Raw genomic sequence first — 120,698 nt, forward strand, 5'->3', positions numbered from 1 at the left:
TCTTTGTTCATTCCACAGAGGTTTCTTGAGCACCACTGTGTATCAGGCTTTGGGAACATAGCCATGGGTAGGAGAACCCAGGCCCCTGTCCACTAGGAGGTTCCAGTCTAGTGGGGGCATTAGCTACATAGTTGGTCAGTGCTGAGCACTATGCCCACAGGGCCTGGGTAGCATCAAAGGGGTACCAGGTGGCACACCATGTCTCTTCTCCATCCTTGGTGTGACCCATTTGGAGAATGAGGAACCAGCAGGGTGCAGTTTGGGGCACCTACTTCCCTAGCACTAGGAGCCTTGCTCTGGCATCTGATTGTGATGTGATAAAGGCTGATGACTGAAGAGAGGCAGCTACTAGACCCTCTTCCATGCAGAGAAAGAGGCAATCAGGAAAGAGAGGGGGCAGAGCAGGTCAGCTTTGGTGCCCCCACCCCAGACCTCTACCATCTTGGAAAACATAGCCCAGAGGCTTAGGAAGATGCTGACTTAAATGGTCAGAGCACACCAGTCTGGCCGACATGGCTGAAGTACACACTACATATTATTCCTTGAAGAAACTGTTGTCTTTCTTCAATGGCAACATGGCTGTAAGTATGTCACAATCCGGTCCCTGGGGCTTTGCAGCCCTTCCTCCACAGCTGGCTCCTTCAAAGACAGAAATAAGTTGATCTAATTCACTGGCATCCAGATCTGTGGTCCCTAGGGAACCAGGAAGGATGTAGGGCAGACTGACTAGGAGCAGGACGCTCTGGGAGCAGGCGTCGCCTCCATCGACCCAGAGCTGCTGAAATCAGGCAGAGGAGTCCTTTATTTCTCTGCCTTCTCTGGGTCCTTTACCTTTTTTTTTTTTTCCCTTTGCTTTTTAGGGCCTCATCTGCTGCATATGGAGGTTCCCAGGCTAGGGGTCAAATCAGAGCTACAGCTGACGGCCTACGCCACAGCCACAGCAACGCAGGATCTGAGCCACATCTGTGACTTACACAACAGCTCACGGCAATGCCAGAACCTTAACTCACTGAGGGAGGCCAGGGATCAAACCCGAAACCTCATAGTTCCTACTCAGATTCATTTGCGCTGCGCCAAGACGGGAACTCTGGTTCTTTACTTTTTTAAATTTTGTTTTGCATTTTTTTAGGGCCATACCTGTAGCATATGGAGGTTCTCAGGCTAGGGGGCGTGGGGATTGCAGAGCCCGAAGGGAGAAGAGCCCTGACGGGATGAGGGATCATGGGATGAGGGGTTCTGGGCAGGAGGTGGAGAGAACTGAGCCTGCCTGGCAGCTGCCAGTCTACACCACAGCCATGGCAATGCCAGATCCGAGCTGTGTCTGTGACTGACGCCACAGTTCACGGCAATGCCAGATCCTTAACCCACTGAGCAAGGCCAGGGATTGAACCTGCATCCTCATGGATACTAGTCCTATCCTTAACCTACTGAGCCACCACAGGAACTCTCTGTCCTTTACATTTTTTCAAACCATTTTTTTCTTACTGTAAAAGTAACCCAAGGAGTTCCCTGGTGGCTCAGTGGGTTAAGGATCTGGCATTGCTGAGGTTGTAGCACAGGCTGCAACTGCAGCTTGGGTTTGACCCCTGGCCCGGGAACTTCCACTTGCAGCAGATGCAGCCCCCCACCTCAAAAAAAGTAATCTGAAATATTCACTGTTAAAGAAGTAGTTGCTTTCTTTTTTGTTTATTTTCCTTAACCCACTTATTGAGGCCAGGAATAGAACCAGCATCCTCCTGGATACTAGTCAGGTTCTTAACCCACCGGGCCACAACGGGAACTCCAGAAGTCATTGTTTTTAATAGCAAAACAGTATGAGTAAAGGCTGCCAGGAAAGAGAAGAAAATTAAAAATCACTCCTCCTTGGAGTTCCCGTCATGGCTCAGTGGTTAACGAATCCTACTAGGAACGATGAGGTTGCGGGTTCGATCCCTGGCCTTACTTAGTGGGTTAAGAATCTGGCATTGCCATGAGCTGTGGTGTAGTTCGCAGATGTGGCTCAGATCCAGAGTTGCTGTGGCTCTGGTGTAGGTTGGTGGCTACAGCTCCGATTAGACCCCTAGCCTGGGAACCTCCATATGCCGCGGTGCAGCCCTAGAAAAGACCAAAAAAAAAAAAAAAAATCACTCCTCCTCTCCTTACCTGTGATGTACATTTTGATGGGAGTTAAACAAGATAATGCATTTAAAAGGCTTATGCCCATCATGGGAATGTGGCTCAATAAGTATCATTATATCCTTCTAGACTTTTGTCTGTACCTTTTAAAAGCAGCAAAACAAACATGGGGTTTTGTTTTGCTGCTTTTTTCCCTTTTAAAGAAATTGTTTTTCCTCCTTTCAACTTGACTATTTTTTAGAGCAGTTTTAGGTTCACAGCAAAATTGAGCAGAAGGCACAGAGATTTCCTGTATAAACCCTGCCCCCGCACACACAGCCTCCCCCATTATCGACATTCCCCAGTAGAGTACATTTGGTATAATGAAGCTACATTGATATCATTATCACCCAAAGTCCATATTTTATCTTTTTTTTTCTTTTGTGGCCAACCCACGGCATATGGAGTTCCTGGGCCAGGGATCAGATCCGAGCCACAGTGTCAACCCAAGCCACAGCTGTGGCAATGCCAGGTCCTTAACCCACTGTACCAGGCCTGGGGGTCGAACCTGCATCCCAGTGCTCTCAAGACTGCCAATCCTGTTGCACCACAGCAGGAAATCCCCAAAGTTCATACTTTATATTAAGGTTCACTCTTGGTGTTGCCTATTCCATGGCTTTTGACAAATGTATCCACCATTTCAGCATCAAATGAATAGTTTCACTTCCCTAAAAATCCTCTGTGCTCCACCCAACACTCCCCCCGACCCCCGGCAAACACTGACCTTTCCTCTGTCTCCATAGTTTTGTCTTTTCCAGGATGTCATATATGCGGGATCATAAACCATGCAGCCTTTAGATTGGCTGCTTCCACTCAGCAATGTGCCAATTAATTTTCCTCTACATCTTTTTTTTTTTTCTTTTTACAGCCACACCTGTGGCATATAGAAGTTCCTGGACTAGGCGTTGAATCAGAGCTGTAGCCACCAGCCTATGCCAGGTCCTCAACTCATTGGATAAAGCAGGGATCAAACTCACATCCTCACAGACGCTATGTTGGGTTCTTAACCTGCTGAGCCACAATGGGAACTCCCTCCTCTATGTCTTTTCGTAGTTTGATAGCTCATTCCCTTTTTTTTTTTTTTTTTGGTCTTTTTTAGAGCCACACCTGCTGCATGTGGAAGTTCCCCGGCTAGGGATTGAATCAGAGCTGCAGCTGCCGGCTTACCCCACAGCTACAGCAATTTGGGGATCCGAGCCACATCTGTGACCTATACTGCAGCTCGTGGCAAGGCCAGATTCTTAACTGACTGAGCGAGGCCAGGGATCATACCCGAATCCTCAAGGATAGTAGTCGGATTCGCTACCACTGAGCCACAATGGGAACTTGACTCAATCTTTTTAGTGCCACTGTTCCATTGTTTGGATGTATCACAATTTATCTATCAAGTCACATGCCGAAGGCCATCTTGGTTTCTTCCAAATTTTGGCAGTGATGGATAAAGCTGTCAAAACCATCCATGTACAGGTTTTCATGTGAACATAAGTTTTCAACTCTGTTAGATAAAAGCCAACAACCATGCTTGATGACAATCTACTTTTTTTAAAACTTTAGGCCTTAACATCTTTACGAATCAATAAACATTCTCCTATAACAGGGGTCAGCAAAGTGCAGTCTTGAAGATTGATAGATGAATGATAGGTAGATAACATTTATTTGCAAATAAAATAAATTCATTTATGGATTGTGCATGGCTGCTTAACACTAGCTGAGTCATTTCAACTGAGACTAAAAGGCCTGCAATGCTCACAATATTAGGGACTTTTCCAAAAAAATTTGCCACTCCTTCTCCCAAAGCATTATTTTAAAATACATGGAGTTCCTATTGTGGCTCAGTGGTTAAAGAATCCGACTAGGAACCATGAGGATGTGAGTTCAATCCCTGGCCTTGCTCAGTGGGTTAAGGATCTGGCGTTGCCGTGAGCTGTGGTGTAGGTCGCAGACGTGGCTCGGATCCCTTGTTGCTGTGGCTGTGGTGTAGGCCAGAGGCTACCGCTCTGATTGGACCCCTAGCCTGGGAACCTCCATATGCCTCGGGTCAGCCCTGGAAAAGACAAAAAGTCAAAAAAAAAAAGTTAAAATATGTGTCTATTGCACGGCTGTAGCATGATTTACCTATTCAATTTGTATTATTGATTGCTTCAATTACTTCCATTTTTTTTTTGTCTTTTGTTTTTTTAGGGTCGAACCCACAGCGTATGGAGGTTCCCAGGCTAGAGGTCTAATCGGAGCTACAGATGCTGATCTAGCCATAGCCACAGGAATGCGGGATCCAAGCCGCATCTGCAACCTACACCAAAGCTTACGGCAATGCCAGATCCTTAACCCACTGAGCAAATTCAAGGATCGAACCTGAAACCTCATGATTACTACTTGGGTTAGTTAACCACTGAGCCATGACAGGAACTCCAGTTTCCAATACTTTGTCCTTAATGAACATCCCTGCACATCCTGGTTCTGAGTTACTATTTTCGGAGTATGAAATATGAGACTATTTCCCTAGATTGAATGTCTAGAAATGGAATTTCTAGGTAAAATGTTTTATTATAAAAAACGTTGAGGTTTTAAATATAAATTGTAAAATGACACCCCTCCCCCCCAAAAAGGCTATTGCCTGGCAGCAATGTATGAGAATGTTTCTCCACATCCTCACCAACTTTGGGTATTAACATTTTAAAAAATTATTTTGCTGATTTTATTGGCCTTTGTTCCTGGAGAGAGTTCTATTTGTATACACCTAACAGATAGCTTTTCCTTGTCTGTTTTCTGTTCTGAAGCTCTCTGGCGTGATCCTCATCAGTCTGGGCATCTATGTCAATTTCAGAGGCGCTGTCCTGACCAGAGTCCTTGGGCTGTCCTCTGCATACCTGCTTCACGTTGGCTATCTGTGCCTGGGAACGGGCTGCATCACATTGCTGCTTGGCTTTGCTGGGTGGCATGGGGCAATCAAAGAAAACAGAAGCACTCTCTTGTTTGTAAGTTGGATCTGAACACAGATCCCAAAACTCCCCCATAATGTCTGAATCCTTCCTTGCACATGTTGCAAACTCCTTTGATTGATGTTTCCTGTTTTATAGTGTTTATGATGTCTTATTTGATGGCATCAGACTCACTCCTTTATGATGTGTCTCATTTAGAACTCCTCTTCGGACTTCCCCATTGTGGCTCAACAGGTTAAGAACCCATGAGGATTCAGGTTCGATCCCTGGCCTTGCTCAGTGGGTCATGGATCTGGCATTGCCGCAAGCTTCGGCCTAGGATGGAGATGCAGATCTGATCTGGGCTTGCTGTGGCTGTGGCATAGGCTGGCAGCTGCAGCTCCGATTCTACCCCTAGTCTGGTAACTTCCATATGCCACACGTGTGGCTCTAGCCAAACAAACAAAGCAAAAACAAACCAAAAAAACCTCCCACAACTTCAATTCCTCCAGCAATTTCAATTTGGGGTTTACCCCAACAACAAAGCACCCACCCTCAATGTCCTCCTCACTCAATTTCCGTTTCCAACATCTCATGTTTTCTTTCTTTCCATTCTTTCTCTTTTAATGGGGCACACCTGCAGGGTTTAGAAATTCCCAGGCTAGGGATCAAATCGGAGCTGCAGCTGCCAGCCTACACACCACAGCAATGTGGGATCTAAGCCACGGCTCACGGCAACGCTGGATCCTTAACCCACTGGGCGAGGCCAGGGATCGAACCCACGGCTTCGTTGTGGCTCGTCAGGTTCGCTAACCGCTGAGCCATCTCACTGCGAGGTGAGATCCTTTTGCTGGTGTTGGGAGCCAAGAACTGTGTCTTGCGCTTACTCAGGTGCTCACGGCCGCCCTCTAGCGGTCGTGGAGGAACAGAGCTTGGGGGGACCAGGCTGGAGAGACTGCTGGTCCAGGTGGGAGATGGAGAGGGCTGGAGCCGGTGGGGCCGGGGAGGGGGTGAGAAGTGGACAGATTCGGCATAGATTCTGCAGACGAAGTCAATAGGACTTGCCAACGCCTGGATATCTGTCCTCTTGACACCTCAGTCACCCAGAGGTTGGGAAATTTTAATAGGAATATGAATCCTCACCATCTGATACAGAAGCCACTTTTCTAGGATCTCACAACTGCCCCCATGTTTGTCCCTGTGGCCTGTGGGGACCCCTGGCGTGTACCCACTGTGCTTTCCTGCCTCTCTGTGTCAAAGCCAGATAAGCCCAGGCATCGACAAGTCTGGCGACCCAAAGCCTAAATTATCAATGATTTTAATAATGATAATATTAATAGACACAGATGGAAAGAGATGAAAGGGGAGCCAGGAGCTGATCTTTCTTTGACACCCCCTCCAAGTCTGGCTTCTAGAAGCTCCACTTGGGCTGGTCCCACCCCCACATTGTACAAATGGGAAAACTGAGGCCCATCAAAAGAAGCCGGCTTCTCCCTGATGGGAAACTTGAAGAGCTCCACTTTGCTTACAGTATTTCCCACATTTTCCCATCGTGCATGTGAATTTTATGGGGAACATGAGGCAACATATGTTGATATTTTCCCCCTGGCACCCACCGACTTGACATCTGGCATCTCTGCTCCAGCCCTGCCCCCCCAACCCCAGTTTGCATGTTTGAAGTTTCTTGGCCCAGCCTCTCTTCCTCCCTCCTGCGTCTGTTCCATCCCCCTACTGTGCCTCCACTGGCCCCAGCTGTTTGCACATACAGCCAGAGGTCCCCTGTCAGACCTCCTGGACTCCCAGAAAAGTGCTGGGCACGAAATGGGGCTTCAGCTAGCAGCTCTTAAGAATACCCACTGCCAGCATCCTGGGCAACATTCAGGAAAGTGACACATGGAAGAAATAAAATACCTCTACCCCCCACCCCGCCCCGACCAGGCGTGGGGTCTTTCAAACTGGAGAGGCCACGGTGGCGTGGGGGTGGGATGGAAGGACTCCAGAGTCCTCTCCACTGCCCTCCCTACCCACCCCCCCATGTCTTCTAGTGTTTCTTGTTCATGGTCATCATTTTCATCGTGGAAATCACGGTCGCTACAGTGGTCCTTGCCTTCTTCTCTATTGTAAGTACAGGGAAGATTCACTTTGCATGAGAAATAAACAGCATCGGTAGAGGCCCTGCCCCTCCCCCAGGCACCCACGTTTGGCGCCTTACCGGAATCCGGTGATGGAGGGAGACTTGGCCCCCCAAAGATGAGGTGAAAAGCCTCAGCCATCTTCTCAAAGGCTCTCCTCTAGACTTGCTGAGTTAATCTGACCATGTCTCCCGCATTTGGGGTGAGGCTGAGGACAATTTGTAAAAGCTACTGGGGTTTTGAAAGGTGTTCAAAATAGAGGGCAATTTAGCAAAATCCGTTAAAATGACAAAGCAGGGACACTTTGACCAACTGTCTGGTCTCTAGGCATTTTCCAAGGAGCTGCCTGTTTGCGCGCAGGGTGACACGCATACCAGGGTGTGCAAAAGGTCGCTGAGGGCATAGCGAGCATGGGGGGGAGGGGCTTAATTTGTAATAATCCACACAAGTGATCCCTATGTAGCTGTAAAGAAAGAGGCTCTAGAAGTTCCCCTGGTGGCTCAGTAGTAACAGACTCTACTGGTATCCATGAGGAGGCGTGTTCCATCCCTGGCCTCGCTCAGTGGGTTAAGGATCTGGTGTTGCCCACAGCTGTGGTGTAGGTTGCAGACGAGGCTCGGATCCCGCGTTGCTGTGGCTCTGGTGTAGGCCTGCAGCTGCAGCTCCGATTTGACCCCTACCCCGGGAACTTCCATATGCTGAGGGGTATGGCCCTAGGGGGAAAAAAAAAAAAAAAGGAGGCTCTATATGCAGGAGATGGTATATTCTCCAGGATGTAGTGCTGCTCTGGTTTGCGTACCCCAGAGGCCCACCCTGAGACAAGAATTTGAAGGCTCTGTGTTTACTTGAGAGGTAATCCCAAGAAGTACCTGTAGGGGACAGGGGCAGTGAGGCAAGAAAGGGAATGTGGCCTATAAAACTGGAGACAACTGGGCTCAGTCCTGCCGGGGAACTCTGGGACTCAGCGAAGAGCTGCAGTATTGATCCACCGGCTCCCTTGAGCCACTGCTTGAGGGCTGCTCTCAGGGCGCATGCGCGCTGAGTGGCCGCAGGGAGAACTCGCGTTGCCCGCAGCGGTTTCCCAGGTGCAGAAATGACAGAAGCCACCGGGATTGGAGCAGGGCACCGAGAGCCACCGATGTGCTTGTTGCAATCAGCCGGATGCCCGAACAATGAGAGTAGAATAAAGCAGGGAGAACAGTGATGAGAATATACTTTGCTTTGACACACATAGCATATCCCTTTTGGGACCCTGGAAACAGTAACAGTCGTGGCGGTGGTGGAGTGGGAGAAACTTGTCTGCTGGAAGAAAAAGATGGGAGGGAGACTTTTCTCGGTCTACCCTTCTGTGCTTTGTGAATTTTGAACCATGTGACTATTTCACCTCTTTGGGGATTTTTTTTTTTTTTTAATTTAGACCTCTATTTAAAAAATAGAAAATTAAAGTTGCCCCTTTTGAGCAGAGAGAGCTTCAGTCGCTAAATTTGATATTCAAGTCTCTAATCGAGTTGCAGCCAAATCTGGGGCGTAGCAGGTGTGTGGGCGATTCAAAAGAGCAGATGATTCAAATTCATTTGTCAGGACGGGTACAGCCAGATGTGCGGGGCTCGAGACCCACGCTCTTCCCTGTGTCCCTTTCTCTCGGGGGCGATGGGAGCTTGAGTTCATCCTTCTCCAGCGCAGACCCACGGCTGGGGGAGGGGCCACGTAGGGAGAAGAAGGGAAGCGCCCATCTCCCCCCTGAGTCTCACTTCACCAAAGGCGACCCTCTCTGGTTCTGTGCTCACCGCTTCCTGTTTCATCTTTGAGGTTCAAGAAGTATCCTTGGAGCACAACTTTGCGACTCTGAGGAAGAATTACAGAGGTTACAACGAGCCAGATGACTATTCCATGGAATGGAATTTGGTCATGGAGAAGGTGAAATTCACTTTTTTTTTTTGTATTTTTAAAGGCTGCAACCATGGCATATGGAAGTTCCCAGGCCAGGAATCAAATCAGAGCTACAGCTGCCAGCCTATGCCACAGCCACAGCAATGCAGGATCTGAGCCATGTCTGCGACCTACACCACAGCCCCCCAGATCCTTAACCCACTGAGTGAGGCCAGGGATTAAACCCAAGTCCTCATGGATACTAGTTGAATTCATTTCCCCTGAGCCACAGCTGGAACTCCTATGGTTTGTTGTTTTTTTTTTTTTTTTAAATGGTGGTAAAATATATATAAGCATAAATTTACCATCTTAACCATTTTTAAGTGTCCAGTTTGGTGACATTATCCTATTCACATGATTGTACAACCATCATCACCCTCCATCTCCAGAACTCTGTCCCCATTAAATATTCAGACTCCTTTCCCCCTCCTCCATCTCCTGGGACCCACCCTCCTACATTCTACCATTTTCTAAAAATTTGACTCCTCTAGGAACCTCATATAAGTGGAACCATAGAATGTTTGTCTTTTTGTGCCTGGCTTCCCTGAAGATTCACCCATGTTGTAACAGGTGTCAGAATTTCCTTTTTTTGGCGGGGGCAGGGGGGGGGCCGCATGGCATGTGAAATTTCCCAGGGCCAGAGACTGAACCTACACCACAGCAGTGACCCAAGCCACTGTAGTAACACCACCAGATCCTTAACCCACTGTGTGCCACAGAAGAACTCTGAATCTATTTCTTTTGTCTTTTTGCCTTTTTTAGGGCTGCACCTGTGGCATATGGATGTTCTCAGGCTAGGGGTATAATAAGAGCTGTAGCCGCCGGCCTACACCACAGCCACAGCAACACCAGATCCAAGCTGAGCCTGGGACCTACACCACAGGTCATGGCAATGCCGGATCCTTAACCCACTGAGTGAGGCCAGGAATCAAACCCTCAACCTCATGGTTCCTAGTCAGATTCGTTAACCACTGAGCCACTATGGGAACTCCTGAATCTATTTCTTTTTTTTTTGTCTTTTGTCTTTTTGTTGTTGTTGTTGCTATTTCTTGGGCCGCTCCCGCGGCATATGGAGGTTCCCAGGCTAGGAGTCGAATCAGAGCTGTAGCCACCGGCCTACGCCAGAGCCCCAGCAACGCTGGATCCGAGCCGCGTCTGCAACCTACACCACAGCTCACGGCAATGCCGGATCGTTAACCCACTGAGCAAGGGCAGGGACCGAACCCGCAACCTCATGGTTCTTAGTCGGATTCCTGAATCTATTTCTTTTTAAGGCCGAATAATATTCCATTGTATGGATGGGCCACATTTTATTTATCTATTTCTCTATCAATGGACACTCAGGTTGCTTCCATCTTTTAGCTATTGTGAATAATGCTGCTGTGAACCTGGGTGTACAAATATCTCTTAGACTCCCAGTTTTCAGTTCATTTAGGTATATACCCAAATGGAACTGCTGGATCATCTGATAATTCTACATTTAATTTTTTGAGGAATTTCCACGCTCTTTTCCACTGCAGCTATACCATTTTACATTCCCATCAGCAATGAATGCTCAAGGGTCCCAGTTTTTCCACATCCTTGCTAACACTTGTTATTTTCTGTTTTTTGTTTGTTTGTTTAGTTCCTTTGGCCATGCTTGTGGCATGTGGAAATTCTTAGGCCAGGGATCAAACCCAAGCCACAGCAGCAACCTTGGCCGCTGCAGTGAAAATGTCAGATACTTAGGAGTTCCCGTCGTGGCTCAGTGGTTAACGAATCCGACTAGGAACCATGAGGTTGCGGGTTCAATCCCTGGCCTTGCTCAGTGGGTTAACGATCCGGCGTTGCCATGAGCTGTGGTGTAGGTTGCAGACGCGGCTTGGATCCCGAGTTGCTGTGGTTCTGGTGTAGGCTGGCGGCTACGGCTCTGATTAGACCCCTAGCCTGGGAACCTCCATATGCCACAGGAGCTGCCCTAGAAATGGCAAAAAGACAAAAAAAAAAAAAAAAAGTCAGATACTTAACCTACTGCGCCACAAGGACACTCCTGTTTTTGTGAGGTTTTTTGCTTTTTTTTTTTTGTCTTTTGTCTTTTTGTTGTTGTTGTTGCTATTTCTTGGGCCGCTCCCGCGGCATATGGAGGTTCCCAGGCTAGGGGTCGAATCGGAGCTGTAGCCACCGGCCTACGCCAGAGCCACAGCAACTCGGGATCCGAGCCGCGTCTGCAACCTACACCACAGCTCACGGCAACGCCGGATCTTTAACCCACTGAGCAAGGGCAGGGACCGAACCCGCAACCTCATGGTTCCTAGTCGGATTCGTTAACCACTGCGCCACGACGGGAACTCCGTGTTTTTTTTGTTTTTTGGGTTTTTTTTTTGTCTTTTTGCCATTTCTAGGGCAGCTCCTGTGGCATATGGAGGTTCCCAGGCTAGGGGTCTAATCAGAGCCGTAGCCGCCAGCCTACACCAGAGCCACAGCAACTCGGGATCCAAGCCGAGTCTGCAACCTACACCACAGCTCACGGCAACGCCGGATCCTTAACCCACTGAGCAAGGCCAGGGATCGAACCCGCAACCTCATGGTTCCTAGTCGGATTCGTTAACCACTGCGCCATGATGGGAATCCTGTTTTTGTGTTTTGATAGTGCCATCCTTATGGGTGTGAAGTGGTGAGACTTATATCTTGAGTCTTGGTGTTTAAGGAGCAGGACTGCCACCATTTGTCATCTAAGCTCTCAAGGCAGATAGTTGAGAAGGGTCTCTGAGGCAAGTGTGTGGAAGGGAAAAAGCCTATGCCTGTTTCTAGGAGTGTTTTCCATCTGAGTCTGGGGCCCAAGAACTGCTATGGGGTCAAGTTCAGGCTTGGGAGGGACCACATGATGGGTAGGGGACTTGCCTTTATCCCTCTTTTGGTTTCTGAAGCCTGAGATGGTAGAAAATATCTATCTTTCATTCATTTGTGGAAGGGTTAGTCCTTCCACAAATCTTTTTTTCTCTTTCTCTCTTTTATTTTTAGGGCCACACCTATGGCATATGGAAGTTCCCAGGCTAGGGGTCTCATTGGAGCTGCAGCTGCTGACCTCCACCACAGCCTCAGCAACACAGGATCTGAGCCACATCTGCAACCCACACCACAGCTTGTGGCAATGCTGGATCCTTAACCCACTGAGTGAGGCCAGGGATCGAACCCGCATCCTCATGGATACTAGTCAGACTCTTAACCTGCTAAGCCACAATGGGAACTCCTTTCCACCAATCTTTATTGAACACCTACTCTGTGCTGGACACTGTTCAGGAGTCTGAGGACAAAGCAGGCCACAAAAGAAAAATTCTTGCCCTGTGTTACTGACATTTGAGGGGAGGAGGAGAAGAAACAGCTAAGTAAACATTGGTGGCCGGGTAATAAGTACTATGAAGAAAAGCAAGGCAGGGAAAGAGCAGAGAGGGGATTTCATTTACCCATAGAAACTATTTGTCATCTATTTTCAGCACATTTTAGTGGGATGGGCTGTCCTAGCCCTTTTGTAGTTAGTTGAAGATTATGTGATGAGTTCTGGCCAATGAGCTGTGAGGAGAAGTGATGTGAGTCATTTCTGAGCCAAATTATTTAGTCGCCAACGCAGGCCCCTCTGGACCTTTGCTTCCTTCTACCACAATAGTGAAATCATCTGGATGGTGGTTGCTTCACCAGCCTGAGTCCCCGAGAAACTTCTCTTCTTTTTTTTTTTTTTTTCCTTTTAGGGTCGCACCCGCGGCATATGGAGGTTCCCAGGCTAGGGGTCCAATCGGAGCTGTAGCTGCCAGCCTACACCACAGCCATAGCAACATGGGATCTAAGCCGCATCTACACCTACACCACAGCTCATGGCAATGCCGGATCCTTAACCCACTGAGTGAGGCCAGGGATCGAACCTGCAGCCTCATGGTTCTTAGTCGGATTCATTAACCACTGAGCCACGATGGGAACTCCCGAGAGACTTTAATAAATGGAGTTCCCGGAGTTCCTGTGGTGGCGCAGTGGTTAACGAATCTGACTAGGAACCGTGAGGTTGCGAGTTCGCTCCCTGCCCTTGCTTAGTGGGTTAACGATCCGGCGTTGCCGTGAGCTGTGGTGTAGCTTGCAGATGTGGCTCGGATCCCGCGTAGCTGTGGCTCTGGCGTAGGCCAGTGGCTACAGCTCCGATTCGACCCCTAGCCTGGGAACCTCCATATGCCGTGGGAGTGGCCCAAGAAATAGCAAAAAGACAAAAATAAATAAATAAATAAATAAATGGAGTTCCCCTGCCATCTTGGGATGGACATGTAGTGTGAATGAGACTTGGACTGCTGAGATTGAGGGACTGTTTGTTATGCAGCACCTCTCAGCTCAGCCTGACTGATAACAGAGGTTGTGGCTAACCTAGAAAGAGGGGTCAGGATAGGCTTTCCTGAGGAGGGACCCTTGAACCTGAGGAGGGACCTGAGTGAAATGAAGGAGGGAGCTGTGCAGATATATGAGGGAACAGCATTCCCAAAAGAAGGAACAGCCATCTAAAGGCCCCCAAGGCTGAATCATGGGAAGACAAGTTGGCTGGAGCTGAGTGAGTTTAAGAGAGGTGAGGGGGATGAGGGACTGAAGGGCAGATCATGCAGGACCTTGTGGGCCACATTGAGGAGTTCAGCTTTTACTCCAAGTAAGATGACCGCTGGGGAGGGTTCCATGACGTAGTGAGGAAAAAGGGAGGTAGTTAGCATGGGCCCTGGGATATTGCGACTGCTCTAAACAGTAGCCATGGTGAGAGTGATTTCTATTGCTTTTATTATTTTGATATTTGAAAGGGAGTCTTCAAGTGCTTATTCTCCCCTCGGCAGCTAAAGCGCTGTGGAGTGAAGAACTACACAGATTTTTCCGGTTCCTCCTCTGAAAGGACAACTGGCCACACCTACCCCAGGGGCTGCTGTAAGTCCATCGGGACCATGGCCTGTGATGGGCGCAATGTGTCCACAAATGTCATCCACCAGGAGGTACCTTGGCATTTCTTTTTCCTTTTCCTTTTAAGGGCCGCACCCATGGCATAGGGAAGTTCCCAGGCTAGGGGTCAAATCAGAGCAGCAGCTGCTGACCTATGCCACAGCCACAGCAGCATGGGATCCAATCTGCATCTGTGACCTATGCCACACCTTGCGGCCATGCCAGATCCTTAACCCCCTGAACAAGGCCAGGGATCAAACCTGAGTCCTTATGGATACTAGTCGGGTTCTTAACCCACTGAGCCACACAGGGAACTCTTAAATTGGAATTTTGATGGGTGCCACCTAGGTAGACTACAAGGGCCAGTGACTTGAATAAAGATTGCGTTTTCGGGAGTTCCCGTCGTGGCGCAGTGGTTAACGAATCCGACTAGGAACCATGAGGTTGCGGGTTCGGTCCCTGCCCTCGCTCAGTGGGTTAAGGATCCAACATTGCCGTGAGCTGTGGTGTAGGTTGCAGACGCGGCTCGGATCCCGCGTTGCTGTGGCTCTGGCGTAGGCCGGTGGCTACAGCTCCGATTCAACCCCTAGCCTGGGAACCTCCATATGCCGCGGGAGCGGCCCAAGAAATAGCAACAACAACAACAACAAAAAAGACAAAAGACAAAAAAAAAAAAGATTGCGTTTTCGCGGAAACCCCCGTAATGACCAAAATTTCAACTCCTTTCGTCCACACAGCCTAGGGTTACCATCCCCATTTCACAGATGGGGAGACTGAGGCTCGGGGAGAGGAGAGGGAGCAGTTCAAGGTCATGTGGCTTCGGTAAAGCTGGGATGTGGATCCATGTTGACCTGTGTCTGCTGCTTGGGCCACCCTGCCTGCCTCACAGAGAAATTAAGCTGCAGCAGTAGTGATGGAAAATGATCGTTCTGATGATAGTGACACATAGTGTTGTCACATGACTGAGCACTCTCTCTGTGAATTCAGTCCCTATTGCACCCCTCGAGGGGAGCACTTCCTTCCTCTCTCCCTATTTTATAGATGAGGAGACTGAGGCACAGAGAGGTTCATGAAGCCAGGGAGTGGGGACTGGGCTTCAAACCCCAGCCCTACCTTCCCCACCCCTAACTTCTGCTGTAGGCAAATGAACACAAGGGTCTTCCCTGAGGGAAGAAATAAGAGTCATCCTTAATTCATCCTGAATTTTTTCTTTTTTGTCTTTTGTAGGGCTGCACCTGTGGCATATGGAGGTTCCCAGGCTAGGGTCTAATCAGAGCTGTTGCCTCAGGCCTACACCACAGCCACAGCAATGAAGGATCTGAGCCACATCTGCAACCTACACCACAGCTCACGGCAACGCCGGATCCTTAACCCACTGAGCAAGCCCAGGGATCAAATCCGCAGCCTCATGGTTCCTAGTCGGTTTCATTAACCACTGAGCCACCATGGGAATTCCCCATCCTGAATGTTTCCTGCTGGGTGCCAGACCCCAGGAGGATTGGCCAGAGTGAGAGGCCAGGGCCTCAGAGACAGGCATGAGCCACACACCGGCCCACTGTGCCTTGCACGGGCTGCATGCCACCTTCTGTCCTCCTCTCCTCCCACTCACACACTCAATCCTTCTACTCCAGCACACTGGTCTCTCACTGCTACACAAATATGCCAGACCCATGGTTGCCTCAGCGCCTTTGCACAGGCTGCTCCTTTTGCCTGGAATGCTCTTCCCCTAAATGTTTTCCTACCTCACCTCTCTCAAGTCTCTGCATGGTTGTCACTTCCTTAGTGAGGCTGTCCCTGACCTCCTATCCATAAGAGGAGGCCCCCTTGTTCACCACCACACTCCATCTCCTTACCCTGCTTTAGTGCCTGGCCAGCGTTTAATCACCACCTCATAATGGGATTTCTGTAGTTGCTTATTGCATTTTTCTAACTCAGCTGTCAGCCCACCAAGGCAGAAAGGTATCTTTTGTACATGTCTGGGTTCCCAGAACCCACTTCAGTGCCCAGCACACAATGGGCAAATGCCTCTTGAGTGAGTTCTCACTGTGGCTCAGTGGGTTAAGAACCCCACTATTATCCATGAGAATGCAGGTTCGATCCCTGGCCTCATTCATTGGGTTAAGGATCCGGCGTTGCTATGAGCTGTGGTGTAGGTCACAGACTTGGCTCAGATCCTGTGTTGCTGTGGCTGTGGTGTAGGCCGGCAGCTACAGCTCTGATTCGACCCCTAGCCTAGGAATTTCCATATGCCACAGGTATGGCCCTAAAAAGCAAATAATAATAATGATAGTAAATGCCTATTGAATGCAAGAGGGCACTGAATCCTTTGGGCTCAAGGCAATTCAAGCTTCCAGAAGAAAGGGGAGCATCTCAGTGACAGCAGGAAGGGAAGTGGAGGTCCCATCATCTGCAGTGGCTGGCTGTTCTGCCCCCTCCCTGTATCTGGTCTCTTAATCTCGCTGAACCTCAGTGTTCACCTATAAAACCGAGAAAAGGCTAGTACCCACCTTATGGGGGTTATGGTGAGAAAATACAAGTAAATGGCTGAGAAGGTCCTGGACACACATTAGCCCTTCTGTTCCTATGTAAAAAGCATTCAGAAATAACTAACAGTTCCCTGAATGCTGGCTATATGTCAGGCCACTGCTGTGTATTTCTCTCATGCTCACAAAAATCTTGTGAGGTAGATCCTATTGGGCCCATTTACAGTTGAGGAAACTGAGGCACAGAGAAGTGTAGTGATTTCTCCAAGGTCACACAGCTAGCAGTAACTTGGGACATCTGGTCATACTCTTAATCACCACACTTGGATGTCAGCACAAATGGATACTAGGGAGTAAGTGGTATGTTCTAGAGTGGGGTGAGGGCATGAAGAGGCAAAAGAATATGTTGGAGCTGGCAGACAGTCAGGCAAGAAAGAGCCAAGGTCTTTGTGGCTGTGCCCCTTTCTCCTCCCTGAATCTGAGAGGAGCATTGGTGGCCCAAATGGTAGGGATTTATAGGGATTTGGAATCCATGAATCCCTAACCAGGTTCTTCTGGCTTCAATGTTTGTATCTGCAGGGCTATTTCCCTAAGCTCCTGAAAATAACCAAGACTCACAGCATCAAACTGAGTGGGGCCTCTCTGGGGGCTGCAGTGGGGCCTCCTGGGACACACCAAGCTCTTTTATTGAACACCAACTGTGTGCCAAGCACTGATCAGGACACTGGGGACACAGCAGTGACAAAAGACAAAAATCCCTGACATGGTGGAGCTGACATTTAATGCAGAGGATGGACGATCATTTCAGTTAAAGATACCTGTTGGGGAGTTCCCTCTGTGGCGCAACAGGATTGGCAGCGTCTCTGGAGCTGTGGAACACAGGTTTGATCCCCTGCTGGGCACAGTGGGTTAAGGATCTGGCGTGGCCACAGCTTCAGCTTAGGACACAACCATGGCTTGGATCTGACCCCTAGCCTGAGAACTGTATATGTGGCAGGGCTGCCAAAAAAGGAAACAAACAAACAAACAAACAAACAAGATACCTGCTGGGAGGAGTTCCCTGGTGGCACAGCAGGTTAAGGGGTTCAGGATCTGGCATTGTCCCTGCTGTGGCTCTGATTAAGGCTGTGACTAGGGTTTGCTCCCTGGCCTGAGAACTTCCATAGGCAGTGGGCATGGACAAAAACAAACACAAACAAATAAACAAAGGACCTCTGCCTTCTACCCTGAAATTGATTGTGTTAACAAGTCCACCTTATCTCCACCTTGGCCCTGAGGATACTTCTGCTGTTTGTCAAACCCCATTCCGACCTTTTTGGAACCGGGTGTTCCCCCTCTCCTGGCATCAAATTTGCTTGGATTCCAGAGATCCCTCAAATTGGTTCAGTGTTTCTTTCTTTCCCCATTTCAGCTGCCAGGAGTTCTTGCCACTGTGCTGCTGTTCATCAAGCTGGGCTGACAGACGTGGGGAGAACAGGACCCCCAGGGCCTGGCTGGCTGCTGGAGCTGTGGTCTCAATTTGCTTCTCTATGGAACTCACTGCTTCTGGAAGGGAGATAGATAATAAAAGATTTGGGAAATCTCCTCTCATCCAGACTCCCTTTTCCTTCATTTTATTTTTCATGCCGGCTGTCAATGATTTTATTTTATTTTATATTTAATTTTTTTATTATTATTTTTTTCTTTCTTGGCCACATCCACCAAAAGCATATGGAAGTCAGGGACCAAATCTGAGCCGCAGCTGTGACCGACCTATGCCACAGCTGCTGCAATGTCAGGTCCTTAACCCACTGTGCCACAGCAGGGGCTCCCTGCTGATTTTAATTCTAAGTACCTGAATGGGATGACATGCTTTCCTTCTCATTAATCTGTCCTGTTTGGGAGTTCCCATTTTGGCACAGGGGAAATGAATCTGATTAGCATCCATGAGGATGCAGGTTCGATCCCTGGCCTCGCTCAGTGGGTGGGGGATCCAACATTGACATGAGCTGTGGTGTGGGTTGCAGATGCAGCTCAGATACCGCATTGCTGTGGTTGTGGTGTAGGCAGGCAGCTGCAGCTCCGATTAGACCCCTAGCCTGGGAACCTCCATATGCCACAGGTGCGGCCCTAAAAAGCAAATAAATAAATAAAAAGAAAATAAACTGTACTGCTTTATAAATTATTTTGTGAAAAAATTTAAATGTTCACAAGAAAACAAGTTCCTGTTTTGGCTCAGCCAGTTAGCGACCTGACAGGTATCTATATGGATGTGGGTTCTATCCCTGACCTCGCTCAGGGGGTTAAGCATCTGGCACTGATGCAAGCTGCAGCATAAGATCACAGATGTGGCTCAGATCTGGCGTTGCTGTGGCTGTGGTGTAGGCCAGTAGCTGCAGCTCTGATTTGACCCCTAGCCTGGGAACTTCCATATGCCGCAGGTGTGGCCCTAAAAAGACAAAAAAAAGAGAGAGAGAGATCCTCTAGCGAGCTCCCTCTCTCTTGCCACCAGTGAGAGAACACCGAAAAAACAGCTATCTATGAGCCAAGAAACCAGTCCTCACCAGACACTGAAGCTGCCTGTGCTTTGATCTTGAACTTCCCAGCCTGCAGAACTATGAGAAATGTCTGTTGTTTATGAACCACTCAGTCTATACTGTTACAGAAGCCCAAATGGACACCCATGATAATTAATAGCCATTCCTTGCCATCACTCAAAACCCGGGCTAGGAAATTCCTGCTGTGGCGCAGTGGGTTAGGAATCCAACTGAAGCATCTCAGGTCTCTGCAGGGCCAGAGCCACAAATTCCACCCCTAGCACAGTGGGTTAAAGGATACAGTGTTGCGGATATGACATATGTCTGATTCAATCCCTGGCCTGGGAACTTCCATATGCCTCAGGTGTGGCCATAGAAAAACCAAAACCCGGGGGAAAAATATAATTGTAATGTATACATGTAAGGATAACCTGACCCCCTTGCTGTACAGTGGGAAAATAAAAAAAAAAACAAACCAAAACCCCAAAAACCAGGCCATAGTTGAATTTTCCTGATTGGCTCAAAAATATCTATTTTTGGTTTCTAATTTTTAATTTAATTATTACTATTATTATTTTTTGGCCCCACCAGCAGCATACGGAAGTTCCCAGGCCAGGGATCAAATCCAAGTGGCAGCTGTGACCCACTTCACAGCTGTGGCAACTCCAGATCCTTAACCCAGGGATTGAACCTGAGCTGCTGCAGAGACAATGTCAGATCTGAATATACTGTGTTGCAGCAGGAACTCCCTAATTTTAATTTTTTATTGAAGTTTAGTTGATGTATATTATATGTTACAGGTATATAATATAGTGATTCACAATTTTTAAAGGTTATGCTCCATTATAGTAATTATAAAATATCGGCTACATTTCCTGTGTTGTGCAGTAGATCCTTGTAGCTTATTTTACACCTAATAGTGTGTACATCTCACTCCCCTACTCCTAGCTTGCTCATCTCCTCTTCCCCCTCCCCACTGGTAATAACCACTAGTGTGTTTTCCATGTCTGTGAGTCTGCTTCTTTTTTGCTATATTCACTAGTTTGTTGTATTTTTTATTTTATTTTATTTATTTATTTATTTATTTATTTATTTATTTATTTATTTATTTATTTATTTATTGTCTTTTTGCCTTTCCTAGGGCTTCTCGGGCAGCATATGGAAGTTCCCAGGCTAGGGGTCTAATCGGAGTTACAGCTGCCGGCCTACACCTCCAGCCTACACCTCAGCCACAGCAATGTGGGATCTGAGCCGTGTCTGCAACCTACACCACAGCTCACGGCAACGCCAGATCGTTAACCCACTGAGCAAGGCCAGGGATCGAACTCGCAACCTCATGGTTCCTAGTCAGATTCGTTAACCACTGAGCCACAACGGGAACTCCCATTGTATTTTCTAGATTTCATATATAAGTGATATCATACAGTATTTTTTTTGGGGGGGGGGCACAGTGTCAGGCAAACTGATGTGGGATCTCTGTTCCCAGACCAAGGACTAAACCCTAGCTGCAGTGGTAAAAGGGCTGAATCCTAACCACTAGCCCACCAGTGAACTCCTGAGACTATACAGTATTTGCTTTTTTCATGTGATTTATTTCACTTAGCATAATGCGCTCCAAGTCCATCCATGGTGCTGCAAAACAAAATTTCATTCTCTCTTATGGCTGAGTAGTATTCCATTATGCATGTGTACCACATCTTCTCAATCCATTCATCTGCTGATGGTTTCTTTGAATTGGGTCCAACACAGTCTCAACATTTTTTCATGTGTCCTAAGTTCCTTTTATTCTAATGCAGTGGTTCTCAAATTAGAAAATGCATTAGAACCCTCCTGATGTTCTGTTAAGGCTCAGGTGTCTGGACCCCACTCCCAGAGCTTCTGACTCTGGAAAGAGGAGTCAGGAATCTGCATTCCTAACAAGTTCCCAGGCAAGGCTGCTGATATGGGGAACACACTTTAAGAACCACTACTCTGCTTCCTTCCTCCTCTTCCTCAACCCCGCCTACCTTAGATTTGTTGTAGGAAAAGTATGAAATCCCGAGGGAATCCCACACCTTCTGGATATGCTGCTTGCTTCTCGTGGTCCCTTTATCTTGTTCCTCTCGCCCCCATATTCCTGTTGGTCACTTGTTCTCAGCCCTGACTTAACATTAGAACCCCCTGGGAGTTTTAACAAGACACCCAAACCTGCACATCATCTCCCCATCTTCTTATTTAATTGGATTGTGTCATAGGCTGGGCATGGGGACTCTAAACATTTACCCAGGTGATTACAAGCGGTGGCCATGGTCATGACTGAGAATCAATAAGGGCTTCATCCAAAGATCATAACAGCCTGAATCAGTTCTTTCACTGGGGACTGCAAAATAGTGGTTTATCAAATTCTGCCATCTTGCTTTTGGAATGAGGTTAAGGAAGATAAAATGGGCACATCTTATAATCGCTATTCCTGCAATTATCTCCCACGTCTGGCGGAAGCACACCTAGTTTTCTCTGGAACCAGCCCAACTCTCCAATTTCTGCCTCTAAACCAGGGGCAGGCACGTGAGCTTAGTGGGCCAATCAGCATGTTCCATTTTTCCGACCTCAGTCATTGGTTCAGACATGGGTGTGGGTGCCCCAGCTGACCAATGAGGCTTGATTTTGAGACTTTGGACGCATTAACTGGGAGAGAACAGCTCCACTAAAGCTCACCTAGTTCAGAGGGGACAAGCTCATGTGGGCAAGGCTGCAGAGAGAAGCCATGACTAATCCTGAGACATAAGCAAGTCCTTGGGCTTAGCTCACTCTTGGGCTGTGCAGCTCATGCATTCATTCAACAAATATCTCTCGGGTGCCTGCTATATGTCAGAAATGAACAGTTTTTTTCTTTTTTCTTTCTTTCTTTCTGTTTTGACTGCTCCCATGGCATATGGAAATTCCCCGGCCAGGGATCACATCTAAACTGCAGCTGCAACCTGTGCCACAGCTGCAGCAACACTGGATCCGTAACCCACTGCACCAGCCCAGGGATTGAACCGGCGTCTCCACAGAGGCAAGCCAGATCATTACCCCCGGGTCCCACAGTGGAAACTCCTGGACTATTTTTTCCAAACATAGCAGAACAGGAGATCCTGCTGTGCCACAGCAGGATCAATAGTGTCTTGGGAGCACTAGGATTTGGGTTTGATCTTCAGCCTGGCACGTGGATTAAGGATCCAGTGTTTCTGCACCCACAGCTTAGGTGGGGACTGTGGCTCCAATCTGATCCCTGGCCTGGGAACTTCACATGCCACAGGGCAGCCAGAAATGAAAAAACAAAAACATAACAAAACTGAAAGAGAGACATAGATACAGAGAGCAAACAGGTGGTTGCCAGAGGGGAGAGGGGTTGGAGGAGAAGAGGAATAGGTGAGGGAGACTAAGAGGAAAAAACTCCCAGTTGCAAAATAAATGAGTCAGGGGTGTGAAATGTACAGTGTTGGGGGGAATATCATCAATAATTGTGTAATATCTTTGTATGGTGACAGATGGTAACTAGACTTGTGGTGATCATTTTGAAATGTATAGAAATATCAAACCACTATGTTGTGTAACGGAAACTAACATAGCGTTGTAGGTCGATTATGCTTCAAAAAGACAAACAAAATCATACAAAAAGAGATCAGGTTTGCGGTTTCAAAAGGCAGGGAATGAGGGGGAAGGGGAATTGGATAAAGGCAGTCAATTAGTGCAAAATCCCAGTTATAAGATAAAAAATACTTTGAGTTCCCATTGTGGTGCAGTGGAAATGGACCTGACTAGTATCTGTAGGAGGTTTGATCCCTGGCCTCTCTCAGTGGGTTAAGGATCCGGTATTGCCATGAGCTGTGGTGTAAATTGCAGATGAAGCTTGGATCTCGAGTTGCTGTGGCTGTGGTATAGGTTGGCAACATCAGCTCCAATTCAACTCCTAGCCTGGGAACTTTCATATGCTGCAGGTAAGGCTCTAAAAAGACAAAAAAAAAAAAAATTAAGGATGAATGTACAACATGATAAATATAATTAACACTGCTGTTTGTCATATGTGAGAGTTGCTAAAAAAAGTAAATCCTAAGAGTTTTTATCACAAGGAAAATTTTTTCTATTTTAAAATTTAAAATTTTTTGTTATTAATTTCTATTTATTGAATTTTTGTGTCTATATGAGATTGATGTTCACTAAACTTTTTTTGGTAATCACTTCATGATGTATAGAAATCAAATCACTATGTTATATGCCTTAAATTTATACAGAGCTATATGCAATTATATCTTGATAAAACTGGGGGCAAAAAAGAAATGAACTGTTTTTACACACAATGCTTCTAACACCAAATGTGTGGGTGTTTAATACACCAAAAAATTGTCTACGGGCACCAACTGGGTGGCCTATAGTTCAACTGAATTCTGCCACTACCCAGAATTTGTGCAGATGCCACAGTTTAAGGGCTCAGTTGCACAAGACTGACCCCACCTCTGATGTCAGGCACAAGTATTGGGTACCCAGACTTCTCTCTGACTTGGCTGTAAGCTCAGGGGGTTCCCACAATCTCCCCTCCCTTCAGGAATAACTCACAGAACTCAGGAAACTGCTTGACTGTTACCAAGGATATAGCTCAAATGGGAGAGATGCATGGGACGAGGTATGGGGAAGCAACACTGAGCTTCATTCCCTCTCTGGCACACCATCCCAGCACACCAGTGTGTTCATCAAACTGGAATCTCTCTTTTTAAAAAATTTTTTTAGGAGTTTCCATTATGGCGCAGTGGAAATGAATCCAACTAGGAACCATGAGGTTGCTGGTTCGATTCATGGCCTCACTCAGTGGTTAAGGATCTGGCGTTGCCGTGAGCTGTGGTGTAGGCTGGCAGCTGTAGCTCCAATTCGACCCCTAGCCTAGGAACCTCCATATGCCGGGGCATAGCCCTAAAAAGCAAAATTAATTAATTAATTAATTAATTAAAAGACAAACACGATCAAAATGGTGTTTAAAAAAAAATTTTTAGGAGTTCCTGTTGAGGCTCAGCAGGTTAAGAATCTGACTTGTATCCATGAGGATGTAGGTTTGAGTCCTGGCCTCGCTCAGTGGGTTAAGGATCCAGTATGGCCCATGAACTGTGGTATAGGTTGCAGATGTAGCTCAGATCTGGCATTGCCGTGGCTGTGGCATAAGCCATTGGCTGCAGCTTCGATTCGACTCCTAGCCCAGGAATTTCCATATGCCACAGGTGCAGCCCTAAAAAAGACAAAGAAAAAAATTTTAAATATATTTTTGGCTACGCCCACAGCATGCAGAAATTCCTGGGCCAGTGATCAAACCTGCACCACAGCAGTAACAATGCCAGATCCTTAACCCACTGAACCACCAGGGAACTCCTGGAATCTCTTTGAATCATATTGTTCAGGGTTTTTATGGAGGTTTCATTACATAGGCATGGTTGATCAAACCACTGACCTCTGGTGCTTAACTCAATCTCCAGCCCCTCTTTCCTCCCTAGAGCCCCCTTCCCAGGGGCCAGGGCTGATAGTTTCAACACTCTAATCATGGCTTGTCTTTCTGGTGATTAGTCCTCATCCTGAAGCTACCTAGGGGACCCCACCTAGGTCGTCTTCTCATTCATATACAAAAGACACTCTTAGCACTCCAGAGATTCCAAGTGTTTTAGGAGTTGTGGCCAAGAATGAGGGACAAAGAGTAAATATTTCCTTTTTTAAAAATTTCCAAGGCCCACATTTATTGTTGGAATTATACATAATTTTATTTCATTTTAAACATATTGTCTATTATTATATGTAATATTATGTGTGTGTGTATATATATATTTTTTTTTCTTTTCTTTTCTTTTTATGGCCACACCTGCAGCATATGGAAGCTTCCAGTCTAGGGATCAAATTGGAGCTGTAGCTGCTGACCTACACCACAGACACAGCAATGCCAGATCCCAGATGCATCTGCAACCTATGTCAAAGCATGTGGGGACTCCATAACCCACTGAGCAAGCCAGCAATGGAACCCGCTCTTAACCCGCTGAGCCACAACAGGAACTCCTGTATTTTATAAGTATTTTCTTTTTTTTAAAGTTCCAATGTCCAAATTTATTTTTGGAATTACCTACAATTTGATTTCAACGTTTTAAAAATAGTTCATATTTATTTTATTTATATATATTTCATTTGTTTTCACCTTTTTCCTCTAAACCTATTGGTGTTTTTGTTTTGTTTTTTGTTTTTTGTTTATTGTATCAGCCAGGAAAGAACTGGGTATAGCAGCAAAAAATTAAAATTTTCTGCATTTGAGGTGCTGATGTAGGGGAGACACCTTAAGTTAAATGAGTAAATTATATAGTAGTTTAGATTCTGGGAGCTAAAGGAGGACACAGGGAAAGAGACATCAGAAATGCTGGAGGGGAAAGCAAAAAAAAGAAAAAAAGAAATGCTGGAGGAAGGGTTGCAGTACTAACCAGGGGGTTGGGGAGGGAGGTGAGTCAACAAGAAGGTGAGAATTGTACAAAGACCTGAAAGAGGGAGTGAATGAGCGGAGCCATGTGACTCCAGGCAGTGGAAACAGCCAGTGCAAAGGCCCTGAGGCAGGGGCCTAAGGTGTTCAAATAGCATAAGTGGTGGCACAGCAAGTGTGAGGGGCGAGTGGCAGGAGTGACAGCCCAGACCATGCAGGGCCTTGTGGGTTGCAAGGAAGACTTAGGCATTTACTCTGAGCCCCGTGGGAGCCATGGAGGGTTCCCAAAACGCTAAGGACGGGACCTGACTCAGGTACTCACTGGCGCCCTCTGGCGGCCGTCAGGAGAACAGACTTTATTAGAATCAGTTGCGGCAACATCCTCCTCCTTGCCCTCTAAGTGGCGGAACTTTCCAGGGCCAGGGTGGTGGCCATGAGGCTCAGCTAGAGGTAGCCCGAGAGCTGAGCTTCCCTGGCTTGACCTGGGTTCTGCAGCACGACACATGGCCCTCAACCAACTATCTACTTGGCTGTGATTCAACCGCCCTCTTCCTGGAAACCGCATTTCACTAACGGAAATTAAAGAACAATTGCCTCTGGGCGTTTCGATTTTAATATTTTTTCTTATAGTGACAAGTGCACATCTCTTCGAGTGTACATCAAAGAAGGGCTTACACAAAATCACAACCAGGATAAAAATGACCAGGTCCAGAGCTAGCTCCCTGGAGTGATTTTTGGATCCCTGGGGAGAAGCTAGGTAGGGGAATTAGCAATTCAACACTGAGGCCCAATTTCCCCCCTTACTTGCTTTGTTCAGTGGAATAGGAGAGAAGCCAAAGAAATAAAGGGGAAAAAAAAAGCACAACTCCAATCCCCAAATGGCAGCCATGGCAATTTCCCATTGAAACTGCCAATGGAAAGATAAGTTACTAAAAGCAAATGGTAAGAAGGCACAGCATGGTTGCAGGATACAGCTTCAAGTGACCACCCCAGATCCGAGCCTCCCTGGGGCTGGGAAGCTGTTTTCCCACAGCCTTTGGTTCAATGTTTGTTTGTAAACTCAACAAACTTCCATAGTCCCCCTTCCCCACCCCTCAGTGATCTTCCAAGACATCAGTTTCAGTTACCCAGAGACCATCAGGAGTTAAAACTTCCCTCAAAACATCATAAAAGTAAAACATACTAGTTTTAGAAGAAACCAACAACGAAAAATTTCCTAAATTATTCTGTCTTGAGAGAACCCAGAGACAGCTGTCTCCGTTGAAGCTGAACTGTTGAAACATTTTGTGTAAACAGAAAACTTAGGCCAGGTCAGGTATAAGATGCAGCCAAAGCTGTCTTTTATCACACAGGCAATGACAAATCAGCTCGACCCTCAGTTATTGGCACTCTGCCCCATCTTTTTTTCTGGCAGCAGTTAAAGGAAAACAGCTGGCCAATAGAAACTTGACAGGCCATGGTGCATTTCTAGAAGAATTTTTGTAGCTGCTTTCATTTCTTTTATATTAAAGCAACTCTCGTTTCTGACTCCTGCCCCAACCTACAGATACTCTCATGTGTTGCATTTCCAAGAACTTGTCTGTTTCCCCTCAGTCTAATTTGTTAATATACAAAGATATTCTCACTTGGAAGCTCCAAGGGCAGCCCCTAGTTTGGGGTGAACAGGGCCCTCCAGAAATAAATTTAAACTCCAGCTTCCACAAAGGTAAGAGCTATGTTAAACTTGAACCAGCCCTTCCCTGCTCCTGGAAGGAGGCAGCTGAGATCTTGAAGGCTACAGGAAGTCGTTTTTTGGCAGCGAGGACTGGGAGACTGAAGCAGGGAACACAGACCGCACGCTTTGTTTGCCCTCACAGTGTCTGTCAAATTCTGGAGCATCAGTGTTCCAGGACACAAAGAGGTGCCATGTCACAAGGTTTGGACTCTGCTAGGCAGAAAGGGCCACTGAGCTGAGGATGGAAGCTGGAGGGGGTGGTGTCAAGCTGTAGATCACCAAACCACACATCACCTCCCAGCAGGAGCCCCTGGTAGCAGGGGACCCCAAACTGGTGGGCTCCCTGCTAGTGCCTCAACCAGGGAGACTGGTCCCTGCCCATCCCCCATCAGCCTGCCGCTCCCAAGCTGCATCTGGGAAATGCAAGTGGCAACAGCAGTTACCTAACCCTGCCTTCTCACTCTTCTGGCCCAACCCCTCTAAAGCATTCTTTAGAGTGATTCCTCCACTGGCAGAAGATGTCACAGGACCCCCAGCGATGATATGGCTGGAGGCGGGGGAGGGGAGAAGCCAACACTTGGTCTTGAAGTGGGAGGAGCCCAAGTAGCCCCCACATTGGAAAGTCGCCAGCCAGCACAGGCTACAGGAACATTGCTCAATTTCCTTTGCTAGCAGGATGACAGATGTGGAAAGACCTTGCTTAAAACATTACCAGCCAAACAAGGCCCCTCGGGAGGCAGGTCTGAGCAGGAGAGCCCAGGCTCCTGGCTCTGAATTAACTCCTGGGAAAAAGTCCCCAGCAGACATACTAGGGGTTGGGTGCTTCTCTGCCCAGCCTGATGCAGCTCATAGTTCCAGAATTCAATTCTGGAACAGGGATGCAGGGAATCAGCTGACAGTGGTGGAGTCATGGGTGATGTGGAATTCTGCGGAAGCTCAGAAGGCACTTTGGGGTCCCTGAAGCTGGCAGGGGGGCGGGTCCTGACTCCCTGTTTCTTTGCAACGGGAAAAGCTGCTTTAATACTACTTTCACAGGCAGAGGATCTGCAGGCCAGAAGAGAGGGGTCTTGGACACTTGAGGTCTGAGAAGGTTTGCAGGCAGGCTGGGCGACCCTGAGAAAAGAGCTTCTTTCCACACCTCCGGGGATGAACTCTGAGGACTCCCATTGCCCGAGGGAAAAGAAGGCCACCTTTGGCCAGCACATGAACTCCAAGCAATGCCTGACACAGGATGGATGTGGACAGTGGTTCAGACCCAGAAGGCACTGTGGATGCCCTCCTCCACCAGTCAGGGTGGGCCACGCTGCCCGCACGACCCCCATTAAAATGCCTGAAAGCAGCAAGCTCGTGCACACCCCTCTCCCCAGACCCTGCCTGCTATGCAGAGTCCCCAGGGTCTGCAGCCTGTGACAGGGGCTGCTTGGGCAGGCTGGCAGCCATGGCCAGAGAATGAGCCATGCGGGAGTTGGGGGGTGGCTGATGGGAGGGGAGGGGGTGCCCTGAGCTAGGAAACAGGGCTTGTGGCTCATGCCTCAGTCACAGTCCCTGCCGAGGCAGGTGGGGTGGTGGATGGGGTTTGGGGACCATCTCTAGCAGCTGCAGCCACTGGGCTGTGGGGGTGGGGCATCCCCCAAGGTGGGGCCTTTCCCATTGCTGCCTGGGCTGGAACTAGGTTCCAGGGACTCATTCATCTTCTCGCAGATGATGTCCACCAGGCGCTCAAAGACCTGCTTCACGTTGATGTTCTCCTTGGCGCTGGCCTCAAAGAACTCGAAACCTGCAGGGATATAAGGTGGGAATATCTGTGAGACCCCAGGGGGCAGAGCTCCGGCATCACCTGAACCTGGGTTCCAAGCATGGTTCTGCCCTTTGTGCAGCTGTGGAACCTTGACTGAGGGCGTTCGTCTCTCTAAGCCTCAGTTTGCTTGTCTGTAAAGTGGGAACAATGATGCCACTAATGCTGATAAGCTCTGGCAGCAGCCCTTGCCTGGACTACCTTGTACATCTTTGTCACAAGGCAGAGATGGCAAGAGTCCAGGTAGTAGTAACACTGTCCAGAGGGTGTGGGGGTGCCCCTGGGTGAGTGGGGCTCATCTTCTATCCAATCTCTCCTGCACAGGAAGGCACAGCCAGGGTGCCTACAAAGCCATATATTCATGAGGACTTTTCGGTTCTTCTTTCTTTTTAGGGCCACACCTGCAGTATATGGAAGTTCCCAGGCTAGGGATCAAATCAGAGCTGCAGTTGCAGGCCTACACCACAACCATGGCAACACCAGATCCAAGCTGCATCTGTGACCTATGCTGCAGCTTGCAGCAATGCCAGATCCTTAAATCCACTGAGTGAGGCCGGGGATCAAACACGCATCCTCACAGATACTATGTTGGGTTCTCAGCCCACTAAGCCACAAAAGGAACTCCTTATGTGAGATTTTTAAAGGAAGCCAAGTATTTCACATGTTCTGGAAAATGCGCTCCAGATCAAATAAAGCAGAGGGCTGAGCACTGACTGAAGACTGGCTTCGGCCCAGGGGCTACTAGTTTGCAATCTCTGTCAGGCAGATAACGGCAAGTTTCACAGAGTTGGTAGAGAGCAAACAATGCACAGTTCTTGGCCTACAGAACGTACTAAAAATGGTAGTAATACTACTAATAATAGGCAGTATTTATGTCATAATATATGTAGCAGGCACTTTTCTAAGCACTGTACATAAATTAAACCATTTAATGATGCTCTGAGATTTATACTATTATAGCCCCCCTCTTTTTTTGGGCTGTGAGCTCAGCATGTGGGAGTTCTGGGGCCAGGGACTGAACCCACATCAGAGTGGTGACCTGAGCCACAGCAGTGACAATGCCAGATCCCTGACCTGCTGAGCCACCAGGGAACTCCTATTATAGCCCATTTTACAGATGGGGAAACTGAGGCACACTGACGCAAAGTTACTCATGTAAAGTCACATAAGTAACATACCCAGGCTGCCTGGTTGGACTAATGATAAACATTTCAAAAAAAAAAAAAAAACTTAAAAAAAGGAGTTGCCGTCGTGGCACAGTGGTTAATGAATCTGACTAGGAACCATGAGGTTGCGGGTTCGGTCCCTGCCCCTGCTCAGTGGGTTAACGATCCGGCATTGCCGTGAGCTGTGGTGTAGGTTGCAGACGCGGCTCGGATTCTGAGTTGCTGTGGCTCTGGCTTAGGCCGGCGGCTACAGATCTGATTAGACCCCTAGCCTGGGAACCTCCATATGCCGCAGGGAGCAGCCCAAGAAATAGCTAAAAGACAAAAAAAAAAAAAATATTTCTACTGTATCACTGTGGGCCTCAGGAGGGAGGGTAGGCTGGCTGGCTGACTTCTGGGGAGGGGGATGGTGAGGTAGTTTTGAATATATACTTAGTATCACAGTGACCATCATAACCTTTTTTTTTGCTTTTTAGGGCCACACCCACGGCATATGGAGGTTCCCAGGCAAGCGGTGGAATCAGACCTACAGCTGCCGGCCTACACCACAGCCACAGCAACGCAGGATCTGAGCCACATCTGTGACCAACACCACAGTTCACTGCAATGCCAGATCCTTAATCCACTGAGTGAGGCCAGGGATTGAACCTGCAGTGTCAAGGTTCCTAGTCGAATTCGTTTCCTCTGTGCCACAATGGGAACTCCACCTGTTTCTCACTTAAAAAAAAAAAAAAAAAAAAGTCTGTCCCCTCAAAGGTGAGAGGTGGTACAAATGGTTTGGGGACTTGCCCAAGGTCCCTAGGCTATAAGAAGTGGCCCATCAACCTTCAAATAAGGATGTACATAAGAGCCCTTCCTGCACCCTTAAAAGGTTCAGGTTCTGCCTGCTGGCAGCTGTCCCTAAAAGGTACTCAATGTGTTCCCCTCTGCCATCCCTGTCAAGGTAGGTAAGAAATTCAGACAAACGCCCACTGTATTACACATAGCACAAGGAAAATGGGCCTCTGTCCCAGCACTTGTCATTATCATGCTATACTATAAAAATGTAGTTGTAATTAGTTCATGTACAATTATCCCTTTACTATGTCTCTGCTACTAGAACACCAGTGCCACGAGGGCAGGATTTCTGTCTGTCTTGTCCACAATAGCAGCCTGGTGCCTGGCACAGAGCAGGTACTCGGAAACTGAATGATTGATTGGATGGATGGATGGATGGACTGATGGACAGATGAAAAGGTAGATGGATGGACAGACGGATGAAGAGATGGACAGATGAATGGATCGATGAACAGATAGATGGATGGACAGACGGATGAAGAGATGGATGGATGGATGGACAGATGAATGGATCGATGAACAGACAGATGGATAGACGGGCGGATGACAGAGACAAGGTACAAATGTAGATCTCTACTCTGAGCCTGGTGATCATCACTGTCTTACTAGGCAAATCTGGCATTTCCTTAATCGTATCTGGCTCTGCCTCGAATATTCTGAGTTTTTCTTCCTTTGTGAACCTTTTTTTCCTGATCATAAATATTCACTGGAGAAATTCACTGGATATACTAAAACTCCTGAAAAATATCAAGACAGGGAGAGAAGCTGAGTGTAACCACATCACCCAGAAATGGTTACTATTGGTGTTTTGATATTTAGCTTTCCAGTCCCCCCCCCCTTTTTTTTTTTTGGTTTTTAGGGTCACACATGCAGCATATGCAAGTACTCAGACTAAGGGTTGAATTGGAGCTACAGCTGCCAGCCACAGCCACAGCGTGTGATCCAAGCCGCGTCTGTGACCTATACCACAGCTCATGGCAATGCCAGAGACTTAATTCACTGAGCAAGGTCAGGGAACAAACCCACATCCTCATGGTTACTAGTTGGGTTTACTACTGCTGAGCCACAATGGGAACTCCCTCGAGTCTTCTTCTTCTTTTTTTTTTCTTTCCCCTTTTTAGGGCCACATCCACGGCATATGGAGGTTCCCAGGTTAGGGGTTGAACTGGAACTGTAGCTGCTGGCCTATACCACAGACACAGCAATGCCAGATCTGAGCCGTGTCTGCAACCTACACCACAGCTCATGGCAACACTGGATCTTTAGCCTGCTGAGCAAGGCCAGGGAATTGAACCTGTGTCTTCATGGATACTAGTCAGATTTGTTTCCACTGAGCCATGACGGGAACTCCCCTCGAGTCTTCTTTAAAATATAAATACACAATTGCTGGGGTTCAGTTTGTAGGGGGTATGTGCATGTGTGTGGCTTTTTTCTTACAAAGTTGGGATCGAATTCTGTCTCCTCCTTGGTACTCTAATTTTTTTTTTTTTTTTTTTGCTATTTCTTTGCGCCACTCCCACGGCATATGGAGGTTCCCAGGCTAGGGGTTGAATCGGAGCTGTAGCCACCTGCCTATGCTAGAGACACAGCAACGCGGGATCCGAGCCGCGTCTGCAACCTACACCACAGCTCACGGCAACGCCGGATCCTTAACCCACCAAGCAAGGGCAGGGATCAAACCGCAACCTCATGGTTCCTAGTCAGATTCGTTAACCACTGCGCCACGACGGGAACTCTGGTACTCTAATATTTTAAATGTAATGACAGAGTGGGAATCTTCTCTAGCCCCAGGGCACTGGATGTTTTCTGCAACAAAATATGGGCAGCACCCTCAAGTACTCTAGTCCACAGCTGGGCCCCAAAACCTGACTCCCCAGCACACCTGGAAATGAGACCCAGGCTGAGGTTCCCTGAAAACACAGGGGACAGAGAAGCCAGGTTAAATGGCACCTCGAGGGAGCAGACCCAAACCCCAGATGGGAGACATTCCACAGAACAAAGATGCAGTGTCTCCAGCAAGTGATAGTAAAAAAAAAAAAGGGCAGTGGGATAGAACAAGGACCATTATGGTCCAGGGGTCTGAATACTTTCTCTGTAAAGGGCCAGAGAGCAAATCTTTTTGGCTTTACATACAGGCATCAGCAATAATTCACAATCATGTGAGCTAACACTTAGACGCAACCTACAAGTATGCCCGACTCTGTTAGAACTTCTCCCCCCTACCCCCCAACCCATCATAACTCATTGAACCCTCCTGACGACCTGATGAGGTGGGGCTGTTATTATCTACATTTCACACATGAGGAAGTGCAGGCCCAGAGGGCTGAAGTCACCAGTGCAAGATCACAAAGCGGTGGAGAAATAACACAAGTTAATGTTCAATCAGGGCCCACATTTGCTTATTTAATCTTTCTAACAGCCCTATGAAGTAGATGCAGTTTTCACCTGTTTCCTAGATAGAGCAATGGAAGCACAGAGAGGGTAGGCAAGGTGCCCAGGGTTACACAGCTAGTGGGTTACAGGAGGGGATTCTAGCTCCAGAGTCAAGGTCCTTAACCTACCCTCCTTCATAAAGGTTACACTGTCCCCTGTAAGGAAAGTCCTGGGGAGGGTTTAGAATACTGGAATAGTCCAGGATAAGATTTTCTTTTAGCTTAAACTTTAAATCCATAATCCGTTCACCTGATGCAGAAATGTAGACTGAAAAGTCCCCCCTCCTCCCACCCTAGTGCTCTGGCTCCCCAGCTCTCAGACCTACGGTCACCACTGTTTATAGTTCCTCCTGTATCCCTTCCAGAGCTCCTTTAAGCAAACATAAGTATATACCCTTATTCTCACCCCCGCTTTTTTTTTAGGGCTGCACCTGTGGCATATGGAAGTTCCCAGGATAGGGGTCAAGTCAGAGCTGCAGCTGCCAGGATCCAAGCCGAGTCTGCAACCTACACCACAGCTCATGGCAACACCAGATCCTTAACCCACTGAGCAAGGCCAGGGATGGAACCCACATCCTCATGGATACTAGCTGGGTTCTTAACCTGATGAGATGAGCCAGGAAGTCCTCTCACCCTTTTTATATACTAATGCAGGGGTTGACAAACTGTGATTCGCAGGGCAAACCTGGCCTATCATCTATTTTTGTAAATAAAATGTTATTGGCAGACAGTCATGCTCATTCATTGATGTATTATCTATGTCTGCATTCAGGCAGAGCTAAGTCATTGTGACAGAGACTCTAGGGCTGAAAATACTTCCTATCTAGCCCCAAATGTTTGCTTAGGAGCTCCCATTGCAGTGCAGTGCAGTGGAAACAAATCTGACGAGGTTGCAGGTTTGATCCCTGGCCTCACTCAGCGGGTTAAGGATCTGACACTGCTGTTGAGCTGTGGTATAGGTTGCAGACTCGGCTCAGATCCTGCGTCGCTGTGGCTGTGGTGTAGGCCAGCAGCAACAGCTCTGATTCAATCCCTAGCCTGAGAACCTCCATATACCACAGGTGTGGCCCTAAAAAGAAAAAAAAAAACAACCAAACAAACAAAAAAAAACTGTTGTGGTGCAGCAGAAACGAATCCAACTAGTGTCCATGAGGATGCAGGTTTGATCCCTGGCCTCGCTCAGTGGCTAGGGCATCAAGCATTGCTGTGAGCTGTGGTATAGATCACAGATATGTCTTGGATCCCGAGTTGCTATGGCTGTGGCGTAGGCCGGCAGCTGTAGCTCTGATTCCATCCCTAGCCTGGAAACTTCCATATGCCACAGGTGCGGGCCTAAAAAGCAAAAAAAAAAAAAAAAAAAGAAAAGAAAATGTCTACTTAGGGTGCAGATGTGGCTCAGAACTGGTGTTGCCATGGCTGTGGTACAGGCCTCAGCTGCAACTCTGACTCAGCCCCTATCCTGAGAACTCCCACATGCCACAGGTGTCGCCCTAAAAAGAAAAGAAAGTGTTTGCTGACCCCTGGACTAAAGGAAGAAGCCATATCCACTATTCTGCAGTCTGCTTTTCTACTTAAGCATATGCCCTAGAACATAAAAAATGTCCTCATCATTTTTCACAGCTATCTAGTATTCCACCACATGACTATACTTTACATGTAGCTGCTTCCCCCACTGTGAGACATCTGGGAGGCCTCCAAGGAAGGTTTCCCTCCTACTAACAGTGCTTCAATTTGATATACCCACCACTCCCAACACGGGTGTGGATGCTGGTAGGATAAATTCCCAGAAATGGTTTTACTGAGTCTGGGTTTCGAAAGCAGCAGGGATGGGGGGTGGGGTAAGGGGCATCTGTGGATGAATCCTATGAAATTAGATGGAGAAGGTGGTATACCTGTTGGTATTTTTCTGGACAGCTTTTCAAGGGGCAGAGGGTTACCTGGGACTTGGGGTTGGGGCTGGGAGTTTGGTTCTGGGAGGTGCAGGGCCCATGGCCCAGGCTGAACACTAACCAAGGTCATCGGCGAGCCTCCGGCCCTCTTCAGTAGGCACAACACGCTCGTCCTCCAGGTCACATTTGTTCCCCACGAGGATGACCTGAGCATTGTCCCAGGAGTAGGTCTTGATCTGTGTGGACCTGCAGAATTTGAGAGCTGTTAGGCCAGAGATTAGGGTTGGGGGAGAGAAGGTGAAGGTCAAGGCTCGGTGGTCACCAAGCACTCACCAGTCCTGCACGGCGGCAAAGGACTCCTGGTTGGCGATGTCATACATAAGCAGGAAGCCCATGGCTCCGCGGTAGTAGGCTGTGGTGATTGTACGGTAGCGCTCCTGGCCCGCCGTGTCCTGGGCACACAGTGGGGTCAGGCATCTAGAAGCCACTCAAATCCTCACCCCACCCCACCCCTGCAGGACCCTGTCTGAAAGGGGCGGCATCAGCCTCACAGCCCCCATCAGATAGGCAAGACCTAGATCTGCCCTCAGAGCCCCAGTCTAATGGAAGAAACACAGGCCTGCCTGTATCATCTCTAGTCTGATAGAGGAGACATGGGCCTGTCCTTGAGGGGCTCCCAGTCTGAACAGTTAGTGGACTCTCAAAGACTTAGCAGCTCCTCTGACCTCATCTCCAAGTGCCAACTTCATGACCATGAATAAGAACCACCTGGGCCAGAGGATACCACTTTGATGCAGACAGCCCGGTGCTTGTTACCGTGACAATCATTACCAGTAGCCCCTCTGGGAGCAGGTGCATGGCTCTGAAGAGCAGGCAGGCTCAGTGGGCCCCCCCCAACCCTGAGCTTGTTCTGAGAGGGTACCAAGACTCTTCTCCACTGGTCACCAAGACATCTAACCTGCCTTGGGTTAGTCCTATCTTCCCCTCAAACCCCAGGGGGCGGGGCATATCCACCCCATTCTGATGAATTCACATCACAGATATACCCCGCCACTACTCTTCACACTCAAACCCCCTCCCTGACTCTGGGCCACTTTCCCTCACCTGGGATCCCTCCCCACAGCCCTACACCCTCCCCTGGACTTCCCTGGGGGAACCCCAGTGCCTGCCTGGCCCAAAGACCCACGGACAGCTGCCTAGCCCACCCAGATCTGCAGCTTGATCCTCTTGTCGTGGCGGTAGACAGTCTTGACCTTGAAGTCGATGCCCACGGTGCTGACGAAGGCAGGTGTGAAGGAGTCATCGGCGTATCGGAACAGGAAGGACGTCTTGCCCACGCTGCTGTTGCCGATGAGCAGCAGTTTGAACATGTAGTCGAAGTTCTGGTCTGCTGCATCCCGCTGGCCCGTCGAGGGGTCTCCAGCTGACGCCATCTTGGCAGGGAGCCTCCTGGAGGGCGGGCTGGAACCCTACAGGGAAACAAAACACCAGGATTGGCTCTAGTGTCTACACCAAACCTGGGCTCAAATCCCGGCTCTGCCGCTTGGAAGCCAAATGACCCTGGATACATCACTTGCCCTCTCTAGGCTTCAGGGTCCTCAGCTGGAAAATGGAGATGTTAGACACATGCAAGGGCCAGATTGTGGGTGCCCCACCTGGCCGCTGAGGAGCCGGACCCTGCGGAAAGTGCAGGTGTGGACTTTGCCCCAGAGTGAGCAGCTGGCGTGGCCCAGGTGTGAGCTGGGATGGGGGGGCTGCCAGCTGGATAGAGCGCCCCCCCCCCACCAGGGCCTGGGTGTTGACTTTGGCAGGTGTTGGCCACCTGCCTGCCCTGACCCAAGCCAAGTTTAACCCCTTCCCTGACTCCCATGGGCCTGACCCCCACGGGGAGGGGCGGTTTCAGTGGATACAGCCTGGGTTTAAGGCCCAGCTCTACCCCTCAATGGATACTGCCACCTTCTGTTTGTCAAAGAGGCTGGGCCCCTCTCCCTCCCAGTAGGGCTGACTCACTGCGGCCCCAGCCCACAGAAGCCAGAACAACGGTCCTCAAATCCCAGGAAATCCCCCCAGCCACCACCATGACCTGGCACTCTGTCCCCACAGCTGGGCTCCTTCATCTGGGTCCAGCGCACCCCTTCAACCCTCATTGCCTTCCTTAGGACTCAGTTTCCCCAGCTGTTCATGGCAGCTCCCTGAGCCTCCCAGGGAGGTTCCAGAAGTCCTGGGTGAATGGACGGCAACTCACAGAGAAACCCCTGGAAAAGCTCTTTCTTAACCACCCCTGGGGCTTCTTTCCATTTTAAAGGAGGACCCATCAGGCCCCCCTTTCCTGCCCAGCCCTCTGCCCCACCCCATGTTCCGGGAGAACAAGTTTAAGGAGGGGAAGAGAAGAGGCAGGAAGCCTTTCCCCATGCAGGGCAGGGCCACCAGGCTGGGGCTCCCGCCCGCCCCACCCCCAGCCCCAGCCCCAGCCCCAGCCCACCTGTCAGCCGGTCCTACCTCTTTCTGACCACCTGCCAACACTCCCTCAAGCCTGGCACTAGGTAAGAGACCCCGGGGTGGGGTGAGGGGGGGTTCGGAGGGCTCCGCCCTGTCACCCGTGGGTAGACGTGGGGCGCCCCAGCCGGTGCAGGAGCTCAGGAGCTTCCTCCCATCACCATATGGTCCCATCTCAAGTCCCCAGCTGGGCCGTCTGCCCCGCCCGCGTCCCATTAACGCTCCCCGATGAGCCCAGCTGGGTGGGGGAGAGGGAAGAGGCGTCCCCCGCCGCCTGCTTTTGTTCCTCAGGCCCCCGGCCCTCCCCCTAAGCCCCGGTCCCCTCAAGACCTGCTGGGACGTGGAGATGCGGGTCGGGTGTGCTCCCTCTGAAGGGGGTCACCTCGCGTGGAGGGCGCTGCCTGCGGAGCTTCTGCCTTCGAACTCGCTACTGCCTGCTGTCTGGCCCCTGTAGCAACCCCGACCCCGTAGCCGCCGCCGCCGCCGCCGCTGCCCGCAGCCACCCGGATCCCGCGCCGGCTCCGCCCAGGAGAGGGAGGAGGGGCCGCTCCAGGGGAAGCGCGGGGTGGGGCGGGGCTTGTGGGGAGATGGGGGAGGGGCAGAAGCCGCACTGCCTGCCCCGCTGTCGAAAGTCAGTCTCGCAGCAATAAACTTTTCATTTTAACTAAGCGGACGTAGAGGTCTTACTCTGCGCAAAGCAGCTAAGAGCGAGAAGTCTGGAGCTAGGTTCAAATCCCAGATCCACCACTTTCTAGCCGTGTCACTTTGGTTTTTGTTTTCTTTTGGCAAGCCCGAGGCACGTGGAAATTCCCAGGCCTGGGATCCAATGAGCACCACAGCAACAACCCAAGCCGCTGCAGTGGCAACGCCAGATCCTTAATCTACGAGAGAACTCCCACTAGTTCTGTCACTTTGGACAGAACACTTCCCTGGACCTCATCTTCTCCGTCCCTCAGTGTACCCATCTCGCAGGGTTGTGTGAGGGTTCTGATCTGAATTAGTGTTGTAAAATGCAGCACCTGCCCCTGAAGAGGACTAGAACCCTTTTCCAAATCCTCTTAAGGACACTTGGAATTAACCCCCCTTTCACAAATAAAGAAACTGGAGATTGGAGAGGGGCAGGCCCTTGCTCAAGGCCACACAATAAGGAAATTTGGCCTCCATGCCCAGCTGAGATCCCAGATTTTTCTTCGAGCCAGCAGGATTCTGCAGTTATAATAGTTCAGGCTTTGCTTGGTTTCAACTCCTAACAACTCCACCTGAAGCCATTTGCTGAACTTCTTGAGCCCCCATTGCTTCATGGGAACATTAGCCGCCTCCAAGGGCTGCTGTGGATGAACCCAGACGATGTGCATCAGTCGGTAAGGGCTGGCATATGCTCAAGCAGCCCCACTAGTCTCCACGGCACACAACATCCAAGGTTTGCTTCTCACTCACACTATTCCTTGCAGTGAAGGGAAGATGTGGCATATCTTGTGCTGGCTTGTATAATTCTCTTTGTGACTCTGCTCACATTTCATTAGCCAAAGCAAGTCACATAACCACCCCCAATGTTAATGGGGTCCTTCAGGGCTCAGAACCAGTTGTTTTTACAATAATATATGATATGTGCAATGGTTAGTGCCATGTCTGGCACACAGAAGGTGCTCAACAAATGGACACCATTATAGGAAGAGCTCAGGGGCTACAACAGCTAACACGCCAAATCATCATGTCACGTGAGTGGGGAAACGGAAGCCCTCAGCTCTACCTTCTCCTGCCCCTTCCCCTGAGCCCCAGTTGGAGAAAAATACAGCAGTCATTTCCAAAGAAGCATTTATTGACATTTGGGGGCCCCAGCAGAGACAGAGAGTCAGTGGGTGCTAGAGGCCCCTGAGGCCCAGGGCGAGGCCAGCAAGATGAAGCCCATTGCTCAGGAGGCAACCCAGATTGCAAATGGAGGACAAGCCATGGTAGCGGAAAAAGTTCTGGCGGAGGGCACTGTACTTGGGGTCCTGCCCCCGCAGCTGGCGGTAGGGGTCTGAGCCTTGGTGGCTGCCTGGCACCTCCCCACCCAGGCCCCGCTCCTTCTCCATGGCCTGCAGGGCCCACATGGTGGCCGTGGTTCGGGGCTCCAGCCAGCGGGCGTTGATGGTGGCCAGTGTGAGGCTCACGAGCAGCAGGCAGAGCTGGTGGGGCAGTGGGAGAACAAGGTAAGCCATGCCTGGAAGGCAGGAGGGGCCCTAGGGAGGGTCCTTTTGCATCCTCAAGGCCCAGAAGGGAATGGGGGGACAGCACTGGATCAAAGCCAGGCCTCCCACCTCCATCCCCAAACCCAAACTGAGCTCCACTCTCCTACCCTGAAACCCGCATGTTCTAAGGAAAGGCTCCATCACTGTCTCCTTTATCTCACCTAAACCTCCTGAGCCTCCACTCTTCTGATACCCTGACTGGAAGTTTCTAGAACACATCCGTCTCCTACCCTCCTCTGTTTCCCCAAACTGAGCATATCTCCGCAGAGCCTCTCTTCCCTGAAATGGGACAGAGCATCAAAATTGTCCTTTAATTTCCCCAAAATAGAGAGCCTAAGACAGGGCCCATCTCATTTTTTTTTTTTTTTGTCTTTTTGCTATTTCTTTGGGCCGCTCCCGCGGCATATGGAGGTTCCCAGGCTAGGGGTTGAATCGGAGCTGTAGCCACCCGGCCTACGCCAGAGCCACAGCAACGCTGGATCCGAGCCGCGTCTGCAACCTACACCACAGCTCACGGCAACGCCGGATCGTTAACCCACTGAGCAAGGGCAGGGACCGAACCCGCAACCTCATGGTTCCTAGTTGGATTTGTTAACCACTGCGCCACGACGGAAACTCCCCATCTCCTTAATTTTTTAGAGAAGAAAATTTGTCTTTTTAGGGCCGAATCCACAGCATATGAAGGTTCCCAGGCTAGGAGTCCAATCGGAGCTGTAGCCGCCAGCCTATGCCAGAGCCACAGCAACACGGTATCTGAGGTCCATCTGTGACTTACACCACAGCTTACGGCAATGCCTAGGGCCCATCTCCTATGTGACCCCAGCCTAGACCCCAGAAACTGACACTGGGAGTGAATTAAACGTCCTCGAAGTTCCAGTTACCCATAATCCCCTCCTGTGTCTGAGGGATTATTGAAACCTGGCAGTGAACCATATCTGAGGGACATAATGGGGGCAGGGGGAGGGCAGGATAGAGAAATACTAGATACAGAGATGGTTCCTTGCCTTGCGGCTAGGGGTAAAAAAGTGTGGATGGGGGTGGGGGACGGTAAATTCCCAGTCAGTCTGGTTTTTAAACAATGAGCTGGGGTCAGTGCCCCAACCCAGCTGAGTCACCACAGTTTGGCTACAGGCCCAGCCTGGGGGAGGAGAGGGAGTAATAGCCAGCAGAGAGACACCAGGGAATAGACAGGGCTTCTGGGGATGGTTGTGCAGGCTGTGTACTGCTCAAGATTACCCAGAGCCCAGCTTTGTATCCACCAGGAAGAAGGGTCAGTTTTGGGGGGATTTCATTTTAATTCTCACAAAGGTATAGCCATAGGTGCTCAATGCGGTCCTGGGAGTGAGTCTCCCCAGGGTAGTGGAACCCAAACCCACATACCTGGCTGGCCTCCCAGAATGTGAGCTGAGCCCAGGCATGCTGTGAGGCTAAGACGCAGAGGTTGACGAAGGCAGAGCCCATGGAGATGTGAAAGTAGAAAGGGAAGAGTTTGCTCTGTACAAGGCCGAAGGTATGTCGAGGAAGGCCTCGGAAAAGCAGGAAGCCTGTGGGGTGCAGGGGACCACACGCCTATTAGGACACTTCCAGGTCACCCTCTTATCCCTATCCCCACCCCGGGCACCCATGATCTCCAGGTCAAGGGTCCCTACCTGAGACGAAGGTCACCCACACTTGCATGCCCCAGGCCCCTGACAAGACCAGTAGATGGACCACTTTGGTCAGGCTTCCCGGGTTCCCGCCTTCCTCCATCTTGCAGGCCTGGGAAGGAGGCACCGGGTTGTTCAGAGCTTTAACTTTGCCCTGTGGCCTTCAGAACTTGTGAGCCAGCTCAAGGCCAGGGTCACTGTCTACCCAGCAGAGATTCAGAGATAGCAACCCAGGAATGGGGGTGGGGAAGACCCAGAGCAGTCCCACAACATCCTCCAACTCCATCTTTCCAAATGTCATCCCCAGAGATCTTAGGCTCTCTGTGCCCCAACATCCATGCCACCTCTGAAACTCCCAAATTTCAGCCCCAGCAGCTCAAGCTCACCGCCCTAGGTCTTCAGAGATCACCCCAGTGACTCCTAAATATCACCTAGGGACTTAGTTCTACCAGCAAAGATCTCTCCTCTCACAAGATCTCAGATATCACTATTAAGATCCCCAAAGCACTTCCCGGAGACGCCATCTAATTTTGGGAAATCCAAATCTCATCCTGAGAACATCGACCCCACCACTGGCCTAGGCCCTAAATCCGCAGCACCTAGAAGTCCGAGACCAGAGGCGCCTGGGACAGATCTAGGGGGTCAGGCAGGCTGGGCTCTGTACCTCACTCCCGCGCTCCCGGGTGGCCAGCGTACCTCCTCTGCACCTCCCCTCGTGGGACCGAGAATTCGTCCCGCCTCCCAGCTAAGCCCAAAGCCAATGGGGTAGGAGATTTTCCGCCTCCTGTAACTCTCGCTTAGATATTGACTAATCAATTAACAGAAACCAGCCTGGAGTCCCGCCCACTCCTTGGGTTTTCACCCAATTATACTGCGGGTCCTTGGAGCTGCGGAAACGGGAAGGAACCAATGAGGCCTTCGGCTGCATCGTCGGAGGCGGAGCTAAAATGCTAGCCACACCCCTCTCTGTGACTCTGCCTTTGGGCTCCGCGCGTTTTAATGCGATGGTGTCCCCACGGGATCAAATTTCAGCGTCATAGCTGGGGACTGGCTTCGCGGTCCCTGATGGGAGAGCATGAGCAGGTGGTATGTGGTAGGTGGGAGTGGAAGGGGGTCGGGACCCTGGAGGCACAGGATTCAAAGCCCAGGGGCGGAGCCCAGGCAAAAGACTCCGCCCCCTTCCCCATAGAATTCCACCTGGAGCCACTGAGGGAAAACAGCTGCAGTGAGAGCGGGAATGGGGCTCGACTGGGGGCCTGCCTGTAATTGACACTCAGAAATACTTCCTGCCTTTTCCCCTCCAAGTCTCCCAGGGCTTCTATGATTCTCAAGTCCCAGGTTCTCAGTGTGATATTCAAGGACAAACACTGAGCTTCTCATACTGTGTATCAGGCACTGGCATGGATTAATTTATTTAATAACAACAAACCTAGTAAGAGAGATATTATGACATCCCGTTTTTATAGTTGGGGACGAGGCATGGACAAGTTTAGTACTTCCAACATAACCCGGATGGGAAGCTGGAGTTTGAACCCAGGCCATCCAGCTGGAAGGTCTCCTTTCTTAATCATCATGCTGTACTTCCTCTGGAAGTGAGGACCTCCTTGAGGCAGTGACTTTTGTAGTGGTAGCTTAGAACACTTGTGGCCGAATAGTAACTCCTATATCACAGGGTGGGTGTGAAGACCCAGTGAGGGCTTAGGGTGGTGCCTCAAACTCAGCAGGATGCTCAGAAAATATGAGCTTAAAAAGGGATTAAGGAATAGATTTCCCTGGTGGCCTAGTGGCTAAGGATCTGGTTTTGTCGCACTGTGGTGAGGGTTCGATCCCTGGCCCAAGAACTTCTGTATGTGGTGGGCATGGCCAAAAAAAGGAATTAAGGAAGATTTTACAGAGAAGACACTGAGTAGGGTTTTGAAGGGTGTATAGGAGTCTTCCAGGAGGACTCGGCCAGGGGAAGGATATCAGAGAGCCCAGAAAGGACAGAAGAAGAGAAAGGCCTATAGTGTGGTCTTTCTGGCTGAATATGACCCATGGCAAGATGCCCTTAACCTGGAAGTTTATCCAGGCAGACCTGCCCCATGTTTTCCAGCTGTGCCAGCCCTGACTACACTGGAAGGGCAATGAGTGTGGCTGTGAGACCCAGAGCTGAGTTTCCTGTTCCCAGCCTCACCAAGTGCAGCCCTGGGCCCAATTCGGTATAAATATATATCTTTTTAGGGCTGCAACCTTGGCATATGGAAGTTCCCAGGCTAGGGGTCGAATCCAAGGGCTGCAGCTGCCGACCTACGCCACAGCCACAGCAATGCCAGATCTGAGCTGTGTCTTTGACCTATACTACAGCTCTTGGCAACACCAGGTCCTTAACCCACAGAGCAGGGCCAGGGATTGAACCTGCATCCTCATGGATACTAATTGGGTTCATTATCACTGAGCCACAATGGGAACTCCCAGCTAACATTTTTTGAATAGATATGCTTTGCCTCTCCTGCTCACACTCTATGGCTCCCATTTACCTAGGGAGGCAGTTTCAAACTCCCCTGCTTGGCTTTCCCTGCCTCGCTTGATATGCCTTGCTTCTGCCTGGAACCTCCTCCAGCCACCCTGAATTTACCAGCACAGATCACATCATTCCAGACCTCTAAGCTTTTACACAGATTTTTTTCTTTTCTTTTCTTTCTTTCTTTCTTTTTTTTTTTTTTTGTCTTTTCTAGGGCCACATCCATGGCATGTGGAGGTTCCCAGGCTAGGGATCAAATCGGAGCTGAAGCCCCTGGCCTATACCACAGCCACAGCAACACAGGATCCAAGCCACGTCTGCAACCTACACCACAGGTTACAGCAACGCCGGGTCCTTAACCCACTGATCGAACCCGCAACCTCATGGTTCCTAGTCGGATTCGTTAACCACCGAGCCACAATGGGAACTCCTACACACACTTTTTTCTCTCAGAGATGTCCTTCCTTTAAGGGCCAATGTTAAGATCTCTTTTTCCTTTTAGGCTCTTCTCAGGCCTCACTTTTTCCTCTGGGTCCTTCTCACTGCCTATCCGCTGGGGCTCGAATCATCTTTCACCCAGCTTTGATTCCTATCATAACTAAGAGGCCTGGAGTTTCTGTTGTGACTGACTCAGGAGTAGTGAACCCAACCAGTATCTATGGGGATGTGGGTCCAATCTCTGGCCCCAAACAGTGGGTTAAGGATCCAGCATTGCTGTGAGCTGTGGTGTAGGTTGGATGCAGCTCGGATCTGGCATGGCTGTGGTGTAGGTTGGCAGCTGCAGCTCTGATTTGACCCCTAGCCTGGGAATTTGCATGTGCCATGAGTGCAGCCTTAAAAAAAAAAAAAAAAAGACAAAAAATAAAAATAAAATTTAAAAAATAAAAAGCAAAAAAAAAAATACAACTAAGAGGCCTGTGTTCAGGGATGAGGTCTCTCTGGGGAGGGCCTGGGAGTGTCAAGACCTGGGAACTGGTCTCAGGACGTCCTTCTGCCCCCCCTGCTGAAAGCAACCCTCTTCTGGTCGGCCTACCCCTGGACCTTGACTATTCGGTGCCTCGCTACTGTTCACCTTCCTCACCTTCCAACGTGTGTTTGTCTGCTAACAAGAAGTGTGACAAGTGCTGTGGTTTGTTAAGGGGCTGCCTTGGGGAGGGGGAGGGGCTGGTTCTCAAGAAATCCTCACCCCACACACTCCTCCCTCCCATACCCTTCCTCAGAAAAGACCTTGGAATATACATTTCACTGGTCCAGGACCCCGGAGGCAGAGACCTTGGAGCCAGCTGCACCTGAGAACACAGCAACGGTTGAAGCCTGGAGGCCAGGGAGGGACTCAGAGCCTCAGTCACGTGGGTCTCCCCCGCTCCCCAGTTCAGACTCACCAGAGCACTGTAATGACCAGGACCTTCCGAAGAGGAATCCCAGCAACACTAAGGTCATCCCCACCTGGAACACCTCTTCCCGCAATACCACAATCTACTGCTACAGGGTTTGGGGAGGCGGCTGTGGGAGCAGAGTCCTCCGTGAGAACCCCACGCCCTGTGTCCAGCACCCAGAACAGCGTCCAGTGCTCAGCAGACCTGTGCTAAAAATGGATGGAATTGGTGTGCAATTGTGTGTCTTAATGTCTGTGACTGTCTCTGGATGTGACTGCCTGTGTGTCTCTGCTTGTGGTTGTGTCTAAGATGGGTGTGGGGGTACGCCCTGGGTCTTGTGAGTCAGCATGCATGGCTGTGTCTCTGGTTGTGTCTGCATGTCTGTGGTTGTTTCGATGACCATGTGTGGTTGTGCATCAGGTGCTACTGGTGCTCCATGTGGACATTGTTGATGTCATTTGCCCCTAAAGAGGATGGCCACTACCTAAGCCCAAGCCAGAGGCAGGGCTCCAAAGGCGCAAGCTTTTAGGATACCAATGCACTTCTGAGCATAAGCAGGCTAAAGTGGGGGTGGTGTTGGTGCATGAATATGCCTGGAGGCAGCTTTGCCTGCACTTGGGGGGTCTAGGACCCCCAGAACTCAGGAGACCCAAATCATGTCTAATCCACATACACTGGGTTGGGGTGAGCAAGGAGGCAGCCCAGAGATGAATTTCTATTGCCCTCATATCTCCCTTCTCTAGAAGCCCTTGGAGACCTGCTCTTCTAAAACCAAAGGTGAGAACCTTCCCTCCCAACAAGATTGTGGGTAGACCTGCCATTTCCTATCTCCACCCTCTGTTCCAGCCCCATGGACCCCTGCCACTGCTGCCCACTCATCACTGCCCCATTGTCAGCTGAGTCTTGCTCTTGACCTTGCCCTTCATCTCTGTCCCTGAACTTGACCCCTACTCCTGCGTCTTCCTCTGCCTCAGCCTACCCCAGCTCCTTACCTTGTCCCCAGCATTACCCCTACCCTGAGCCTCTACTAACCTCTACCCTGAACTTGCCCATTCCCCCACCCCTCCCAGCGTCAGCTGACCCTCAATTCTGCTCACAGTTAAGTCCACAGTAATGATTCCCGACTGCCAGAAGCTTCTGAGATGTGAACTGGAGTCACTCAAGAGCCAGCTACAGGCCCAGACCAAGGTGAGTCACCTCAGCCCTGCCCCCAGTAATCTTTGTCCCTGTCCCCCCACACACTCCACCCCTTCTCCCACCCCAAGGCCTGACTTCTTCCCCCAGGCTTTCGAGTTCCTAAACCACTCAGTGACTCTGTTGGAGAAGGAGAGCTGCCTGCAGCAAATCAAGATCCAACAGCTGGAAGGTGAGGACTGGCCAGGGTCTAGGTAAGGCTGGATGCTGGTCCTGTCAGGGTCAGCGGGGTCAGGCCAGGGTGAGAGACGTTGAATGCGTCTGGGTTCAGGGTCAGGGTTAGGGCCAGCTGGGTTCAAAGTTGGGATTGTGGTGTGTGTGGGGCTCAATCAAGTTCCCACCATCTCTGCAGAGGTTCTGGGCCCCACCAGCCGCCAGACAGACAAAAAGGAACACAAGTGGGATGTGGAGGAGGGACGGCAGGAGCTATATGGGGCCCTGGCTCAAGGCCTGCAGGGGCTGCAGAAGACCCTGCGTGACAATGAGGAGGTACAGCGGGCCCGAACCACCCGCTGCCTGCAGCTGCTGGCCCAGGAGATCCGGGACAGGTGGATGTTGCCAGGAGAGCAGCCCAGAGGCTGCAGGAGGGAAGGGACGCCAGGGAGAGGGGACCGCAGGTGGGATGGGGAAAATGGGAGGGGCCTGAGTAAGGGAGACTGGGGAGCCACAGAAGGCTTGGGGGACAAGAGGAGGGGATGGGGGAGGCAGGAGGCAGTGGTGGGAGTGGGTGACTGGGAGGCCAGAGGAAGATAGGAGGTGGAATGGGAAGGGAGGCCAGGGGAACAGAAAGCTGGGGAGGGGCGTGGCTTGGGAAGCTGGAGGTGGGCAGAGGCTGGGGGTATGGGAGGTCTGGGGGAGGCAGAAGGTGGAAAGCTGGAAGCCAGGCAAGAGGAGGCTGAGGGAATGGGAGGCTGAAGATCAGGAGGAGAGGACAGGGGCTGGGGAGGGTCAGGAGGTGGGGAAATAGTAGCAAGAGGACAAAGGTGGGTAGGGGCTCGGGGCCTGAGACAGAGCCTGGAGATAGCAGTTGAATAGCTGGAGACATGGGCAGTAGAAGCCAGGGAGGCCAGGAAATGGGAAGCCAGAGACTGGACAGGGAGTGTGGGTCTAGATTGTACTGTCCCCTCAGCAAGAAGTTCCTGTGGGAAGAGCTAGAGCTGGTGCGGGAGGAAGTGACCTTCATTTATCAAAAGCTCCGTGAGTGCCCAAAGCCCAAGGCCAGGGTCGGGGGGACTTCTGCAACTCCAGTCCCCCTGAGTCCCCTCCCCCGACAGAGGCGCAGGAAGAGGAGATCACGGAGAACCTGGTGAACATCCAAAAGATGCAGAAGACACAGGTGAAGTGCCGCAAGGTGAGAGATGGGGACCTTGCGAGAGTTGAGGGCATGGAGATCTCTGCTGGCCTTCACGATCAGACTGGAGCCAGAAAGCCTGGGTCCAAATCTCAGCTCTGCCACTACTGTAGTGTGACTGTGGGCAAGCATTTCCCCTCTCTGGGCCTCCGTTTCTTCATATGGGTAATGGGTATAACAACACAGCCCTGGTGTTCCCTTTGTGGCTCAGCAGTTAATGAACCTGACTAGGATCCATGAGGATGCAGGTTTGATCCCTGGCCTCACTCAGTGGGTTAAGGATCTAGTGTTGCTGTGAGCTGTGGTGTAGGCCGGCAGCTGCAGCTCTGATTCGACCCCTAGCCTGGGAAAATCCATATGCCACAGGTGTGGCCCTAAAAAGCAAATAAAATAAAATAAAAAACAAAACCAAAAAAACACAGCCCAACTCGACCAAGTAGTTGCACTAACTGAGTGATAAGCACTTTGAAGGCAGCCTGGCATATAATAAGTGCTATATTACACTTTTCACCATCATCATTATTATTGCTCTTGTTCTCTCCATCTCCATCCCAACCCTTAGGTCCTGACCAAGATGAGGCAGCAGGGGTATGAGACATCCAACTGGCCGGAGCCTAAGGAGTTGCCACCAGGAGGCAGTGGCTCCTGGAGGGATGACCTCCAGAAAGAGCTGGGTGACATATGGTGATGCCCACCTCCCCCTCTAACCTCTGATCCCTGACCCCCATCTGCCCTCCCCTCCTCCCAATCAGATCAAGCAGCAACACCAGACACTGGAACCTACCTGAGTCCAGACCTCCCTCTCCTCCCAGGACTCATCTCCGCCCTACCATGGTCCCCCCTGCCCCAGTCAAGTCTCCCAAGGCCCCCAGATCCCCATCTCCCCACAGGGCTGCTGTGCACGTGCTTCAGAACTCCTTTGATGACCTCGCCATATCCTCGAGGGGCCGCCCCAGGGCCGCAAGCCTCAGGGGTGAGGGGGGTTGAGCAGTACTCCAGAGACGGGGGGTCATTCTCCAGCTGCACACATGAAGGTCATGTTCAGAGGACATATTTGGGGATCACATCTGTTGGGTCTTATTCTGGGGTCATGTTAAATAATGTCCCTGGGTTACATCAAAGAGTCCCTGGTGGTTTCATTCAAGGGTCACTCAGGGTCACTGTAATCTTTTTAAAGGATCAGTGGGGTAAAATTCAAGGGAGATTGAGGTCATACTTTGGTGTCATGTTGAGTCACATTCAAGGGACATGATCAAGGTATAATAATATCAAGGGCATGGGGCCCATAGTCAAAGGTTGTGCCAGAATTGCATCTGTTCCTTATGCAGGTTATAAGGGGCACCGATGCCTGAGCCCTCCACTCCCCTCCTGGGACTCAAACTCGGATTCAGACCAGGACCCTTCCCAGCTACAACTCAACAAGAGCTGCTCCTTCCCACCTGGTGTGGATCCTCCCCTGCCCCACCCTCCCCTTCCCTACCTGGCCTGCCCTGGAATGCCTCAGTATGGGTCCTCCCAACTCTCAACCTGGGCATCTGCTCTCTGACCTCCAGCCCTGGGGTTCCCTGGACCAGGCCAGGCTCTGACTCACCCTCTCTCTCCACAGCCTGAGCAGCTGGGACTGCTCTCCCTGAAGACCCCTCCAGAGAGAAAATAAACTAGCTGAGACCCTCCTTCACCTGTGGACTGTTGCTCCTGCTGCTTCTTATGACTGAGTGAACCCCCGCCCCAGTTTACTACTGGGGAGGATGTGAAGGCCCTCAGGATATGTGGGCCTAGGGTCAGGGGACAGTGCGAGCCTGGATCTAGTAAATGACAAAGTCAGGGGTCAGACTATCTAAATATAAGTTCATGGACAGGCTCTTCCACACTAGCCACCCACCCTCTTTTCTGGGGTGCCCTGACGACCCGGCCTGCTGTCCCTACGGCCCAAACGGGGAGATTGAGGCCCAGAGAGGGAGGGTCGCCGCCCCAAATCAGGGTCTGACATCCCACCTTCTTCTTCCTCTCAGCATCTGCCAGAGTTCTCCCTCTCAAGCACCAACCTTCCTTCTCTCCCAATCTATTCTAATACGCCCCCTCCCCCAAGAGCAGCTGAGGCTCCGCCCCAGATCTCGCTAATGAGACACCGCGAGGCCCCGCCTCAAGGGTTATGCAAATGATGCTTCCAGAGGCCCCGCCCCTCTCTCCTCCGCGGAGTCTGCGCGGCGCAGCCCGGCCGGCGGTCGGCGTATTCATCTCTGCGTTAGCCCGCTGGCCAGCCGTCTGTCTGTCTGTCCCGCCGCGCCGGGGCCGTCTAGGCGGAGCTGGGCTTAGGCGGCGGCAGACTCGACCCGGTGAGGCAGAGGGCCTTGGGGCGCCCCCTGAACCCCTCTCTCGGGCTTCCCATGCTCAGTCTGTCTGTCTGGCCAGGGTTTCCTTCCTCTGGGTCGGGTCCCCTGCGGGTCCAGCGCGGGGAGGGGGATGGGAGGCTGCAAGCTGGGCCTTGAGGACCAGGCTGGGGAAGGAGAGCATGGGGAGGGGACCCCTGTGAGACTGTCAGCGATTGTGTGGTTATTATGTGTCAGTGTACAGCTGTAAGTCTGATTGTGTGGCTTCAGGGGTGACTGTGTGGTGTCTCTGTGGCTGTCTCCTGTGGCTGTCATTGTGTGGCTGTTGCCATGGCTATCACTCAGTGGGGTGTGTGTGTGTGTGTGTGTGTGGTGGCTGTGTTGTGGCCACCTTTGAGTGGCCGTGTGACTGCTGTCAGTGATTGTGTGGCTGTCTCAGTGTCAGTATGGTTGTTTGCATATGACTATCATTGTGTGGCTGCTCTTGTGTGTTCCTTCTGATGGTGTGTGTGGGGCCATTATTGTGTTCCAGTGTGTGGCTGTGATCATGTCCCTTTCTTGTGTGGCTCTGTGTGCAAGTCTATGCCATGGTCCATGTATGTGCCCTTATGTAGCCATGTGGCTGTGGTTGTGGATGGCATAGAGCTCTATGATTGTTAATGTGGACGAGAGACTGTTAATGTGTGTCATTATGTGTCTTGTAATTGGGGGTGTGATGCTGTGATCAGGTCTGTGACCTCCCTCCATTGTGTATGGTGAATCTTTTCTTTGATGCAGCTCTTAAGTGTGTTGGCAGCCTTGAGTCTATATCCTTGATGGACATAGACTCGAGTGGGGCTGTGTGTGGGGCTGTGAGGTGTGTGAAGGACTTCCTGTTGTGTCCCAATAACTCTGTGTGTGTGTTTGATCTGTGTGGGTGTCTATGACAAGCTGTGTGCACACTGTGCTGTGTGTGAGTGTGCAGTTATGTGTGTAGTGGGTGTTGGGCACCTGTCTGAATGAGCGAGCTTGTCTTGTTCACCACAAGACTGCCACCCAGCACAGAGCCTGAGACCCAGCAGGTCCTTGATCCTTGGTGGAATGGACGAATGCTGTGTGGTAGTGTGTGTGTGGTGTTTGGGATGGAGACTCTGGCTGGGTTGTGTACTCTGGGGGTGCCAATGTGTGATTGTGTCTCTGGAAGGGTGAAGGTGCTATGGCCAGGTGGGCATCTTGGGCATCTGGGATCTCTAGTGACCCTCACCCCACATGTCACATTGCAGAGCAAACCATGTGGTTGGGGCACTGGACCCAGAGTGCCTACCTTTGCCTGCCTGGGCCTCAGTTTTTGCATCTGTGTAATGGGCGTGACCATCCCTGCACTTCTGGTGGCCAGGAGCGGCTTTGAATCTGTGGGTGTGGCAGCGGCCTGGGGGAAGCCATAGGGTCCTTTCACAGGTGAGGTAAGGCTGGGAGAATGTGTCAAAGAGATGTGACTGTGTTGGCCCCTCAGTGCTGGGGACTGAGGTTAGACTGGAGGGAAGGGGGAGTCTGGGTGGGGGGAGATATCCCCCTTGTGATGCAGCGAGGCAGACAGACTGGGAGGAGGGGGAAGGACGGAGAGAGAGAGGCAGCTGGGAGAGAAGGAGGGCCTGGCCATCAGCCCAAACCAGTCAGGCACAGCCCATGGGGACAGGAGAGAGAGGCCTCTGTGGGCCATGGGGGAAGGGGCTCAGGGAGGGACGTGGTGGGGGTGGGGGATGGGGGGTATGGAGTCTCCCGTAAAGCACATGGGGAAAGACGATGGGGTCTCCTAAAGCATAGTAGGGATGAGGACCCTTCTTCATGGGGGAGGGGCCCCATTAAGCTGGAGAAGTCTCTGCTAAAGGCAGAGGGGAGAGGGCCCCCATGCTAGAAAGGACAGGGGTCCCCCCTGAAAGGTATGGGGTCAGAATCTCCTCTAGGCTCTAGGTAGGCGAAGACCACTATACAATCTGTGGGGACCCCAGCAGAGGCTGAACTGAGCAGGTTGTGTCAGGAAAGGTGGGTGCCTCCAAAGGCCAGGGGCCTGCGTGTGCACAGGTGTGGCCAGAAGGCTCAGGGGGCAGAGCCAGGGGCTCCTGGGCAGTAGTTCCAGGGGCCAGGGATGGGGGAGGGGGTGCGGCCAGAAGACTCCATAAGCAGATGGCCTGAGCATGCCTTAGGCCCCCCACACTGTGGTGGCCCCACTTCCTCCCCATCTCCACAGGCTTGGCCTTCACCATGGCGGGAGGGAGACCTCAGCTGAAGAGGAGTTTTTCCATCATTCCCTGCTTTGTCTTCGTGGAGGTGAGGAGTACAGTACTTCCCCTGCCCAGACCCTCAAGGGGGAGGAGGCGCCTTCAGAAGTGGCACTTCCAGGGTGCCAATTGAATTCAGCCCATCCTTACTGGGGGACTCTTGATGCCTCACATAACCTCCTGAGCCTCGGTTTCCTCATCTGTCAAATGGGCATAATTAGAGTCCCTCTCTCTTAGGGCTGTTATGAAAGTAAAATGTACTAATTCATGGAAGAGTTTTAGTGTGACTCCCCATCCACCTTCTTTCTCGCCATGGTCTGTCCTGCCATTGCCCACTGTCTGTCTGTCTGTCTCTCGGAGCCCTGGCCTTGTGCTCTCTCCCTCTTCCCAGTTCCATCTCCTCTCTCCTCTTCATTTCTCTCTGTCCCCATCTCTGAGTCCCTGTCTCCGTGGCCCAGCTCAGGCCTGACCCTCTCTCTCTCTCTCCCTGTCCTGTTTGGGTGGCAGTCTGTGCTGCTGGGCATCGTGGTCCTGCTTGCTTACCGCCTGGAGTTCACAGACACCTTCCCCGTGCATACCCAGGGCTTCTTCTGCTATGACAGTACCTATGCCAAGCCCTATCCAGGGCCTGAGGCCACCAGCAGAGCACCTCCGGCACTCATCTATGCCCTGGTCACTGCTGGGCCCACCCTCACGGTGAGAACAAGGGTGGCCTGGCTCAGACTGTGGGAAGGGCCTTCCAGGAGGCAGAAGGGCCAAGTGGCGGTGGGTGGAGGGCTGGGCCTGCAGACCAGGAAGACCTTGCCTTGGTCTTGCCCACAGATCCTGCTGGGGGAGCTGGCACGTGCCTTTTTCCCTGCACCACCTTCAGCCATCCCCATCACTGGGGAGAGCACCATCGTGTCTGGGGCCTGCTGCCGCTTCAGCCCCCCACTGCGGAGGCTGGTCCGCTTCCTGGGTGAGTGACTTGGACAGAGGTTAGCCCTGTGATAGGGATATGGGCGAGGCTCAGTCACAACAAGAACTCCAGGAGGAAAAGGCCTTAGAGTTGCTATGATGGTGACTTCATGGGGAAAGGGGGACTCGGGCTAAGGCCAGGCATACTGGAGGTTGCAGGGGTATGCGTGTAGGGTCATAGCCAACCATGAGGGCAACTTGAAAGGGCCCCAAATTACTGCAATGAGAGTCTCAGGCAGAAAAGGGGAGACACAGGCACAAGACAAACACCAGGGGGTCCCAGGGCAAAGAGATGAGAACTCCAGCTGTGCTTTAAATGTGGTCCCAGCCACAATTGGTGGCCTTGGGGTATGGGAGGGACAGAGCTCATCCAAAATGGTGGTCCCTGTGGCAGAGGGCTGGAGATCCAGCTCTGGCTGATTGATGATTCAGGAGAAAAGTGATCAGCTCAGTAATAGTGAGTCCAGGGATAGGTATGGAAAGCCCAGAAATGTCATCAGGGTGGTTTTAGGTTTTAGGAGGTCCTGGGCATGGGCCCAATCCTGATGTAATGCTATTGAGGGATCCTAGCCCAACTATAATGGGCTCCAGAGGAGAGCCCACTCCTGACATAGTGGTAATCCCAGAGGGACAGAGGGTAATCCCAGAATGCCGTCACGGTGGTCTCAAGGGAAGAGGAACATGGCCTATTATGGGGTGTTGGTGTTAGGGAGAGTCCCAGGTGTGCTTTAATGGCAGTCACAGGAACAAGGAGACAGGGGCCCCGATGAGCCATAAGGGGACTCACAGGAGGTTGGCTGCTGAAGCATCAGGGCCCTGGCATGAACCCCCTCTCCCACCCCACCCCAGGGGTCTACTCTTTCGGCCTCTTCACTACGACCATCTTCGCCAATGCGGGGCAGGTGGTGACTGGCAATCCGACGCCACACTTCTTGTCCGTGTGCCGCCCCAACTACACGGCCCTGGGCTGCCCGCCACCCTCACCGGACCGGCCAGGGCCCGACCGTTTCGTCACCGACCAGGGTGCCTGCGCTGGCAGCCCCAGCCTGGTGGCCGCTGCACGACGCGCCTTCCCCTGCAAGGACGCTGCCCTTTGCGCTTATGCCGTCACCTACACAGCGGTGAGCCCCAAACTGGGGACACGGCAGTAAGGGGGCGGCCAGCGGGCTGGAGATCCTCTGGGCTGGAGCTTCCCATTCTTCCCGAAGTGAGGCCCCGCCCTGACACTGTGGCACCGCCCCTAGGGTGGAGGCTCTGACTCCTCTCCTTGGACCCTGGTCACGCCCCCAGCCTGAGGGTACAGCTGTGTTCTTGAATGTGCTCCTTGGTGTCTGGCCACGCCTCCTGACCCAGTAATGTCACGCCCAAAGGAGGCTATTGGCTCTGCCCTGTAGGACTTGGACACTGTGCGTGGAGTGCACCACTCCCTGAAGCCTAGCCAAGTCCCGGCAATGCTACAGGTTCTGGATATTGCCGGAGTGGCTGTGTAGTGGAGCCCTTGCCCCATCCCCCTTGCCCTGTCCCCCTTGCCCTTGCCCCCGCCCGGACTTTGCCCTCGCCATATTGGCCTGGTCACACTCTTGACTCCATTTCACTGGAACTTCCTGACTCTGTGCCCTCCTTTTCCCTGGTTGCACCCCCTGTTGTTATGACTCCTTTATGTGGCCTTGGGGATTATGCTTCTAACCCTGTCAGTGGTTCCCAGGAGTTTGGGGACTCCACCTCCTGGAGCTCCTGGACTTGTCTCTTGGGCCCTGAATCTACCCTCTATTTTTGTGGCCACACTCTAACCCAGCAAGCATCTTTCCCCCTCTGGGACTGGTCCTCCAGAGACCTGGGCCCCAGACCCTATCCACTGTCCTTTGGTGCTCTGGCCACACCTCCTCCCTGCAAGGGCCCAGTGGGGGTCCCCCGACTCTGTCCCCTTAACTCCTATCCCCCTGGCTTTGTTCCCTGGAGTCTAGGGCCTGTACCTCCAGCCCCAGTGACGCGCCTCAGGATTCTGGCCACACCCCTTAACCCTGAACGCAGTATCCGCTTTGGTTTGGGAACTGCTGCTATCTTGTGTGTCCTCTGACCCATCTGGCCTCCACAGATGTACGTGACGCTGGTGTTCCGCGTGAAGGGCTCCCGCCTGGTCAAACCCTCACTCTGCCTGGCCCTGCTGTGCCCCGCCTTCCTAGTGGGCGTGGTCCGCGTGGCAGAATACCGCAACCATTGGTCGGATGTGCTGGCCGGCTTCCTGACTGGGGCGGCAATCGCCACGTTTCTGGTGAGTCCCCTTGCCATCTCTCCCTGACCCAAGAGGCAGGACCGCATAATGGTGAAGGATATGGACTCTGTGTGACTTTGGGCGAGTCCTTTAACCAAACCTAGCTTGGATATACTCATCTGTGAAATGGGATAAGGAGACTGGGACCAAGGTAAGGTGAGCGAGGCATTCTCTTTGAGCACAATACTTAAGGGGGTGCCAAAACACTCAGTAATCAAGATAAATAATATTTTAACGAAACATTCGAAAAAGTTAATATTAATTCAAAAACCCCATAATGTCCAAAATATCAAAGATTTGAATAGGGAAAGGATCAGATGCTGCTCTTACACAACTCGGCCTAATGTGCCTCACTGTGTGGAATAAGTAATAATAATACCTATCTCTTAGTAAAGCAGAAAGATCTGTGTTTAGCACCTACTAAGTACCATAAAAGCGTCAGGAGCTCCAGGAGGTGGAGTCCCCAAACTCCTGGGAACCACTGACAGGGTTAGAAGCATAATCCCCAAGGCCACATAAAGGAGTCATAACAACAGGGGGTGCAACCAGGGAAAAGGAGGGCACAGAGTCAACCTGAGGCAACCTGAGCCTCAGTTGCCTTATTTAAAAAGTGGGGATGGTATTTACCCTGTTGGCCTCGGGCCTCAGGCCTCCCGTCTTCCTCTGTCACAGGTCACCTGTGTCGTGCACAACTTCCAGAGCCGGCCACCCTCTGGCCGAAGGCTCTCTCCTTGGGAGGACCTGGGCCAAGCCCCCACCATGGACAGCCCCCTCGAAAAGTTAAGTGTGGCCCAGGTAAGGGGGGCCGGGGGCCGCTCCCGGCTGGAGAGGGTGGTGGGTGGAGGGGGACCAAGAAGGCAAGAAGTCAGGCATGAGGTAGGGGTCTCAGGATCAAGGAGAGGTAGAAGGATCGCTCATCTCTGTGGCTAGGTTCTGGGGCGACTGTCCCATGGGATGGAAGGGCATACCCCCTCTCATTCTCCCAAGTGGACATGGTTAATCCTGAAAACGGGTTGTCTTTTGCCTTGGGCTCTGTGCCCAATGAGTTCCTCAGGGCTGTGGCCAGCGGGGCCCAGGGGGCCACTAGCCCCTTCCCTCTGCATCTTTGTCTCAGGAACCCGAGGCCTGCAGGCCGCATTCGACACCGGCACGGCTCACCCCATCCAGTGAGTGTCGAGGGAGTGGGGGGGATAAGGCGGGGGGAGACTTCCAGATGGTAGTCACTGCCCCAGAGGTCTCACTTGTGCTCTCATAACCCCTTCGCAAGCTTTCTAATTGCCTTACTTCTGATCCTCTTCCCTCAATCCCTAGAGCCGCAGAACTGCGCCCGCCGTGGCCACCTGATCCCCAGCTGTGTGTCCTCCAGGGCTCCAGCCATGTGTTCGTCGCCCCGTGTGCCCCGCCCTCGACTGAGGTCTGAGCCGACGCCCCTGCCTCTGCCCCTGCCCCTGCCAGCGCCAACCCCCAGCCAGGGCCCCTCGCCCTCCTCCCCTGGGCCTGGGGGCCCTGGTGGGGGTGGTGGCCGTGGCCGGAAGCTGCTGCTGCCCACGCCCCTGCTGAGGGACCTGTACACCCTTAGCGGACTCTACCCCTCCCCCTTCCACCGGGACAACTTCAGCCCTTACCTCTTTGCAAGCCGTGACCACCTGCTGTGAGGCCCAACACCCACCCAGAATCTGCCCAGTCCCCATTTCTTCCCTGCCACGCGTGTGTGTGCGTGTGCTGTGAGTGCCAAAGCCCCTGTCCCCAAACCAGCCAGGCCTAGACATCAGAGGATGGCTGGAAGGACACCTGGGCAACCCCCCTCCCTGCCTCTCTTGCCCTCTGGGACATCCAAGTGTGCATAATTGGGAAGTGGGGCCTTGCCTCGTTGGATCACCCTTTTAAGGGTCAAAGCCTGACCCCACTACTGGTCATTGCCCAGGCAATGGGAGCCCCCACAGTTCTCAGAATTCTAGCCAAAAGGAGTTTACTCCAGCCAATATGAGCCTCCCTATCACTTCTTAGAAGCCTCAGGCAAGAGGGCAACTCTAGTTAGTGTTCAGAGTCTGAAAAACCAATAGGAGTCCTTGGTTCTCAGAATTTCTAGGGTGGGTGGGTATGATTCCAGTCAATGGGGAACCGCCCATATCTAAGCAGGTGCAAAGCAGAGGAGGGAGATGGGGTCATCTTTTGTCACTGAGTCCTCTCTCCTCAGAATCAGAGGGTCCAGCTGGAGGGTGGGGGGCAGGTTCCCCCATGGCAGGGTCCTTGGGGTACCCCTTCCTCTCTCAGCCCCTCCCCCAAGTGCAATCTCTCACCCAGCCCATCCTAACTCCCTACTTATGCAGGGCTTGCCCCAGTTCAGAAGTTTTGGGGTTCAGGGTGCTGTGTCCCCTCTTGCCTGTGTCCAGGTCACCCCAAACCCTTCTATTATTTATTAGGGCTGTTGGAGAGGAGTTTTTTTTTTTCCTTAGAACCCAAGCCCTGTTCTTTGCACTGCCCCCCATGCCTCAGACTTATACAGATGTGCCATCATAGGGGCATGGGTGAAGCAGAGAGGGCTCCCCACTCCAGGCAGCCAAAGGCAGTGAGCAGGGGAAACACTGCCCCCCCTTTCCTGCCCCCTCCTCATCTTTAATAAAAACCTGTTTGTAACAGAAGTTTGGCCACCTGCCTTCCTACCTGTGGCAGGGTGTGGAAGACTTTAATTTGGGGTCTAGGTGTCAGTGAGGCTGAGTGTGGGTATACTGTCACAGGGCAATTGTGGAGAGGCATCATGGGGCTATGGGGTCCCTGACTTGGTTTTAAATCCCAGCCCAGCATTTCCTGGCTGTGTGACCTCAGGAAAATTAATTAACCTCTCTGTGCCCTTGTTTTTTCATCTGTCAAATCCGAACAGCCCCATCAGCCACATGTAAGGCATACAAACACACTGTGAGGAACCTCGCATGACTGTCCCCCCCAGGCAGCTAGCCTGTTTCTGACCATGGTCGGGGTGCAGGGGGCACAAAGAATAGGGTGAGATGACCCTCAGGGTCCTAAGAGAAGGGGATGCTGAGGGCAGTAGGAACCTCCAAACTGAACCCCTGACTACACGGCTTTGAGCAGGGGTCTGATTATGAGGTTGTGCTGAGAACCAACCTCTGAGAGCCCAGCAGAGAGTGGCAAAGGTAGGAGGGACAGAGCGCCACAGACCACCCCCCTCTACACACACTGCTTCTGAAGGGCTTCAGACAGCCCATTTAGGGCATAGGGTCATCCAGAAACCAGGAAAGGGGAGTCTGTTTTGTTTTCTCATTCATTCATTTATTCATTCATCCATCCATTCATTCATTCAACAAAAACTATGGAGCACCCCCTGCATGCCAGGTGCTGTTCAGTTAGGCACAAGGGCTGCAGTGGTGACCAGAACAGACAAAATTCTACCCTCATGGAGCTCACATCCTAACAAGATAAATAAGCCAAACACAAAACTACAATTCCAAATTTCAAGAAGGTCTGAAAACCAATATTTTTCCCATAACTCATTGTGGCAAGACCTGACCTGACATTAGGTTATTACAGCTTTTACTTATTTAACTTTATGTAAATGTTCTTATGTTTTGTTGCAGATAAACTAGAGTATTTAATTTAGAGTATTAAATTAACACCCAGGTCCAACCAAGGGTGTTATTCAATACATAGAATTTATACCATAGTACTTTTTGAAAATCTGAAAAGGTATCAGGATCAAGGATTTAGGTCAGAGCTTGAGATCTCTGATATGTTAGCTATTGATAAGTGATAAGGTGAAAACTCAAGCTAGAGAAGAAGTTCCCATTGTGCCTCAGCGGTAACAAATACGACTCGTATGCACGGATGCGGGTTCCATCCCTAGCTTTGCTCAGTGGGTTACGGGTCTGGCGTTCCTGTGAGCTGTAATATAGTTCGCTGACGTGGCTCAGATCCCATGTTGCTGTGACTGTGGTGTAGGCTGGCAGCTATAGTTCCAATTCAACCCCTAGCCTGGTAACTTTCATATGCCACAAGTGTGGCCCTAAAAAGAAAAAAAGAAAAAAAAGACACTGGGACAACTTTGGGATGGTGACACAGTTTGCAATTTAAAGAGGGTGGTCAGGCAAGTTATTTCTGAGTTGGCACTGGAGATGAGGTGTGAAAGAGGGAGGGAAGGGAACCAAGCCAATATCCGACGTGTGGGGCTGGGGAGCATTCCAGGCAGAGGGAACAGCAAGAACAAAAGGCTCTGAAGTGGAAACATGCCTGCTCTGCTGCTGGAGCTGAACGATGGGAGACAGAGGGAGAGGAAGTGAGGGAGGTGGTGGTATTCCTTGCGGGCCACAGGGAATGAGAGGGGTGCATGAGAGGGCTGAAAGCAGAGAATGGACAGAATCATGGAGTCCCCTGCTTCACTGCAGAGTTTCTTTCCCCAGGGCTTGCACCCCCTGAGACCCATGCTCCCTTATGTCACACAGCTGCCTCCACACAGGCCAGGAAAGAAGCAAAACTTCAGCACAAAGGACAGCGCCCTATGGCCAACCCAGTTGACGCTGACCACGGTTCTGATACTAGGCATGGGCCCCGAAAGGGTAAAGTTGGGGCTGCCAGACACAAAGCAATGAGATAGCAGCCCTAGCTTTTGCCTACACACACATCCCAGGGCGGATAATCTTAGGTATAAAATCCAGACTAATGTGTGCTTGTTTATTCAAAAGGCTCTTGATGTTCCCCAGTAGGTCTCGTAGCCTCTCAAACTCAACCAAAACCAAACTCCAATTTATAATATGTCAGACCATGATCCTCCTGTACTCAAATTCTCTCTTGGGTCCCCACGGCATTCTGTGTAAAAGCCAAAGTTCTCCCAGTGCCTTCACCTGGAACGCTCTTTATCCTTAGCATCCGTTATCTCCTCCCTCGCTAGGATATCAGTCCCACCAGGACAAATCTTTGATGTCTATCCACCAATGAGCCCCTATGCCTAGAACAGGACCGGGCACACAGTAGGTGTTCAACAAGTGTTTGCTAAATACATGAACTGATCACTTCAGGATGCTGATAAACAGGCAGGAGCATAGACTGTCACTGAGCTGTCCACCTCCCTGTCCCCTCACTCTTCAGTCCTGCCTCCTCCAGGGAGCCCCTCTAAGCTAAGGGTCCTTCTGTCAAGACGTGAAGATGGGATCCTGAGAAGTGAGGCAAAGAAGTACTACACACATGAGAGAAACACCTAATATCACATCTTCGCCAATGTACTCACTCAGCTGCATTTAGAAGCACCTACTATATACCAGGTGTGGTTCTAGGATCTAGGAAGCCAGCAGTGAAAGAAAGAGGAGCCCTACCCTGGCAGAGCTGACATTCTAGTGGGAAGAGAGGCAATAAGGTAAATACATAAGGTTGGAAGTGATGTTATTTGAAGAGAAACAAGCAGTTAAAGAGTGAAGGGGTGTAATTTTACACAGGTGGTCAAGGAAAGCTTAAGTAGGTGATATATGAGCAGGCACCTAAACTGAATGAAAAAAATGAGGGATATCTGACAGCTGAATGCTCTAAACAAGGGAACAACAAGTGCAAAGGACCTAAAACAAGGCTGTGTTTGGCATGCTCCTATGTATATAACTGTGTGGAACTCTGTGATACAATTGTCTCTGCTAGGTGCTTGTGCATTTAGAGTGCTATAAAATTGAGGTGAATCATGGGCCTGAGGTGGTACATTTACAGGGCAATGTAACAGTATGTCGTGTGTGTGTGTGTGTGTGTGTGTGTGTGTGTGTGTGTGTTGGGGGTAGAAATGGTATGATTGTATCAGAGTGTGTTCTGGTGTGTGTGCAAGGGAAAGGGTGTGGAGGCATGAATATGGGAAAGAGTATGTATGGGATACTTTGTGTCAGGATAGGATAGGGCTGCGAGCATGTGGGTGATGGGAATTCTGAAAGTGAAATATATGCAGAGATGCCATGTGTGCATGCATGCGTGTGTGTGTGTGTGTGTGTGTGTGTTCGTGCCCAGCTGTGTGAGTGGGTGTATTATTGGAGGATGTTGTGGAGCTGTGTTCCGGCCCCAGAGGGAGAGAGAAAGCCCTGGAAATCTCAGTTCCTCCCTGCCCCTGGGTCTCCTGGCAACAGCACCACTTTGAAGTTACCAGGAGACAGAGTTGCCAGGGCAACAGGGGTATGAGTGGCAGCTCTGGGGAGAAATCTGGGTGAAGAGACACAACCACTGATCACTTGATCACTCACCTTGTTCCTCCTTCTATCCCAGTTTCTCATCAATCCTACTTTCCTTTCTTCATTCATTCCTTTAAGGAGACTATATTGAGAATCTACAATGCCCTAGGCACTGTTCTGGGTGCTGGAGATACCAAAGTGAACATGACAAACAAGGTCCTGCTGTGGTTCTCCCTCAGTCTCCCAGCCCCCTGCATCTCTGCCTATTCTCTCCTATACCCCCTTTTTGTTGTTTGGTCCTGCCTCCCCCTGTACTACAAGCAGGACTCAAGAAGCCCCCAGGCCAGTGAGGAAGCCAGCTGAGACTCTTCTCACAGACACTAAGAGACAGCTGCTGATGTTTTGCACATGAATGTCCTCAAGCCGGCAGTCCCAGACACATTTGTGCTGGTATTCAGGTGCAGAGAGAAGCACATAGCTCATTCATCTCTCTTCTCCATTGTCATTGGGTGTTATCAGCAGAAACACACACAGACACGTGCCTATCACAATATTCCTCTGAGATACCATGAGCTACAATTTACAGGTAAAAAACTGAGGCTAAGAGACTTTAAACAATGTGTCAGTGATTAGGACCTGCTCCCTCCAACTCTCAACACTTGTATTGCCTGACTAGCAGATTGACTCACAATAGTAGTATTTGTGCTGCTTCGGCCTGCGGACTCACCAGGGAATAGCCTTATCTCCCTCAAAGGCCTCCATCCCTTCCTCGGACTAGGTTATTTGCCGCTTCACCACCAGAGGAACTGGGAAATAGCGATCTACCTTTGATGAGCAGAGCCTCGAACCAGTGGAGAAGCTAAGTACATTGTGGCCAATGAGATCTCGCCTGGGGCGGGATTAAGGGCAGGATCGGGCCATGGATTGGACAGACGTTTGCTGCGAATGGCGGAGACGCTGAGGCGGGTGCTAAACTCTGGCGGCGCTGCCGGCCCCGCAGAGGAGAGCACGGCTGAGGCCGGACCGCCTTTGCTGCTGCTTGGCGGTCCAGGCTCTGGAAAGACAGCACTGCTATTCGCGGCGGCCCTGGAGACGGCAGGAGAGGGCCAAGGCCCCGTCCTCTTCCTCACCCGGAGGCCTCTGCAAAGCTTGCCCCGCGGGACCCGAGCAGCGCTGGAACCCCTGCGGTTACAGGTTGGGAAAAGCGGGACCAGGGGCGGACCAGCCACTAGCGGAGCGGTTGGGATTGAGTGACACGTAGACAGACCAATGGTGGAGACGAAGGAAAGCCAAGCCGGAGTGGCCATTATGGGATGGAGTCTGCAATGAGTCGGGGATGGGACCATACTAAGCTTTGTTGAGATTGAGTGAGAAACCATCCGATGAGGGGGCGAAATTAGCAAAAGGCGGTACCCAAAGGGTTTGACTAGAGTTGGTTTTTGGACAGCTGCCGTCAAATGATGGTGTCGGCCGTTTAGGGAAAGATTACCCTGCAGATTTGGCAGAAAGTTGTATCTTTCTTTTTTGTCTTTTGAGGGCCTCACCCGCGGCATATGGAGGTTCCCAAGCCAGGGGTCTAATCGGAGCTGTTGCCGCCAGCCTACGCCACGGCCACAGCAACGCCAAATCCGAGCCGCGTCTGCGACCTACACCACAGCTCACGGCAACGCAGGATCCTTAACCTACTGAGGGAGGCCAGGGATGGAACCTGCAACCTCGTGGTTCCTAGTCGGATTCATTTCCGCTGCGCCACAGGCGGGAACTCCAGAAAGCTGTATCTTGTTCTCAACTAATACCAGGGAGTGAAGAATGCAGGATAAAAAGGTAGGGGGCGGAGGATGGCAAACAAGAATACTCGACCACTCTGAGCTGCCTCACTCTGGAACCAGCAGTTCCGGGAGTGAGAGCCTCGTCCAGGAGAGTATGCAGGGGACCAGGGCTGCTATAGCAGGGATCCTGGCTTCCTGTGCTGATTCTGGTCCTTTCCTTTTCTCCTCTCTCTAGAAAATCCGCTTCCAGTATCCACCCTCAACCCTTGAGCTCCTCCGGCTCCTGTGCTCTGCGCATGAGGCCAGGGGGGCAGCGCCCTCCCTCCTGCTGGTCGATGGCCTGGAGGAGTACCTAACAGAAGACCCTGGGCCCCAGGAAGCCGCCTACCTGGCCGCCCTGCTTGTGGACACAGCTGCCCACTTCAGCCACCGGGGTGGGCCTGGCCAGGGCTGTGGGCTCATTGTGGCTCTCCAGACCCAGGAGGAAGGAGACAGTGGGGATGCCCAGCCACTGGCGCTGCTCCAGAGGTATTTCCCTGCCCAATGCTGGCTGCAGCCCAATGCATCAGGCCCAGAACAGCACTGCCTCCGAGCCTGCCTGGAGCCAGGCGGGCTGGAACCCAGGGCAGAGTGGTGGGTGACTTTCCAACCGGATGGAGAGATGACGGTCACACAGTGGCCCACCCAGGCTGGTGACACTGGCTCACACAAGGGTTCAAGCTCTGAAGGGCAGTCTTGAGCTTTGGTGTGTGACAACCTCTCTATGCCTAAGTTTCCCATGGCTGGAATACCTACCTCAGAGACATGCAGATTCAAAGACTTAAAGATTGTAAAGTGCTTTTTCTCTCATAAACATAGCATTTTCATGTACATATTGTGCCCAGTCAACAAATTGTTTAATTTTGCTGTTTTGAACTTTAAAAAGTTTCATGATAAATGTAATCTGAGACTTCTTTCTTCTCCCACTCAACATTGTTACTAAGATTCAGCCACATTTTTTGGTTCATTCCTTTTTTTCTACTGCATATAATTCCATGGGTGACTATACTCCAGTTTATCCATCAGATTGACTATTTACTGCTCTTGACATTCTTGTACACATGTCCTGGTTTGTGTGTGCAAGGGTTTTTAGGATATATATCTAGAAGTGGAGTAGCTAGAGTGAAAGGTATACCTACGTTCAGCTTTCCTAGATTTTTTTTTGTTTGTTTTTTTGCTATTTCTTGGGCCGCTCCCGCGGCATATACAGGTTCCTAGGCTAGAGATCAAATCGGAGCTGTAGCCGCCAGCCTACGCCAGAGCCACAGCAACGCCAAATCCGAGCCGCGTCTGCAACCTACACCACAGCTCACGGCAATGCCAGATCGTTAACCCACTCAGCAAGGGCAGGGACCGAACCCGCAACCTCATGGTTCCTGGTCGGATTTGTTAACCACTGTGCCACGACGGGAACTCCCAGCTTTCCTAGATTATGCCAAACTTTATTTACTTATTTGTCTTTTTAGTGCTGTACCTGCGGCATATGGAAGTTCCCAGGCTAGAGGTCAAATTGGAGCTGCAGCTGCAGGCCTGCACCACAGCCACAGCAACACCAGATCTGAGCTCTGTCTGGGACGTACACCAGAGCTCTTGCCAATGCCGGATCCTTAACCCACTGAGTATGGCCAGGGATCAAACCTGCATCCTTATGGATACTAGTCAGTTCTTAACCCGCTGAGCCACAGCTGGAACTCCTATGTCGAACTTTTTAAAAGTGGCGAGACCAGAACTCCCCTGGAGTCTCTTGATGACATTTGGTGTCATCAGAGTGCTTTCTTAGAACTGGGCCTGATTGAAAATAAAGCCTTAGGAATGAATATTGCTATTAATAGTAGCAGAGACTAGCTAGTGGCTCATTAAACAGCTTTTCTCTTCTGGATGCACAGCTAAACTACATTTCCCAGCTGTCAATCGTTCTGGCGGTGATTGCATGACCATTTCTGACTGGTAGAATTTGTGAGGAAGAGATGGCCAACACCTCTAGGCTAGATCCCTAAAATAGCTCACAGAATCACCTACTGTCTTTGCTTGTTGGCTGACAGGATGCAGAGGATTCATCTAAAGATGCCAAGTTACCCCTGGGGATGATAAAGCTAGTCTGGGATTCTGATGTATTCCAAGGATAGCTGCCCACCTGTTTAAATTGAAATATGAGAGAGAAAACATTTAATGTGTTAAGCAACTCCCAGGCCAGGGATCACACCCATGCCACAGCATCGACCTGAGCCACTTCAGTGACAATTCTGGATCCTTAACCCACTGTACCACGAGGCAACTCCCAGGAGTTGTTTGTTAGGGCAGCTAGCATAACTTATACTGACTGATTCATTTTATTATTATTCAGTCAGGTCACAATTTCAGACTGAACTCAAGACCTTATACTGCTGCTCCTATGGCCCAGGGAAAAGATGAAGCTTACAGGTATTTACAGAAGTCATGACAGAAAAATTTATATATATTTATATATATATATATATCTACAAAAAAACCCCTGTACATTAAAAATACTGTAAGGTTGTGACTTTCTGAGCAGGATGTATTGAGCAGAAAGTCAAGGTCAGCAATGTCCTTAGTCCTGAGGGAGGCCTCACTGACCCTGCTGGATAAATATGGGCTTGGAGTAGCACTTGAAGTCATGCTGGGTCCCCAAGCATCTGAGGGCTGGAATCCTATGAGCAGGTCACATAGTTCGGGGGTGAAGGCTTAGGGGCTGGGACAAGGCTGTTCTCATAAGGGTTGGAGTAGGGGCCACTAGATGAGCCCCCCTGGGTTTCCTGGGAGCCCCCTGAGCTGTAGTCAGTTGAGATGCCAGAGTCAGACACCACAAGGTACAAGTACTTCAGGTGGGGTGGGGTAGGGGGTAGCTCAGCGGGCAGGGCTCTTGGGCGCAGGAGCTGGGAGCTGGGATCCAGGATAGTATACTCAAAGCTGGCAGCTGAGGCCCCCTCTGGCCCAGGCTTCAGGGCCAGAGCAGATGAGCAGGAGGATGCTTCTGAGGCTTCATCCATGGCCGCCATGTCCAAATCACCACCAGGCTGTGGGAGGTCCTCACTGGCCGGCCTCCGGGGCAGCAACCACTTGTCCAGCACCAGGTAGGTGTCTCGGGCATGTTCACTGCCCACCGGCTCCAGCAGGGACCCCTCATCATCTACGGCTGGTTCCACTGCTTGTGTCACCCCCCAGCAGCGCTCAGAGAGAACTTCCAGAGGGGCAGGTGGGCCCTCTGCAAAAGGGGTGCAGGGGCTCCACCACAAACAGCCATCAGTTTGGTACAGCCACAGCTGGGGAAACAGCACCAGTCTGCTCAGAGACCTGGGGATTGGCCACAGGAGCAGGGGAACCCCAGGCCTTGACAAGACAGCCAGGCCACCTACCTGGAAATTACCCTTGTGGGTGGTGAAGAGACCCTCAAACTTGCCCTCAGGGCTTGGGATACCAGGCCAGATCTTCTGCTTCAGAGTCCTGGTGAAGCCAAAAGAAAAGAGTACCTAGGCATGTGTCACTGGACATTCACCAAGACCCCCTCAGCACCAGTCGGCACAGATTCTCCTAGCCTCGTGTGGTCATGGTGGAGGCAGACGAGTGCATGGGGCTGGAAAACAGGCTCAACCAAAGCATCTGCAGGGCCCTACAAAAGGGCAACTAGAACAAAGTTTTGAAGGATGTATAGGAGTTAAATGTATACTGCCTTGTACTCCCTCTAAAACCCACCCAGGCCTGCCTGGATATCTGTTAGGTACCTTCCTTCCTCACTCCCTTCCATGGTAGCCCCTTGCATTCAGAATAAAATCCACACTCCTTCCCACAGCTCTGCAGCAGACCCTGTGTGATCTGACTCTTGTCACTGCCCCTCACCTCATCATCTACCATTTCCTCCCTCATAGTTCGAACCATACAGCTCTTTTTGGCTAGGGGTCAAATCAGAGCTGCAGCTGCCAGCCTACACCACAGCCACAGCAATGCTAGATCTGAGCTGCATCTGTGACCTATGCTGCAGCTTGTGGTAACCCCAGATCCTTAACCCACTTAGCGAGGCCAGGGATTGAACCTGAGCCCTTAGGGATACTGTGTTGGGTTCTTAGCCCACTGAGCCACAACAGGAACTCCCATATGCTCTTTCTGCAGCTGCTTCAATGTTCCAAACTCATTCCCAGCTCAGGGCCTTTGTACTTGCTGTTTTTCTCCCTGCTTTTCAAATGTCTGCCTCCTTCCAGGCTTCAGCTCTCTGCTTTGAGGCCTTCCCTGGCCATCCTGCCGTGTCCCTATACCCCTTTTTTTTCTGTAACATTACTCGTCACAACTTATAACCAAATATCTGTTCATTCCCTTATTTGTTGTATGACTCAACTATGAGATTCACAAGGTCAGAGACATGTCTGGTTTGTTCTACATTTTCTCCCAAGTGCCTAGCACATAGTTGACACTCAATATGTATTTTCCAATCAAGTAAATAAACTTGTAAGAAAAATAGGATATTGCATGGCAAGAAGGACATTCTAGGTAGAAGGAACAGTATGTGCCAAGATTTGGGGGAATTACAAAAACCTCAGGATGTTTGGTCATGTAAAGCACCCAAGGATCTTGATAACAGGAGTCAGAGGCACTTAGGGTTAAATCATTCCATTAAGCTCATCTGGTTGATTTTACAATAGAGCTGATGAAATTGGGAAAAATACTAACAAAGGAATCCAAGAAGGGGTGCCACTGAAGTAGAAGGTGGAAATATAACCAAGAACTGAGAATTTTAACTGAAAGTCTAGGTCTGACCTGGCTTGCATCCCAGCCCTGCCACTGACTCCTCACTGTGTGACTTTGGACAAGTGCCTGCCCCTCTTTGAACCTAGTTTCCTCAGGGAAAGGGGAAAGTTGGTGGGGAAAAGTGTGAGCCAGGTGCCAGAATGGGGCGCTCACCGACGGTGGGAGAGCAGGGCGAGCACGGCCAGCAGCAGCAAGATGAGCACGAGGATGAGGGAGAGGGTCAGGATGAGGGGGTCCAAGTCTGGGGAGCAGGAAGATGAAGGCGTGAGCTTGCCTCATGCTTCACCCATCACCTCCTACACCCCTGCCTGAGGCCTCACCACTAGCTGTCAGCAGCGACGCAGGCTCGGACCAGGCGCTCCAGAAGCCACCGAAGCTCGGCTCTGCCATTCGCGCGCGTACCATGAAGGTGTAGCGCGTTCCACCCCGCAGGTTGCTCAGCACGCACTCAGTGCGGCCGTCGAGGATTTCCACCTGGGGGCGGGGCCCGGATGAGAGGCGTGGTCAATAGGGGCGGGGCGGGCCAAGAAGGGCATGTTGGGGGTGGGGCCTGATGGACCAAGCCAATCAGAGAAAGGACAACCGAGCCCACTCTTGGGGAGGTGGGCAATGAAAGCAGGAGGCGGGGCCTGGGAAAGCTGGGACTAATCAGAACGGGACCCAGGTAGCAGAGGGCGGACTTGGGCTATTTAACAGACTGGCCAGCGCAGTGAAAGGACGGGACCCTGAGGAGGCCTAGGGTTTGGGACAAGGGGGTAGTTGGGATTGCGTCCAGGTGGGGTGGGAAAGGGGACATTAGGAAAGAGAACAAGTTGGTAGATGTGGAACTGTCTTGGGCGGAATGTGGAGGGGCGAGGCCATAGTGACCGTCTGGGTGGGACTTAGAGGTGGGTGCTATTGACTATGCAGCCCTTGGGGCTAGGAGATGGGGCGGGCCTCACCCTCTGCACGCTCCCTGCGGCGTTCTCTGTCGAGATGTTCACCTCATAGCGGATAAGGCTCGCCATGGGTGCCCCAGGCGGCGGGAGCCAGCGCAGTACCACGTGGCCACTCTCTTCGGCCCGCCGTGCCAGCAGCCCAGCGGGAGGGTCTAGCAGCACTGCGGAGAGCGGTTGCTCAGTTGAGCAGAAACTAGGGCCCCTCCTTAACACTCCCCCTTCCCCAGTGCACTTACCCACTTCGTTGATGTGGATGATACGGTGGTAGCGTGGAGCACCCGAGGAAACCTCAGTGACGCGCAGCTCTAGGGGCACGAAGCTCGACGTGTCGGCTGTAGGCAGCGAGCACCAGAAACGCACCGAGCCGCGGGCCGTGGGCCCTTGATGCAGGCGGCATGGCTTCCATGGCTCACCCCTATTCCCCGAGGAGCCAGCGAGGGAAGGGAGCAATTTGGGAAGTATTGCCCTGACCAAGAGCGCGTTCTGAACACTACCACCAGGGGGCGTCCCAGCCCCGACGTACGCGACGCCTTGGTGCCGATTTGGAGCGGTGTCCTCTCAGCAGTGTTTGGGATCGCACTCCAGCAGTGAATACGGACTGTTCCAGCCCCGGCCACTAAGGGGCGTGTCAACCCTGACCCCGCGGGCTTCCCACTAGTGACCACCAGCAGAGGTGCCATCCGGCCCCGACACCAGGAGACATCCCAAGGTGCGAGCTCCGGGGGATCTTTGCCCGCCCCGCCCACCCCCTACCCCTGTAGGGCGCTCCACCTGCTCCGTCGGACTCACTCAAGCTGGTAGGAGAAGCTGTAGTCTTCTGGGCCTACTCCAGCGCTTCCCACTTCCTCCCAGAAGCACACCAAGTCCTCCAACCGCTCGGTGAAGCACAGAAGCTCTTCAGGCCCGCGGGCTGCCAACAGGGCCGCTGGGGATGAGGGCAGGGGAGGGGGTCAGGAGACCCAAGACCCGTCCTCGTCCTCGGGCCAAGGCATCCTCCCCTCCCTCCCGCTGCCTGTGCGAACCGATAAGAAATGTCCCGCCCCGCGCACTGCCCAAGCGGGGGCCCTTCCAGGGGTCCGCAGAAGTGGTGCCCCCCGAACTCCCAAGCGTCGGTTGCGTGTCTTACTGTCTCGCTACACACACCCGTCCACCCCGAGACGGGCTGAGCTGAGCGCTGCATTCAAGGCCTCCGCCTCCCGCGACCCGCCCCGCCCCAACTCAAGACATGCGTGCGGGTGAGTGTGTGTGTGTAGGAGGCGGGGCCCCCTATCGGCCCCGGCAGGCTCCCGGCTGCCCGATAGCGCCAACCGTGCCCCTTGCCCCCCTCCCTCAACTCCGCAGACCCAGGGATCTGGCGTCTGCTTGAAAACCGTGTTTACAGTAGCCTGCGGTCCGGCCCCTCTGACTAGAACCTAGGTTTAATCCTCCCTCCCCCTCTAGAGGGTCGGCTCCCTCTCCTCAGAGACTCTAGACAGCAGGGCCTAGACCCAGCACCAGCTCTTCCCCATTTAGGGTTTAGCATGTTACCAGGGTCCCTGAAAAGATAAAACAGGACTCTAATGCCCCTCTATAACTTCTCTGCTAGAACCCAGCCTGGGGATATAGACCCCAGCATGCTATATCAGGTCCCAGTCTAGGGGCTCAGATATCAGCTTGGGCCCCCAGAACATAGACTGAAGGTTCAAAAACCGGCATAGACCCCAGGACCCAGGCTGGACGTTCGGGCCCCAGCATTTCCCTCCAAACTCAGGTCCATCCTTACCTTTGCTTTCAAACTTGGCGTCGGGGGAGTTGGGTGAAGGAGCCCAGGTGGCCCCAGCTAGCAGAAGACAGAGGGAGCCAACTCCTGGCCAGAGGGTTGCCCTGAAATGATACATGATGCAGCCCCTGCCACGGGGGGCCCAGGGCTCCTGCCCCCACTTCTTCCGCCCCGGCACAGTCCACAGCTGGGTCAGCAGCTGCCTCCACAGGACACAGCTGACCAGGCCCTTCCCGGCCAGGCGCCTCCAAGTGGCAGCTCCCCCGAGGGGGCGGGACTAGCAGGCAGCCAGGGCTGAGATAAGAGAGAGGCAGACGCCCTGCTGGGCCTGGAGTGGGCAGGGGCCCTCCAGAGCCCCCGTGGCTCCTTGCGGGTGGGGGTGGGAAGAGCTCTGGTTTCTGCATGGACACACTTTCTTTGCTGTGTGATCCTGGACAGGTGACTTACATTATCTGATCTTTAGCCTTCTCATCTATAAAACCTGGCTTGGCACATAGCAAACATTCCGAAAATGTAAACTACTGATATTATACTAATCAACATCTCTTCCCCGTCTGAGGAGGAAAAAAATAATTGTAATAATGAGGCACATTTGAGTGTTTGCACACTGTTGGGCAGTGCTGCCAGACAGCATGCATGAATGAGCTTGTGTTTGTAAAATTACATGTATTCTGGAGTGTGAGACTTCATTTGTGATTTTTTTGGAAAAAGACTTTTAACGCTTATGTTTGTACTCTTGGGATTTTATTCTACAAGGAGTGTGCAGTTCTTTAATAATCTTGAAAGTATGGAACAAACCATAAAAGCTATTCCCTTGAGCTAAGCTTAAACTGAGGTAAAACCCCGAGACAGAGGTACCTGCCTGGGGGAGGAGTGGTACTTACCTTATTGCATCAGCCTGCCATAGATTAGCCAATCAGAAAGCTCCATTCCCTGGAACACAGTGATTGGTTCAGGGAGAGCATGTAACACAAGGGGATCCAATAGGCTTCCATCTGGGCCTTTTCCTCGAGTTCCTAGGAAAAGGAGGTGCTGCTTTCTTTTTTTTTTTTTTTTGTCTTTTTAGCTATTTCTTGGGCCGCTCCCGCAGCATATGGAGGTTCCCAGGCTAGGGGTCCAATTGGAGCTGTAGCCACCGGCCTACACCAGAGCCACAGCAACGCGGGATCCGAGCCGTGTCTGCAACCTACACCACAGCTCACGGCAACGCCGGATCGTTAACCCACTGAGCAAGGGCAGGGACCGAACCCGCAACCTCATGGTTCCTAGTCGGATTCGTTAACCACTGCACCACGATGGGAACTCCCGGTGCTGCTTTCTATTGGGTGATGAGGGATGCAGGTGGAGTAGCCAAAGACATCTTTGTCATTAGGAGGGGAGAAACTGTGTGATGATGAAGCTAATGTGGACTTCTGTACTATCTATTCCCTCCACCTGTAAGTTTCTTCCTCTGAGTATCCCCAAGGCTCACTCCTTCACTTATTTATTTATTTATTAGGCCATCCCTGGTACGGGGAAATCCCTGATCCAGGGATTGAAGCCACACAACAGTGATCCAAGCCACAGCAGTGACAACTCCAGACCCTTAACCTGCTGCACCACCAGGAAACTCTAACAATACTGAATCTTTATTTATTTATTTTTTAAATAAGCATTCTTTTATTTTTTTATTTTTTATTTTTTTGCCTTTTTGTTGTTGTTGCTGTTATTGCTATTTCTTGGGCCGCTCCCGCGGCATATGGAGGTTCCCAGGCTAGGGGTTGAATCGGAGCTGTAGCCACCGGCCTACGCCAGAGCCACAGCAACGCGGGATCCGAGCCGCGTCTGCAACCTACACCACAGCTCACGGCAACGCCGGATCGTTAACCCACTGAGCAAGGGCAGGGACCGAACCCACAACCTCATGGTTCCTAGTCGGATTCGTTAACCACTGCGCCACGACGGGAACTCCAGACAATACTGAATCTTTAAACATTACACCATCAGGGAACTCTCCCACACCTAAACTTGACTCAGGCCTCTGTCTAAATATCACCTCCCCAGTGAAGCCTCCTTGATTACCCTATTTAAAATGAATCCAACTAGGAACCATGAGGTTGTGGGTTCCATCCCTGGCCTCGCTCAGTGGGTTAAGGATCTGGCGTTGTTGTGAGCTGTGGTGTAGGTCACAGATGTGGCCCGGATCTGGTGTTGCTGTGGTGTAGGCTGGCAGCTGCAGCTCCGGTTAGACCCCTAGCCTGGGAACCCCCATGTGCCGCAGCTGCAGCCCTAAAAAGACAAAAACAAAAACAAACAAACAAAAGTAACCCTCTCACTCCACACTCTCCCCATCAGCCCTTAAACAGTTTAGTAGTAGTAGTAGTAGTATTTTGCATTCCCTATACTTATTATATCTAATATGTATTTGATGGGGGCTTTTTTTGGTCGTTTTTTTTTTCTTTTTTTCTTTTTCTTTGTAGGGCCACACCCTCGGCATATGGAAGTTTTGAGGCTGGGGTCGAAACAGCTACAGCTGCTGGCCTACGCCACAGCCATAGCAATGTGGGATCCCAGCCTCCTTTGTGACCTACACCACAGCTCATGTCAATGCCAAACCTGCAACTCACTGAGCGAGGCCAGGGATCGAACCCTCGTCCTCATGGATACTAGTCAGGTTCATTACTGCTGAGCCACAACAGAACTCCAGACATTTTGTTATTGATTCACCACTTTCACTAGAACATTTTGTTCATTTCTGTATCAGCAGAGCCTGGCACACGGTAACAAGAAATCAAGAAATATTTGTGGAGTAAAAGATTAGAGAAAAACCAAGCTGAGAGATGTAGAGAAACCGTTGACCTTGTGTTAGCCACTGGATAGAGCTGTTCTGAGTACCCCTGCACTTTTAAAAGCAGAAGTCAATGAGAATCTCTTCCTCAGGAAATTGGCATTTGGACTGTGTGTGAGAGAGGCAGAAACTGTAAATTGTGATTAGGAGAGGCACACTAGCCCCAGGGGTGAACGCATGTATTCTGACATATTGCAGACCATTCAGATTTGAATCTCAATCTTGTGACTTACCATGCCACCTTGGCTAAGTTACTTAACCCTCCCTAGCCTCAGTTCTTCACGTATAAAATGGGCATGATGTGCCTCCTTCATAGGGCTATTATGAGGATTATGATAGATTATGTCAAGTTCTGAGAACATGCCTGGCACATAGTAAACATTCAGTAAGGATAGCAATTATTTGCTTAAGCTAGTTTAAGAAGAACATTGTTATATCTGATTGGTCTTTTTTTTTTTTTTTTTGCTTTGCTTTTTAGGGCTGCACCCGCAGCACATGGAGGCTCCCAGGCTAGAGGTCAAATCGTCAAATCGGTGCTACAGCTGCCAACCTACACCACAGCCACAGCAACTCCAGATCCAAGCTGTGTCTGTGACCTATACCACAGCTCACTGCAATGCCAGATCCTTAACCCACTGAGTGAGGGCAGGGATTGAACCCACAACCTCATGGTGCCTAGTCGGATTTGCTTCCACTGCTCCACAATGGGAACTCCTGTGTCTGACTGGTTTTAAGGTCTTAATACTTAGAGGGAAAAAATCTGTATTGTTTTGTGTACTTAACTCTGCTTTTTGTTTGGTTTTGTTTGGTTCATGGAATTTTTTTTTTTTTTTTTTGCCATACCCACAGCATATAGAAGTTGCCAGGGGAATTTGGGGTTAATAGATGCAAACTATTGCCTTTGGAATGGATAAGCAATGAGATCCTGCTGTATAACACTGGGAACTATGTCTAGTCATTTATGATGGAGCATGATAATGTGGAAAAAAAAAGAATGTATACATGTATGTGTGACTGGGTCACCTTGCTGTACAGTAGAAAATTGACAGAACACCGTAAGCCAGCTATAATGGAAAAAAATAAAAATCATTATTAAAAAAACAGAATAGGAGGTTCCCGTCCTGGCGCAGTGGTTAACGAATCCGACTAGGAACCATGAGGTTGCGGGTTCGGTCCCTGCCCTTGCTCGGTGGGTTAACGATCTGGTGTTGCCGTGAGCTGTGGTGTAGGTTGCAGACTCGGCTCGGATCCCGCGTTGCTGTGGCCCTGGCGTAGGCCGGTGGCTACAGCTCTGATTCAACCCCTAGCCTGGGAACCTCCATATGCTGTGGAAGCGGCCCAAGAAATAGCAAAAAGCCAAAAAAAAAAAAAAAGAATATATTGTCTAGCATAGTACTTAAGTAGGGGAAAAAAAAAAAAAGTTCCCAGGGACTGAATCTGAGCTGTAGCTGTAATCTACACCACAGCTGTGACCTATGCCACAGCTGTGGCAACGCCAGATCCTTTACCTACAGAGCCAGGTGGGGGACCCAACACATGCCTCCACGGTGACCTGAGCCACTGCAGTTGGATTTTCTTTTTTTAACTTTATTTATTTATTTATTGTCTTTTTGCCTTTTCTAGGGCTGCTCCCGTGGCGTATGAATGTTCCCAGGCCAGGGGTCCAATTGGAATGTAGCCACCAGCCTACGCCAGAGCCACAGCAACATGGGATCTGAGCCGCGTCTTTGACCTACACCACAGCTCACGGCAACGCCGGATCCTTAACCCACTGAGTGAGGCCAAGGATCGAACCCACGTACTCATGGCTACTAGTCAGGTTTCATTACTACTGAGCCAAAACAGGAATTCCTTTTCTTTCTTTCCTTCTTTCTTTCTCTCTTTCCTTCTTTCTCTCTCTCTTTTTTTTTTTTTTTTGTTGTTGTTGTTGTTGCTATTTCTTGGGCCGCTCCCGCGGCATATGGAGGTTCCCAGGCGAGGGGTCGAATCGGAGCTGTAGCCACCAGCCTACGCCAGAGCCACAGCAACGTGGGATCTGAGCCGTGTCTGCAACCTACACCACAGCTCACAGCAACGCCGGATCGTTAACCCACTGAGCAAGGGCAGGGACTGAACCCGAAACCTCATGGTTCCTAGTCGGATTCGTTAACCACTGCGCCACGACGGGAACTCCCTTCTTTCTCTCTCTCTTTCTCTCTCTCTCTCTTTCTTTCTTTCTCTTTTTCTTTCTTTCTCTCTTTCCTTCTTTTTTCTTTCTTCCTTCCTTTCCTTTCTTTTCTTTTCTTCTTTTTTTGCCATTTCTTGGGCCGCTCCTGTGGCATATGGAGGTTCCCAGGCTAGGGGTTGAATTGGAGCTGTAGCTGCCAGCCTACACCAGAGCCACAGCAACGCGGGATCTGAGCCACGTCTTCAACCTACACCACAACTCATAGCAACACCGGATCCTTAACCCACTGAACAAGGCCAGGGATCGAACCTGCAACCTCATGGTTCCTAGTCAGATTTGTTAACCACTGAGCCAAGACAGGAACTCCTCCTTTCTTTTCTATTTTAAAATTTTTGTCCTGATGAAGAATGAACACGGGGCACAGGCGTAGAACAAACAAGACAGACTCCTGTTTCATGACTTTGGTCACTATTTTCATCCGCTTCTGTTGCTTCTGAAAGGTCTGCAACAGTTACAAGATTTCTCTGGGGGAGAGTCTGACCCCCGATGCTCTGCCTCTTTCTATGTTTATGGGATGGAGTTCTCCACCAGCCACCCCATGGCCTGATGTCTTTGGAATAGGGATCTGGTGCCAAGAGGGTCAGAAGGATGGGGTTCAATGAGGTTGGGGGCAGTTATAGGTTATGGAGCACAATGGCCTCTATGGGGAAAGGGGAGCTTTCCAGGGAACAGCCTCCTCCCCACCCCCTGGTGATAGAAGCCAGGCCCTTTTCTGCGCATGGGGCCATGTCCTAGAAGATGAGGAGAGCCACTTCAGGCAGAGGAGATTGAAGTTGTGTGCCGGGCCATCTCCTTCCGCCGCAGCACAAAATCTCCAGGGGCGGCTGGGCTCATTGCGTAGAAGACATTGGCATTGTCAGGAATCAGGAGTTCTGGACAGGCATGGAGAGGATGGTGAAAGGCCTGCACAACCTCATATTTCCCCTACAAAGACCTAAGTAAACTTTCACCCTTTACCCTGGAGCCCGAGCAACCTTGGGTCCCTTTAGCCAGTGCTAAGCCAACCTCATTCCCCTTTCACTGGGAACCTGGACAGCTTCCCACTCAAAGCTTGCCCAACCTGATGTCTCCCCCACCACCAACCAGGGCAACTGCCTGCGATTTTCCTCTGGAATCTAGACAACCCACAATACAAGCTTGAGAAAACTCCAACCACCCATTCCAATCAACTTCCAGTCCACCTGTAGCCAATGCCCTGCCAAGGTCATGCTGCTCTCCCAACGAACTTGGACAGCTTCTGACGTGCCACTTCCAGCCTGTACCACCTGTGGGCCTTGCACATGATACATGGACAAGTATTCCTTCCTCATGTCCTGCCATCTTCATGTTGCATCCTTTCATAGATCAATCTCTCGTTCTCCCTTTTGAAAACTGGACAACCTCCTACTCACCTCTACACTGAATAACCTCATGCTTCCCTTCCCTGAATTTCGATACCCTTCCCTGAATTTCAATATCATGGGGCCTTCTCCCATGCCAAGCTCCGATAACTTCAGAGTCCCCATGCTGAGTCTGGACAAACTCATTCCCTCTCAAGGCCAAGCCCAGAACCCCCTTCAATCTCTCACTCCACCAGGTCAAAACTGAACAACCTCATGACTCTACAAATGTAAGCTTAGATGACCTTCTTGCACTCCCTCTCCCACCTGACCCTGGGCAAGCTCATTTTCTCATAAATCCTAGGAAGATACCTTTAGTGCCCTCTTCCCTTGTCCTGAGCCAGGACAACTTCATGACCTCACATAATGAAGGCACAAATATTTTTCTACCTCTTACCCTGGCCCTGCTTCCTCTGACCGCTACTCTGTGCCAGAACAACCTCAGTTAATTTGCTGCCCTCCCAGCATTCCCTCAGCCCAGGATCCAAGTTGTCCCTGCTCACCCCTGTCCCCAGGAAGGACTTGAAAGAGCTGGTAGTCACGGGCCCAGGGCTGGGCCACATTGTGCTTTTCCAAGGCTCGCTGCACCACGCTGGGGGCCTTGTCCTGACTAGTGAGCTGGGAAGAGAGGGCGGGAGGTTAGGTAGGATGAGCCCCAAGGGCAGGGCTGCCCCAAGCAGATCCCAGGCCCAGCACCTTACCAAGATGCTCCGATACAGATTCCCATGGTCGTTGTTGATGCTGATGCGGATGACTCGGGCCTCTGAGCCCTGCTGCCCAGGGAGAGGGATGCGAGGGCCACTCAAGGGCAAGGCCAGGGGCCGGGGGCCTGGCAGGTCTGGGCTCAGGGGCAGCTGTAGGCAGTGGAGATGGAGGTTGAGTGGTGAGAGCATGAGGCCCCTCCCTCATTGTATTCAACACATCTTCCTATACACCCCAAGCCAGGAGACATGCAACTAGGGTACATACACAAGCCCACATCTATGCAATCCCATCACATACAGACCTGCATGGCCTCTTATGTACAGTCACACATGACCCATGTTCATACACAACCCATGTACCCAGAGAGCAGCAAGCAAACACATAGGTTCGCAATTGTTGGACGTGCACAAGCCTGTGTCCACGAACAACCCTGCACACAGATACTGTAGATATTCACGGCCACATTTCCCCTCCAGGTAAGCACATTCCTGGGGACAGATATATCCTTGCAAAAGTGTATAATTGTGGCCCAGAGTGCCCTGCGGGTAAGGGGCTTTTTCTGGTCCAGACCTGACCATAACTGATGGACGGTCCCTGAAACAGGACCATGGAGACGCACGTGGTCTCCCAGGCATACACCCAGAGTGCTCAGCCAACTGTGTGTATAGTCTCTTGTGTACATACCTGGCCCTTAAATCCTGTGTACACACACATACACACACACACACGCACACACACAGCCCTGGCTGCCCAAGGTCCCACATGCATACACAGTCCTGGTACCTTGACGCTGGGGCCCTGGGGCCCTGGAGATGCTGGAGGACTGCCAGCTGGAGGGTCCCTGGTTATAGGACTGGATTGGGGGGATCCTGGGGACACACTGGGGGAGATGCAGAGTCCAAGGTTGGGTGGCTGCCCCGAGCTCTGACCCTGCCATCTCATCAAATGGGAGGCTCACCTGGAGGTGGAGGATGAGGGGTCCCCAGGGCTCCCACCAGGAGATGAGCCTCTCTCTCTGGACAGCTTCCTGAGAATTGGGACAGGAGATGAGGCTGAGATCAGCCTCAGTCCTGGAAGCAGATCCCATCTCTGCCCACATCATTCCCCAACTTCTCCCTGAGACTCACGCACTGAGGCGCTTGGTGAGGCTGATTCGCCGCCGGACACGTGGGGAGCTGGGGCAAGAGGCAGCCGGCGGCTCAATGACACGGGAGATGCTGTAGCTGAGGGGTCAAGATGCACATGGGGAAGGTGGGTTGGAAAATGAATTCGAGTCAGTCAGGAGCTGGGTTTGTGGTGTGTAGAGAGGTGGGGGTGGGGCTAACAGCCAGGGATTGGGCACCAAATGTCAGGGTCAGTGTAACAAATGTGGTCATTAGTTTCAGGATGTTATTAGGGATGAGATGAGATGGCTTGGTTGGCAGGTCACACAGGGATTCACAGAGTGGGACTGAAGCTTCAAATTGGGTCAAGGACAGAGTTCAAAGTCAGATAATCACTTGAATCAATGGTTAGGGTGATGGATTCAATAGAATGAAAGGAAACCCTTGGGCAGTTCAGTTGGATGCTCTGACCTGGGGTCACAAGTCAATTTATATGTCAAAGTTGGAGTCAGTTGCTCAGAACTGGGGGTCAACGATTGGGCTCAGAGAGTCAGATGGGGGTCACAAATGGGGTCATGGGTCAGAGAGGGCCAGGGGTAGGGATGAGAACTGATGGGCTGGTTGAGTAGAATGGCCAGCTCCATGCTAAAGGTTAAATTTAGGTGTGGGATTTCCTGTGGTGGCTCAGCAGTAGTGAACCCAACTAGTATCCATGAGGACTTGGGTTTGATCCCTGGCCTTGCTCAGTGGTTAAGGATCTGGCATTGCTGTGAGCTCTGGTGTAGGTAACAGAGGTGCCTCAGATCTGGTGTTGCTGTGGCTGTGGCGTAGGCTGGCAGCTGTAGCTCCAATTTGACCCCTAGCATGGAAAATTCCACATGCCGCAGGTGCAGCACAGAAAGAAAGAAAGAAAGAAAGAAAGAAAGAAAGAAAGAAAGAAAGAAAGAAAGAAAGAAAGAAAGAAAGAAAGAAAGAAAGAAAGAAAGGAAGGAAGGAAGGAAGGAAGGAAGGAAGGAAGGAAGGAAGAAAGAAAGAAAGAAAGAAAGAAAGAAAGAAAGAAAGAAAGAGAAAGAAAGAAAGAAAGAAAGAAAGAAAGAGGAAAGAAAGTCAAGGTTTGGGATCAGAGGTTGACTGGGGCTCTCAACTGGGCTGGAGACAGTGCAAGGTGACAGGCTGCAGGGGAGGTCATGGCTGGGAGGTTGTCTTAGCAGCAGCTGGAGAGGTACATGAGATAGGTGGACCCAGTGTGTGATCCAAGGTCAGCCAGTCGGGGAGATCAGACCAGGCCACAGGTTGGTCACCTCTGCTCCTCGCTGAGCTGGCACTGAGCACGCAGGGCAGCCAGGACGGGCAGGCGGGGGCTCAGGCAGTAGCTCTGACAGCACCTCTGCAGCTGCTGGATGCGGGCCAGGATCTCCCATTCCTGAGGGGGCGGCCTCTGAGACCCCACCCTGCCCTGCCCCCACCCTGGACTCCCCACCCCCCCACACCCACTCAGGTGCCCACTTACCTTTCTCCTCTTCTCAAAGTTGATGAGATCCCCCTGGGGGCAAACTTTATCTGAACTGGAGCCTCCAGGGTCAAGGATCAAGGGTCAAGGTCAGGGGCTGGGATATCAGGAGGCCCATGCACTAAATGAGTTGGGGTCAGGAGCAGGAGCAGGATCAAGGGTGTGCTGTCAGGAGGCCCGCTGTACTGAGGGTGAATGGTGCTGGGGTCAGGAGGCTAGGTCAGGGCTCAGACCTCCAGTATGTCCGGCAGGGCTGTATCCAGCATAACCAGGTCCGTGAGAAAGGTGCCAAGGTAGGGGACAGGCCCTGGGGGCAGTTTCTGTAGCCCCAAGAGTTCCAGTCACTCTCAGCCCATCACCAACCCCATCATGTTCCAGACCCTTCCCCGAGGATCCCGCTTGTCTCTCATCCCGACCCACATCACTCACTGAGAGCAGGCTTCCTGGGGGGGTGTCCTCTTCTTGGGATGCCTTGGTGGCCTCATCCTGCGGGGGAGGAGAAGGACTGAGCAGTCCTGGGGCCTCTTTGACCCCTCCCTCAGGGAATATACCTCCATCCTAAGTGGTTGTAAAGGCCATACCCAAGGGAAAGTGAACTGGGTTGGGGGTGTGGGGAGAGTAGATAAGCAGCCGGGGGCAGGTACCACCAGCAATAATGAGAGGTGGGGCTCATGGGCGCCATGGCCCCCAAGACTGGCCTTATCACAAGTGAGAACCCTTGTCCTTTGGTGGTCCCCCAGAAATGCCTTGAACCTTGCCTTCGTAGCATTGCTCTGCCTGGTAATTAGGGGTATAAGGGATGGGGCAGGTTTTTTTTTTTTAATTTTTATTAGAGTTGATTTACAATGTTCTGTCAGTTTCTGCTGTACAGCAAACTGACCCAGTCATATATATATAAATATATATATATTCTTTTCTCTCATTATCCTCCATCATGTTCCATCACAAGTGATTAGACATAGTTCCCTGTGCTATACAGCAGGATCTCATTGCTTAGCCACTCCAAATACAATAGTTTGCAACTACTAACCTCAATAAACTCCCAGTCCATCCCACTCCCTCCTCCTCCCACTTGGCAGGCTAGGGAAGTTTTTTTTCTTTTTCTTTTTACAGCTGCACCTGGGGCATATGGAAGTTCCCAGGCTAGATGTCACATTGGAGCTGCAGCTGGCTCATGCCACAGCCACAACAACACTGGATCTATGCCGCAGCTTGCAGCAATGCCACATCCTTGACCCACTGAGCAAGGCCAGGGATGGAACCCGTGTCCTCACGAACACTATGTCAGGTTCTTAACCCAATGAGCCACAACATGAACTTGCACTGCCTGCCCATTTGGGGCCTGAATCCCTCCAAGGGCAGGAAATATGTCTATCAGGTTCTTGGTGGAGCCTCCTGGCAAGCACCTGACACACAATAAGTGCTTAATGATGAGCTCCTTGTTCCTTGAGCCCTCATCTTTATTTGAGACATTCATTCACTTACAGATATTTACTGAGCATCTGCTCTGGGCCAGGTACTCTTCTGAGTGCTGGGGAGGTGGGAATGAACAAAACAGACAAAAATGCTGGCCTCGAAGAGTAGATATTAGCAAGGAGGAGATACAACAAGCAAGCTTGACATGGAAAGTGAGGACAGGCAGAGATAAGGGCAGTGGAGGGGGGGCACTGAAGGTGCTGGGGGTGCAGGGAGGGCCTCTTGGGGGCGGGGACCTTGGGGTAGACCCCTGCAGGAGGTGAATGTAAAGAATGTTCTGGGCAAAGGGACAGGCTTCCTGTGCCATTTATTCAGGATTCACCTAAGAACCCTAGGTGAATTGCAATTAGAACCCAAATCTTGCCTGCAATAAGTCAGACTTGTTGGCACACATTTTTCAGTCTTGCTTATCAAAGTCAAGTCCTTAGCAATTTTTTTTTTTTTTTTTACTCTTTGTTCTGACTCTGGCCTTCAATGACCTTTTCCCTGTAACTTCTGGTATTTGTTGAATGAACAAATAAGGTGGCCACCAAGTGTGAGCTATAACGAGGGCAGCAGAGGCAGTAAAAACGTGGGGCTGCCCACAGACAAGAGGAAGGTCATTCCTGAGGCATAGGGAAAGGATATTGAATGTCATGACAATGACAAGCAATGCCCTGCGGGGCCCCAGGTCCCCTTCCTGGGCTTGGGATCTGTGGGGGGCCTCACCCATCTGTACCTGGGAAAGAATCTCTCTGCTGCTGAGGTGGTTGTTTTCATCGGAGAAAATCTGCGAAAGTTTCCTGAAAGTAGATAACGGTTCCCTGGGGAGACAAGAGAGGGGTCAGGGGGTGGCAGCGGGGGAGAGTCAGAGCTAGGATGAGGTGGGCAAGAGGGCCACCCCCACGACCCCACTTCTTGCTCACCTGCTCACTGCCCCCCAGCTGCGCTTGAGCCTGTAGATGGGGTTGGACTGCAGAGCAGACAGGATGGCACGGAGGGAGGAGAAGTTCCGCAGTTCCCGGCAGCGCTGGGGGGCAGGGTGGGGGCTGGCTAGTCACACCCCAAGCCTCATCCCCACATCCGATCCACCTTTGATTCTGTGACTTGGGATCCCAGGTCAGACCCTTGCATATCTCGCCCCACATCTGACAAGCCACCCAGATTCAGTCTCCTTCCCCAGGGGCCCTCCTCCCTCCCCCACCTGCAGCCCCAGCCCCTCTGCCAGCTGTCCTTCCATTCCCTTCCTCTGACCTTGGCTTCCCGTGTCCCACTCCCTGCTTCTTCCAGGGCCCTAGACGGTCCCATAGCATATCTCCCAGACCAAGACCCAGACCTCCCTCCTCCCCAACATCAGTCTCACCCCGAGGTGTCAACTTTCTACCCCCTTAGCCTTGCAGCGCCCCAGTCTCTTTCCTGCGCCCCCATTTCTACTCTTCCTCTCTGCCCTGAGGGTCCAGCCCCGCTCCCACTCTTTCAGGACCCCAGCCTCCTTCTCCAATCCTATCCCCTCCCCAGTGCCCCCAATCCATCCTTTTTATTCCTACACCAGCCCCGCCCAGCCACCTCCCAGGCTTTCTCTTAAGCACCTCCCAGCCCCAACCTTCCCCTTAGCCCCCGTCCTCTGCCTTCCGCCCGCCGTCAGCCTCTCAGCGAGCCTCGGCCCCGCCCCCAGCCCTGCCCACCCAACCCCAGACCTGCACCTGGGCGATGCGGATCCACTTCTCCAGCCGCTGCGCCCTCTGCGGGGCAGCCAGGCCCGGCTCTCCAAGGACCGAGCCCAGCACGCAGCCGATCACTCTGTTGAACTGGGTCACAGTGGCGCGCACGGTAGGGGCGGTGCCTGTGGCCCCCGGCCGGTCTCGCTGCGACCACACGGAGCCCAGGCACTCGCAGGGTCGCACGCGCGAGAAGAGCTCCTGAGCGGGTGGGGAGAATGTGCAAAATCTGTGCTTAGCCGGGCCTCCCCCCAGCCCCGCCCCCCACAACCCCCCCAGCCGCGCCCAGCCAGAGTTCTTACCACATCCATCAGGGTCAGCTGCTCGGCCACCTCGTCTACACTGAAGTCCAGGAGCTCAGGGCCTTCCCTCACGAGTCTTTCCTCCTCCTCCAAGCAGCCTGCTGGGGAGTCTGGATAGGGGATCTGGGCAGCCCCTAGGGATCCTGATGGAGCATTAGCAGCGTTAAAAACAGTGAAGATTGAATCCAGGACTGGCTGTGTGATCTTTGGTGTCTGTGAGCCTCACCTCTCATCTGGGAAACAGAATTCTTTGAGCGTTTTTAAGAACGTCCGGGCTGCAGTAAAGGTCATTGAGCACCTTGGGTGGATTACCCCCGAAATTTAGCACACTAATCCAGAGAAGTAAGTGCCATTATGCACCTTCTAGGAGTGGGGAAATTTTGAGGCAGGAATTTGCTCTAACTTGAATCCTCAGTAAATAGCGAGACAGGGATCTGAAACCAGGTGCTCAAAGGCTAGAATAGAAGGTAGGCTCTTTGACTTTGAACCTTTATTAGGATGGGATCCATCGTCTCCTTTCTGGTGGTTCAAGGTGGTATAACCTTGTGGTTAAGGGATTGTTTTAATGGCCAAATTCAAATCCAAACTGGTTCACTACGCTTGTTGTGCCATTTAAAGCAAGCCTTTTGACCTCTCTGTGCCTTGGTTTCTTCATCTGGATTTTTTTTTTTTTAATTTAAAGGAGCTCTCACTTAATAAACTGCTATTAAGTGCTCAATAAATATGATTTTTTCAAGGTGAGTTTCAATGGTGGCACTCCCTAGGGGACATTTTGGAAGTTGAAATCTTGCCACAAGAGGAGCCAGACATATATAGTGAAGAATTGTGCCACCCAATCTCCAAATGTCCCTCCAAGGCATTTGTGTCCTTGGAAAAAACCTGTTTATGATAATCTGTATCTAGAACACAACTATCTTGTTCATAAACACTAGTTACTTTGGCTCCAGGAATGCAAGAACTCTGAAAGTCTGGACTTTGTTTTGTGTGGAGATTGCAAGTGTTTCTCACTATTTTGGAAATCGATCATCTACGTCACCAACATTTATGCTAATGTGTCTGTGTTGTCAGTGCTCTCCCTTACATTATTTGCAGCTATCACACTCACTATGATGCTATGGCAGGCAAAGGCATTGGACAATGTCATCATGCCCAAGCATTGACACACAAACAAGTATAGTTTATTGTTGTGTAATTTCTTCTTTTTTTTTTTTTGCTATTTTTAGGGCTGCACCTGCAGCATATGGACGTTCCCAGGCTAGGGGTCCAATTGGAGCTACAGCTGCTGGCCTATGCCACAGTCACAGCAATGCAAGATCTGAGCTGTGTCTGTGACCTATACCACATATTGCTGGATCCTTAACCCAGCAAGGATCCTTAACCCTAAGTGAGTCTAGGAATTGAACCCACATCCTCATGGGTCCTACTTGGATTTTTTACCACTGAGCCATGACAGGAACTCCCTGTTTTTGTTTTATTTCTCCTTCTTATTACAATTCCAGCATCATATTATTATATTTTAAATAATCTCTGTAACTGTGTTTATCTGTCTTTCATTTCAAACTGGGACAGGTGGCATTGCAAAATATGAGTTTTTAAAAGTGAGCATAGGGAAAAAAACTGCACATAAACCTAAACAAAACTTTAGATCTCATAGCAAATATGGGGAATAGAGGAATATGCTTCATGTCACCATGAGAAAGCAAGTAGGTAAATGGAGAAGAATGTGAGACATTCCTTAGGACAGATGACCCATTTTTTTTTTTCCTAATGGTATTAAACAAAAGGCAAAGGGAAACTGTCATGGAATAAAGGAGACCTAAGAAATGAACACCTTGAATGGATCTTTGGATGTGGAAGAAACACCTATAGAAAAGACAACTTAGGAACAATGTGGGAGGGAGTTCCCTGGTGGCCTAGCAGTTAGTGATTCATTATTGTCACCACTGTGGCTTGGGTTTGATCCCTGGTTCAGGAAATTCCACGTGCTGAAAGTGCAGCCAAAAAAAAAAAAAAAAAGACAGAGTTCCTGCTGTGGTGGTGTCTCTGCAGCTCCAGGACTCAGGTTCAAACTACAGCTGGCACAGTGGGTTAAAGGATCTGGCATTGTAGCAGCTGTGACCTATGCCACACCTGTGGTTCAGATATGATCCCTGGCCAGGGATCTCTATATGCCTTGGGGTGGCCAAAAACAAACAAACAAAAACCAACCCCCTCCAAAAAAAACCCACAAAGAACAATAGGAGGATTTGAATATGAGTATTTTTTGGTCACGCTACTGGCATGAATATGACTATTTTTTGAGGTTACGTAATTACTGCTGATTTCATTGGAAATGATTGTGGGCATGAAGGCTATATCTTTTAAAAGTCCTTTTCAATTGCAGGTGCCAACCAAAGTATTTGTGTGTGACATGACACAAGTCTGGGATTTACCTAGGATTTGCCTACAAATCATCCTGAACAAGATTTTTTTTTTTGGTCTAATTGATAATTGTTGAAGATGAGCAATGGGTATTTGAGTAGTCTTTCCACTATTTCTCCCCACTTCTCTATATGTCTTAAATCTTCCATGGTAACAAGGAACCCTAAAATAAAGATGTTAAGGTTCCCAGAGCCTGGCATACAGTCAATGTTCAATAAATGTTCATTTTCTCTTTTCACTTCAATAACTCATAGCTTAGGGCTGCACTTTCAATAGAATTTTCTGCAGTGGTGGAAATATATTCTTTTCTTTCTTTCTTCTTCTTCTTCTTTTTTTTTTTTTTCCATTTTTGGCTGCCCCAAGGCATATGGAGTTCCTGGGCTAGAGATCAGATCTGAGCCACAGTTGCAAACTACACCACAGATGAGGAAATGCTGGATCCTTTAAATTACTGTGCTGGACCAGGATCGAACCTGCAACCTGGCTCTGCAAAGATGCCACCAATCCTGTGGCACCACAGAGGGAACTGAGAAAGTATTTTCTACCAGTGCTCTCCAGTGTGGTTACTGAGCACCAGAAAGGTAGCTAGTGTGACCAAAGCACTGAGTTTTTATTTTTATTTTTTAGGGTTAATTAATTTAAATTCAGTTTCAATAGCCACACAGGGCTAGTGGCTGGCGGACTATACAGCTCTGATGATTTTCAATCAGTTGGTGAAATCTTGAAGGTACAGGAAGAAAGATATTTAGTAACCAGGAGGAAAGATGGAAGGATCAAATATACATCAATAACTGAGACTTTGTCACCCAGAGAGAGAAGTGGCTGCTACTTTGTAAAGCAGAGAGGAGTGTAGCCACTTTAATCTTAGGATTAAAAACTGGGGATTAGGGTTTATAGATGCTTTTGTGATAGGGATCGGATCAAGCACAGAAGGGTGAAAGAGGATGCTTTATAAGCAGGATGCAATTATTCAGTCAACAAAGTTGTGTTGTAACTGACCCTGGGGACAGAGCTAGGGATAAGGCCAATGGGTGCTATGACAAAAAAATAGGCAGGTAACAGGATTCAGAGTGGGAGGCTGAATTTGTTGGGAGAAGATCTGAGAAAGCATATATGAGGAGGTGACAATTGAACAAACACCTAAATGAAGTATGTGGATATTTTTCCTTCCCCCTAAAGCTCTCTACAACAGAGGTTGGCAAACTTTTCTTTTTTTCTTTTTCTTTTTGTCTTTTTAGGGCTGCACCCTCGACATACAGAAATTCCTGGGCCAGGGGTCAAATCAGAGCTGTAGCCACCAGCCTATGCCACAGCCACAGCAAGGATCTGAGCTGCATCTATGACCTACACCACAGCTCATGGCCACACTGGATCTTTTAACTCACTGAACCAGGCCAGGGATAGAGCCTGTGTCCTCATGGAGGCTAGTTGGGTTCATTACCACTGAGCCACGATGGGAAATCCTTGGCAAAATTTTCCATAAAGGACCAGATAGTTTGCTGATACCTGCTTTACTAGAAAATACCAGTAATGGGGAGTTCCCATCGTGGCTCAGCAGGAATAAATTTGGCTAATAATCATAAGGATGCAGGTTGGATCCCCAGCCTCCCTCAGTGGGTTAAGGATCCGGCATTGCTGTGAGCTGTGGTGTAGGTTGCAGATGCAGCTCAGATCTGGTGTTGCTGTGGCTGTGGTGTGGGCTGGTGGCTACAGCCCCAATTCGATCCCTGGCCTGGAAATCTTCATATGTTGTGGATGTGTCCCTAAAAAGACAAAAACAACCAGTATGATTTATTGTATTAATTTCATTGTAAGTAGTAGATTCTATTAAATAAGAATCCTAACAATAATGAAAAGAATACTCTTTGCCAAGCCCTCGATGTTTATTTATTTACTTGTTTACTGATTGTTTCCTCCAGAAACCTGGGAGCTCCTGTCTACTGTTATGTGGCTAAATATTTGTTGAATGAATGAAGAGGCCAATGAGGTAAGTACTGTTGCTACCCCCATTTCACAGATAAGGAAACTGAGGCTCAAAGAGGTGAAGTGGCTTATCCAAGGCCACACAGTCAGCAAATGGCAGACCTGGGACTTGAACCCAGGTCTCTGTGGCTCCTTAGGCAAGTAGCAATAGAATGATTTGTAGCCAGAAACACAGGGTATCCTGACTCAGTGGTAGTGAGAGTGTGGTGGGTGGGGGACGTAATAGACAAATGCCAACACTTTGGACAGAGGGTTATTATTCCCATTTTACAGGTGGGGAAACTGAGGCTCAGACAGGGTTAAGAACCTTGGCCAAGATCTGTAGCTCCTTGAGGGGAGGAGGCACCTGGGGGAGAGAGCATGCAGGAAAGGGCTGCTCAGGACACTATCAGTTCCCCCAACAACTCACCTCCCCATGCCTGGGACTGCTCCTCTTCTTCCTGCTCTTGCTCAGCCTCCTCCAGGAAATCTCCCAGCAGCTTTTCTGCCTCCTGGGCCTCAGCCCCTGATGGGGCTGCCCAGCTCAGAAAGGTGCAGACACTGCCTAGGTCCGAGTGGGCTGGGGGGTCCTGGAAATCCTGAGGGTGGTCCCGCAGCCAGGAGCCCAGCACTGACACCACAGCCCTGGCCAGAGGGGCAGGGCCTCAGAGCCCAGCCAGGACCTCAGGAGCCACTACACTTCAGATCCGACCTTTGACCTCTAGGACCCCCTAACCCCCGCTTGATGGGAAACAAACCTCAAGTTCTTGTTCAAGCTCAGATCTCTTCCCTCTGTCTTCTTGAGCTCTACCCTGGAAAAAGCCCCCCTCCTCAATCAGGTGAAGAAAAGGGGGACTGGAGGGGACTTAGGGTAAGGTTCTGGGGCTGGAGGTGGTTCCTGGTTCCAAACGGGGTGGAGGGAGTGGAGGGAGTATCTAGGTGAGGGTCTGGGGTGGGAACATGAGGGTCTCCCTGGTACTAACCCTGGTGGCAGGGGCGGTGGCGGTGGTGGCAGGAGAAGGCCCAGAACTCGGGCAGTGGGCACAAAAGCCCGGTGGGTGGCCAGGAAGGCAGGCACAAACCCCGGGTCCTGCTCTCGATCCCCAGACACCAACTCCCGCACCAGCCGCTCCAGCCGTGCTGCCCTCAGTGCCCGCACCTTGCTGGTGCGGTAATGGAGGAAGGTATCAGCAGCGGGGCTGGAGGCCTGTGGAGCGGGGACGCAGGCAATGAAATACAGAGGAGTGGCCCCAGGCACTCCTTTCCAATCAAGTCCATGGAAGCACCACTCTTGCATCTGATCCTGTCCTCTCTCCTGAATTCTGCCACTTGGATTCATTATTCTGCTCCATGCACAACTACCCCACCCCCACATCCGCCCTGGACACCCTCAGGCTCCACCCCATTCACAAGCTCCCACCACCACCTGTCCCCTGGCTGCTCTCAGCCCTCCTCTGCCACACTTCACTGGCCCGTTCTCCATCCATCCCTCCTCCCCACCTGGCCCTCACCTGGCCACTTCTAAAGACCACTCCTCCCTCTCCAACTCTGCCCCACTAAACCTGGCTTACCTAGGCCCTGCCATCCAGTTCTGTCCCCAAGTCCTGCGGGGCATTGCGACCTCACCTGGTCCCACCTCACTCATCTACCCCACTCACCTGACCACCTCCAGGCCCCACTCTATCCAGACCTGGTCACCTCTAATGCCCACCCCTCCTTCCGGCCACGGCTCTGCCCTTCGACTCCGCCCCGCCCTCACCTGGTAGCCTGCCACCCGCGCCTCACCCTCCAACCCCTTCCTCACCTGGGTGCCCCCTGGCCCTGCCCCCAGACTCAAACGCTGACTTTGCTGCCGCCGCAGAGAGACACTGTATACCGCGCCGTCCTCTGTCTCCTCACCCCAGTCCTGCAGCGGTGCCTGGATGCGAAGTTGGGCTCAAGATGAAGCAGGAAGATGGTCCCGTGCGCCGCAGCGCCCCACCTCCCCGGTAAACTCAAGCCTGGACCTGCCAGTTTCATCCACCCACTTCCAGGCCAGAGTCGGTGAGAGTCCAGGCAGGGGTCCAGGCTAGGGAAGTCCCCTCGGTGCCATGGGTACCCTCCTCCCTGGTCCTTGGAAAGGGTGGCTTTTGGGAATGTCCCAGGGTCCAGTCTTACAGAGTCTGTCTCTGGTCCCTCCTATGCTCAGAGAACTAATTCCTCTTCCCCCACCATCCCTAGGAGGAACCAGCCACTTCACTGGGTCAGGGGCCCAGAGGAACGAGGTATGGAGTCCAGAGAAGATCCGAAGGGTCTGATTTGAGGGGAGAAAGGGTCCAGGGGGCAGGAACCTGGAGTTTCTGGACCTGGTAGCCGCCAGGGATGTGAGACCCCGGATCCCCAGCTCCCCTTACCAGGGCGAGCTCCTTGCCCGCTGTCCGCTCCATGATCCGCAACCGTCCCGCTCCGCCGGCGCGGCTGAGTGAGGCGGAAGGGCCTGCGGGTCGCGGGCAGTGGCTGGGCGTTGGGCCGGCTGGGCGGGGCGGCCGGGCCGCGCGGGGGCGGAGCGGGGTGGGCCCAGGGCTCTCGGATATCCCTGTGGGACCCCAGCTCCCAGCCCAGGCCCCTGGAGAAGCCTGGGCTCTCCCGATAGGTGTGTATTCTGCACCAGGAGAAAGGACCCTCTCTCTCTCCTAGGGGCAGGCTCTTTTTTTGTGTCCTTAGGTGTGTGGGGGAGTGTGTATAGCTAAGTGGGGGACAGACTTGAGACCTTAGATGGGGAGGGCTGGTCTGCTCCAGGTATGGAGGCATCTCCCGTTTTCCTGGAGGGACAGGGTGAGCTCAATGGTGTCCCTAGCTGATGGAAGTCATCACTCCCCAGGTCAGACGGAGATGAATCTGTGGTCCTGGGTTTGAGGGGTAGCTGTCTTTGGGGCAGTGCAGGATCAAGAAGAGGGGAATACACAGGGGGCTTGTTGGTGACCTTTATTGCGCGATTCTGAGGCTGGTGCGGACCAGCCTGAGATTTACTGTGGGAACATCCGGCGGCCCAGCCCCCTTCTCCACTCCTCGCGTCACCCGCCCAGTCGGCTCCCTTGTGCGGGCTGCGATCAGCCCTTGAAGGGGCCCCCCTTTGGGCCCGCAGCTGGGCCCAGAGGGATTGGGGTGGGGGTGCTCCGCAGGGGCCCGGAAGCGCCAGGTAGGCGCGAGGGCGCGTCTAGGACTTCCGAGAGCGACCGCGCCTCTTGCTGCGGGATTCGATTAATTTCTGGGAACGCATCTTGAGCACTGCACGGGTCACCACCTCGTTGTCTTCCTCCTCACTCTCCTCTTCGTCTGCGAAGGGCGATGAGGGGATCAAGGTTCCCCTTCGTGACTCAGCTTTCCCTTCCCACCCCCACCTTGGCCCTAGGTCCGGTCCCTGACTACCTCCCAAAGCTCTGCTAGGCCCCCCAGTCCCACCCCCTTTTCCTGCCCAGACAGACCGAAGAACTTGTCCTTGTGACCAGCAAGAGGAAGGGCGATGCGGGTGTTGTAGGAAGGCAGCTTTCCCTCTAGGGTGGAGAAGAACTGGGGGAGGTGGGAGCGGGAGAGAAGAGTGTGAATGCTCAGGGCTGCAGGGAAGTGCATCTCCCCCACCCCCCAAGATACACCCCAATCCCATTCAGCACCTCTGCCCACTCCTGTAAAGTTTTCCTTGGGCACAGCCGCATCATTTGTTCCCAGTGCTCACCCTGATGCCCAGCAACACCCCACCTTCAGGCCCGCCCCTAGTCTCTAGGTCCTACCCCTTGGCCTGACCCCTGTACCCCACAAGCCCAGACTTCTGGGCTGCCAGGGCCCTCAGGAAACTCTCCTGGCTCAATCTGGGCTCCTTAAACCTCACCCGTTGTCCCTGAAGCCCATTCCCGGCCCACTGGCCTCCTCCCTGGTCTCCAAAGGGTGGTCCTGACTCCCTGGTTTTCCGCCCCAGCCCCTGCATCCTCAGCCCCACCCTCTGGCTGAATGAGCACCTCGCGGTCGGCGATGTGGCGCAGCATCTCTGGCACATTGTGGTTCTGGAGTTTTGCCTGCAGCTTCAACAATTTTTCCTCCACGAGGCCCAGTAGGTTGGGCAAATAGTCACTTGCCTTGGGATCCAGCTCCTTTCCTGCGAAGCCGCTGGCCTCCTGCGGCGGGGGCGGAGCTCGGTCAGCCAGGAGGGGCGGGGCCTCCAGGAAAGGTCCCACCCAGGCAGGGGGCTTTTCCTCTTAGGGATAAGGCCTTTGAAGTGAGGGGTGACTAACAAGAGCGGTGCTACCCTCTATGAACAAAGGCTACGCTTGTTAGGCAAGGCCTCTGAACTCCAGAGACCCAAGCCAGGGGGTAATGGGAGGGGGACGAGTCTTTTAGTGGGAGGAAGGCCATTGTCAGGCTGACCTTCTGAAGAAATGGGACTCTGCAGTGGGCAGGGTGGGACTTCTCTTGTCTGTGGCTGCTCCAGGATTGGAGGGGGGTTCTCTTAAGTTTTCGGTGGGTGTGGGGGGCAAGGTAGGACTTTCCCGTGGAGGCGGGACTTGAAATGGGATAAGGTCTCTGAAGTCCTGGGCCTCTTGAGGAGTAAGGGGGTGTCCTCTTGGACGCTGGCTGGGGACTCTGAGGAGCAGGTTGGAGTTTCCCCTGTGTTCGGGCCTCTCATGTACTGGACAGGGCATGGGATGGGTTCTCTTGAGTGGACTTCGGGGCGGGAATCCACCTGCGTGGTGGTGGAGCTGCCTCTCACGTCCTGCGGGGCTCTGGGCGGAGCTTCCTCAGGGGCGGAGTCTGCTACTGTGATGTGGTCTAGCTTGCTTGCCAGGTGTTCCAGGGCCTCCTCGGTCATATGCATTGCCCGCATGGTACGCTCCAGCCTATCCTGCGCATCAGCACGCCGCTGCTCCTCCGCCTTGATGCGCTCCTGCAACTCGACTTGCAGCTTCTGTTCGCTGCAGGAAGAAGGCAGTCTGAGATGGGAGCAGTACTGAACTTCCCCAACAAGGCACCACTCTCTCCCTGAGGCACCGGGGCCTCACCTCACCAGCATGGCCTCTCCTGAGTACTTGAGGTCTTCCAGCTCCTTCTGCAGCCTCTGCTTCTCTTGCTTCAGCCTCAGCAGCATCTGCTCGTTCTCGATCTTGAGTGTCTCCAACTGCGTGAAGGTTTCTCCCTGTGCCAGGAACCGCCGCACCACCGCCTGCCGGCCGCCCAGCCCAAATCAGAGCCAGGGCCTATGCAGGCATGGGTGCACCCCTCTTCCTTTCCCCCGGACACACAGGACAGGTGGCCTGAGCTGGTGGCTTCTGCCCACTGGTGTTCAGGCGCTCTGTGAGTCGGACTGGTGGCCAGTCTGTGAGTCGGACTGGTGTGAGTCGTCCAGGGTGTGCGACCCCGGACGAATGATTTTTTACGGCCCCTTCCTTGTCTAGATAAGGAAATTGAATCAGCCAAAATCACATTGTGGGGCAGCGACAGCAGTGAAGCACAGCTACTTTCCAAAGTCTATAGTGCCAGCAACATTCTGGCAGTGACTCTTGCCCCCTCCAGGAAGGGGTTGTGAGAGAGATCTGCCCACTAGGCCAACTTCTGGAAAGGTGCTCAACTACAGTGCTCCAGATGACCCCATAGGTCCAAGTTCTGGAACCCCTTGGGAGTCAGCCCATGGGAGGAGTAATAGATTCGAGGGTGCCCAAAGTGGAGAAACCCAACAGAGGTCCAGGGGAATCACAGTGTTTTCCAGCCAGGGACCTATGGTCTTAGAAAATTTCAAGGAATCCATGGCCTTTCTCAGTGGGTTAAGGATCCAGTGTAGCTGTGAGCTGTGGTGTAGACGTGTCTCAGATCCTGTGTTGCTGTGGCTGTGGTAAGGATTGGCAGCTATAGCTCCGATTCAACTCCTGGCCTGGGAATTTCCATATGCTGCGAGTGTAGCCCTAAAAAGCAAAAGCAAAAGCAAAAACAAAAAAGAAAAAAAGAAAGAAAAAAGAGAAAATTTTGAGGAAGAAAATTCCAAGCAGGGGGCCCCAGACCAGGGACCTAGCTGATCTGGGACTGAGGCTGGCACTGTGCAGTCGTCTGTGCCCCAGACCCTGTTATAGGTGCTGGGGACCCAGGAGAAGACAGACAACACTCCCAGTTCTCCTAGAGCTGACATGCCACAGAAGTCAGCTGGCGTAAGCAGGAACAGGAGGAGAGAGGATGATGGCAAGTGTAGATAACTCCACACGCGTGGCTTTTGCTGTGAGAAGCAGCAGAGAAACCGGGCAGTAGCTGGAGCAGGAAGGGGTGTTTTTTTAAGAAGAGAGCAGGTTTGTGTGCTGAGAAATTGCCCCTGCAGAAAGGGTTGGCTTTCCAGGCTCAGGTCGGCTTGGGAGAGGCCGCAGGCAGCACTCACGTGTGTTTCTGCCACGCCGGTGGCGTCCTTGACCTTGCCAAAGAGCACCTCCATCTGGTACATGCTCCAGCGCCGCCGCAGCTCCTCCTCCTTGGAGCGCTGGCTGTCCTGGAGCGTGTCGTCGGACTGCAGCAGCACGTCCTCGCGCTGGGTCTGCTCGGGAGTTGAGGTCAGGGCCCAGGTCAGCTTACGGACAAAGGCACCGGACAGAAGCCGCGGCGGGGGTAGGCGGGAAGGGGGGTATTCAGTCGGGGGTGAGGAAGGGGGTGGGACCCAGGCTTGGGGCCAAGCAAGGGCATCAAAGCAGGGGTCAGATGCCTGACAGTCTAGGTCAGGGCTAGGAGACTCAGAGGCAGGGCAGAGGGACGGGGTCAAGGGAGCAGGGAGTGGGGCCTGTAAATAAGGGGCAGGCTAGAGGCAGGATCAAATTTCGGACTCTGGCCAATTGCGGTAGGGATGGATGAGGACCAACCCGAAAGTACGTGGAGGACTGAAGGGCGGGGTCATGGATGTGGGAGGAGCCCTGACTTCTGGTGGAGATGGGGGCGGAGTCAGAAGAAGGGTCAGAACTGGGGAAGGGCCTAGGGCCAACGTAGGGGCGTGGCCGGGACCCCGCAGGGCCGGGTCAAAGTAAGGGCTGGCTAGGGTTGCAGCCCTGCATCCTTGGTGCGCCCACCTTTCGCTCCATGCGTTCATTCTGGAGTTTTCTCTCTTCCGCGCGCTTCTTGCACTCGGTCAGGTATCGGTCCCGCTTCTTGCGCTCTCTTAATACTGTCTCTTCTAGATCCTGCAGCTGGTTCTGGAGGGCAGGCAGGGGAACAGCAGGACCAGCTGGCACCTACCATGGCTCTGGGCGGGAGCTGCGGGCCTAACTCGAGACAGCTGGGTCAGGCTATGGGAGTCTGGGAGAGAGATGGGATGAGTTCGGGGACAGCTGGAGTTCAGATACTAGGGCCAGATGACCGTGGCAGCGGAGGGCAGGACCCCCAGGGGCCCACAGGCTGGCACCTTGGCTATGTCCCTGGCATTGAGTGCCTCCTGATTCACCACGTTCAGTTCCTCCAGCTCATGTTTCGTTCTCACCACCTCAGCTTCCATGAAGTCCAGCCGGTTCTCCAAGTGAAGGCTCTCCTCCTGGGATGCAGGGAACAAGGGAGGCCCATGACCACTATCCCTAACCAGGCTGGCCCTCCCACTTGCCGCCCCCAACCCCAATCTTTCCTGTTCCCTACCTGTAGATAGGCCTTGAGCTGCAGGTACACATTGGTGATGTGTTCTGCCTCTTCGGCCTTCATCCGGGCCTTCTCCAGGCGGTTCTCCAGGTTCCGCATGGTCTAGAGGGAAGCAAGGCTGGGCTGGGTCCCCTCCCACCTCAATCCCTCCCCCAGGGGATCAAGCTCTCTGCAGACCTCACAGGTCCTACCTTGGCCACCTCCGTGTTCCTATCTTGTGCCTCTGCCATCTCCAGCTCACGCAGACTGTGCTGCAGCTGGAGCTCCTCCAGCCACTTCTGCCGCAAGCCCAGCTGGTGTCGAAGAGCATTCAGCTGCTTCACCTTCTCACTCAGCTGGTGGTCCAGGTGCTCCAGGGCCTGCTGGAGGGAGGGGAGCAAGAGCAGGGTGAACCCCCCACCTAGTCCTTCCTCCCTTCCTTCTCCTATATCTAGGTTTTTATCTTCCCTGTCTCTTAGTAGCACCTGACCTGACTGATCCTCCTTCTCTGGCAGATTCTCTCTTTTGGTGGCTTCCAGGACACACACCACCCAGTTTTCCACCCACCTCCTTGGCTGCCTCTTCTCCACCTCCTTTGCCTTTGAAGAGACAGCCCCAAGCTCTTCTCTCCTCTGTCCACACCCACCTCCTTGGAGATCCTATCCAGTCTCAGGGTTTCAAAAGTCACCTATACACTGAAGACAGCCAAATTTAGCCTCCCCAGAGTTCCCATTGTGGCTCAGCGGGTTAAGAACCTGACTAGTATCCATGAGGATGCAGGTTCAATCCCTGGACTTACTCAGTGGGTTAAGGATCCGGTGTTGCAGCAACCTGTGGTGTGGGTCACAGATGTGGCTCAGATCCAGCTTTGCTGTGGCTGTGGTGCAGGCTGGCAGCTAAAGCTCTGATTCAACCCCTAGCCTGGGAACTTCCATATGTCGCAGGTGTGGCCATAAAAAGAAAAGAAACCCCCTCACACAAATTTAGCCTCCCCCCAAACTGCAGGCTGATATATCTGTATCTACACTGCCTTCCAGATGCTCCACAAGCAGCTCAAAACCATTATGTCCAAAATTGAGTATGTCCTTGATCTTTCCCCAGAGCTGTCCTTCTTGAATCTTTCAGGTGCTCAACTCCAAAACCTTGATGTCATCTTCATCTCTTTTCCTCTCCCACCTACACCCCATTTGTTAGCAATTCTCTGGGTTTTCTTTTCTTTTTTCTTTTTTTTTGTCTTTTTGCTATTTCTAGGGCCGCTCCTGCGGCATATGGAGGTTCCCAGGCTAGGGGTCGAATCGGAGCTGTAGCCACCGGCCTACACCAGAGCCACAGCAACGCGGGATCCGAGCCGCGTCTGCAACCTATACCACAGCTCACGGCAACACCGGATCGTTAACCCACTGAGCAAGGGCAGGGACCGAACCCGCAACCTCATGGTTCCTAGTCAGATTCATTAACCACTGCGCCACGACGGGAACTCCCCGGGTTTTCTTTTTTTTTCTGCTTTTTAGGGTCATACCCGCAGTATATGGAAGTTCCTGGGTTAGGGATTGAATTGGAGCTGCAGCTGCCAACCTACACCACAGCCACAGCAATGTCAGATCCAAGCCGTGACTGCGGCCTACACCATAGCTCATGGCAATGCTGGATCCCCAACCCACTGAGCAAGGCCAGAGATTGAACCTGCATCCTCATGGATACCAATTGGATTTTGTTTCTGCTGAGCCACGATAGGAACTCCCAGCAATTCTATGTTCTATTTCAAAGGTTACCCCAGAGAGATCTCTTTCTTCCTATTTCTACCAATTTTGTCCTAGTGTAGCCAACATCATCTTTTATTCAGATGACCTCCTCACAGTCCATTTCCTACTTCTCTGCTTCTTAGTATAAAACCTGCACTCTCCAGCATGGCCAGTGAGGCCTGCTTCAGGGTTTTGCCCCTGCTGACCTCCCTGACCTCACCTCCTACTGAGCACCCTTCACTCACTCCCATTCCACCACTCTGAGCTCCTTTGCATCTCCAACACTCTACCTTTGTTCCTGCCCCAGGGACTTTGCACTTACTGTTCCACCTGCCTGGAATGCTCCCGCTCCCCAGATGATCACCTGCTGTTCCATTCTTAGCTCAAATACCACCTTAGAGAAAGCAAAGATGCCCCCCACCCGACATTTTAAAGGGCAAACCCTGTCCCCATCCATCTCTAGTAAGTCACTGTTTTATTTTATTCATTTATAACAAAAAATTACTTTGTTTCTGCATTTTTCTTGGTTTTATTTGGGGGGAGTCTATTTTTTTCCACTAAAATAAAGGTTTTTGGGAGCGGCAATAAGGTCCGTTTTCTCCACTGCATGGTCATCATGCCAGGCTCATGGTCAGTGCATGATAAAGACTGAATGAATAAATGAATAGTGGCTGGTGTGGAGAAGGGATTGGAGAGGGTGAGATGGGAGGCAGAGAGGTGAGTGGGGTGGGGATCCAGGCTTGAAATGAAGGGAGATGGTCAGTGGAATGGGAGTGGGGCAAACCTGGCCTGTCCTGTTCTTCAGGTACGGCTTCTCTGATTTCCATTCCCGAATCACTGCCTCGACTACTTTCTCATCTCCCTGCAGAGAGAGGAACCCAGTCACACTACTGATTCAGACCACTGCTACTATTCAGCTCCCAAGGATGCTGGCCCCTGCCTCCTGGAGCTTCTTCACCCTCACCTGGAGCAGGTCTGCCAGCTGTAGTTGTAGCACCCTGGTCTCCTCTCGGAGCTGGTTGATGGTCTCCTGATTCTTCCTGATGTTCCACTGGGTGCTCTCATAAAAGGCCTTCCGGTCACCCTCTGGGGTCAGGTGAGGTGGGCAGGCACAAGTAGAGCATCATAGAGGGGAGGGACAATTTTCGTAATTGTCAACATTATAACAATATTTTACTTTGGGCATACGTTATGTATTGGATGCTGGACTAATAATTTCCTATTCATCAAATACCCTGTACCAATAGGTATATATCTATATATATGTGTGTGTAGGTACCATACCCATTTTAGAGGTTAGAAGACTCAGGTATATTAGGTTGTTCAAGGTCATAAGCAGTTTGACTCCCCAGCCCATACCTTCAACCACCATGTAAAATTACCTTCTAATAATAAAATAATAATGGTTTGCACTAGGATTTCCCAGCCTTGGCTGACATTTGGGATAATTATTTGCTGTGGTGAGCTGTCCTGTGCATTGTCAGATGTTGAGCAGCATCCTTGGCCTCTACCCACTAGATGTCAGTAAAACATCCCCTCCCCCCAACAATGTGACAAACCAAAATGTCTCCAGACATTGCCAAATGTCCCCTGGGAACCAAAACAGCCCTTTTCCATTGAGAACCACTGGTTTACAATAAATAGCATTACTATGTGTCAAGCACCATTGTAAGTCCTTTACTCATTTCAACTATTGGCTTGTACGGTTACCATCTCCTTTTTATGAATGGACAACCTGGGAGCAATTAGATTACTCTTAGTTCCTGAAGGTCAAACAATTAGTATATGTAGAACCAGGATCTGAACCCAGAAAATCTGGCCCTGGAATCTGTTTTTCACCACCCCATGCATGATAGAAGAGTTGAAATCACATAAAAGTATGAAATGCAGTCCAGTCAGTTCTGAGCTCAGGAAAAGTTTCATAAGAGAGACGAGGAAAACCATAAGGAAGTATGAGTTTTTGCCTCCAGAAACTGGCCACATGGATGAATGCCAGTGAAACATTCCAGTCACACCATGCCAGGCCAATGAGCTGGTGACACTTGACACTTCTGTGCCCTCTGGAGCCCTCTTACCTAATAGTTGAATCTTCCTTTGTAACTCAGCCACCTGCGTGTGCACAGTGGACTTCCCTTCGCTGGCATGGAAGGGTCCTGCCTTGGAATGGAGTGACTGCCAGGCCTGCACCGAGCCCTTGCCTCGGGGATGCTCCTTGGCCTGAGCCTGATTGCCCCTGCCTTTGGAGGAGGCTGAAACCTGGTCCTGAGAAGGCATGGCGTTGGCGGAGGCCGCCCAGCACAGGGGAGACGTCATGACTGGGTTGAGGCCGAGGACCGCAAAGAGTTAGGTCTACTAGGAATCGCCTCTGTTGGGGATCTGTCAGCTCGGCTCTGGGAACGTACTTGTAGACCGCTTGGCTGAGCCTCGCGGCATCTCCTGGTTGCTAGGAAATCTCCCCCTCCTTCCTCCAGTGTTCCCATGGAAACCGCCCGCGTTCCACACCACCGCTCTCACTGGCTGACGCACGCTGCGTGGAGGGGCGGTCCCAACGGGGGCGGAGCAGACCCTTTCTGCCGAAAGTTGGTGGGGGTACTTTTGTGTCACGTGCTTATTCCTTTTCTTTCCCACCCCTCAACCCCTAAGCCCGCCCTAAGCCCACGGGCATTTTTTAGGAACTTTCTAGTCCGACTGTAGAACTGCCACTCCCAAGATGGAGGCACTTCGCGCCGCCATTAAGCGCGAACCATCAGAACGATTTCTTCTAAGGCTTCTCAGTCCTATCCAAGATGGCCGTCTCGGCTCCGGCCGTCCCTTGCCGCTCCCAATATGGCGACCAGGAGCTGCCGTTCAGGGAGCACGGCGTGATGCCGGAAGTGACGCATCCCACACGTTTCCGCTTTCTTTCTGCAGGAGGAGCCGTTGGCTGCTGGGTTAGGGGGCGCGGTGGATATTAACCTTTGCCCCAGCCTCGTGTAGGTGGTGAACCAGTGGGTGGGAGAGCACCCCTGTTTCCTGTTGGGGGCAGCCGAAGGGTGTTCCTCGGGAGATGGGGCAACTGTTCCTCGGGCTATTGGCGGGAATTGGCTAGCGAATCCCCTCCCCCCACCCATAGGGAGCGGAGCTTTTGTGATTCCCCCACCATTGATTTGGGCCAAGTGAGACTCCCCTTCACTGGGCAGGACTGGGGAGACACCCCCCCCACGCCCCCACTGTGGGAAGCAAAGTGAGCCGTCATTGCCCGGAAGCGATGGAGGAATCCAGTTGGCTGGAGGGAGAGGTGTCTTCCTTCAGCTGGAAGTATTCCTCTCCCAGTGAGCCGCCCCTTTCTCGCTGCAGCGTGGGGGCACAGCGCACCTCTCAGCAGCTTCCTTCCTCCGACAGAACCCGTTTCCGGCTTCAGAGCCTCCAGCGAGATGTTACTGTTTCTGCTGCTACTGCCCATGAGTTGGGCCGTGGAGGTCAAGCGGCCCCGGGGCGTCTCCCTCACCAGTGAGTTGGCCACCTGGCTAGAGGTGGGGCTAGGTTGTGGGAGGCTCCTGGGATAGGCACTTAGAGTCTTCTGCTTTAGGGTCGCGGTCGCTGGGCGGGAAGGCGGCAGTGCTCAGCTGGTGGGTTGTGGGGAGAGGTGCCATTGGGTCCGGAGGGCTTCTTCCTGCCGTGGGCTGAGCGCCTTGACTCCCTTCCCAGATCATCACTTCTACGACGAGTCCAAGCCTTTCACGTGCCTGGATGGCTCCGCCAGTATTCCTTTTGATCAGGTTAATGATGACTACTGTGACTGCAAGGATGGCTCAGATGAACCAGGTGAGCTCTCTTTTCATTCATTTATTTAGTCATCATACATTTATTAGGCAGTTGATGAGTGCCAGGTCCCGAGCAGTGACCAAGACAGACCCCCTCCTATCCTCACAGAACTCAGCGATGAGTAAGGGGAAGCAGGCACACAAGCAAGCTAGTGGTCAGCTTGGTGAGGAGAGCCCTAGGCACTATGGGAGGGGGAGGGGGTAGGCAGGGCCCTGTTCTGAGGGCCTTGGTGAGGCAGGAGGGAGCAGTGGAGAGTTTTGTTTCAGGCCCGAGTGTGCAACTCTGTTTTCTCCCCTTAGTTGTCATCAGTTATTCTCGTGCTCTTTGTGTACATGGTGGATGTGACACGCCGGATTCTGAGCACACTCCACAAACCCTCGCTCTCTTTCTCCCTGCAGGCACAGCTGCTTGTCCCAATGGCAGCTTCCACTGCAGCAACACTGGCTACAAGCCCCTGTACATCTCCTCCAGATGGGTCAATGATGGAGTTTGTGGTGAATGAGATCACCCTGGGGTTGGGGACAGGGTGCTGGGCGGAGGGAAGGAGGAGGCCCTACTGGGTCTGATGGCGTCCCCACCTCTGCCCTCAGACTGCTGTGATGGGACAGACGAATACAACAGTGGGATCGTCTGTGAGAACACCTGCAAGTACGTCGGTGACACCCTCACTCCCCACCCTGAGACCTTGCCTCGCCCCGCTGGGTGAATCAGGTTCCCTCTCTTTTCTGCGTTTGTGTATCGAGTGCTCACCCATGCCAGGTGCCTTGTGACTGTTCCATCAACAGTTTCTCCTCTGGCCTGGCAGCAGGTGCAGTTTGTTTGCCTATTCAACAGATGAGGAAGCTCAAGCTTAGGAGAATGACTTCCTCAGGGTCACATAGCTAGGAGATAGCAGAGCCAGGACACGAACCCAGGTCGGTCTAACTTGAGACTCCATGCTTTTAATGGCTACGCTCTGCAGCAGGACCTGAAAACTGAAATGCCCACAGGCAGGTAAATAAAACAGCAGAAGCAGCCAGAGTGTGAAGCAGTAGGGAGTGGTGGGATTGTAGCATCTGAAGGGTCAGCTGCCCTCCACTCCTGTGAGTTGATGGCTGGTACAGGGCTGGATTTGTTTTTCAAAAAAGCTGAAAATTCTGATACTTATGTAGACTTTCCTGAGGGAAGATCTTTTAAGTAGAGAGAGGATTGTGCTTACTGGCTTTACTGCCCTTCATGTCTGGGACTTTTCTCTCCTTTCTCTCTTGGGAGCTGCCTTCCAGTCCCACATCCCAGCACCCCCAGTCCTCCCTCCCCTGACCCTGAAGGTGGGCCAACCCTGCCCACTGTCCCTTCTCCCAAGGTGAGGGATGAGGGACTCTGAGGCCATGAGGGCCCCGAGGAGGTGGAGGGAGGAGGGTTTGCTTTTTATTTTTGCCAACACTAAGGGGTGACTGATGATAGGGGATTTGAGACCTTTTGGAAGAGGCAGACCCCTGGGTCCTAAGTGCCTCCCTGGTGGTGCCTGTGTGTTCCCTCACTCCAGAGAAAAGGGCCGTAAGGAGAGAGAGACCCTGCAGCAGATGGCGGAGGTGACCCGAGAGGGCTTCCGCCTGAAGAAGATCCTGATTGAGGACTGGAAAAAGGCCCGAGAGGAGAAGCAGGTGAGGGGCCCGGCAGGGCTGACCCAGGACGACCTGGAGGTGCCAGGCTGGAAAGGCTGGGTGGGGTTTACATCAGCTCCTGATAGTGGTGTTCTTGGGCCAGTTACCGTCCGTCTGTGTCTTGTTTCACTCCTTTGTCCACTGGGTTTTTTGTTTTGTTTTGTTTTGTTTTTGATCTTTTTTTGCCATTTCTTGGGCCAGTCCCACGGCATATGGAGGTTCCCAGGCTAGGGGTCCAATCGGAGCTGTAGCCGCTGGCCTATGCCAGAGCCACAGCAACATGGGATCTGAGCCACGTCTGCGACCCACACCACAACTTATGGCAACACCAGATCCTCAACCCACTGAGCAAGGCCAGGGATCGAACCCGCAACCTCATGGTTCCTAGTCGGATTCGTTAACCACTGCGCTACGACAGGAACTCTGTCCACTGGGCATTTAGTCATTAGTTAGGCCAGTACCAAGTGGGTGGCAGTTAGCACCGGTGTCGAGCAGGCCTTGGGTGCAGACTGAAGTGGGCTTGAAGGAGCTCTGCTGCTCCTAGAACAGGAGGGACGCCTCTGTGGCCTGGTTCTGGGCTTCTGTCGGCTGTAAGTCAGGGCCAGTGATAGGCTTCTGGGGGAGGGCTCATGATGGGGGTTGGTTAGCCGCAGCCAGGTTAGTTCAATAGGGTGGGTGCTGGGGTAGAGGGGCAGAAGAGTGTGTGTTCCCAGGGCCGTGTCTCTCCCTCTCCTGTCTGCCACCTGCCTGGCTGTTTGGTGGGTCAGAGTCCTTAGCACTGCCTGACACTGAGCAAGGCTGCAGCTCTGTTCCTCTGCCAGCAAAGGTTCCAGATTTTTCTCTTCCACCCCCATAGGCTGGCTGGTGAGGTGCCTCTTGAATTCATGGGGCAGTGAATTCAGGGCCAGTGAGATCCTTCCTGAGTTTAGAGCATAATGGGGGAGCCACATGGTGAGGTTGGCTGGAAATGACCCTTGCCCGCCCGGGAAGGTGGGAGGATCCTGGCAGCAGGCCAGGCTGAGGTGTCAGCCAAGGTCTTGGGAGGAAAGTGATCTCCTAGGGGCTGGGGCTAGGACTAAGACCCTACAGCTGGGGACCCCATCCCTAGGCTGGAGCCCACCCAGCATATGCATTCCTTTCTGAAATAGCCACAGAGGCACTGGCCTCGGGTGTCACGGGTAGAAGCAGACATCAAACTGCTTCAAGCGTGCAGAATCTAGGGGGAGGGACAGACAGACAAAGTGACAGCCAGGGTTCCTGGAAAAAGGGATGTTTGAGATGACAAGGCATAAAGGCAACTCCCTCGGTCCCTCTATTCCCTGAGCCCACCTTGGGGACAGTAAGCAGGGAAGACTTATAGAGGAGGAGGCTTCTATCTAAACTGAAATTTATTTATGTATTTTTTTGTTTTTGATAGGGCCACACTCATGGCATATGGAGGTTCACAGGCTAGGAGTCTAATCGGAGCTGTAGCCGCCGGCCTACACCACAGCCTCAGCAACGCCAGATCCGAGCTGCATCTGCAACCTACATCACAGCTCATGGCAATGCCGGATCCTTAACCCACTGAGCGAGGCCAGGGATCAAACCTGCAACCTCATGGTTCCTAGTCAGATTCGTTAACCACTGTGCCACGATGGGAACTCCCTAAGCTGAAATTTAAAGGGTAATTCAGAGTGAACCAGGCAGAGTGTTTCAGGCAGAAGGAAAGCACTTGTGGAGAACTGGAGGCAAAGAGCACGTGAGGGTCTGTTGACAGGGCACTTGGATCTTAAGCATTTAAGATAGCGATGGAGCAGATGGAGCTGGAGAGGTGGGCAGGAGCCTGGTGATGCAGGGCCCTGGAGGCACACTGAGGTGTTCAGTTTTCTCTCCAGTGGGCTGCAGGGAACTACAGTGAGGGGGAGCCCAGGGAGGGGTGTGTATTTTGGAAAGATCCTGTGGCCACCCTGTGGAGTAGAGGCAGGGAGGCTCTGTGAGGAAGAGGCCAGAGCCAAAAGAGCTGGTCCCTTCTCTTCTGCCCACCCAGAAAAAGCTCATTGAGCTACAAGCTGGAAAGAAGTCACTGGAGGACCAGGTGGAGATGCTGCGGGCAGTGAAGGAGGAGGCTGAGAAGCCAGAGAAGGAGGCCAAAGACCAGCACCGGAAGCTGTGGGAAGGTATGTCACTATGTCACAGGGTGGCCGTGACTTGCCCTGGGCTCCTGGCTGGGAAGAGCCTGAGCCCAGGAACCCCTTCTCTGTTTCACTGATTTTTTGTTTTGATCATGGCGACTTAGTTTCCCATGTATCTGGTTATCTTTGACTGTGTGTTAGTCATTGTGTTTAACATTCACTTATAGGAGTAGCTTGCAGCAGGAGGAGAGGCCCCTCGCTGGAGAGGAGGGTTTTTTTTTCTGCCATCTCTTGGGGAGCACTACCATTCAGGGATCCATTGAATCCAAATTCAAGGCTGAAGATTCCTCCAGCTTCTCAGGCAGTGTGAACTGAGGTCTGAGCACAGGCTGGGTGATTTCTGGTCCACCTTATCTCTGAGGGGCTCCCTGTGGGGTTATAGTTCTTGTGGGGGGGGGTGTCACCTTGGCTTTGATTTTCATTTCCCTTCCTTCTCAAGTCGTCAAAATGGACATTCACATTTGCCAGGATTGGCAAAAGCTCTTAGGGCTTTTGCACTCCCTTACTTTCCCGACTTCTTTTTTGCCCTGGCAGCTCCTGCCTTGGCCTTAAGGTGATTTTTTTTTTTTTTTAATGCTTTGTCCAGAGTTTTCTTGCTGTTGGCAGATTGTGCTGCTATTACAGGAAGTCCGAAGCCTTGGCCTTTGTTCTCAGCCTGCTCTGTGCAGGGACACACGTAGTGGAAGCAAGCTAGAAGGGAGAGGTGGGGCAGAAACCCACTCCAGACTAGTTAAAGGGCCAAGCATTGCTGGAAGGGTTTGGGGGTATGGCCCAGCTCCTCCTAGGGCCAGTGAGCAGGGACTGGCAGCCTTCCCTCTGAAGCCAGGCTATGATCTCCTCCATCTCTTTGAGCATCTGCTGCCGCCTTTCTTCTCTCCCTCTGTTCTGACTTCTCATAATCAGTAATTCAGTTGTTCATCCAGCAGACATTTGCCAAATGCCTTCTTTGTGCCAGGGACACCCCAGGTGCCAGTGATACAGCACTGAACATGTTGGAAAAAGCCTCTGTCCACACAGGGAAGAGAAGGCTGGCAGAGGGAACAGGTGCAAAGGTCCTAAGGTAGCATCTTGTGCAGTTTTTTTTTTTTAGGCAAGAAATAGATTTGTAGGATGCTTGTAGTGTTCCTGTTGTGGCTCAGTGGTAACAAACCCAACTGGGATCCATGAAGACGTGGGTTTGGTCCCCGGTCTCTCTCAGTGGGTTATGGATCCAGTGTTGCCGTGAGCTGTGGTATGGATCACAGACACTGCTCAGATCCCACATTGGTGTGGCAGTGGCTGGCAGCTACAGCTCTGCAGCCCCTGCCCTAGAAACTTCCATATGCTGCGGGTGTGGCCCTAAAAAAGACAAAAAAAAAAAAAGGATGTTTGTGAGAGATACAAGCAGGCAGTCAAAGAAGCTCTACCTTGTCTGGTTTTTAAGGAACAGCAAGGAGGCCATGGGAGGAAGTGAAGGGAGAGTTGGTGAGAGTCAAGGACAGGTGCTGATGGCAAGGCCATGCAGGGATCACTAGGAAGACTTGGGCTTTTACCCCCCCAAGTGAGGTGGAAGCCATAGAGGATTCTGAGCAGAGGAAGAATAGGAGCTGACTGCATTGGTGCAGGCAAGAGAGGAGGAGGCTGGGACTGGCAGGGGGGAGGGCCTTGAGGTAGAGAGAAGTGGGCGGGGTCTGGGTACAGCCTGAAGGCAGACTGAAACCTCACCCCCACCTTGCTGCCTCACCCTCCGCTCACTTGGCGCAGGTGAGCAGAGAGGCCCCCATCCAGAGTCCCAGTGGCCTGTTGGGCAAGACCACTTGCACACATTCCTTTCTTCTTTCCCTTCTGCTCCCAGACCTGGCTTCCAGCATTTTCCATTTCTTGGAGACTTTGGGCCTTGTCATCACCCCTCTTTCCTGGGGGGAAGCTGGCATCTTCTCTCTACATAGAAGCATGCTCAGGCTCTGCCACCCAGCTGTCCCCAAGATTCACCCTTTCCTTCAGTGCTGTGAAGCTGGACAGTGCCCAGCTTCACTCTCTCCCCTCCTCTCTCTCTCTCTCTCTCTCTCTCTCTCTCCCTCTCCCTCTCCCCCTCCCCCCTCCCCCTCTCCCTCTCCCCCTCCCCCTCCCCCTCTCCCTCTCCCTCCCTCCCTCCCTCTTTTTCTCAGGCTGCACCCATGGTATATGGAAGTTCCCAGGCTGGAGGTCAAATCAGAGCTGCAGCTGCTGGCCTACACCACAGCCACAGCAACACAGGATCCTTAACTCACTGAGCAAGGCCAGGGATTGAACCTGTGTCCTCATGGATACTAGTCAGATTCGTTGCCGCTGAGCCACAACAGGAACTCCACAGCTTTGATTATTAAATAACCTGTTCATTTTGCAAACTCCCTGGGCAGCCTCTTCTTTTTGTCCTATTGAAAACTGACTTCCTAGACCTTCTTGTTCTGGTTTCGGAGATCTGGTTTTCCCTGGGCCCATAGCTAAAGTCTGTGAACTTTTTCTCCACCATCTTCATAGAAGCCACTGCTCTGTGTCTTCCTGCCCTTTCTCTTGGCAGTCTGCTCTCTACTCGATCTGCTCAGTAGCCCTCTTCTGAGCTGGGACCCTGGCCTCTGTCTTCTCTCCTCGTTGGTTCCCCACCTGGAAATCCAGCCGTACCTGATTGTTCTTGGACCCCAGACTCAACCAGATCACCTCCTTCTCCCCCAAAGCCTCCTTCCCTCCTCTCAATGACAGCCAGCCACCTGAGGCTGCCAGGATTCAGTCAGCATAGAGACCAGGGGTTGGCAAACTGTAGCCCACCTGCAGCCCACGGTTCCAAGCTGGCCAGCTGCCTGCTCGTATCAATAAAGTTTTTCTTTTTTGTCTTTTCTAGGACCACACCCGCAGCATATGGAGGTTCCTGGGCTAGGGGTCTAATCAGAGCTGTAGCCGCCAGCCACAGCCACAGCCACAGCAACGAGGGATCCGAGCTGCGTCTGCGACCTACACCACAGCTCACGGCAATGCCGGATTCCTAACCCACTGAGCGAGGCCAGGGATCCAACCTGCAACCTCATACTTCCTAGTCAGATTTGTTAACCACTGAGCCACGACAGGAACACCTGTATCAATAAAGCTTTATTGGAGTTCCTATTGTGGCTCAGCTGGTTACATACCTAACCAGTATCCCTGGCCTCACTCAGTGGGTTAAGGTTCTGGTGTTGCCATGAACTGTGGTGTAGGTCATAGACATGGCTCAGATCCAGAGTTGCTGTGGCTGTAGCACAGGCCTGCAGCTTCAGCTCCAATTTGACACCTGGCCTGGGAACTTCCATATCCTGGACATATGGCCCTAAAAAGGGAAAGAAAAAAAAAGTTTTATTGACTCACAGCTGTGTCCCTCCCTATGTTTATATAATTCTTCCAGCTGCTTTTGAGATACAACCACAGAGTTGAGTGATCGCCAACAGAGACCTTATGGCCTGCCAAACCTAAAATGTTTATCATTGGGTCTTGAACAGAAAAAGTTTGCCAACCCCTGATAAAGGTCCTGGTACTCTCTCCCACACTGACCATGGGCTGACCGGAGCATCTAGAGCTTGTTTCACAAGGATCATCCTGCTGCTCCTGCCTCCCTTCCTCATGAAGTATGCCCAGACATGGCCCCATTTCACGGATGAGGAAGCTGAGGCCAGAGAGTCCACTGCCCTGCTCAACTAGATGGATGCCCAGATCTCTCTGATCACAGGCTCTGACCTTGAATACCAGGCTCGAGTCACTCATCTGCTCCTGCCTGGCTCAGGGCCCAGCATTGCCCTTCTGGCCTCCTGATGGCCTCCCTCCATCAGGCCAAGCCATTCTTCTGATGGGCAGTTTTCCTGGCTCAGCAGTGCCTTGGGTAGGACCACATTTGGGCCACCACTGCCTGGTTACAGTACCCCTTGTCCTTGAGTGCCTCTCCCTGCACTACCTCCTGTGCCCTTGACATTTTGGTATGATTGCCTTTCCCCCAAAAAATGTTGCTCTTTATTGCTCCTGGGACTTTGCTTCAGCCATTCACACTGCAAATAGAGAGGTGTTAATGGGCCGCTTCCGTGCTCACCTTGAAATGGGAGCAACACATCAGTGAGTCTGTCTTGGTGTGCCCCAGCCCCTCAGATGTCACTCTTCCACAAAGACATTCCGATTTCCTTCCTGAGATCAGCTCTTCTGATCAATCTTGTGACCAAAAAGACAATTTGAACCTACTTCATAAAAAGTGGAAGCTTTAGGTCCTCTCTCCATCTCTGGGCTCTGCCTCTCTATGGGCTTCCTTCCCAGGCAGGTGCTGCCCTCCTGTATCAGCACAACCACAGGCAGCAGTGCCAGGCTTATTTTCTCTTAGCTCAGCAGCCTCAGTGAGTAGAGAGCAGCACTTCCTCATAAGCCCCAGCACTGATCCCAGGACCAGTTCCCATTGGCTCATCCCAGATCACATGACTATCCATGAACCAATACCTGGAGCCAGGGGATACAGCACAGGTTCTGATTGGCCAGGCTGTGGTCTTACTGCTCCTCTGTTGTCTGCCCTCCTGAGATTTGGAGTGAGTAACTGATCAAGTCAGATTGTCCAGGGCTGGGCACAACGAAGGGTCACGTACTTTTAAGGGTGGTATGAGTTCCAAAGCCAGATCATCCAGGGTGGGGTGTGGGTGTGAGAGACGTGGAAAGTGACTGGGGCCTTAAAAAAAGGCTGGGGCTTCCCTGCTCTGTTTCTTCCTAGTTTCCGTCTGATTTCCATATGCTCTGATAAAAAGGTTTTTTGTTTTGTTTTGTTTTTTGTTTTTTAGTAACTGTCCTCATCCCAAAAGTAGTAAAAAGGGAGAGTCTTTTACTCTCGAGTAAACTGTACACAGGAGGCATGAAACCTTCCAGACCTTTCCTGTCCATCGAGGGCAGACATGCAGTTCTGCAGAGCATAGTAACTCCAAGCGACTCCATAGCCACATTTCAAGTGGTCAGTGGCCACGTGTAGCGAGTGGCTGTCGTTTTGGCCAGTGCAGATGTAGACTGTGCCCATCTGGTCTACATGGTATAGAGGTGTTAATGCTAGGTCAGCGTATACCTAGTCTTTATTTCTTTAATCCTTCACTGAGTATCCACACAGCATACACTTTTCTGTTTCAACCATTTTGAAGTGTATAATTCAGGGGCATAACATAAATCCACGGTGTTAGGCAACCATCACCACTCTCTAGTTCCAGACCATTCCTGCCACCCCATACCCATCAACCAATCCTCCCCCTAGCCCCTGGCAGCCACTCACCTGCTTTCTGTTTCCGTGGATTTGCCTGTCTTGGATGTTTCATTTAGATGGAACCAGGCGGTATGTAGCCTTCGTGACTGGCTTCTTTCTCCACGTGTCGTACTGTGGAGGTTCATCCACCTTGTAGCCTTGTGTCGAGACCCTGCTTCCTTTTAACAGTGTATCTGTTACGTCGTGTGTTCCTGGAAGGATTAGTTTTACTCATTATTTATTATTCTTATTTAATCCAGGTGCCATTTTTTCCTCAGGTTTTGGGTGCTTGTCTTCATTGTTTGTAAGCACCTGTTCTGTATTCAGGGGTTGGTCCTTTGTGACTGAAGTCGAATGTATTTTTAGCATCCATCTTCGGTGCCAGGTTCCTGGTGCTCTCTTTGGGCCGTGCGTTAGTGAATACACTCTCGTTTCCTGTTGCTGTTGTTTTGCATCGCAGTGAGCATGTCCTTTTACACATACGGCGAGGCCCCGTTCCTCTTACCCTGATTCTCAAGGTGGAGTTGCCAACTCAGGTTCAAGGGTGGCATGTCGTGGGTTTTTTTTTTTTTTTTGTCTTTTTGCTATTTCTTCGGGCTGCTCCCGCGGCATATGGAGATTCCCAGGCTAGGGGTTGAATCGGAGCTGTAGCCACCGACCTATGCCAGAGCCACAGCAACTCAGAATCTGAGCCGTGTCTGCAACCTACACCACAGCTCACGGCAACGCCGGATTGTTAACCCACTGAGCAAGGGCAGGGACTGAACCTGCAACCTCATGATTCCTGGTTGGATTTGTTAACCACTGCGCCATGATGGGAACTCCAGTTTTTTTGTTTTTGTTTTTTTTTTTGTCTTTTTGCTATTTCTTTGGGCCGCTCCCACGGCATGTGGAGGTTTCCAGGCTAGGGGTCGAATCAGAGCTGTAGCCGTGGGCCTATGCCAGAGCCTCAGCAACGCGGGATCCGAGCCGCATCTGCAACCTACACCACAGCTCACGGCAACGCCGGATCCTTAACCCACTGAGCAAGGCCAGGGATCGAACCCACAACCTCATGGTTCCTAGTTGGATTCGTTAACCACTGAGCCACGACGGGAACTCCGGAATATCATGGTTTGATACAGATTCCCAGAAGGTGGTGGGGTTGAGTCAGATGTATGCCCTTTGCCAGCTGGGTGACTGTGGGCAGGTCCCTTCATTCACCTCAGCCTCAGGCCCTCATCTGTAAGGACGGTGTCTGCTGGGTCTGCCGGGGCCTTGTGGGGTATCCTGGGATAGAGCCCACTTGTCCTGTTGTAGAGGGCCGAACTTCATAACGAGGCTGCACTTGTGGCTACTTTCTTGAACCCTGACTGGGCCAGGTGGGGATGATACTGGCAGAGGAGGGACCACAGAGCCGGTACTGGGCTGTACTCTGTGCCCACTGGTCACAGCTTAGTTCCCTTCTCCCCTCTCCTGAGACACTCCCCTGGTCCCCCAGGACACCCTTCTCGCCTGCCCACCCCAAGTCTCTGTCTCCTGACCTCTTTCATGCTTGAGCTTTTCTTATGGGGACCTCCTGCCATTAGGACATGGCAGACCTAATGCGTGGTCCCTCGCCTGCCCCTCACAGTTACCGATGGTTCAAAACAAATGTCCACACCTGGAGTTCCTTTTGCGGCTCAGTGGGTTAAGGACCCAACTAGTACCCATGACAATGTGGGTTTGACTCCTGGCCTCTCTCAGTGGGTTCAGGATCCGGCTTTGCCACAAGCTGTGGCATAGGTTGCAGCTGCAGCTCCACTTTGACCCCTAGCCTGGGAACTTCATGTGCTGCAGGTACAACCCTAAAAAGGAAAAAAAAAAAAAGACAAAAGTCCCCATCTGACCCATCTGCATACTCCCTCAGCTGCCTCTTCAGGATCTCCCCACAATCTGGCACTTTTCACCTCCTCGCCCTCCCCGCCCTGGTCATTGCCTGGTTCCCTCCTCCCTCCTCCAGTCTGCCCCCTGCAGGTGGCCTTATTTGGGCCTCAGTGCCCAGTGTAGGGCCAGGCATACATAGTTCCCCCTGGGGTGTTGGGAGAGCCAGAGGCAGGGTGGAGGGTGATGGTGCTGACCCCTCCACAGAGCAGCAGGCCGCCTCCAAGGCCCAGCGGGAGCAGGAGCTGGCAGCCAACGCCTTCCAGGAGCTGGATGATGACATGGATGGAGTGTGAGTATGCCTGTGCTGCCCTGGGGTCCCTCTTCCCGCTCCCCGCCTTTTAGGAAACCAGCACGAACTCCCCTCCTGGCCTGGGGCCTGAGCTGGTCCCAAGCCCTTTCTGAAGGAGCTTCACATATAATATGGGTCTAGATCAGCCCTGAAGGGAGGAGATGAGGGAAACCAACCCCTCAAGGAGCTGGCCAAGGGGACTAGGGATCCCACTACTTTTTATGAGCCTATTCTGGGGCCTGGGACACGTGGGAGAATCCTGCCTCTGCCCCTGAACTTGCACCCTGACCCCAGGCAAATGGCTCAGTGGAGGGCGGGTTGTTGGGAACCAAGAGGCTGGGCAAGTCCCTAGTGGGAAGTGTGGGGCAACAAGGAGCAGGGGCTTCATAGGGACCAAGGGGGCAGAATGGGCAGAGCAGTCCATTCCCTGGTTGGCGATGGTGGCGGGTGGGGGGACAGGATGTGGTGCCTGGGCTGTCATGGGTGTTTGGGCTTTGCTGGAGGGTGCCAGGCAGAGGGCAGTTTCCGTGTGTTGGGTTCTAAGGGTGGCAGAGAGTGGAAGCTGGATGGGTCAGGAATGGGGAGGACTGGGGGACACAGGAAGTCCAGGTGTCTCCTGATCCCACCACGGTGTGTCCGTCCTTTCCTTGAGCCCCAGGATTGTGGAGCCTCAGGAGGGGTAGGAGCCAGGGGACTGGGAGGCTGGGACCTGTTCTTCCCAGGGGTGCGGGCCAGAGGGGGGCCAACCCCAGCTTCCTGTTGCCCTCCCCTCCCCACCCAAGGCCCTGAAGCAGGTTCTCGGGAGGAGGCAGGCAGCTTGTCCAGGAACCAGTGGGCCTCACTCCCCCCGCCCCCCACCGACTGCCATCTGTGTCCCTGCAGGGTCTCAGTGGCCGAGCTGCAGACCCACCCAGAGCTGGACACGGACGGGGACGGGGCACTATCAGAAGGGGAAGCCCAGGTACCCAACCTTGCACCTTCACCTGGGACCCTAGAGTAGGCTGTAGGCTACTCCCATGGAAGGTTCCTTGCTGGCCTTGGGCTGCTGGGACACCCAGCATGGCTGATGTGGCTGGGCCTTATGGGTGAGCAGGAGGGCAACCTCCCAGGGCTGCTTCTCCCTGCCCTTTGGGACCTGGTAGGGTCACAGGGTTGCCCAGGGGTGTCTGGTCGGGATAGAGCCAGGTTCCCATACACCTGCCTCGCCACCCCAAGTGCATGTACCCGTTTCGTCCTCTTTACAGACAGGGCTTTATCTTTTTGTTTTCACTGGCCTGGACCCTTGCTCCTTGGTCCCCCGTCCATCGCTGCCCTGCTCGTCCTTTCCTCTCCCATCCTAGCTTCTGCCTCTCTCACTGAAGGCTGGGCGACCTTTGGTGTTCTCTCCCCCTGACCCTCTCTCTCCCGGTCTCCAGTCCCCATCCCTGCTCCTCTCCAGCCCCCTCCTTCTTTCCCACAGGCCTGTGCTGCCCCCTTCTGGCTGCTGCTCCTCACCCAGCCTGGCCCTGGGCAGTCAGGGCACGCTGTGCCTGGCACCGCAGCCTCCCTCCCCCCACCCCGTGAGAGTGCCTGGGGTGCGGAGGAGGGGCATGTGGAGGTCTTGATCCTGACACCACCCCAACATATGCACACAGACCCTTCTCGGGGGAGACTCCCAGACGGATGCTGATTCCTTCTATGACCGCATCTGGGCTGCCATCAGGGACAAGTACCGGTCTGAGGTCAGTGGGGGGAGGGGAGGGGATGTGGTCCTGCCCCCCTCACCCCGCCTCTCGATGCCTCACAAAGAAACTGCCTCCAGTTCTGGCACCCGGCCACCCTAGCCAGCTGGGCGACCCCACACCCTCCGCAGAGGCCTCCCTGCCCCCAGTTCTCTGTCCCTCCCTCCCTCCCTCCTTCCAGGCTTGTTGGAAGGATTAGAGACATGAGGCCTTCCCTTGGGCAATGGTGGTGGGAGCTTGGACCCAAGATCTGGGGGTGGGGGTGGACCCCGAGTCCTCAGTACCAGCCATTCCGCACATCTGCCAGGTTCCACCCACCGACGTGCCATCGCCGTCTGCACCTGACTTGACGGAGCCCAAGGAGGAGCAGCCCCCGGTACCCTCACCACCCACAGAGGAGGAGGACGAGGACCAGGACGAGGAGGAAGAAGAGACAGAGGAGGAGGAAGAGGAAGAGGAGGAAGAGGATTCCCAGGTGCAGGGGGAGCAGCCCAAGGTGTGTGTTTAGGAGAGAAGGGAGTGATGGGGTGGAGTTCCTGTTGTGGCGCAGCAGAAACGAATCCGACTAGGAACCATGAGGTTGTAGATTCGATCTCTGGCCTCGCTCAGTGGGTTAAGGATCTGGCATTGCCATGAGCTATGGCGTAGGTCACAGACAGCTTGGATCTGGCATTGCTGTGGCTCTGGCGTAAGCCAGTGGCTATAGTTCCGATTAGACCCCTAGCCTGGGAACCTCCATATGCTGTGGGTGTGGCCCTAAAAGGACAAAAGACAAGAAAAAAAAAGAGAGAAGGGGGTGATGGGGTGGGGGCAGGTTCATGCGCCTACTCTGTTCCTCCCCCTCAGGAGGCCCCACCCCCACTTGTGACACCCCAGACGGTCAGCCCCACCGAGGAGGACAAAATGCCACCCTATGACGAGCAGACGCAGGCCTTCATCGATGGTGAGAGCTGAGCCTGGGAGGGAGGGGACCCTTCCCATTGCCTCCTGTGGGGGCCCAAGAAGCAGGCCTCACCTGCACCTCATGATGGGCTTGGGTGGCCCCAAGCAAGCCCAGGGGACTTGAAGTGACCTGGAGGGGGCTTCTGGGCCTGGGGAAGCCAGCACCTCCCCCACCAGTCCCAGGGGCCCTCCTGCCTCCTCATGGGCTGCTGCTTGTTTGTGCCACCCCTGGCAGGTGAGGAGCCATCTGGGCCCCCGGGATCCCTGCCCCTGCTCCCTGGGGAGCTGAGAGGCTGGTTGATGGGATGGGGTCCGCCCTGGGGCTAGTGGGTCCCGTGGGGTCTTTCTGGGTCCAGTTCTCTCTCAGAGCAGTCTGGGGGCAGGGGAAGCCTCCACCCCCTTCCCTCCCTTCCTGGATAGGGGGTGGAGGCAACTCTGACCTCCTTCCTGGCCCCCACCAGCCGCCCAGGAGGCTCGCAACAAGTTCGAGGAGGCTGAGCGGTCCTTGAGGGACATGGAGGAGTCCATCAGGTATGGGGCGTGAGTGTGCGGCCACAGTGAGGCCGCATCTCCACCAGCTCCACAGCTGCCTGCCGCGGGGCTCCCCAGGGGAGGTGGTAATGGGGAGTCGCCCAGGCAACCTCAGGCGAGGTGGCGGTGGCTTCTGCAGGGGAGGGTCCCCAGGCGACGGGGAGCAGAGCCCAGCCCCCGAGAGGCCCTCTGCCTACTGCAGCGGGCCTTCCTGTATTGTCCTCAGTCAGGCTGGGGTGTCCCTGGCTGCCCCTTAACCTCCTGGCCTCCCCTCTTAGGAATCTGGAGCAGGAGATTTCCTTTGATTTTGGCCCCGACGGGGAGTTTGCCTACCTGTACAGCCAGTGCTACGAGCTCACCACCAATGAGTGCGTCCCCCATGGGCAGGCTGGGCGGGTAGGCTTGGAGGGCCTGGGCCTGAGCAAGGACACGGGGAACAAGGGGGGTGGGCTTTGCAGTCACTGAAGTTTGAGGTACCTGTGTGCCCCCTGTTGGGGGGGGTGTTGTGGAGGTTGGGGCCCATATTTCCCCACCCACCAGCCCCATCCCATGACAGGTATGTCTACCGGCTCTGCCCCTTCAAGCATGTCTCACAGAAACCCAAGCTTGGCGGCTCCCCCACTAGCCTCGGGTGAGTTGGGCTCAGGCTGGGTCCCCCTCCTCTCAGCCCCTGGCCCCTTGTCCCCCTCTGCCGGTCCCACTCAGCACCCAACTCTCCCCCAGCACCTGGGGCTCGTGGGCCGGCCCCGACCATGACAAGTTCAGCGCCATGAAGTATGAACAGGGCACGGGCTGTTGGCAGGGCCCTAATCGCTCCACCACTGTGAGTACCAGGCGGGGGGTGGTGGGTGGGACCCAGGCCTGCCAGACCGGCCTGAGCCTTACCAGCCACCTGCCCCAGGTGCGCCTGCTGTGTGGGAGGGAGACGGTGGTGACCAGCACCACGGAGCCCAGCCGCTGCGAGTACCTCATGGAGCTGACGACGCCGGCCGCCTGCCCAGAGCCACCGCCTGAACCACCCACTGAGGGCGACCATGATGAGCTCTAGCCCTGCCCCGCCCCATGCAGAGGTGGGTGGAGAGGTGCCCCCACCCCCCCACCTCCTGGGCGAAGCGGGGTCTTGGCTGAGTCGCTGCTTCTCCCACCCATCTCCCTCCGTCTCATTTGGTCTTTCTCTGGCCTCAGAACCTCAAGACGTGGAACCAGCCCTCAGTGGTGTGGCCCACCTGCCCCTCAGTCTGTGGACCAAGGCCTGCCCCTCTGGGTCTCCTTGCTCTCTCCAAGGAGCAAGAACCCAGTGGGGCTCCCTGCCCTGCTCTTGGGGGGGTGGAGGGGGGGGTGGGGACCAGACGGGGTAGAACCATGTTCCCAGGCCCCGGCCACTTCCACAGATAGAATAAAGGAACCTGCCTGCCCTGGGCCCCCACCCTGGTGGCCCACGCCCACCCCGCCCTGTCCCCCACCCAGGGCATTTGCCTCCCCTTCTGGTGGGGAAGAGTGACTTGACCTGTGACCTCCAAATAATAAACGTGAATCCCCCAACTCATCCGTCTTGCTTTGCTTGGGTGTGGAATGGGCCAGAGGTGGCAGAGGGCTGAAAGCAGGGGAAAGAGCTGTGCGCGGGTCCTGGCTGTCCCACTTCCTCATCAAGCTGGCTCAGTTGGTCTCACTTGAGATGCCTGGTGAGCAAAGCCTGGCGCCATGGGACAGATGGCTCCTGGGCCGGTCTCCCACCCCTCAATCTTGTGCTGTGGGAAGGCAGAAGGGCTCCAGATGGGAGCCAGGCCCAGAGAGGGACAGATGTTTGCACACAGCCACACAGCAGGGAGGACGGCACAGGCTCCAACACTCCCTGCATGCCGACACACAGATACCAGAGGCCGTAAGATTCTGAACTTTTATTTTCTGGCATGAAAAGTACAAATAATTAAACAATTCCATGTAAAAGTCTGTTACCGCGGCCAGGCCTGTAATCCCGGTAATAAATAGTGTCTAAACTCAACGCAAAGTGGTCTTGTTGGGTTTTGGGTTTTTTTTTTTTTTGTCTTTTTTTTTTTAACAGTTCTTTATCACCTCCAACATGGACTCTGTCGTGATTTGAAACCATCCGAATAAATAAGATGAAGGGAGGGCTGGAGGGGCTGAGCCCCTTCCCCACAGGCCCTGCCCCCGACCCCCATGGGTGTGGAAGACCCCAGGCCCCCTCCCCTGGGGTGAAGGGCTGGCCTGCGGGGAGGGGGCCTGGCTGGCTGGACTGAGTTGTGTGTTTTAGAAAAAAGAAGTCCCCTCCCAGTCTTGGGGGGTGGCAGGGGCCCAGGCCTCAGTGAGGGGGTGTGGGGAGGTGCCCCCTCTCCAGAGCCCGGTCCCCCCCAGGGTGGGGGACAAACCCAGACCTTATTGCTCACAGATGCCTCCGCCACGCTGCCCACGTGTGGACACGTGTCCCTGCGCGCGGAGGGCAGAGGGGAGAAGCCCCAAGAAAACAGAGGGAGAGGGGTGGACCCGCTGGGGGGGCCTGCCCTGCTGGAGGGGAGCGGGGAGGTTGGGGAGGACTTAAAAACCACAAGAATAAATAGGTTCGTGTATCAAGAACAAGCTAGGGTTTCACCAGCTAAATAGGACTGAAAAAATCTCAAGACGAGCAAAAATAATCCCATTAAGACCCCGGACGTCGCTGGCTGCGGGGACCACCCCGCAGAACACAGGTTCCCCCCGGGCGCCGCTCGGCTACCATTACTGTTATTAATAATTATTATTACTTTAATGATTCCACTTCCCCTTTTATAAATAAATTAGGCATAACCACGTCTCGGCAAAACTTAAAGAAACAAAGAGAACATCGTGGTTCCTTTAAACTTGCAAACTGGATGAAGGAACAGAAATATACACAAATGTCCTTACAGGGCAACAAGGAGGATAAATAGTTAACATAGCAATAAGTTAAAACTACAAGAAGCTCAATTCGGCAAAAAAGTACAAGAAAGTTAACTGGTGCCAGTTTATGTCTTTTTTTTTTTTAATCTCTTCTGTGTGTGGTTTTTTTTTCCTCTTCCTTTTTTTTGTCGCTTTTTTTCTCTTCTGTATGTTTTTTTTTTTTTTGTCGCTTTTTTGATTTTTTTTTTTCTTTTTGTTCCTTGCAGCAGAAGCTCCACAGACGTTTAATAACAACACCGGGAGGGGTGGGGGAGAGAGAGCTGGGCAGCCAGATGGGGCCATGGCCAGACACCAAACGCAGGGACACTGGAGGAAGGGCAACTGAGGCTGAAATCGGGGTTTGCAATTCTTGGTTCTGACTGGGCCCACTTCAGGGGGTGGGGGGCTGCGAGGGCTCCAGGTGGCTCCGGCCTTTGGCTTCTGTTGGACTTTTTTTTTTTTTCTCCTTAAAACAAAGGATGAAAACTAGGGGGATGGAAAGTCCAAACAGAAGCCGAGACCAGGGCTCAGGATGGGGGCTGTATCCACTGCCCTCACCAATCTGGAAAGACAGAAAAACCCAACAAACTCAAAGGGGGTGACGAGTGGACGGGAAGGGAACGTGGGGCTGGGCCCCTGGGCCCGTCCACCCTGGGCCTGGCAGGGAGTGGTGGGTGCTTGCTGCTGGGGAGCCCCTGGAGCCAGGAGGCCCAGGCTCAGCCTCCCCCTTGGCCTCATGGGCCAGAGCCTTGGCCCAGGGAGGCTCAGCCCCAGGGGTGGGGTGAGGGGGTGGGTCCTTTGGCCTCAAGTATTGGGGGGGGCTGTGTCCAGCCCACCATGACGCCGAAAGGGGAACGAGGTATCGTGTGTCTGGATGCGTGGACGCTGTGTGTGAACGCCTGTGTTTGTGGGTGGCAGGGACCACTGAAGAGCCAGGAGAGAGCTCTGCAGAGAACCTGGGGCAGGGGTGAGTGGGGCCGAGCGCCAGGAGAAGGGGCCCTCGCGGGACGAAATGGGCTATGGACTGGGCTGGGATCTGGGCTGTGACCTCTCGCCTGGGCCTGAGGGATGCTATGGGCATGTCTGTGTGTCCCTGGGTGTTGTGACTGTGTGACTGGGTGTCTAGATGTGTGTGTCCAAATGTATCTGTTTGACTTTCACATGGCCACGTGCACGTGTGAAAACGTTCCCAGGTCCACATGTGCACGTG

General features: G+C 52.2%; 10 protein-coding genes and 1 long non-coding RNA gene across 29 annotated transcripts; 6 read left to right on the plus strand and 5 right to left on the minus strand.

Moving 5' to 3' along the window:
• Positions 1–512: 512 nt before the first annotated feature.
• Positions 513–18,056, plus strand: TSPAN16 (tetraspanin 16). Of its 2 annotated transcripts, XM_047774435.1 has the most exons (7): positions 513–581; positions 4,932–5,129; positions 7,118–7,192; positions 9,014–9,121; positions 13,969–14,121; positions 17,131–17,209; positions 17,958–18,056. In XM_047774435.1, the coding sequence occupies exons 1-7, from the start codon at positions 513–515 to the stop codon at positions 18,008–18,010; spliced, it is 735 nt and encodes a 244-aa protein (XP_047630391.1). In that variant the 3' UTR covers positions 18,011–18,056. The 2 variants fall into 2 exon arrangements, with proteins under 2 accessions (XP_047630391.1, XP_047630392.1); XM_047774436.1 differs by lacking the exon at positions 7,118–7,192.
• Positions 18,057–26,119: 8,063 nt separating this feature from the next.
• RAB3D (RAB3D, member RAS oncogene family) lies at positions 26,120–42,451 on the minus strand. Of its 2 annotated transcripts, none has more exons than XM_047777123.1 (5): positions 42,395–42,451; positions 36,563–36,826; positions 35,691–35,809; positions 35,479–35,603; positions 26,120–29,015 (listed from the first exon to the last, which is right to left on the minus strand). In XM_047777123.1, the coding sequence occupies exons 2-5, from the start codon at positions 36,788–36,790 to the stop codon at positions 28,828–28,830; spliced, it is 660 nt and encodes a 219-aa protein (XP_047633079.1). In that variant the 5' UTR covers positions 36,791–36,826; positions 42,395–42,451; the 3' UTR covers positions 26,120–28,827. The 2 variants fall into 2 exon arrangements, with proteins under 2 accessions (XP_047633079.1, XP_047633078.1); XM_047777122.1 differs by lacking the exon at positions 42,395–42,451 and adding an exon at positions 38,184–38,363.
• TMEM205 (transmembrane protein 205) lies at positions 39,652–42,475 on the minus strand. Of its 3 annotated transcripts, none has more exons than XM_047777125.1 (4): positions 42,427–42,475; positions 41,734–41,842; positions 41,465–41,628; positions 39,652–40,021 (listed from the first exon to the last, which is right to left on the minus strand). In XM_047777125.1, exons 2-4 carry the CDS (start codon positions 41,831–41,833, stop codon positions 39,716–39,718), a joined length of 570 nt encoding a protein of 189 aa, XP_047633081.1. In that variant the 5' UTR covers positions 41,834–41,842; positions 42,427–42,475; the 3' UTR covers positions 39,652–39,715. The 3 variants fall into 3 exon arrangements, with proteins under 3 accessions (XP_047633081.1, XP_047633080.1, XP_047633082.1); XM_047777124.1 differs by having other exon boundaries at positions 42,395–42,451; XM_047777126.1 differs by lacking the exon at positions 42,427–42,475 and adding an exon at positions 42,330–42,353.
• A 233-nt stretch (positions 42,476–42,708) lies between these two features.
• Positions 42,709–49,835, plus strand: CCDC159 (coiled-coil domain containing 159). 6 transcript variants are annotated; one of them, XM_047777136.1, is made up of 13 exons: positions 42,709–42,823; positions 45,241–45,359; positions 45,451–45,665; positions 46,350–46,383; positions 46,706–46,794; positions 46,891–46,972; positions 47,153–47,348; positions 47,930–47,997; positions 48,075–48,151; positions 48,714–48,835; positions 49,042–49,124; positions 49,480–49,593; positions 49,758–49,835. In XM_047777136.1, the coding sequence occupies exons 1-13, from the start codon at positions 42,819–42,821 to the stop codon at positions 49,760–49,762; spliced, it is 1,209 nt and encodes a 402-aa protein (XP_047633092.1). In that variant the 5' UTR covers positions 42,709–42,818; the 3' UTR covers positions 49,763–49,835. The 6 variants fall into 6 exon arrangements, with proteins under 6 accessions (XP_047633092.1, XP_047633091.1, XP_047633093.1 ...); XM_047777135.1 differs by having other exon boundaries at positions 42,709–42,816; XM_047777137.1 differs by lacking the exon at positions 45,241–45,359.
• Positions 49,782–58,610, plus strand: PLPPR2 (phospholipid phosphatase related 2). Of its 6 annotated transcripts, none has more exons than XM_047777128.1 (10): positions 49,782–50,487; positions 51,744–51,918; positions 52,709–52,788; positions 53,247–53,435; positions 53,562–53,697; positions 54,546–54,817; positions 55,792–55,968; positions 56,641–56,763; positions 57,083–57,134; positions 57,280–58,610. In XM_047777128.1, exons 3-10 carry the CDS (start codon positions 52,723–52,725, stop codon positions 57,621–57,623), a joined length of 1,359 nt encoding a protein of 452 aa, XP_047633084.1. In that variant the 5' UTR covers positions 49,782–50,487; positions 51,744–51,918; positions 52,709–52,722; the 3' UTR covers positions 57,624–58,610. The 6 variants fall into 6 exon arrangements, with proteins under 6 accessions (XP_047633084.1, XP_047633083.1, XP_047633085.1 ...); XM_047777127.1 differs by having other exon boundaries at positions 49,783–50,487; positions 51,744–51,923; XM_047777129.1 differs by having other exon boundaries at positions 49,783–50,487; positions 51,744–51,923; positions 53,322–53,435.
• A 4,428-nt stretch (positions 58,611–63,038) lies between these two features.
• Positions 63,039–64,820, plus strand: SWSAP1 (SWIM-type zinc finger 7 associated protein 1). The gene is made up of 2 exons (XM_047774437.1): positions 63,039–63,308; positions 64,119–64,820. Exons 1-2 carry the CDS (start codon positions 63,060–63,062, stop codon positions 64,620–64,622), a joined length of 753 nt encoding a protein of 250 aa, XP_047630393.1. The 5' UTR covers positions 63,039–63,059; the 3' UTR covers positions 64,623–64,820.
• A 1,539-nt stretch (positions 64,821–66,359) lies between these two features.
• EPOR (erythropoietin receptor) lies at positions 66,360–71,820 on the minus strand. Its single transcript, XM_047777147.1, has 8 exons — positions 71,381–71,820; positions 70,408–70,543; positions 69,855–70,033; positions 69,622–69,779; positions 69,001–69,154; positions 68,834–68,921; positions 67,297–67,384; positions 66,360–67,203 (listed from the first exon to the last, which is right to left on the minus strand). Exons 1-8 carry the CDS (start codon positions 71,493–71,495, stop codon positions 66,592–66,594), a joined length of 1,530 nt encoding a protein of 509 aa, XP_047633103.1. The 5' UTR covers positions 71,496–71,820; the 3' UTR covers positions 66,360–66,591.
• A 5,002-nt stretch (positions 71,821–76,822) lies between these two features.
• Positions 76,823–91,515, minus strand: RGL3 (ral guanine nucleotide dissociation stimulator like 3). 4 transcript variants are annotated; one of them, XM_047777141.1, is made up of 19 exons: positions 91,380–91,515; positions 90,791–90,904; positions 89,970–90,193; positions 89,745–89,798; positions 89,417–89,631; positions 84,604–84,746; positions 84,287–84,502; positions 83,510–83,613; positions 83,323–83,407; positions 81,558–81,614; positions 81,362–81,448; positions 81,129–81,161; positions 80,920–81,041; positions 79,643–79,738; positions 79,474–79,542; positions 79,299–79,395; positions 78,512–78,664; positions 78,314–78,428; positions 76,823–77,303 (listed from the first exon to the last, which is right to left on the minus strand). In XM_047777141.1, exons 1-19 carry the CDS (start codon positions 91,410–91,412, stop codon positions 77,185–77,187), a joined length of 2,136 nt encoding a protein of 711 aa, XP_047633097.1. In that variant the 5' UTR covers positions 91,413–91,515; the 3' UTR covers positions 76,823–77,184. The 4 variants fall into 4 exon arrangements, with proteins under 4 accessions (XP_047633097.1, XP_047633098.1, XP_047633096.1 ...); XM_047777142.1 differs by lacking the exons at positions 90,791–90,904; positions 91,380–91,515 and having other exon boundaries at positions 80,920–81,014; positions 89,970–90,638; XM_047777140.1 differs by lacking the exons at positions 90,791–90,904; positions 91,380–91,515 and having other exon boundaries at positions 89,970–90,638.
• On the plus strand, positions 90,618–99,977 carry LOC125125728 (uncharacterized). Its single transcript, XR_007134467.1, has 3 exons — positions 90,618–91,029; positions 91,207–91,250; positions 99,196–99,977. It is a non-coding gene; the product is annotated as an uncharacterized LOC125125728 (long non-coding RNA).
• On the minus strand, positions 91,935–100,918 carry ODAD3 (outer dynein arm docking complex subunit 3). The gene is made up of 13 exons (XM_047777144.1): positions 100,403–100,918; positions 99,292–99,413; positions 99,112–99,189; positions 96,798–96,968; positions 96,607–96,708; positions 96,383–96,508; positions 96,051–96,173; positions 95,375–95,527; positions 94,017–94,177; positions 93,701–93,929; positions 92,979–93,134; positions 92,451–92,535; positions 91,935–92,301 (listed from the first exon to the last, which is right to left on the minus strand). Exons 1-13 carry the CDS (start codon positions 100,638–100,640, stop codon positions 92,183–92,185), a joined length of 1,863 nt encoding a protein of 620 aa, XP_047633100.1. The 5' UTR covers positions 100,641–100,918; the 3' UTR covers positions 91,935–92,182.
• A 286-nt stretch (positions 100,919–101,204) lies between these two features.
• Positions 101,205–118,121, plus strand: PRKCSH (protein kinase C substrate 80K-H). Of its 2 annotated transcripts, XM_047777145.1 has the most exons (18): positions 101,205–101,299; positions 101,709–101,816; positions 102,015–102,131; positions 102,530–102,625; positions 102,722–102,779; positions 103,657–103,774; positions 105,804–105,933; positions 113,297–113,381; positions 114,264–114,342; positions 115,016–115,102; positions 115,410–115,598; positions 115,949–116,045; positions 116,506–116,575; positions 116,854–116,943; positions 117,132–117,206; positions 117,299–117,398; positions 117,477–117,645; positions 117,761–118,121. In XM_047777145.1, exons 2-17 carry the CDS (start codon positions 101,741–101,743, stop codon positions 117,621–117,623), a joined length of 1,614 nt encoding a protein of 537 aa, XP_047633101.1. In that variant the 5' UTR covers positions 101,205–101,299; positions 101,709–101,740; the 3' UTR covers positions 117,624–117,645; positions 117,761–118,121. The 2 variants fall into 2 exon arrangements, with proteins under 2 accessions (XP_047633101.1, XP_047633102.1); XM_047777146.1 differs by lacking the exons at positions 101,205–101,299; positions 101,709–101,816; positions 102,015–102,131; positions 102,530–102,625; positions 102,722–102,779 and adding an exon at positions 102,825–103,124.
• Positions 118,122–120,698: the final 2,577 nt, after the last annotated feature.

This window comes from Phacochoerus africanus, chromosome 4 (assembly GCF_016906955.1).
Source record: "Phacochoerus africanus isolate WHEZ1 chromosome 4, ROS_Pafr_v1, whole genome shotgun sequence".
NCBI lineage: Eukaryota > Metazoa > Chordata > Mammalia > Artiodactyla > Suidae > Phacochoerus > Phacochoerus africanus.

Excerpts from the sequence above, each read along its gene's own strand:
- TSPAN16 (XM_047774435.1), top strand. The coding sequence starts at position 513 with ATGGCTGAAGTACACACTACATATTATTCCTTGAAGAAACTGTTGTCT. Across the intron at positions 5,130-7,117 it reads ACAGAAGCACTCTCTTGTTT|TGTTTCTTGTTCATGGTCAT; the intron begins GTAAGTTGGATC and ends CATGTCTTCTAG. Across the intron at positions 7,193-9,013 it reads TCCTTGCCTTCTTCTCTATT|GTTCAAGAAGTATCCTTGGA; the intron begins GTAAGTACAGGG and ends TTCATCTTTGAG.
- RAB3D (XM_047777123.1), bottom strand. The coding sequence starts at position 36,790 with ATGGCGTCAGCTGGAGACCCCTCGACGGGCCAGCGGGATGCAGCAGAC. Across the intron at positions 35,810-36,562 it reads GGATCAAGCTGCAGATCTGG|GACACGGCGGGCCAGGAGCG; the intron begins GTGGGCTAGGCA and ends CTGTGTGCCCAG. Across the intron at positions 29,016-35,478 it reads GAGGCTCGCCGATGACCTTG|GTTTCGAGTTCTTTGAGGCC; the intron begins GTTAGTGTTCAG and ends ATATCCCTGCAG.
- TMEM205 (XM_047777125.1), bottom strand. The coding sequence starts at position 41,833 with ATGGAGGAAGGCGGGAACCCGGGAAGCCTGACCAAAGTGGTCCATCTA. Across the intron at positions 41,629-41,733 it reads GTGGGTGACCTTCGTCTCAG|GCTTCCTGCTTTTCCGAGGC; the intron begins GTAGGGACCCTT and ends TGCACCCCACAG. Across the intron at positions 40,022-41,464 it reads CATTCTGGGAGGCCAGCCAG|CTCTGCCTGCTGCTCGTGAG; the intron begins GTATGTGGGTTT and ends CTGCCCCACCAG.
- CCDC159 (XM_047777134.1), top strand. The coding sequence starts at position 45,158 with ATGAGGTCTCTCTGGGGAGGGCCTGGGAGTGTCAAGACCTGGGAACTG. Across the intron at positions 48,152-48,713 it reads CACAGGTGAAGTGCCGCAAG|GTCCTGACCAAGATGAGGCA; the intron begins GTGAGAGATGGG and ends CCCAACCCTTAG. Across the intron at positions 49,125-49,479 it reads CAGGGCCGCAAGCCTCAGGG|GTTATAAGGGGCACCGATGC; the intron begins GTGAGGGGGGTT and ends TTCCTTATGCAG.
- PLPPR2 (XM_047777128.1), top strand. The coding sequence starts at position 52,723 with ATGGCGGGAGGGAGACCTCAGCTGAAGAGGAGTTTTTCCATCATTCCC. Across the intron at positions 53,698-54,545 it reads GAGGCTGGTCCGCTTCCTGG|GGGTCTACTCTTTCGGCCTC; the intron begins GTGAGTGACTTG and ends ACCCCACCCCAG. Across the intron at positions 56,764-57,082 it reads AAAAGTTAAGTGTGGCCCAG|GAACCCGAGGCCTGCAGGCC; the intron begins GTAAGGGGGGCC and ends TCTTTGTCTCAG.
- SWSAP1 (XM_047774437.1), top strand. The coding sequence starts at position 63,060 with ATGGCGGAGACGCTGAGGCGGGTGCTAAACTCTGGCGGCGCTGCCGGC. Across the intron at positions 63,309-64,118 it reads TGGAACCCCTGCGGTTACAG|AAAATCCGCTTCCAGTATCC; the intron begins GTTGGGAAAAGC and ends TCCTCTCTCTAG.
- EPOR (XM_047777147.1), bottom strand. The coding sequence starts at position 71,495 with ATGTATCATTTCAGGGCAACCCTCTGGCCAGGAGTTGGCTCCCTCTGT. Across the intron at positions 70,034-70,407 it reads AGCTTCTCCTACCAGCTTGA|GGGTGAGCCATGGAAGCCAT; the intron begins GTGAGTCCGACG and ends CTCGGGGAATAG. Across the intron at positions 68,922-69,000 it reads GTCGCTGCTGACAGCTAGTG|ACTTGGACCCCCTCATCCTG; the intron begins GTGAGGCCTCAG and ends CCTGCTCCCCAG.
- RGL3 (XM_047777140.1), bottom strand. The coding sequence starts at position 90,361 with ATGTGGGGGTGGGGTAGTTGTGCATGGAGCAGAATAATGAATCCAAGT. Across the intron at positions 81,615-83,322 it reads GCAGAGAGATTCTTTCCCAG|GATGAGGCCACCAAGGCATC; the intron begins GTACAGATGGGT and ends CCTCCCCCGCAG. Across the intron at positions 79,543-79,642 it reads CTCACCAAGCGCCTCAGTGC|GAAGCTGTCCAGAGAGAGAG; the intron begins GTGAGTCTCAGG and ends CCCAATTCTCAG.
- ODAD3 (XM_047777144.1), bottom strand. The coding sequence starts at position 100,640 with ATGACGTCTCCCCTGTGCTGGGCGGCCTCCGCCAACGCCATGCCTTCT. Across the intron at positions 95,528-96,050 it reads ATGAACGCATGGAGCGAAAG|ACCCAGCGCGAGGACGTGCT; the intron begins GTGGGCGCACCA and ends ACTCCCGAGCAG. Across the intron at positions 92,536-92,978 it reads GCCACATCGCCGACCGCGAG|TTCTTCTCCACCCTAGAGGG; the intron begins GTGCTCATTCAG and ends CACCTCCCCCAG.
- PRKCSH (XM_047777145.1), top strand. The coding sequence starts at position 101,741 with ATGTTACTGTTTCTGCTGCTACTGCCCATGAGTTGGGCCGTGGAGGTC. Across the intron at positions 113,382-114,263 it reads GATGATGACATGGATGGAGT|GGTCTCAGTGGCCGAGCTGC; the intron begins GTGAGTATGCCT and ends GTGTCCCTGCAG. Across the intron at positions 117,207-117,298 it reads GGCTCCCCCACTAGCCTCGG|CACCTGGGGCTCGTGGGCCG; the intron begins GTGAGTTGGGCT and ends ACTCTCCCCCAG.